The sequence below is a fragment of the Dipodomys merriami genome, unplaced genomic scaffold, assembly GCF_024711535.1.
Source record: "Dipodomys merriami isolate MVZ:Mamm:240054 unplaced genomic scaffold, mDipMer1.0.p SCAF_906, whole genome shotgun sequence".
NCBI lineage: Eukaryota > Metazoa > Chordata > Mammalia > Rodentia > Heteromyidae > Dipodomys > Dipodomys merriami.
The window spans coordinates 219,645-342,500 of record NW_027206520.1 but is presented as its reverse complement, the minus strand read 5'-3'; the positions used below and the strand labels follow the sequence as shown (position 1 = coordinate 342,500).

At 42.4% G+C, this 122,856-nt stretch overlaps 1 long non-coding RNA gene and 1 pseudogene across 1 annotated transcript; one reads left to right on the top strand and one right to left on the bottom strand.

Moving 5' to 3' along the window:
* Positions 1–13,286: 13,286 nt before the first annotated feature.
* Positions 13,287–89,822, top strand: LOC138821279 (uncharacterized). Its single transcript, XR_011370115.1, has 6 exons — positions 13,287–13,408; positions 84,544–84,744; positions 86,267–86,348; positions 88,267–88,455; positions 89,347–89,463; positions 89,763–89,822. It is a non-coding gene; the product is annotated as an uncharacterized lncRNA (long non-coding RNA).
* On the bottom strand, positions 63,782–64,776 carry LOC138821278 (mRNA decay activator protein ZFP36L1-like; annotated as a pseudogene).
* Positions 89,823–122,856: the final 33,034 nt, after the last annotated feature.

Genomic DNA, 122,856 nt, shown 5'->3' with positions numbered 1-122,856 from the left:
GGCCCCCGGACGGCCAACTCCCGAGCGAGGGACGCACGCGGGAATCTCACCGCCACCGCCCCCGTGGCGTACCGGCGGTCCCGCTGGCAGGAGCCCTCGCGTCGTGAGCAAAACCAATCCGGGAAGACCCTTCAAAAGCCACCGCCGCCGCGATGACGTGCCTCCCCCACACCGGGAGAGCAGCCTCACAAGCCGAGCGCCGTCCCCCCCACCAAGAGAACACCACACATGCCCAACTCGACCGTGGGCCGGTGGCCGGCCACCAAGGCCAAACCAGTGAGGATCGCGGAAGGCTGATGCGGGTGAGGAGGGCATGCCGGAAGCCCAATAAGAGCAGCGGGGAGGGTCATCGGTTCGAGTCACCGGGGTGAGAGGCAAGCGAGCGAGCGGCCACCCCCCCCACGGGCGGGTGGCGCAGCCGCAAACCAGCGGGGAGGTGAGACCTTTCTGGGCACAGCCGGCATGCCAGGGAAATGAACGCGGGATCTCACCACCCCCAACTCCTGGGCGGTCCCGCGCAACGCCTGGGACACCGAGCCGGCCAACCAGCGGACCGGAAACCCCCACCGCTGCAGCGGTGGGCCCCCCCAAAAGAGGCCCGAGAGGGAAAAGGCAGCTCGCACACGCCTCAAAGACCCCGTGAGCGCCTGTGGAGCCACCCGCGCCAGCAGGGCCCCGACCGCACCCATCCACACCGCCAGGCACAGCACCCATCATCAACCGCCTCTTTTTCGGCCACATGAGCAAGGGCCCACACACACCGGGATCCTCGGCTCCGGAGGGCCAGAACCCCCCCGAGCAGCACACCACCACGGGCACGGCGGCCCCGGAACACCGCGGGGCCCAGCGCCCGGCACGGCGCCGTCGTTGCCAACGGGCAGCGGCCCACACAGACGCTCGGGAACAGCGTCGCCAGGGGCCAGAGGGGGAGGGGGACGGGACCCCCCAAAACCCCACGGCACCCCAAGCACGAGGCCAGGAAGCCACACACCACACACCCTTGCATCGCAACCCAGCACAGGCTCCAGGCTCCGCCACTCGACACACGGCGCGCGAGGCAGGGGCGGGGACGGATCGGGAACATCCTCCACTCACCACACCAGACGACGGCCCGGGAGAGGCCCCGCGGGACCCTCCCCCAGCTCGGAGGGGGGAGGCGCGGGCACGCAGTTACCAACGCGGGCAGCCACTAACGCTCAAAAGCGGGACAGGGAGCGGCAGGGCCGCGGGAGCCCATCGGGGGCGGGCCCCCGCCAACCCGGCAGCGAACGCTGCCTCCCGAACGAGGATCACTAGAGAACCTCTCCTCACTCTGAGGGTGGCCCGCACCCAACCCCGACGGGAACCCCGCCGGGACCAGAACACATCAAAGGCGTCCATCCTTCCCACCACGAGTGGCAGGGAGGGGTGGGGCAGGGGGGGTCTGCGGGAGCAGCAACACCAACCCTGGTCGGTCGGCCTTGCCGTGCGGGGCCAGAGCAAAGTCGCGCACACGGGCGGGAAGCCCGCACAGGCCCGGCTCACCTCCCACTGCAACATCTCAGGTCCCCCGGTGCAACAAGAGCCAGGTGACACGGCAGGGAAGACAAGCCAGGACCAGGGCGGCAGCTCATGCGGGGAGGCCACCGCCCAGTGCAACAAGGGAAGAGCGCTCCTCTGGGGAACCGCCTCGACCCCCCCCCAGCAGAGACGTCAATCTCTGCGATAACTTCTCTCACTCGCACAAGCCCCACGAACCCAAGGACGGCCGGGACACACCACGGGCAGCAGGCTGGCACAAGGCAACGGACAACGCCGGGATCGGGAACGACACCACCACTCAGCCTCAGGCACCTGAGAGAACCGACCGGGAGCGTTCCGGGAGCACCGCAAGAGGGCAGAGCGCAAGGCACGGCTTTTCACACCACACAGCACAGGCAAGCACGGAGCACCGACCCTGAGAGAGCCGACCCCCGTGCCGATAACGAGTCACGGGAAGAGAGGAGCAAGATCAGGGGCGCCCCCCTCCTCCAGCGTGTACAAGTCCCCGACCTCACGGCGAGGGCAGGGAGAGCGCAGCCGGACCCGGTTGCCGCACCCCTGCCTCCCTGCACACCACCGGCGCCGGCACTGTGGGACGGTGATGGCAGGGGCCCACGGGCAGAACGAGAAGAGCGGTCGCATTCGCCATGAATGTCCGTCCCTCGCCTGGCGCAGCTTAGGCCCGGGCCTGAAGGAGATCGCAACGTCACCACATCAATCACACCGAGGGGGCGGAGAAGACAGCCACACGGCACTCGGGAGGTGGTGGGGCCCAGGAAGCTCGGCTCCCGAGAGGGCCAACAGCCTGGGATAAAAGCGTAGCCAGGACAGACAACCTTTCATGAGTAACGAGCGAGGTAAAAAGAAAAAAAAGAAAAAAGAAAAAAAAACCTTAAAAAATATTAAAAAAAAAATACCACGGGCTTAAGCGTCCCTGGCACTCGGGATTACCAGGACACCTCCGCCGGGCACAGGGCCGAAAGAAGCTAGAGAGGAAAAAAGAAAAAGAACCACGGACAACGCTCGGGAGTAGCGCAGGTCAGCGGCCGACCAGGCCCGCCATCGGGAAGCGGCAGGTCAGGGGAGTTGGAGCTAGGGGCGATAAAAGAGCCACGGAGGTCAGACGAGCACGACGGCAGAACGGGGATGCCGCACACGCACAGGCAAGGCAGGACTCGCCCCCCGCCTTTTCCTCCTCAAGCCGGCCACGGCGAGGGAAGCACACCGCGCGGGCCTACCTATGCACCCCAGGCAACCAACCACTCTCCTCCTCGGCGTGCCGAGGCAAGGGCCAGAATCTGGCACCGGGAGCGGGGGAGAGATCAAGGACGACGAGACTCACTCAGCCACCAACCAACCACCACCACCACACCCACGAGCCACCACAGGGGCAAGGCCTGCTCAGGGCAGCGGGAGCCGGAAGTGCGGGGGGAAGGGCAGGGGGACCCGGACCGGGAAGAGACGGGAAAGGCCCGGCACACAGCATCCGAGAGAGCCCCAAAAGACCCGCTGACAGCCACTGGGACACAGCATGCCAGCACCCTCCTGCAGGTACAAAATCCTCACGTCACCACGCCAAAACCAGGTGGTCACGCAGGGGCGACAACTCGCTGGCGACAGGGACCTCTCGGAAACCACATCGGGGACACCTGTCCCCAACACGTCCCCAACAGAGCCAGACACGGAACTCTCAGGGACAGCTGGTCGACCACATAAGGCGAAGACAGACGAAGAGAGAGGGCGGGAGCGGGGTCAGGGGACGCACCGCCCCACTACCCCGGGTGCGCACGGGCTCATGGCACGAGCGGTACGGGGAACCTTCCCCCGGCAGACGCGAGGCACCAACTCCGAGAGGCACCCAACCACCACACCCACACCGCGCGGGGTCGGTGGTGAGCACCCTGCCGCCAGCACGCACACACGCGGGACTCCCGGGCTCGGGTCCCCGACTCCCGAGGTGCTCCCTCCGCCTCGATTTTTCCCCTACGCAGGGCCCACCGGGCAAGTCCCCGCCATCGCGCACACCGCAGACAGTAGGTAGGTCCCGGCCCCGAGGCTCGCCTCGGCCGTGCCCACGGCTCCTCGCGCCGGAGAAGTCTGTCCTCCGGCCTCCGGGGCCGTGGAGAAGGCCGTGGAGGAAGGCCACACGGGGCCGGCGACCCAGGCCCTCGTGCCCGGCACGTGCCAAGCGCTCACTCGGAGGTGACTCCGGGGAGGGGGGTGGTCCGAGTCCGGGCCGGGACCGGCCCCACCACCTAGCGGCTCACCCGGGGACCCTTTCCCCCGACTCCCGAGACGTCCCTCGTACTCTCCTTCTTTCGCCCTCAAAGACCAGAGGGCGAGGGAGGGGAGGAGGACAAGGCGTCGGGCCCAGACAGAACTACGGGAGGGGAGGAGGACAAGGCGTCGGGCCCAGACAGGACTACTGGTCGACCCGACCAAGCCGCCACCCCCGGCACAGACGGGGGCACGGGAAGAGAGAGCGGCGACTCACGGCCCCACCCCGCGCTCGCCTGCGGGCGCAAAGTCCGACAGAACAGCCGCCCCGGCGCCACAGTGACACCACGGCGACAGTCGCGCCCGGCACCCGGCAGAGGCCGGGCCTCCGCCCGGCTCGCTGCCGCCAGACCTCCTCCTTCAGTCGCTCGCTCGGCTGAGAACGAGGGGACTGTCATATCAAAGAGGACGCCAGGGGGAGCACGACAACCGCCTTCCAACGACCGACTCCACCGAGCTGCCGTATCCCGGATTGGCGCGCGCCGGCCGGCTCTGAGCTCCGGAGACACAGAACACGGAAACGAATCGCCTCACTCCCCACCGCCACGCACCGAGAGGCACAACCTAGGTCAGGACCTGCAGCCGGGTCCTCTCTGCGACCTCACGAACGACACCAGAGCCACCAGAGACCTAGACCGAGATCGAGCCGCCGCCGCCGCCAGCGACCAAAGTGAAACCAGGAACCAGGACGGGAGTCGCCCGAACGGAGCGGCCCGAACCCGAGAACCGGGAAGCCGGGATCGGTCCCAAGCAGGAAGGGGCGGCAAAGACGGCAGGCCTGCACCACGAGAGAAGACGAACCGGCCACCCACACGACCTCCGCCGCCCGTGGCAAGACCCCCACCCCCACCCAACATGGCCAGAAAAGGGCAAGTGAGCGCTTGTCCCACCGTCTGCCCGCCCGTCTTTTTTTTTGGGGGGGGGGGGTGTTTGTACGTTTTGTTTTCTTTTTCCCCCAGATGGAAACCAGAAAGAAAACAACAACAACAACAACAACAAAAAACTCCCAATGATGGGTCGGCTCCAGCAAGAGACGAGCCCTCGGGAGGCACCCACTCACTTGTGAAAGTCCGCCGCCCGCCCGCCCCACAACACGCTCCCTCCCCCCGCCCCCACCCCCCCCTTCACAGGCAGGGAAAGGGCAGGGGAAGGCCAGAGAGAGGTTTCTTCTAACACAGAGAGAGTAGGTACACGTCACGCACACAGGTCTGGAAAACCACGGTGACAGCGCCATGGGAAGCGTGAGTCCACTCACCCATCACTAAATGACAGGAAAGCCAAACGAGAGCCGCTGGCTGGGTGGGGAAGGAAGGGGAGGTGGCACCCGTGTGACGCTTATCCCCGGGCACCGGACGGAGCGACCTTCTCACCGGTTCATACTCTAGCCTGTCATAACAGCTAGCCTTTTCTAATAGGCTCTGCCACTCTCTCTGGAGCAGGATTCGGGGCATGAGGCGATGAATCTGAACCCGACACACAGGTGTTGGAGGGTAGAGGCATCATCACTCACATGCCTGTGGTGGAGGACCTGGACCCGAGTGTGGCGGTGCACAGTGTGTGTGAGTGTGTGTGTCTGTGACTCTGTGTGTGTGTGTGTGTGTGTGTGTGTGTGTGTGTGTGTGCGGGGCTGGGGGGAGGGCAGGTAGGGAACCCTAGGAGGAAAGACAGGGAGAGACAGACGAGGGGCCCCGGCCCAAACAGAGTGGGGGGGTCAGAGGGGCGATCCTATCTCCCAGGGGGGTGAAGCATGGTTAGAACCCACAGGCCCGGCGGGAGTACTTCTCTTTGGAGTTCGCACTGGGAACATATGCGGGCAGAAGCGCCCCAGCACACACATCGCATCGCAGACGTGTAGAGAGGCAGAGCCAGGGGGTCAGGCATGGTAAACACTCTATTCCGTCAACACACACACACACACACACACACACACACACACACACACACACACACACACCTTAGGGTGTGTGTACAATATCCACAAGGTAAAAGTTTATTCATCCATTCCCCAAAGAAGAAGAATAAGATTATGTCAGTTACAGGGAAGTAGATGGATGGACTGATGGACTAGGAGCGGGGGAGGGGCAGAGGGGGGGGTGTGCCGGCGGCGGCGGAGAAGAACCTAGAACAGGTGATGCCAGGGGAAGACAGACTGGCGGAGAGACAGACAGACCGACCAACCAACGGCACCTGTTTTCTCTCCTACGTGGATGCTAGACCTAAACTATAACTGGACATGGTAAGCTACACAGCACTCCGGGCAAACAGAGTGTGTGTGTGTCCCCATGTGTGTGACACACATACTGTCCTTTTGTCAGAAGGTGTAACTTCTCTGAGCATTTAAGATATTGCAGAGAAGACACAAGACGTAATATCCGTAAGTGGCATGACTGTGAACGTATTATAACAACCGGACGTGTGAGGATCAAAGCTGGAATTAGGAGGACAGAAATGTACCTGTCCTCACGCTTTGGGTCATGATCACAAGTACATTTGGTTTAGGATCTTTCAAAACACATCGATTTATCCTTCTGGACACGATGGTCTAGGACCACACTAGTCAATAGCCACTTCAAAGCCAGTTCCTCTGTTGGATACGTTTCAATTGGCTTATATTGGTTTATATTGCAAGTGATTCTAGAGAAGACAGAGAAAAGAGAATAGAGGGGGATTTTCCCTTGCTATTGGGTGTGGGGTGGGGTGGAAAAAAAAAGGATTAAGAAGGCCACAGATTGGATTCTTAGAGTGAAAAACCATGGTGAAAATGGAATGGGAAGGAAATTTACTCACCAATCATGTAATCATTGTCCTAGTTCTCCAGACAGGTTGTAATCTTCTTTTCAGTACTGGTGCTCCAGCCACTCTAGAAAGCATACATGTAAGCTTCCACTGGCGCTAGACTTTAAGTACTAATTGTAGTCTTGCGCGTCTTTTCACAACCCAGCCTCTCAATGCCATAATAACAGATAACTGGGGAGCCACTTAAAAAAAAATAGCTTCCCATGGGCTGGGAAGGCGGCTCACTGGTAGAGCTCTTGCCTTGCATGCCTGAGGCCCTCGGTTGGAATCCTCAGCACCACATAAGCAAAAAGAAAAAAGCTGGGAGTGGCGCTGTGGCTCAAGTGGTACAGTGCTTGCCTTGAGTTGAAGAGCTGAGGGACAGCATCCAGGACCAGAGTTCAGGTCCTCTGACCGGACCCTCCCCGCCCACAAAAAAACAATAGCCTCCCAGGAAACATTTAGTCAGCTTGCCCCGCCCACACCCAGAAGGGAAGATAGAGGGTGGGTGTTGCTAGTAGTGAGGCAGAGTTCCACAGGTAACTGAGATAACTTTTGTCTTGTAAATGTAGTCATGGCAACGAGTTGCAGTGTTGCTTAGGACCTTTTAGAAGAAACTGGAATTCCAAGAAGAGACTGTTATCAGGAAATCTAGGCAGGAAGCCTCTCAGAGAACTACCTTTTGCAAAGGCCAAGGCCTAAGTTAATGAGTGCGTAAGATAAGAACACTACAAGAAAGCAATCTTACGGTACTGTTCTATACATAATATATTAATAGACTTGAAAAATACAAGAAATATCACATGGAAATGATTCATACAAAACAAAAAATTGAAATGAATTCTTTATTTCTTCTTTTCTTCCTTACCTTTTTTTTTTTTTTTTTTTTGGATGTGAGGATTGAGCTCAGTGCCTGGGTGTTGATATTTACATTTTCACTATTTAATTTTTTCCCCAAGGCAGCTACTAGTATACATTTTTGGGCAACAGCTCCACATGTGGTTTCCTGGGAAATCCTTAATCTCACAGTAGACTTAAAGACTACCCTGTTAGGCCAGCTTGGAAACGACCTTTACATTTCTCTCAGCCTTCTAAGGAGCTGTGGGTTACAGAGATGCGCCAGCTGCATAAGGCTAATGGGGCTCATTTTGTACAGGGGAAATTGTCTTTGATTTGGAACTGGAAAGCTGTGCTATGTATCTATAACAACTGTAGTTTCAGGTCTGTTGAAGGTTTCCTCAGGGCTGATTAGTACTGTGTAATGCAGGACCACAAGGCGGGCAGAATCACATGAGGTGGCACTGTATGGTGCCAGTAAAATCAAGAAGCTCTCACTACCCACCAAGTGTGATGGGTATACCTTCCTTTCCCTGCCCTCGCCCAGAACAAGAGAACGACGGTGAGCAAACTCCATCTAGTGTCCACTTTCTGAAAACACCATGGTTGTGAATTCCAGTTTCCTCTCATGAAATGAATGAATCAAGGAAGAGTGGGGGTGGGTCAGTGTAGGAATTGAGATTAAAAATAATCATTGCAGGCACCATGAGACCAAAGTTTGAATTATAAGATTCTAAGGTATTGTATGAGAAAGACAAGAGTTTTGGGTCAAGGAATTATAAATAGAAACGAAAATGCAATCTGTGACTAAACAGGAGAGAAAATGACAAAATATTGGTTTGAGTTTTGAATGTGATTGGTTAATTCTATTTTGAATGGTGAAGGCCAATACTCCATTTTAACTCCAGCTAAACTATTGTATTGTAATTTTTTTTTCTTTTTTGTCGGTCGTGGGGCTTGAACTATGGGCCTGGGCGCTGTCCCTCAGCTCTTCAGCTCAAGGCGAGCGCTCTACCACCTGAGCTACAGCGCCACTTCCGGTTTTCTGGTGGTTTATTGCAGATAGGAGTCTCATGGTCTCTCCTGCTCGGGCTGGCTTTGAACTGCGATTCTCAGATCTCAGCCTCCTGAGTAGCTAGGATTACAGGCGTGAGCCACCAGCTCCCGGCTTGTAAATCTTTTAACTTATGATTCTGTAAAAATTACAAACAGATGCTAACCCTCACAAAGGACACATTGTTAATTCCTCCAAGGGACAATCTGTCTTTATCTCTTTCTTTACTGTGTGGCTACACCTAAGCGTTTGGGGCACTATCACAGAACGTTTTATTTATATACGACTAGTTTTCTACCAGTTTTGAGCCACAGCACCACTTATGGGTGTCTCCTGCCAATGGTGGCTTTGAATCATGATACTCCGATGTCTCTAAGCCATCACTGTACCTAGGATTATAGGCTTAAGCCATAAGCACCCAGCTCAGAGACTAATTATGTTTACAGCAAAAATGTACATTTGGAACTGAGAAGCTACAGTATATAAATGACTGAGGTAGCAGCTCTACTACAGATTTCCTCAGGGTGAATTAGTATTATATCATGCAAGAGTGAAAACTGGCAGATATCAGTACTGTCATGCGTGCCTCAGTCAGGCAGAACACGGTGCAACCAAGGTATGGTACCAGGATAATCACTGATATGCCAGAGTCCAGCCATCACCAACTTTCTTCTCCCTCTCTAGGCAATGTTATGGTGAGCGCTCGCCACCTACTGTCCATTTTCTGCAACTACCCAGGTTAGGAATTCCAGTTGTCTGACAGGAAATAAGCCAGAGAATTCTTGTCGGTCCAAAGGTGGGGTAAAAAGCAGGGCACTGTAGGAATGCAACAGAGTTCCACAGAGGTGGAACCACAGAACTCAGTCCAAGATTTGATTTGTCTTCTGGGCTGCCTGACACTCTCCACAGATTATTCAAAGCAGTGGTATTGGTACCAAGCTAGGTAGCAGAGCCAGGAAAATAAGCAATTCCCTCTCCCCCTTAGCCAACCTCCCCTCACACTTCACAGAGAATAGGAAATGGAGGAAATAAAGGGAAAGAGGGGGCAATATGGGTTATAGATTGAGGTATGAAAAGCCACTTCATTTAGCTGATAACTGACATTTAATATGCCTAAATAATAGCAATGATCTTCACATAGTGATGACATATGATTTCAAATTAATTTATGCCACGCCAACTCCAGTGGAGTCTGCTTAGCATGGGAAACCATCTATCAGACCATGATAGGGGCTTCAGAGACCTATCTCTGAGTTTTGGGACCTCACCGAAGTCTACCTCAGAGAATGGGGCTTTACAGAGACCTATCTCCAAGTTTTGGGACTTCACCGAAGTCTACCTCGGAGAATAGGGCTTCTAAGAGGCCTACTCCTGGAAAAAGGCTGGCAAACCCCTGGGAAAAGATGTGTTTCTGTCTTTCTTTCCCTCATAAGAGTGTCTGTTAATCCTTTACTGCTTCTACTTCTTTATGTACTTGCTCATTGTCAACGTTCCCTTATTCAAAGCTCTTTCTTAAGAGTGTTGACGACTCCAATATCTGATGAGTGTCTTAAAAAATATGACGGACTCACCAGAGTTAAGTGCTAACCTGAGACCCCTCTTATGGAGGCTAGGAGACAAGTTATAAGTAAATATAAAAGTATTGGGGGTTTTCACAAAGTCACTTCAGCAGAAGGAATTATTTGTAAGGAATTTACAAGAAGCTATAGGCTCAGTTAAAACAGAAAGAATGTATGGGCAATTGCTGAGATAATTATGGAGAGAGAATTTCCTGCTATTTACTAAGAGAATTGCTAGGTCTCCTTAAAGTTTACTATTAAAAAAGAGACAGGAAAGATCTTATGGGAAAGTTAAGGCCTCTATAAAAATAGGTAATGGTTAATTGGTGACAAACATCGAAACCCAAACCCATTGTATTCCTTAGAGATAAGCCGGAGACAAATGCCTATCAGGTGCCCAGCTGGTGACCACCCAAGAATGAAGCCATGCAGCAAGATTGTGTAACCTTTTGCCCTTTCTCATGGAGACTTCTTTTATAAAAGTTTGCTATCCTCTGCATTAAATCTCACTCAGCACTCAGCACTCAGCATCCACTCCTCTTGTGTGTGAGTTGTCTGTTTGCCATCTCCCCACCTATTCCAGGTTCCTCCCCTAGGTATCCTCCGTCGTCCCGACAGAACCCGGTCCGCGGCAAATTTATTGTCATATGATTTCGTGAAATTTTATCTCTTGAGAATACAGATGGAGAGAAAGGTAAGGATAAGGAAAATCTCTCTAACCTTATCTCTTCTTGCATAAACATTTAACATGTTCTGGAAAGGAATTACTAGAAAATACAGTACATTTCCAACAGAGAAATAATTACACTATAAGTTGAAGATATGCCATCGTTGAATGCACAGCATTAGTAATGCATGCATGATGCCTAGGTTTGAGATAAAGACATACTAATGACATGTTAAACATACTCACAAACTGTATACACCTAATAATAGGATATCAAAATATATACAACAAATACTGCCACAGATATGGTTTGGGGATTGATGAGGAAGGAGAGAAATAAATAGAACAAATAAGGGCTGGGAAGATGGCTCAGTGGTAGAGCGCTTGCCTTGCATGCCTGAGGCCCTGGGTTCCATTCCTCAGCACCACATAAGCAAAATGAAAAAAGACGGAAGTGGCTTGTGGCTCAAGTGGTAGAGCGCTAGCCTTGAGCTGAAGAGCTGAGGGACAGCGCCCAGGCCCAGAGTTCAGGCCCCACAACCAGCCTCCCCCCCCTCCGAAAAAAAGAGAAAAAGTCAGCCCGCCATTACATCACACCTGATCAACAATAGTACATAAGGCTGAGTAAGGCTGACCCAAAATCCCTCTTAACTTCAAATCACATAACTTTTCTTCACTCATTGCCTTTGCAATAAAACACAGGCCAGAGGATCCATGGTAGTCCAGACTCTGTCATCAGGTCACAAGAAGACAGACAGGTAGAGAAATCCGAATCCCACCTTGCTTTTGTCTCATTCCTTTTCACTGTGAAAGGGCCTTACATGCCTTCTCCTGGCTCTAGCTACAGTCCTTTTCTCCCTCTCAAGGACCAACTGCAAGAGCACACTGAAAAGGCTGTGGGTCTTTCCTCAACATGACCTCCTCAACAGGACCATTAATTGACCCCTACTAAGCATGCTGTGATTTTCAAAATCAATGACTACTTAGATAAATTTAAAGTGCCAACAAGATAGTAAAGAATTTCTAAATATAGTGATACAATACTTAGTAGTTCATGACTTATGACAAAACAAACCAAAATCTGTTTTTATTTAATTGACATGTTTGTGTTTGGCTTTGCCACTCATGCTTTAAGTTGACCTTGAAGTATGGGATGTCTACAATTATAATTGTTTTTAAGGTGGAGGTATAGCTCATCAGTAGATAATCTAAGTTTCTGTTAGCAAAATGAGTCCCTTCCCATAGCTTTAGTCCATTCCCTCCCTTCTCCACAGCTTAACATACTCCCTTCCTAAGCAACACTAGGCCCACATAGTAATGGCAGTACATAATCAACTTCCAACCCCCTTTACCTTGGGATGGCACTTCTCTGGGACCAATACCACCATATAAGGCAACAAGAACCCCTTAGGGTGACCTTCAGATTTGGGCAGTTGCAGGACCCTTATCTACTAGGTGGATAGGAGGCATAAATCCTAGTCTGACATGATGAAGCCCCTGGCCCACACGTGGACACCAGGGTCTCCACCTCCTAGCACCTTCTAGCACCTCCTACACCTCCTAGGTTATATAGGTCACCCCAAAAAATAACCGGTGCTTCTTCTCATTCCTCCCTTGGGAGAAGGAGTCTTGCAGGCACTCTTTCCCCACCAATAAACCTTTCTTTGTTCTCTGTACCTTGCTGTCTGCATGGTTATCTGGCAAAGTATACTTAATATTAATTTTGCCATCAGTTCCTTTCCAAACACTGGAAAACCAAAAAAACAGACATCTATTTCTATATATGTGTACATATATATGAAGGCGTGAAAAGGTCAACAAGTGTATTATCAATCGTTACTTCATTTACAAAGAAATGAAAGCACAGCACAAATACATCCACGAATCTCTCTTTTAAAAACAGCTTTGATGTTCTACATAATCCATGCAGATTAATGAAAAATACATATTTTAACATGTACCCTTTCATGTTCCTGTCCACAAACGAATCTATTTGTCAGCGTAAGAATGGCATGTACTATCTGACCGGGCACTAGGCAACCTAATTTTTATTTCCTATATATCCCAAACTTAAATCTACCAGGAAGTTATATTGCACCACCACCACCACCACCACAAAAGCTTAGATTTTCTCAGAAACACAGAATCACATTAAAAATTACCTTACAATTTTTCCAAACTTCAGTAGGTGGTATAAATGTTGCATGACTAACAAGCTGGCTATACATAAACTGAGGCCCCGGTGGGGCTTTTGTGTATTTCCTTCAACACTAGTTCCTGAAGCCCAGGGATTCCATTCAATGGTAATGCCTGCAGGTTCTGGTCTCCATGGTGATTGGGCCCTGCATTGCCTCACATCTGGGTTTGCATTCCTGGTGAGCCAATCTGTGCGACCAAGCCGCATCTACTGACCCAAGGAGAAGCCGTTTCGCTGAAAAGCCTCGGCTCCCGCAGGCTGCATGAACCTGTACTGAATAAAGCCTCACGCCATCGTGCTCTCGCTTGCACACTGGCGGCACGGGGGGCGGAGCCCGGCCTGGTGCTCGCGGGGAAGGGTGGCCTCGGGGCTCTGGCTCGGGGTAGCCGGGTCGTGAACGTGGCTGGCTCATGTCTGGGCACGGATCCTGGTCTAAACTTGTGGTAGAGAATCAGAAGCGCTGAGCAGCAGGCACAACTCTGGCCAAGGCCTTGGTGGCACCATCCCAGGAGCTGGATCCGGTGAGTCCAGCACGCCATGCCTTATGGAAACACCTGGTGGGAGGTGGCGGATCCTCCACTGCCCCGTAAGCCCCACTGCACATGCGCAGCCCTGCCCCCTTCCGCCCCCCCCCCCCCCCCCCCCCCGCATTGCCGGAGGTCAGGGTCCGGAATCGGTCCCCTAGTCAGGGTTGTCAGTGGCCGGTGCAGGGTGTGGTCGACAGGACCCGCAGGGGGAGCCGCCGGGCAGAGAACTGGGTCCTTCCGGGGCTCTGTGTGGACCGGCTCCGGGGGTGTTTGTGGGTCATGGGAACCAGGGTTCGGACCGCAGCACCTAGCAGCAAAGCGGGACAGCGAACAGCATCAGGAGATGGAACGGCCCCCAAGTGTGCTGGACACCCACACATTGTCAAGCCGCCTTCGTTGAGGGAAAGGCAGGGAGAGGCAGAGCGGCTCGGGGACAATCTTTCAAGAAATAACCGATTCGGTATCTCAACCGTCATGGGAAAAGCTGCGTAGATGAAATCGGAGGCAGGGGCTGGGCCACCGCACCCGCACCGGACCGCGGTGCCCGCAGCTTCTACGTCCCTCCTGGTCACCTCCTTCCGCTGCACCCTCCTCCTCTCCTTTGCCCTTTTATTAAGGGATGATAAGGATGACTCTTAGTGGAGAAGGACTGTCCTGAGAGCAGCCCAGGTCTCCAGGGCCAGGCCATTCCACGGGCTGGAGCTGAAACTACTGCGGTGCTCAGAGCCTGGGTGCAGTGAGCGCTGCTTCCCTCCAGAGGGCGCGCTCAGCGCGTGGGTATCATGGGGCCCAGGGTGTAGTGAGCGCCGCTTCCCGCTAGAGGGTGCTCTGGGAGCGTGCAGATGCTAGGTTGTTCTGTCAGACTCCCTTCTCAGATAATGATTAGGAGAGTCACAATTAGGCTTGCTTCACATAAAACCTAAAATGAAATAAGTTCCATGCATGTATTGTAATGATAGGACTTGAAAAACAATTAGTATTTACCTGTTTTCTGTATGTTAATGGCTGCTTGGATAGGTGAGGTGAACTAATGTAGGAAAAGTCAGGGTGATAGGGTTAGAATGGGGTAAAGAGAAAAATGAAAAGTAGTGAAAGTAATTTTCATGATAGCGAGTACATATGAACAGACATTCCATGCTAATAAGTAGGTGATGAATGGTTGAATTAATTCAGATCATTCCTGTGACTTTAGGAATATCAAGGTATAGAGATGAATATGGTTCTGGGGGGAATAATTTTCAGCATTGTCAGAGACTAAGGCTTTGCAGGTAATGAGTATAGTTATTTTACACTACAAGAGTAATACCAAACCCACAGCAGCTTCACAGGCTATCAATGTGAGAATATTATTACGCATTGTAAAACACGGAGTAAAATGTGTGTTCAAGATTATTACAGTGAGCCAGGAACCGGTGGCTCATGCCTGTAATCCTAGCTACTCAGGAGACTGAGATCTGAGGATCGCTGTTCAAACCAGCCCTGGCAGGAAAGTCTGTGAGACTCTTGATCTCCAATAAACCACTAGAAAACCGGACGTGGTGCTGTGGCTCAAGCGGTAGAGTGCTCACCTTGAGCTGAAGAGCACAAGGACAGTGCCTAAGCACAGATTTCAAGCCCCAGGACCAAAAAAAAAAAAAAAAGATTTCTAAAGTAGGCGATCATAAATAATGATGATATTATACTGTCAAAGCAGAGAGGAAGAATGTGAGACCGGAAACATCAGAGCTCAACATACACAGTAGCTACCATTACAGGCATGAAACACCAATGCCCAGCTTAATAAGGAATTTATTATTATAGAAATACTTAAGTAATTGTACAAAGAACTTCAATTCAACATATCAGTTTGTGAGTGCAATGTATCATTACATTTACTAATAGTATTTTATGAAGTTGATGTACAAAGGGTTTTAATTTCCATACTTGGGATCATGAGTACAATGCATGTGATAGATGTCACCCGTTTTATCATTCTTGTCATCCCTTCCCCAGCCCCCATCACCTCAGTTTGTCTAGTTCCATTTTCACACATTCACATTGACTGTCATGGCTACATTCATCTACCCTTCCTGTCTTCACTTGTCTACCCCAGTTTCCTTGACATTATCCTTCCTGAATATACTACACTGTAGTTCATAGTTTTGTGCAGGGTCCTATTTTCCTTAGAAACAGCTATTATTCCAAGATCCATGACGTAGTGTGTGGTCAGGGTCAACATTTCACTAGTATGTTTTCCTAGGTGGTCAGCTTTCTACCCAAGATAGAAGTCCTGTGGGTTTTGTTGTTGTTTTTGTTGTTTCCCCAAATCTTTGCATTTTCTTTTTATTTATTTCTTGCTCTTTCTTTTTCCTTTTCTTTTGTCGGTCATGGAAAAACACTCTGGGCCTGGACCCTGTCCCTCAGAATTTTAGCTCAAGGTTAACGCTGTACCACTTGAACCACACTGCCATTTCCAGTTTTCTGAGTGGTTTATTGGAGACAAAAGTCTCACGGCCTTTCCTGCAGGGGCTGGCTTTGAAGCACGATCCTCAGATTGCTACATCCTGAGTTAGGATTACAGGCAGGAGCCACCTATGACCAGTGTGTGTGTGTGTGTGTGTGTGACCAGTGTGTGTGTGTGTGTGTGTGTGTGTGTGTGTGAGAGAGAGAGAGAGAGAGAGAGAGAGACCAGTGTGTGTGTGTGTGTGTGTGTGTGTGTGTGTGCGTGTATGTGTGTGTGTGCCCCAGTCCTGAGTATTGAATACTGACGCTTGAATTCAGGGCCGGTGTTGTCTTTGAGCTTCTTTTTTTTTTGCACTCTGCCACTGGAGCCACACCTCCACTTCTGGATTTGTTTGGGGCAAGTTTCTGGAGTATCACAGATTTCCTGCCTAGGCTGGCTTTTACCCTTAATCTTCATATCTCAGCATCTCTAACACAAAGATGAAACTTTAATAATAGCAAGCTATCATGTGACAGATGCCAATATATTAGGTTTCCTACACAGACTACTGAGTTCTCAGTATCTCTAATGTGAGTTCAGACCTCCAAAACAGCAAGCAATAAACCATCATGACTGTCTCTGGGAATATACAATTTTTAAAAATATTCAATTACCAGCTGGGTGCCAGTTACTCACATCTGTAATTATTGATACTCATGAAGCTGAGATCTGGGGATTGCAGTTTTAAGCCAACCTGGGTAGGAGTCACTTATCTACAATAAGCTAATCAGAAAAAACTGTGTAGTGGCTCAAGTGTTTCAATGTGGCTCAAGTGATAGAGTGCTACCCTTGAGCACAAAGAGGCTCAGGGACAGTGCCTAGGCTCAGATTTCAAGACTTGGGACTGGAAAAACATTCTTACCAGAGCTCCCACAAATAACAACTACCTTCCTTTATGATGAAGGTTTACATTAACTATATTTATTCTCTGTACCAATAGCAAATGCCACCTTATCTTCATAAATCAAGACTTGCTTCAAAAATTCTATTTTGTAAAAATAGAAAAATGAAAAATTCATAAATCAAAAGTGGCTTACATTAAACAAACAAGTTTCCGCCGGGCGCTGGTGGCTCACGCCTGTAATCCTAGCTACCAAGGAGGCTGAGATCTGAGGATCGCGGTTCAAAGCCAGCCCGGGCAGGAGAGACCGTGAGACTCCTATCTCCAATAAACCACCAGAAAACCGGAAGTGGCACGGTAGCTCAAGTGGTAGAGCGCTCGCCTTGAGCTGAAGAACTAAGGGACAGCGCCCAGGCTCAGAGTTCAAGCCCCACGACCGACAAACAAACAAACAAACAAACAAGTTTCCAGAGCTCAGAATTCAGGGCTCAGCAGGAGACTTTGCTCCCACAGACCTAGGACTCACCTGACCAGTGCCTTCTCATATCCAGGAAGTCCAGAAGGATGTTGTAAATGATCATGAGGTTCATTAGGAATGTTACCAGGTAGGGAATAGTGCACTTGATTAAAGTCAGTAGAATTGGATGGGGTGATAAGCTGGGCTCAGAGCTCCTTCACTGACCTGAGAGTCACCTCGGTGTGGTGTGACTGACATAAATGGTCAAATGTAAGCTGTCTCTAGTAAATCAGAAATCTTGACAAAAAATCATTTATCAGAGGTGCAGGTAAGGGAACTACGATATTTTTCTATCAGTGCAGGACAGAAGCAATGGTGTTTTTTAAACATTTATTATTATTGTTGTTATTGTTATTGTTATCTTTAGGTAATTATACAAAGAAGTTCCCATTCTACAAGACACTATATAAATACAAGGTGTCTGACAACATTGTCACTCATCCCTCCTAGCAATGGTGTTTTGAACAAGAAAAAATAATGAGTCAGCAGTGGAAGAATGCTTGCCTTGCAGGCATGAGGCATGAGTGGGGAGGTGCTGGTAGGAGGCAGATAGTGCTGGGCTTGGAACCAGAGTGAGGAGGGGCAGCTCCTAATCATGGCAAATCTGGGAACAGACAGCCAGCGGGGCGACCTAAGGATATTCACCTACCAGGGCCCACGAGAGGGCCACATCCAGGGCACTTGAAAGCAGGCAGGAGGGACCAGGACACTGCAGTCCTGGAGAGAGCCACTATGGACTCCCACTAGTGTGTCCTGTCCCTACAGACTGTCCAACAATGCAGTCTCACTTTATTCAGAAGGAACTGGGGAACCAGCTCAGGCCCCGATGCCCTGCCAGTCCCCACTGCCTTCTCAGGCCACCTCCCTTCTCTATCCTTTCCTCTCCCTCCCTCCTCAGCCCACACCAGAATGGAAAACAGAAAACATTATTTTCAAGTCTTGTTTGTTATAAGATTCTTGAACATAAAATAAAGAACACTTGCAATAATATAAAGGGATAGCCCAATTAAAAAATGCTCAGTGCTGAACACCAGAAGTGCTGAGCTCAGAGCTGCTGATGGCTGTTGTACACCTTCCTGAACAGACTAACCACCACTCAATATTGCACAGTAAACTACAATCGTTTATGGGGATTTTCATCTCCATTGTTTCAAAGAAGTTCCTCAGCAATGTGTCATCCCACGATGGATCATGCTGTCATCTTATTTAGTGAGCATGCTGAGAGCTAGAGAATAACAGTTCAAAAGCAGCCTAGGCAGAAAAGTCTAGGAAATTCCAACTGCAAAACAACCAGCTAAAGGCCAAGCCAAAGGCATTTTTCAGGAGTTAGAATACCTCATGCTCTGCTATTGTAACTATGCAATCAAAGGTGTGCACATGTGCATCCTGCCTGGGAACACTGCAGTTTCTAGCTTCTGGGCAGCAGGACAGGGAGTTCATCTCTTCTTTACTTATTTGGTAGAATCTGGCTTTTTGTATAATTCCCTATATTCTCTATGTTTTATTTACTGATCATAGTGATGAAACTCGGGGCTGGGCACTGTCCCTGAGCAATTTGGTTCAAGGATAGTGCTCTGCCACTTGAGTCACAACATCACTTTCTGCATTTTGGTGATTAATTGGAGGTACCAGCCTCATGGACTTTCCTGGGCTGAGTTTGAACCATGGTGCTCAGATCTCAGCAGCTAGCATTACAGAACCATGGGCATAAAACTTTTGTTAGAGGTTAGTCCTTATTGTCTTAGTCAAGATTTTAGCTGAGATGGAGTCAGAGGAGAAGGAGCAAATTCATCCTGACTGTCTGCTTTCAGAAAAATAACTTATTGCATTTAATTTTTCTATAAACTCTGCTCTGTTTCTAAAGAAACTGAAAACTTTTTATTTTTTACTTAATAAGCTGTGTCCCTGAGCTCTTTTGGTTGAGGAGTAGCATTCTGCCATTGGATCCATAGCTCCACTTCTGGAGCTATTTTGTTTTTTTGTTTTTTGTTTTTTTTGTCGGTCGTGGGGCTTGAACTCTGGGCCTGGGCGCTGTCCCTCAGTTCTTCAGCTCAAGGCGAATGCTTACCACTTGAGCTACAGCGCCACTTCCGGTTTTCTGGTGGTTTATTGGAGATAGGAGTCTCACGGTCTCTCCTGCCCGGGCTGGCTTTGAACCGCGATCCTCAGATCTCAGCCTCCTGAGTAGCTAGCATTACAGGCGTGAGCCAACAGCGCCCGGCTTCTGGAGCTATTTTGGAAATTAAAAAATAAATTAAACTCGGTGGGGAAGGTGGCTCAGTGGTAAGTGCTTGACTTGCATGCATGAGGCCCTAGATTCGATTCCTCAGCACAAACCACATAAGCAGAAAAAGCTGAAAGTGGCACTCATTTGATATGGATGAGTTGGTGTCTCACAAAGTTTTTGCCCAGGATGGCTTCAAACCACAAATCTACTTCCTAGGTTTACAGGTGTGACCCACTATGCCATGGTTGTGGTTACTATCAATTGTCAACTAGAAAAGGCTAAGAAATGCATTAGAGGTTACTAATGCACAACTCTTGGTGTTTAATAGAGGCTATTTCATGAGAGCAATTATGTGCACTTTGCACATAATGTTAACTTGTAACACCCTGGAAAAAGCATTTGTAGACAAACATTTAAAAATACATGTAGTTGGTAACTTGTAGGACCCAGATTTAAGCAAGATGACAGGCTCCATGGAATGAAAATCGGTGTGCCTAGGTGGACTTTAAAAGCAGTTTCCTTTGCAATATCTTTTCTCTTCCTGCTTGATAAGCATCCTGATACACTATTATAGCAGCAGAAGTGGATAAGAGCAGAGAGAACTATCTTGAAACATTTACTTCCAATCTAAAGTGGACCTTCCTCTGACATCTGATGACAGGACAATGGTAGGCTTCCACACTTCTGTGGTTACTCAGTAGGAATACACTAAAGCCATCCCTCAATCAGATCCTGTGCTTCGTAATGAAGAAACATGCGATGACCATCTTGCACTCCATTCACCATTTGAGAAAATGAAATCTGGTGCATTTACTAATAGAGTGTGTAGTATAATAAAGTTTTTTAAACTGCAACAAATAAAAAATAAATTTATAAATTAAATTGAACAAAAAACACCCTAGAAAGTAGTGGTTTTGAGAAGAATTTGAGAGCTTGGCAGCAGTGGCACATGCTTGTAATCCCACCTTATCATATTACTGGGAGCTGGATCAATGCCTACCAAGGCAGAAAAGTGTTGTCCCCATCTCCAAGAAAACAAACAAACAAACAAACAAACAAAAAAAGAGTCCATGTGTCCTGGATGAAATCCCCAAAGGCTGCTCCTCAGAGGGTGATGTGTGATGCTGTGAGGATGAAATCTAATCTGTAGTGGAGCCCTCAGGGTATTGGTCATGTCAGGAATATGAAATGCCTGTTAAGGAGAATGCCTGAGGCTGGGAAGGTGGCTCAGTGGTACAGTGCTTGCTTTGCAAGCATGAGGCCCTGGGTTTGATTTCTCAGCAATATATAAGCAGAAAAAGCCAGAAGTGAAGCTGTGGTTCAAGTGGTAGACTGCTAGCCTTGAGCTGAAGATCTGAGGACAGTGCCCAGGCCCAGAGTTCAGGCCCCACGACTGAAAAAAAAAAAAAGGTAAATGTCCTGTGGCCTGCAAGTAAAAATACCATAAGGTGGGAATTTTCCTTTCTGATTGAGTGGAAATCTATAATCTGTGCCATTTTCCCTCTAGTGTATATGAGTTGTTTTTCACTTCATAGTGACTCATGCCTAAGAGTTTTCCTAGAATCGCATAAGAAAATTTAGTCTTAAAATTTTGAAGACTTTTCGATTGTTTACAGCCATGGGGAATTCTGGGAAATGGATGGACAAAAACCTACAAGAGCAAAGGTGGAATCTTAGGGTTATGAAGAACTATTTGGGTTCCAGGTTAATAAAGGTGGACTTGTGATGGATATGGTGAGTATTATTAGCATGAGTGGATTAAGAAGTAGCTAGGAGATTAGGAAAGCACTCCTTGGGTTACATTGTGTTATTGCAAGGAGGATTATCAGTGTGGATAGATCTTCACTCAATGTAGATGAACATTACCATCCCATTCTGGGAGCCTGAGAGAATAAATATCCTAAAAGGAGAATGCCAGGTACATCAATATGTTCTCATTCTCATTCTCTCCTCCATCTACTTCCAAGGAATCACTCAGTATGTGAGAAGGTTTTCTTATAAAAACTTACGTGTACTGAAAAATCCTGAAATTATAGGCAAAATAAGCCTGTCCTGCTTTAATTTGTCTGTATCAGATCTTCTGTCACAACAATGGGAACTCATTAAGACACTGCCACTCTCTGCCTTTTACTGGGAACCCTTTCCCCAGGAGAAGAACCATGACCATGAAGAGACTTGCTCTGGTCAGTTGACAGTATGTCACAGAGGCTGGTAGCCACACCAATGGTTCCCATCATTTCGCCAAGCCTAAGTGGCAAGTTGTAGGTTGAAACAGCATTGATGCTCCCCATAGCCTGGACTATTCCAGCTGCATCAAGCTGTCAGTGGTACTCGTGTCAGTGCTATGAGACTTATGGCTGACTAGATGTGTTGCTCAGTGAGGATATCTTAGAATCCCCCATCTTGCTCCCATGTCTCACTTCTGGTCCACATGCTTACTCCTTCCAGTCATTCACACTGCCTATGTGCTTCTTTGGTTGAAAGCCTTTATTATTAGTTTGGGTCCAGAACTCTGGTGTACATGACAGGTCATAGTTAAGGCAAGGGCTGTCCAACATGAATAAGTACCATGCTTTGGCCCCTTGCAGAATCTGCTTGGTTCAGACTCCACCATGCCCTATGTAGTGCCACAATGGCACTCTGAACATAGGCTCTCTGAACACACCCAAGAGACAGACCATTCTTGCTGCTCTAATGCCTCCCAACCCACCCAGCATTCTTGCTGAGCTGCTCCATGGCCCCAAACCTACCAACAAAGTGCTTCTCTAGTATGATCTTGTCATAGCTGCAGGTCACACAGTGTCACCTCCAGCTATTTCTAAGTAGTTTATTGGAGCTAACAGTCTCCTGGACTTTGAGCTTCTTTTAGCTATCATTCTACAATTCCCTTTTCTGATCTTATTATATCTTTCCTGAGTATCCAGTATACTTATTATGTAATTTGCCTACACTTGAGCTGTTGTCATGACTAACAAAGCCAGGTTCACAAGTCTCCAGTGCATCAGGAATAGATTAGCTGGAAAAGCAAAGTGTTCAGAAATTCAAGGCTAGCTTGATTTCTTCATGGCATGAGAAAAGAAATAGAAATCTGCATTCCTTGAGCTCAGAGAGACTATTTTCTGTCTTTCACATAGAATTAAGTTTGTTTAGTCACTAACTTGCAATTTTTTTGTCTATTACCATATTTTATATTCTTGGATTTGGAAATCAGGGAGCAATCTAGCACTGAAGGCATCCCTCCAGCCCCATTGGTTAATGTTATATTTTTTTCAGATAAGAGAGGATCCCACATACTTTCCCCAAGTCCTTCCTGACACTTAGAGCTTCCCAATCCTTGTCTCTCACTGTGCCTTACATGGACTAAACAAATTTAAATAGGACAACTCTATACTTCATGAAGAATACTTACTAGAACTTAACGTTAATTGAGACTTTTATTTTTATTTTATTTGTGAACATACTGTACAGCGGGGTTACAATTACATGGGCAGGATAATGCATACATTTCTTACCAAGCATTGCAGCCTCCTCCTTTGTTTACCCTTCACATCCCTTCTGTTAATTGAGACTTTGTTTTTGAAGCACCTTCTTAAAATTTATATTATTTCATTTTAATATATTTTTATTTTTAATTTTTCATTATACAGTTGATATATAGAGGGATTACAGTTACATAAGTTAAGCATACATTTCTTTTTGGACAATGTCATCCTTTCCCCACTCCCAATTTTCCCTTCCAATCCCCACCCGCAAGTTGAATAGTGCATCTTCAGCATAGTGTCTATTGAATACCATTGATGCATTTGTTCACCCATTGTCTTATTTCATTCTTATGCCAATACCAAATTCTGTCATTCCTGGCTATTAAGTGAAGGAACTGAAGTTCAAAGATAAGAAACTCAAGATCACATTGCTAAAAGAGCTAAAGTTTACAATTGAATAGATTTAGCTGTGCATGATGGTGTGACTGTTATCTCAGCTGCTAGAAGCAGAGGCAGGATATTGTCAGCACGTTGCCTGTCTAGGCTGCATAGTAACACTGTTGCAAAACATCAAAACCAAATGAAAAAAAAAACAAGGATCTACCAATGCTAGAGATTATGTGGAGATTTACAGCATTAGTCTTTAAGGAAGGAGACTAAGGACACAGAAATGTAGTTAAACTTGGCTGGGATAATGGTATCCTGATCATGGTATCAGGCTGCTGTTCTTCTTTTTCTTCTTTGTTTTTTTGGTTGGTTGTCCTGAACTCTGGGCCTGAGCACTCTCCCTCAGCTCTTGACCAAAAGGTAAGCCCCTTACCAATTGAGCCACAGCACCACTTCCAGCTTTTTTCTGCTTATGTGGTGCTGAGGAATCGAACCCAGGGCCTCATGCATGCAAGGCAAGCACTCTACCACTGAGCCAATTTCTCAGCCCAGGCTGGTATTCTTCAGCAGATACTTTATGAGTAGGATTTCAGTGATGATGGAACTTTAGTCTATATTTCTATTGTCTATATGTGTATAGCTGGTACTTATATGTATGTATTAAACATGTGAAATATGGTTTAGGATAACTGAAGGCTGACTTTAAATTGTATATACTTTTACTTACATTGCAATAAGATGGAACACTCTATTATTCCTTGTCTAATGTTCAATTTTAATGCAAGCCAAAGCTGGTACTGTGACTTTACTTTCAACTACTTCATGGTGGAGGCAAAAATAAAACAGGATTTCAGGTGTCAATAACAGCTTGACAGGTGTCAATAACGGCTTGAGTGTCTCTTAATGTGCCAATCCCTATTGAAGACAGATATTCACTTTGTAAATTCTTCAATTATTCAGCAAGAATCTAGGAAAGCACTCTAGAAGTCTAGGGAAAAAAAAGGTAGTGTGACTAAGGCCCTGCTAAAATCAGTAGCCACTCTGGAGGGACAGGAAGTGTCTTGGGAAAGTGTCTGTTATCTGTTGCACTACCTTAGGCTATAGCACTGGGATGCTGTGGCACAAAAGCCATGTTCACATGAACTGTCTAATGCTGTTCAATCTTATTTTATCTGTGGCAATCCTTTTCATATGAAATTTGTTACAAAAATGGGGAGCTCTATAATTTGCAGCAAGTGTGGGGATAGAACCATGGCCTTATTTCCTGAAGTAAGTTGCTGTTGGTGGCTCTGGAGGTGCCTCTGTGATGCCAGGATGGCATGCATAGAATACAGGTGGAGCCTAGATAATTCTCAAGGGTCAGCTGCAGATGAGTTGATAGGCTTGTGAAGGAAGGAAATATTTGGAGGTGAGGTGTGATGCCGCCATGACAGCATCTCTAATTAAGTAGTTTGAAATACATTTCAAAAGAGCTCAAGGCCCTGAGTTAAAGCCCCTCAACTGATAAAAAAAATCACTGATTTTTCTGCCCAAGGTGGCTTTAAACCATGATCCTCTTATCTCAAGCTCCTCATTTGCTAGGATTACAGGCATGAGACACCAGCATCGGCTTTGCCTTTCCTTTTCATATTATGCTATAAAAATTTGTATCATCATTTTATTTTTTTTTTGATTTATTTTTTTTTTTGGCCAGCCATGGTGCCTGAACTCTGGGCCTAGGCGCTGTCCTTCAGCTCTTCAGCTCAAGGCTAGCTCTCTACCACTTGAGCCACAGCACCACTTCCAGCTTTTTCTGCTTATGTGGTGCTGAGGAATTGAACCCAGGGCCTCGTGCATGCAAGGCAGGCCACCGTCCAGCCCTGTATCATCATTTTATTATTGTATCATTATTGAGCTATATTTTTAGTGCAATTGTTTGCATTTTCCTCCTCTTTAATTTTCTCTCCCCTCCTCTCATCCTTCCACTTCTCCTTCACTTGTACTTTACTTGTACCATTCTAAGCTTGAACTCCTTACTGAAGCTTATTGCTCAAGGCTAGCAATATACCACTTGAGCCACTGCTCTGCTTTTGCCGGTTAATAGACAATAACAGTTTCACAGACTTTCCTGCCAGGGCTGGCTTTGAACAACCATCCTCAGATCTCAGCTTTCTAAGCAACTATGTTTATGGCAGCATTATTTACCATAGTCAAGATATGGAACCAACCCAGATGCTCCTCAGTAGATGAATGGATTGGAAAAATGTGCTCTCTGTGTGTGTGTGTGTGTGTGTGTGTGTGTGTGTGTGTGTGTGTGTGTGTGTGTGTGTGTGTGTGTGTGTGTGTGTGTAATGGAATTCTATGCCTCCATCAGAAAGAATGGCATCTCACCACTCATTAGGAAATGGAAAGACTTGGAAAAAAATTATATTAAGTGAAGTAAGCCTGGCCCAAAGAAACATAGGTCCCATGGTTTCTGCTGTCTCTTTTGCTGCTAACACGCTGGAGTTTAGGAATTGTTTATTTCTCAGTGCTAATAAGAGAGAGGGAGCCAAGCACAGGAGGCTTATGCCTGCAATTCTAACTACTTAGGAAGCCGAGATCTGAGGATTGTGGTTCAAAGCCAGCCCAGGCAGGAAAGTCCCTAAAACTCTTTTCTTCAATTGACTAAATGAAAAGCAGAAGTGGGGTTGAGGCTTAAAGCAGCAAAGTGCTAGCCTTGAACATAAGAGCTCAGGGATGGTGTCCAGGCCCCAAGTTCATGCCCCATGAACATCCAAAATAGAGAAAAAAGAAACTGAAAGAGGAGAGAGAAGAGAGAGGGGGGAGGGAGGGGTTGGGAGAGGGTTGGAGAGAGGAGGGAAAGGGAGGGAGGGAAGGATGGAGAGGTACTTGGTTTTCTAAGTCAGAGCACCACGTCCAGTTTTCTAGTGGTTTACTGGAGATAAGAGTCTCCTGGACTTTCCTGCCTAGGCTGGCTTTGAACCATGATCCTCAGATCTCAGCCTCCTGAGTAGCTAGGATTACAGGCATGAGCCACTGGTGCCTGGCTGCTTGTGATATATGATTTGGCCATATTGAGTCCCCAGAGTGTTCACCTTCCCCATCTTTCCCTTTGTCACCTTCATCTTCTCTGGAAGTCTTTTTACTTTCATTTCCCCTTTACTTAAAAAATTTATTTCCTTTGGATTCTAGTTGGGTAACAGGTATTTTTTTCTGCATCTCATTTATTTCTCTTACTAGGAAAGTATGAAGATTTTTTAATAGCCTTTTTAGCTGTGTTCCTGTGGCTCATACTTGTAACCCTAGCTGCTCAGGAGGCTGAGGTCTGAGAATCAGTTTGAATCTATCCCTGGGCAGACAAATCCAAGAACCAAATCTCCACTTAACTAGCAACAAGATAGAGGTGAGTTGTGACTACAATGGTAGAGTGCCAGACTCAAGTTAAAGATCTAAGGGGCAGTACTCAACTCTAGTACTGTAACAAACATAACGGCAAACAAATCCCTTTTTAATAAAGAGACATTCACAGTAAGCTCAAAAACAGAACATCAGAATCTGCTGTGACAATCTCCTGTGGGAAAATGTTACACAGAGAGGAAGCCCCAGATGCTGACAGATGGCCATAGCTTCTCCTCTCTCTGTACCTGCAGATCCTGAAAATCAATGTGTGATGAGCATCCCCGTGGTGGCACAGAGCGTCCCATGCTGGTGCTGAGTACACTTGCTGGTCTTGAGCAACCATCAGGGAGGTTAATGTCTGGGGTCACACTTGGGTCCCCTGTGTCTCATGCAGTAGTACAAAGCTATGTCCTATCTTCTCAGACTGTCCATCTGCAGAAACAGCGTGCTCCTTCAGTTGTCTCTGGAGATGGTGAATTGACCTTTCACAGAGTCTGCATAGTTTTTGTCACTGCTATCACCACTAATGTATAAGAGCCACTCAGACCTCTTTCCTGGAGGCTGGTAGAGCCAGTTCATGTAGTAACTACTGAAGCCAAATCCAGAGGCTGCACAGGAGAGTCTCAGGGAACACTCAGGCTACACCAAGCCTCCTCCAGATACCACCAGCTGCACTTCACACTGCACACTTGCGAACACAGAGCATCCTGGCCAGGAAATTTCACAAAGACCTACTGTCTCCTCACTCACACCCAGTCATATATTTAGTATCTCTTAGTTTTCATAAATTACCTTGTAATGCTGCCATAAGGAAAGTCCATCTTAGCACAAACCCCAGAGACATTTCTCAGATTACAGTCCTGAACACTAAATGGAGTTTTTATCAGCAGAAGGAGCTGATATACTTTTTTAATTGTAAAAATACTGTACAGAGGGGTTACAATTACATGGGCAAGATAATGAGTACATTTCTTATCAAGCATTGTAGGCTCCTCCTTTCTTTCCCCTTCCCATCCCTTCCCATCCTTCCCCTGCCCCACACCCAATCCTCCCTGCCTCCCTCCCCCACCACCAAAGTTGTAAAGTTCGTTTTCGACATAATGACTTGTACATCTCATTGTTGCAATGGGTCCACCTGTATCCCTATTTAAATGATTTGTTTTTCCCCTTCCCCTCACAAAATATACTGACATCAAATACAGTGAAAGCAGGGGTTATACTGTGGGGGAGGGACATACATAGCAACAAAGAAATAATCTTATAAATGTGTTAGAAACAATCGCATGAAAGAAAAAAAAACATCTGAATACATATCTTAGGGGTCATTTCTCTAACATCACCTTATCTGACCTTTTCTGCTTGGCTCAGACATATAATAGATATTGCAAATAAGGGAAACCATGGGACCTATGTTTCTTTGGGCCTGGCTTACTTCACTTAATATAATTTTTTCCAAGTCTTTCCATTTCCTAACAAATGGGGCAATGTCATTCTTTCTGATGGAGGCATTGAATTCCATTGTGCATATATACCACATTTTCTAGATCCATTCATCTACTGAGGGGCATCTGGGTTGGTTCCATATCTTACCTATAGTAAATAATGCTGCAATGAACATAGTTGTGCTGGTAGCTTTAGTGTGGTCTTGTTTGTAAACATTTGGGTAAATGCCCAAAAGTGGAATTGCTGGGTCATAGAGGAGCTCTATGTGGAGTCTTTTTTTTTTGGGGGGGGGGTCCAGTGGTGGGTCCTGAACTCTGGGCCTGGGCGCTGTCCCTCAGCTCTTCAGCTCAAAGCTAGCACTCTACCGCTTGAGCCACAGCACCACTTTCGGCTTTTTTCTTTTTGGTTATGTGGTTCTGAGGAATCGAACCCAGGGGCTCATGCATGCAAGGCAAGTGCTATATCACTGAGCCACCTTCCCAGCCCTATGTGGAGTCTTTTGAAGAACCTCCATACTGCTTTCCAAAGTGGTTGAACAAGTTTACACTCCCACCAACAATGCAGTAAGGTTCCCTTCTGTCTACATCCCCTCCAGCATCTGTTGTTATTAGAGTTCTTGATTTGTGCCATTCTAACTGGAGTGAGGTGGTATCTCAATGTTGTTTTGATTTGCATTTCTTTTATGGCTAGGTAGGTTGAGCATTTCTTCATGTGTCTATTGGCCATCCTTCTTTCCTCTTCAGAGAAGTTTCTCTTTAAGTCTTCAGCCCACTTATTTTTTTTTAATTGTATTTTATTTTATTTGAGAACATACTGTACAGGGGGGCTACAATTACATGGGCAGGATAATGCATACATTTCTTACCAAGCATTGCAGCCTCCTCCTTTATTTACACTTCACTTCCCTTCCCCGCCTCCCCCCTCCCCCCACCCAATTTTACCCCCCTCCCCCCACCCAATTATACCCCCCTCCCCCCCCCACACCGACATTGTAAAGCTGGTTTTGACATGACATTTTGTACTTCTCATTGTTGCAACAGGTCCACCTGAATCCTTAAACGACTTGTTTGTCCCCATCTCCTCCACATGTTATACTGACATCAAATATAGTGAAAGCGGGGGTCACACTGTGGGGGAGGGACATACAAAGCAACAAAGAAATAATCTTATAAATGCGTTAGAAACACATGCATGAAAGAAACGAAAACAATAAAATACATAATTAAGGGTTCATTATCCTAACATCACATTATCTGACCTTTTCCGCTTGACTCATACCTATACTAGATATTGCAAATAAGGGAAACCATGGGACCTATGCTTCTTTGGGCCTGGCTTACTTCACTTAATATAATTTTTTCCAAACCTTTCCATTTCCTAACAAATGGGGAAATGTCATTCTTTCTGATGGAGGCATAGAATTCCATTGTGTATATATACCACATTTTCTTGATCCATTCATCTACTGAGGGGCATCTGGGTTGGTTCCATATCTTAGCTATGGTAAATAATGCTGCAATAAACATAGTTGTGCTGGTAGCTTTAGTGTGGTCTTGTTTGTAAACATTTGGGTAAATGCTCAAAAGTGGGATTGCTGGATCATAGGGGAGATCTATGTGAAGTCTTCTGAGGAACCTCCATACTGCTTTCCAAAGTGGTTGAACAAGTTTACATTCCCACCAACAATGAAGTAAGGTTCCTTTCTGTCCACATCCCCTCCAGCATCTGTTGTTGTTAGAGTTCTTGATTTTTGCTGTTCTAACTGGAGTGAGGTGATATCTCAATGTTGTTTTGATTTGCATTTCTTTTATGGCTAGGGATGTTGAACATTTCTTCATGTGTCTATTGGCCATCCTTCTTTCTTCTTCAGAGAAGCTTCTCTTTAAGTCTTTCGCCCACTTATTTATTGGGCAGTTGATTCTTTGAGGATTTGTTGTTGGGTGGTTTAATTTTTTGAGTTCCAAGTATATTTTAGATATGAGACCCTTGTCCGTTGTATGGCTAGTAAAGATCTTCTCCCAATCGGTGGGCTTTCTATTGATCTTGCCAGCTATGTCATTTGCCCTGCAGAAGCTCTGCAATCTTATGCAATCCCATTTGTCCAACCTTTCTTTGATTTGTTGTGCTTCCGGGTCTCTATTCAGAAAATTTCGACCTGAGCCAAGGAGACCTAGGGTTTCTCCTATTCCATCCTGTAATGTTTTCAGAGTGTCTGCTTTGAGTTCAAGGTCTTTGATCCATTTGGAGTTGATTCTGGTGCAGGGTGATATATAAGGATCTAGCTTTAGTTTTCTACATGTAGTTAACCAATTTTGCCAGCACCATTTACTGAAGAGGCTGTCTTTCTTCCATTCTATTGTTTTAGCTTCCTTATCGAAGATTAGATGGCTATAGGTCTGTAGGTTCATTTCTGGGTTTTCAATTCTATTCCATTGGTCCTGAGGTCTGTTCTTATGACAATACCAAGCTGTTTTGATTACTATGGCTTTATAGTAGAGTTTGAAATTTGGTATTGATATTCCTCCAGCAGTGTTCTTTCCGTTGAGGAGCGTTTTTGCTATTCGGGGTCTTTTATTGTTCCATATGAATTTTTGGATTGCCTCCTCTATTTCCTTGAAGAATGAGGGTGGAATTTTGATAGGTATCGCGTTGAATTTGTAGATAGCCTTGGGAAGTATTGCCATTTTCACGATGTTAATCTTGCCAATCCAGGAGCATGGGAGGTTTTGCCATTTTTTAAGTTCTGTGTTGATTTCCGTTTTCAAGATTTTAAAGTTTTCATCATAGAGGTCCTTCACTTCTTTGGTTACGTAAATTCCTAGGTATTTTATTTTTTGTGGGGTATTACAAATGGAGTTGCTTTCCTAATTTCAGCCACACTTTTCTCATTGTTGGCATATAGAAAAGCCATTGATTTTTGGGGGTTAATTTTATAACCTGCTACTTTGCCAAAGTTTTGAATCAGCTTGAGTAATTTGGGAGTGGAGTCTATGGGATTCTTTAAATACAAGATCATGTCATCTGCAAAGAGGGAGAGTTTTATTTCTTTTTTCCATATTTGGATTCCCTTTATGTCTGCATCTTGTCTTATTGCTGTAGCTAGGCATTCTAATACTAGATTGAAGAGAAGTGGAGAGAGTGGGCATCCTTGTCTTGTTCCTGAGTTAAGAGGAAATGGCTTTAGTTTTTCACCATTGAGTATAATGCTGGCTGTAGGTTTGTCATATACAGCCTTTATTGTATTGAGGAATGTTCCATGGATTCCTAACTTTTCCAGAACCTTCATCATAAGGGGGTGTTGGATCTTGTCAAATGCTTTTTCTGCATCTATTGAGATAACCATGTAGTTCTTATTCTTGCTCCTGTTGATGTGATGAATAATATTAATTGATTTGCGTATATTGAACCAGCTTTTCATCCCTGAAATGAATCCTGTTTGATCATGGTGTATGATTTTTTGGATGAATTGTTGAAGTCGATTGGCCAAAATTTTGTTGCGAAGTTTTGCATCAATGTTCATCAAAGAAATGGGTCTATAGTTCTCTTTCTTTGATGAGTCCCTGCCTGGTTTTGGGATGAGGGTTATGATGGCTTCATAGAATGTGTTCGGTAGTGAGCTTTCTCTTTCAATTTCATTGAAGAGTTGGAGGAGTATTGGTGTGAGCTCTGCTTTGAAGGCCTTGTAAAATTCCGCTGTAAAACCATCTGGTCCTGGACTTTTCTTAGCTGGGAGGTCTCTTATTGCTGTTTCTATTTCAATGCTTGATATGGGCCTGTTAAGCTGGTTTAACTCATCTTGGTTTAGTTTTGGCATGTCAATATTTGCTAGGAAAAGGTCCATTTCTGTCAAGTTCTCAAACTTATTAGCATAAAGTTTTGAGAAGTATCCCCTAATAATGTTCTGAATCTTGGTTGTTTCCGTGGTGATGTTTCCATTCTCATCTCTGAGTTTATTAATTTGGGTGTGTTCTCTCCTTTTTTTGATAAGGTTTGCTAAGGGTCTGTCAATTTTGTTAAGTTTTTCGAAGAACCAACTCTTTGTTTTGTTGATTCTTTCTATAGTTTTTTTGGATTCTAATTCATTTAATTCTGATTTAATTTTGATTATTTCTTTCCGTCTACTGGATTGGGGTTTATCTTGCTGCTCTTTTTCAAGGAGGTTTAGATGTGTCATTAAATTGTTAGTTTCCGATCTCTCCAATTTGTTGATGTAGGAGCTCAGAGCTATAAACTTGCCTCTGAGTACTGCCTTTGCTGTGTCCCAGAGGAGCTGGTAATTTCTGTGTTCATTTTTGTTGAATAGCATGAACATTTGAATTTCCTTTCTAATCTCTTCCATGACCCATTCATGATTCAGCAGTGTGTTGTTCAGCCTCCATGTGATACCGGACTTTCTTTGGTGGCTTTTGTTGTTGAGATCTAATTTTATTCCCTTGTGGTCAGAGAGAATGCAAGGTATAACTTCAATGTTTGTGAATTTAGACAAGTTTGCTTTGTGGCCTAAAATGTGGTCTATTTTAGAAAACGTTCCATGTGCTGCTGAGAAGAACGTGTATTCTGTTGCTGCTGGGTGAAATGTTCGGTAAATGTCTGTTAAGTCTAGTTGATCTATGCAGCTGTTTAGATCTGCGGTTTCTCTGTTGAGTTTTTGCCGAGTTGATCTATCTAGTGGGGAGAGTGGTGTGTTAAAATCCCCAACAATTAATGTCTTTGGATCTATATGGGATTTGAGGGAAAGTAGTGTTTCTTTGATAAATTTGGGTGCTCCATTGTTTGGCGAATAGATATTTAGAATTGTAATATCCTCCTGAAGGAGAGATCCTTTAATTAGTATGTAGCGACCTTCTTTATCTCTTCTCACGAATTTTAGTTTGAAGTCTATTTTATCTGATATTAGGATTGCAACTCCCGCCTGTTTATGAGGGCCGTTTGCTTGGTAGATTTTGTTCCAGCCTTTAACTTTGAAAATATGTTTGTTTTTACGGGCAAGATGTGACTCCTGCAAGCAGCAGATAGAGGGGTCTTGTTTTTTAATCCAACTAGACAGTCTATGTCGCTTAATTGGAGAGTTCAGTCCGTTAACATTAAGAGATAGGACTGAGAGGTATTTGGGGGTTCCTGCCATGTTATCCACCTTCTTGGGGGCTGTGAAAACTGGGTTCTTCCTAAGGTTCTTGGATTCTCAGTTTGGGTGCAGTTTCTTGGCCTTTGTTGCGTTCTTGTTGGTTTTCTATGTGTAGGACATCTTTAAGAATCTTTTGCAGGGCTGGTTTGGTGGAGATGTATTGTTTCAATTTTTCTTTGCTATGGAAGGTTTTTATTTGGCCTTCAGTTATGAAGGAGAGTTTAGCTGGGTACAGTATTCTTGGTTGATAGTTGTTTGTTTTTAGGGCATGGCATACGTCATTCCAGGCTCTTCTTGCTTTGATTGTCTCTGCTGAGAAATCTGAGGTAATTCTAATTGGTTTCCCTTTATAGGTGATTAACCTTTTCTCCTTGACAGCTTTAAGGATCTTTTCCTTGGTCTGGGTTGATCCTGTGTGGATTATAATGTGACGGTGGGATGTCCTATTCTGGTCTGGTCTATTTGGTGTTCTAAAAGCTTCTTGTATCTGAATAGGCCTATCTTTTTGTATGTTTGGGAAGTTCTCTGCTAGGATCCTGTTAAACAAATTTCCTAGACCATTAACTTCTGTTTCTAGGTGCTCCTCTACATCCATTATCCTTAGATTGGGCCTTCTGATGGTGTCTTCCAGGTGTTGGATAGACCTATCATATTTCTTGGACTTGTCTTGGATGGTTGTATGTTCTTTCTCTATAATATCTAAGCTGTCTTCAATCCCTGAGATTCGATCTTCTGCATGGTCTAACCTGCTGTCAAGACTCTCTACTTTGTTTTTTATCTCTTTTCCTTCTAATTGGTCAGCTTTGATGGCTTCAAGTTCTTTGTTGAAGCTCTGTTTTAGGTCTTGTATGATTTTCTTTACTTCCTTAATTTGGTGTTCAGTGTTTGTTCTCAAATCACTTAGTTGATTGGTTATGGTTTCTTTGGACTCCCATTCCTTCTGTTGGGTTCCATTCAGCATTCCCTTTGTGGTCTCCCTGACTTCCTTCAGCTCTTTGTTAATGGATTCCATGAATGTCTTTAGTGATCTTTGTGTATTCTCTACCTGGTCTCTTAATTCGTGAATTACTCTTTGATTAGTTTCCTCCCTTCTGTGGGATTCCTGCAGTTCTCTTTGAGTGTTCTCTGCCTGCTCACGCCATTCCTCCCTTTCTGTTTGAGTATTCTCAAGTTGTTCACGCAAATCCTGTATCAGTTTTTGAGAAGCTTCCTCACGCTTATGATATTCCTGTATAAACTTCTGGGATGCCTCCTCTCTCTCCCTATCACGCTCATACAGAGTCCTTTGTACATTGTCAAACTTCTCATTTATCATGTTTGCTATTAGTGTTTGTAGAGCTATTTGGGAACTCTCCTCTGGATTATTCTTTATCTGTTCTAATCCCTGATTATCAAGGTTGGGAATTGAGATACCCGAATTTGCCATTTTTCTTGTGTTTTTCCGGCTTACTTGGCCCATTTGAGATAAAGATTGCACCAGTTTTGTGCTAGAACACTATCTTAAGGCAACCATCAACCAAAGTTTGCATTTGTACAGTCAATAGTCTACAGATACAATCTAGTTCAACAGATACATCTATTCAACATCAAACGACTATATGTTAAAGGACTTCGAACCGCAGAAAAGAATTTGGAAAACCAGAAATTATTAGGATTAGGGAGAGATGTGGGTAAAAAGTAGGAATAGATTGGTGTGGGGAGGCACAGGGAGAGTTAACTATGTCCTAATCACAGTGCAGGAAATGAGTTGGGTAGGATGCAAGTAGAGAGAGAGAGAAAAAAAAGAGACGGAAAGGGGAATAAAGAGAGACCAGAAAAAGAATAGAATCGTAAAAATTAATGTTATTATAGAGGTTAAAAGACCGTCTATTTAGAGAGGAATGTGAATATGTTCAGAGAAGGGGAGGGACATAGAGGAGTTGTGAAAAGCTTTAAGGATGGGAACGGGAGAAGAAAAGATCAGAAGTTCAGTAGAGCTAGATACAAAACAAACAGATAATTAAGAAAGAAAGAAAAAGAGAAAGAAGACAAGAAAAGAAAGGAAAACTCTTATTCACGTATTCCTAAAATAAAAATTATAAGATGAGAAAAAAAAAAGGTTACTGGAAAACAATTATTTTTTCAGAAGAGGCAAAAATTAAAGATTAATAAAAGTTTTAGAAGGGAAAAAATTTATATATATATATATATATATATATATATATATATGAGGTAATAAAAACAAAAAACAAGCAAAAAAAAGAAAAGAAGAAGAAGAAAAAAAGAAAAAAAAAAGAAAAAGAAAAAAAAAAAAGAAAAAAAAGTCTTTTGATTTTTTTTTTGGGGGGGGGAGGAGTGGGAAGAATCCTGTATCTCCCTTTTGTCTGCAACCAGTCTCTTGTTGGAGTCTCTGGTCAGCTTGAGGTCCTGTGGCTTGATTGGTTTCTTAAGTCGGTTGGTTGGAAGAGGCAGAAAAATGCTCTGCTTTACCCAAGATTTTGAGATCCCCCTCCCAGGTTAGTTTTCTGGGAGGGTGGTCTGCTTTGAGAGTCACAAAAGAGGGGGATGTGGTGATGAGGCTAGGTTCTGGGTAGAGTTTAGGCCTTTCAATAAACAGTAGCTTTTCCCTGGGGCTATTTTGTGATAAAGCTCACAGCACCCAGCCTGGAGCCATTCTCAGGGTTTCTGTTTTTCAATTGATTGTGGAGGCTGCTAGAGGGAGGGGCAGCCTCTGGCTCTGGTTACCCAGTGAAGCAAGGCACTCCGATGGCTGTCGCCTGAGCTGGGTGACTTTTCCCTGGATGGAGCTGAGTCTGGCAGGTCACTTCGCCGTTAAGTTCTTGTGACCTGCTAAATGACTCATTTTATTCCAAGGCCTGAGCTGGAGCTAGCAGCTCCTCCGAACTTTGTCGGTATCCAAGATGGAGATCACCGGTGCTGGGGGGGGAGGGGTGGCCTTCCCTCCTCTGCTCCCTGAGGAGTGAGGATGTCGGGCTTGTACTCACGCCGAGTCTTGGATCCTGGGTCGTCTCTGGTCTGCAAACAGCAGGATGAAGATGTTCGCTCCTTGTCGGTTCTTGTTGGTGTTGAGTAGAATCCGCTCATCAGCTGCGTCTGGCTCCTTCGTCCCAGACTCTCTGTGTCTCAGGTATGTCTCCGCGGCGGTGGTCGCTGCCGCCGCAGCCCCGCCGCCGGAGCGGCAGCTGCTGCGTTTCCTTGGTTTCCCCTCTCTTGTCTAACTCTCTGTCCTGTGATGACACACTTGGTGTGATTCTCTGGCTTAGGACTGTTCACTGGAACTCTAAAACTCCTTTCTATGCGAGAGCTTGTTCAGATTCCAGCTTCTCCTCCGCCATCTTCCCGGCTTCAGCCCACTTATTTATTGGACAGTTGTTTCATTGAAGATTTGTTGTTGGGGGATTTAATTTTTTGAGTTCGTGGTATATTTTAGCTATGAGACCCTTGTCCGTTGTATGGCTAGTGAAGATCTTCTCCCAATCTGTGGGCTTTCTATTGATCTTGCTAGCTATGTCCTTTGCCATGCAGAAACTCTGCAATTTCATGCAATCCCATTTGTCCAACCTCTCTTTGATTTGTTGTGCTTCTGGGTCTCTATTAAGAAAATTTCGGTCTGTGCAAAGGAGACCTAGGGTTTCTCCTATCCATCCTGTAATGTTTTCAGAGTGTCTGCTTTGACTCCGAGGTCTTTGATCCATTTGGAGTTGATTCTGGTGCAGGGTGATATATAAGGATCTAGCTTTAGTTTTCTACAAGTCATTAACCAATTTTGCCAGCACCATTTACTGAAGAGGCTGTCTTTCTACCATTCTATTTTTTTTAGAGGGAGCTGATATTTGCCTGTCCTTCTGCTATAGAATAAGCTCTGTACTGCAAGTCTCAGGTAGGACAGTGCTCAGAGCAGATGAGTGTGCTGAGGGAGTCAACAATAAATCAGTAAATGCAGGGAATTGGAGCTTTTCACTATATTTACAAGCAGTGACTTTTGGGAAGATTTAGCCCACTGTGAAAGCCTCAACAGTAGGATCAAGGGGCCTATTATCATCACAGAGAAATCTGATGTGGATTATAATTCCTACCTTAAATGCAAACATTATGTTTAGCTGTATTCCATCATTCCCACAAGTCTGGGTTGGTTCCCAAAACATGTTCATCTATGTGTCTTTCTGTTTGTGCTATCTTCATATATCTGTGTATTTTAAACCATCTTACTGAGAAATCATTGGCATATAATGATAATTATATAAATATTGAGATATGTATGTGAACACAAGTGAAATAACCATGAAAATATTCCACAACCTGTGGAATCATTGCTCCTTGAGACCCAGGTCCTCTCAGGCACCACAGATTGGATGCAGGCTGCCATAGAAGTCAATGCAAATGGATCATTCGAAAATCTGATCTCTCCTCTAGAGAAGGCTATCTTCTTGTTCTTTTGAAATGTCATCCAGCAATGATGTTTCTCTTATGGGACAATATAATGTTTCTAACTGTTGAACCTGAGTCGACTTGTGTATAGGGCTGGGAAGGTGGCTCAGTGGTAAAGCGCATTGCCTTGCATGCATGAGGCCCTGGGTTCGATTCCTCAGCACCACATAAGCAAAAAAAGAAAAAAGCCGGAAGTGGCGCTGTGGCTCAAGTGGTAGAGCGCTAGCCTTGAGCTGAAGAGCTGAGGGACAGTGCTCAGGTCCATAGTTCAGGCCCCACAACTGGACCCCCCCCAAAAAAAAACAAAAAAAAGACTTGTGTATATCCAAGTCTGTTGGCAATCTGCCACATGAACAGTGGCTAGATCTCACAGAATTTGCTAATCACCAAAATGTTCCTTAATGCTGTTCCCCCCCCCCACACACACACTTTGGGTGCAAGCAACTCCACTTCCTGCTTTTCCGTGGAACATTCATCTTTCCCTGGCTGGCAGAGGAGTATGCACTCAGTAAGCATTAGTTTTACTTTTATTTTCTTAATTATTTCATAATTAATGGATTAGGTGGAGTTTATGTTTGATATCTTCCTTTAACCTACTTTTCTTGTTTTTCTTTCATTTATTCTGAACATTTCTCTTAGGTGCCTGTTCTCAGTCAATTTTTGGTTATTGATGCCTGTATGATGTAGGACAGGGGTTAGCAAACTTTCTCTGTACAAGGTTAGAGTTTGCGGGGCATTGTCGTTGTAGCTATTACTCAGCTTTGCCCTAAAATAACACATAGGATGTCACAGAAAGTATATGAATGGATGAACGAATGTAATTGTCTGTGTTCCAATTAAATTTATTTACAAAAACAAGGTTGGAATTGGCTTATAGTCCTATAATGTCTGTCTCTGATTTCATTTATTTCTATGTATGTATGTATGTATGTATGTATGTATGTATGTATGTATGTATGTATGTATGTATTTGGTGGTCCTGGGGCTTGAACTCAGGGCCTGGGTGCTATCCCTGAGCCTCTTTGTACTCACGATTAATGTTCTCCCACTTGAGCCACAGTGCTACTTCTGGCTTTTTTGGAGAAGTTTATTGGAGCTAAGAGTCTCACAAACTTTTCTTACCAGGCTAGCTTTGAACTATGATCCTCAGATCTCAGCCTCCTGAGTAGCTAGGATTACAGACATGAGCCCTCAGCACCAGGTTAACTGTCCATGATTGTATGTTAAGTAATAAGAGCTTACAGGTTAGTTTACCATGTCACTATTTTCTTTCCCTTTGATGAGAAGGATAGGTAGATGGGTGAAGATTTGCTCTATTAGCAAATTACTAATATATCTTTTCACTATAAATGTTTACTTTTACTATGCTGATAATTTTCTCTTTTTAGGCAGGAAACAGCATAACTTCTGGTTTACATGAAGTTTGGAAGTTAATGAATATATTCTAAACTTTCAGAGACTGACAAATTCATTTCCTTTCCTGTCATTGGAGTCTTGTAGGAGATTCTACAATGAGGAAAAACACATAAATTTAAAACTATATAATAATTTAAATCTTAAGTTATACCATGAGTTATTATGAACGTGTTTTGAAATGATCCAAAGGTCCTGTGACCAGAGCTTTGTCCATTGCATAACAATGTTGTGGGGCAGAATCTTTGGAGAGATGAGGCTTGTGCAGGGCATCTGTGGCTCATGCTTGTAATCCTAGCTACTCAGGAGGCTTTGATCGATAAAAGTCAGACAGGGCAGAAAAAGACATGTGACTTACCTTCAATTGACAACTGAAACAAAAGCTGGATGTGGAGTTGAAGTGGTAGTGTGCAAGACTTGTGTGAAAAAGCTAAGAGACAGCACCTAAACTCTGAGTTCAAGGCCTAGTCGTGTGTCCCTCATTGAATTATTTTTTTCAGCTAGGCCCCATCTCTCCAAGTTTCTAGAATCCTTGAAAATAGCACTGCCCTCTGGAGAGCAAATATTCAACACATGAGCCTGTGGAGGACATTTCTTATTCAAAACATAACGTTAGTGAATGTTAGTGAACTAGGAACAATAAGAAAATAAAGTTATTTCTCTCAAAAGGAGTGAAGAGTGTATAGCTTAATGGGGATAATTAAAACACATAAGTTGCTAGTGATTTGTGCTATAGAAATTAAAAAGAAGCTGGGATCCCTTCTTTAGTGGAAGTCTTGAGGCTGTAGAGCGGGTTAGGGGTTAGGGTAGTCCATATATACAAAAAACATAGTCAAAAGGACAGCTGAGAAAGTCAATACTCAGAGGTCACAGAAATCCACAAACCTCACTTCCTTATACCAAGGATCTAAATGGTGACAGTTAAGGAGGTGGTTCTAGGATATTGAAGGTTTCAAAGTAGAACTTTGGAAACAGTTCTGTATTCATATAATAGCTGTGGAAGAGGTCCAGAAAAAAAGAATGCTTAGTTGTGTTCTGGTACAACTCATCTGTAGGGAGCTGGAGAAAAGGATGGTGGTGAGGAAAAAAGGACATCCACAGTTACCAGAGCTGTTTTGGAAGAAAAATGGATATAGGTGGAGTCAGGGATTTAAGGACAGCCCAATAACAACCTGTGAGATGTGTTGACATCACACCAGGCCCACTGCTCTCACGCCACGCCCCTCCCTCCTCAAGTGCAGAATTCCTCACAGCCCTGTTCCTTCACAGCTCCGCTCTCTCCGAGCCCTCCCTTAGTCCCGCCCATCCCATCGCCCCATCCCCTGCACACACGCCCCCATGTTCTCCGTCCCTCCCCAGCCCCACTCCTCACCTTGTGGCTCTTGCTGCCTCCTGGCTGCCCAGTGCAACCTGCATGTATCGCTCCTCACAGTGCTCACACATGCCACCCTGCCCCTTGCAAGCGCTCCCCTATCCTTGGCCCCCACGTGCTCCCACCTAGTCCTGACACTTGCCCTTGCCCTTGCCCCTGGGTGTCAGCAGTGAGGGGGGCCCTCTCCCCGTGCCCTAGTGGTGTCAGGTGAGGGTGGCTCCCACTCTTGTGCCGGTAGGTGAGTATGGTCTGCGCCCTGCTCCCCGTTTTCGGGCCTCTGTGCAGGGAGGCAAGGATGGCCCACGTCCTCTCCCCACTTTGGCCTGCTGTGCCGGCAAGTGAGGGCTGCCTGTGCCCAGCTCCAAGTCCCTGTGTCAGCAGGAAAGGTGGCCTGCGCCTCTCCCTCCCTGCTGAGGGCCACTGTGCCAGAAAGTGGGGGAAGTCTGCTCCCTGCTTCCCCTCTCCGCTCTCCGAGGCCCTGTGGTGGTAGGAGAGGGTGACGGAGGCCTGCGAGGCCTGCAGTGCCTTATCGGACCAAGACACTATGGAGCGATAAAGCCAGCACTCCCCCACGGAGAAGGACTTGCAGGCATCTCCAACTCTCTGTGGCGCCAGGCCTCCCCGAGAACAACCTGACCTATGGGAGACTATTCCATTCAGGTTTATCCACACAAACCCTATATCACCCCTGCATCCCATTAGCAGCCTCTCTTAGGGGTTGGGCTTCTAAAGGACATGGGGAAAGGAGGCCAGGCGCTGGACAATGTGGGTAGGGGCTGCCAAGGTAGGTGGCCAGAGAGAACTTATAGAGGTTTACAAGAAGCAGGATAACTTATGGAAACTGAGGCCTTTTGTTGACAACTCTGAAATATGGCACCTAAAATCTTAGAAATGCTATCTTTGCTTCAAAGAGAGGCAACTGAATGCATTCTTTCCTGAGGGATGCATTTCTCACCCAAGAATTCACAACTACCTGACAGGATGCCCCAAAATGCAGACAGCAGGGTGTCTCCTTGTTTCAAGGATAAGGATCTGCTTTATGGCAGGATGCATTCTTTCCTGGAAACTCAGAGTATAACACCAGGTGTAGTAAAAGCAAAGACAAAGCACCCAGCTTTGCATAACTCAAAGCCAGACCCCCTGCCTTTCCCCTATAAATACTCAACAGCTCAAGGACCTATGTGTCTTTCTGGGTGTCTCCTTGTGTGTGTGTCTCTGTGCTTTGTATCCCTATGAGACCAGCAACACTTTGCTAGAGTGTGCCCCTACCCTTCTGTTTGCTCTTTTGTCTGTCTGTTTCCTTGTTGTTTACTTAACAAAGCTCTGCCAAGTTTTTTGACTTGTCCAGAAATTCTGTGATCAAAGTCAAGAACCCTAAGTGAAGAGTTACTATATTTAAAGGGGAGCTTCACTAAACCTTACCTCTGTCTGGTGACATACACAGGAGTGAATTTCCCAGATGGCATCCTGTGCTGACAGAAAATTACAGGGGTTCAGGTGTGGACATGCATGAAAAGAAATGGAAGCAGAGTGTGCGAGAACCTGTGTAGGAGGGGAGAGAGAGAGACTGAGGAGACTCTCCCACAGATGTAAGGAAATTTGTCAGAGTTGGTGAGATGTTAATTTTGTGCCTCTGGAATGAGGGGTACCTGTGGCTAGGACTCAGTCGTCTCAGGCATACCGAATCCAATCGTTTGTAGAGACTAGAGAGTCACCTGCCTCTTGTGCTAGGACCCCTAAGTGCTTGTCCCTAGGAACTAGTGAGGAAGGGGAAGAAGTTTCGATGGTTGGGAAGGCCTAGGGATGAAGCTCATGGAAGCATGGCTTTCAAGGGCTTAAGAGGACATGTAAGGGCTATAATCTTCTGAAGAGGTTCCTAAAGATCCCCTCATGAAACTGTTTTGCTAGGATTGAGTAATTAGCAACCCAAATTATCAAATATCTGGTCATGGCCAAGAATAAGAGAAGATGCTTCTTAATGTAAACAAAAGGAAGGCCTTATATAGCATACTTGAAATTGGCATGAATTTTTTTTTTTCTGGCTTCGAACCATAATCTTTAGATCTCAGACTCCTGAGTAGCTGAGATTACAGGCCTGAACCACTGGAACCTGGATGTTGGCTTTTTTTTTTTTTTTAATTTTTTTATTGTAAAGATACTATACAGAGGGTTACAGTTACATGAATGAGGTAATGAGTACACTTCCTCTTGAACATTGTTACCCCCTCCATTGTTTTCCCCCCACCATCCCCTCCCTCCCTCCCTTCCCCAAGGTTCTTTTTTTTTTTTTTTTTTGATTGTGATTAAGTGATTACTTAATTTCCGGAAATTCACAGTATTGTGGAATAATGATGCTCATTTAAAGTCACAAGTTCATTCTAACTTTCCTGGAGCAAATTGTCTATCACAGTCTGTAATATATAACGGTGCTCATATGTTATATACCATATATGTGATCAGCAGCATGGGGATATTTATTAGTGGTTCAACCAGATGAGTGGGAGTTCTTTGTTTCTTAAGTCCTGTTAGTTTTGTCATATCACCTAACATTTTGGATTTAGCATCCACTTATCAGGGAGACCATGTACTGTTTGTCTCTTCGTTCTTGGCTTACCTCGCTCAACATGATTCCTTCTAGCTCCATCCATTTCCCTGCAATTGCCATTATTTTGTCATTTCTAATGGCTGCATAATATTCCATTGTGTATAGATACCACAATTTTTGGATCCATTCATCTGTGGTGGGGCATCTAGGTTGTTTCCATATCCTAGCTATTGAGAACAGTGCTGCAATAAACATGGAGGTGCACGTGTCCTTGTATATTGGTTCCTGTTGTTCAGGGTAGATGCCTAGAAGTGGTATGACTGGGTCTAAGGGAGGTCAATCTTTAGCTTTCTAAGGACCCTCCAGACTGCTTTCCAAAGTGGTTGTATGAATGTACATTCCCACCAGCAGTGTAATAGCGTTCCTCGTTCTCCACATCCCCTCCAGCATTTGTCATTGGCTGATTTGTGGATGTGGGACATTCTGACTGGGGTAAGGTGGTATCTCAGGGTTGTCTTTATTTGCATTTCCTTCACCACCAGGGATGATGAACATTTCCTCATGTGTTTCTTTGCCATTTACATTTCTTCATTTGAGAAGTCCCTCTTTAGTTCCCTTGCCCATTTAGTAATTGGTTTGTTAGGTTTGGGAGGGATTATTTTCTTGAGTTCCCTGTATATACAGGATGTTAACCCCTTGTCTGATATATTGCTGGTAAATATTTTTTCCCAATTAGTTGGTTGTCTTTCTAGCTTGGTTGCGATAGCTTTATCTGTGCAGAAGCTTTTTATTTTAAGGTAGTCCCATTTGTCGAGTCTCTCTCCAATTTGTTGTGACCCTGGGACTCTGTTCAGGAAGTTCCTTCCTGTGCCTATTAGTTCAAGTGTCTCTCCTACTCTGTCCTGCAGTAGTTTCAGAGATTCAGGTTTAATGTTAAGGTCTTTAATCCATTTTGAGTTGATGTTGGTGCATGGTGATAGGCAATTGGCATGAATTTTGCAGGAAGAGTGAGAGAGAAGTAAACCAAGGTAGGTGACTGAAGGAGATATTTGTTCTATCTATGATTATGGCATCTATGACTGTGAAGCTAGTCCTGAAGCCATGCATGTCCATCTTCAACCCAACAGATTTTGGACTTGGAAGGCATGTGTGTGTGTGTGTGTGTGTGTGTGTGTGTGTGTGTGTGTGTGTGTGTGTGTGTGTGTGTGTGTGTGTGTGTGTGTGTGTGTAGTGTTTTTGCAAGGAAGGGAATCATAATAACCAGGCTGAGATGAGTATCTAACACAGGAGCCTGACACATTAGGTATCCCTAGAAGTGCTCATAAGGAGGGAAAGCCATGTGCAACAAAGCTATTTTCATTTCAGGATAAGCTGAGAAAAGGTAGCACATTGTTCTGAAGGTGGCTAATAGTGGGCTTTATCTTTCTCCTCTGGGAGGCACCTGCAACAATTTCTTTATAGAGTTCTTCATCTTCCAGGGATAGGAAGGATACTGGTTTGGACAGAGCATCCCAGAGTCCTGAATCTTGACTGGCCCAAGAAGAGACCACAAGACCTAGACAGGTTGGGTTGGGGCTTGTGGCTCCATCAGAGCCCACCCCTCCCCCTTCCATGGACTGTAGAGAAAGCAGAAGACATTAGACACTGAACATGCAGGGCACTGCAACAATGCTGCCTGCACACCTGGATACAGCTGAGCCTGAAGCTGCACCTCAGCTTCTCATTCTCAGGTAGAAGTACATTACCTTTTCTTTTGCTCAGTTTTGTGTTTTCTGTCATTTACAGTTGATATTGTTCTAATCAACACAAAGTGATTACTAATTCTCTGGGTTAGGGATTCTGAGATTTTAATTTGATGACCCAAAACACACAGTGAAGAACAAGAATTACAGTTGATAGTTTGGTAGTAGCCTGGGAAACACAGGGATTCCTCTGCTGGTCCTGCAGCTTTAGGTTTGGCTCTGACAGTCATTGCAGCAGTGAATCAACATCTTACCTGGCAGTTCTGCAATTCCCGGGCCTTCCCAGCAGTGCCACCTTTTACTTTTAGGTGGTACCGTTGGTATCTAGGCTGCCCATGAAGACAAATGTGTCTGGAGTGTAGTAATGGATTGTTCTGGCAGGTGATATCCCCATAGGGTACTCTGTATTCAGGCAGGTGATGCCCCTCTAGGATGCTCTGTGTTCAGGTAGGTGATACCCCAATAGGGTACTCCCTGCCCTTGGAGGGATCTCAGAGGAAAGAATATCTGGGGTGATTTCTAAGGTGTAAAGATGAATGTGCATAGTAGCAAAATTTCATAAATTCAGCAAACACGTACCCAGTGTTAAGAAAAAGAGTCCACCTTGGTCTTCTAGGCATACCCAATGTAGAGACACAGCCAGAGGCAGACAATCTCTGGCCCCATACTTGTCGTTCCTGAGGAGCAGAGAAGCTTCTCAGAGGAGGGACCTTTTGAATTGGGCATTTGATGTCAGAGTAGAAGCTGGTCTCATTTCCTTTTTCTCAGAAAAACTGAGGCTCAAGAGATGTATGTGTCCAGCTTGATACACACAGCTAATTCAGGGCTGGGCTAGGAAGGGGTTGCATAGCCTGGGAATGTGAGGAGAGATTTTTGTTTTTGGAAGAGGTCATAGCAAGGATGAAAGCAGAAGAGCTTCAATACAAGTTACTTCTACATTATTCCTCTAAATTTTTAATTGCACATATGAAGCATATAGGTCTTATACACATATACACATTTCATTAGTCCTACTAAGTGATTTCATTTTGTTTTTAGTGAATACAACCCTGTGCCGAGTCTAGCCCTCCCTGGAGTCCAAATCTCCTTAGAGTCCGAGTCCAGGCCTTTTGTAGTCTGGGCCTGCTCGGAAATCTGCACCAGTTCTGGTTACAGGCATATTTCTAGCCTGGACCTCCTTTAAGTCTGCAGCACATAGTCCAAGTCAAAGTCCGTTTCTTGTGCTTACTCTGAGTCCAGGTGTCCTTTGAGTCTGAGTCCAAGACTGTTCCTAGTCTAGGCCCCTCAGACTCTGTGCCCACTCTGAGTCTATGCTGGTTCCAATTCCAGACCTGTTCCTGGGCCTCCTTGTAGTCCAGCCTATGCCCAATATCTTTTCTTTTTTTTCCTTTTTTTTTGGGGGGGGTCCAGTTGTGGGGCCTGAACTCTGGGCCTAGGCCCTGTCCCTCAGCTCTTCAGCTCAAGGCTAGCACTCTACTACTTGAGCACAACTTCCCACTTTTTTCTTTTTGCTTATTTGGTGCTGAGGAATTGAACCCAGGGCTTCACGCATGCAAGGCAAGCACTCTACCACTGAGCCACCTTCCCAGACAGTATGTCCACATCTTTTCTATGCCTGCTCTGAGTCTGAGCTGCTCTGAGTCCTGGCTGCTTGGAGTCCTGGTTGCTTTGAGTCTGGGTCTGCACCTGGCCTGCTTCAACTCTGGACCTGCTCAGGTCTGGGCCATGTTCATTGTCTGGGCCTGCTTCATGTTCTGGCCAATTCCTAGTCTGATTAACTCAGAATCTGCATCTATTATCAGCCTGTTCAGAGTTTTCATGTCCTTAGCAAAGCCTAGGGGTTGGGGAAATTGTATAAGACATTCATTTTCCAGTATCTAGGTTTTATTCCCATTGTACTAGGCATATGAAAGTATTTTGTCTAGAGTTAAGAACATGAAAATGATACTGTGTTCCATGGCTTCCTTCAAGCTAGGTAGGCACCTTTACACTGAGTCATGTCCCTTACCATCACTGTGTCAGGCCTGACCTGAGATCTGTCTCATTAGAAGCTGGGCGGTGGTATCAGAAGGTGAGAGCAGAATGTGTGTTCTAGATGGCTTTTTCATTTTGTTCTCAGCCATACTCCAGATCACTCTCAGCATAAAAGAGGCTCCAGGATGCTGAACCCTACAGAGACTTCCTTTCACTTCAGGTGCTGGGTGTTGAGAAAATGCAAAGGGTTCAGAAGCCTGGAATTATGAGTGTAGGATCTGGATATAAGGCCTAATGTAGTATGGTTTGGCTGGACCTCAACAAATCTTGCTTTGGAGAAGATAGTGAGTTAGGGCATAAGGGGATCTGTGGAAAACATTTCTGCCAGGTGCTAGTGGTTCATGTCTGCTTTCCTAGCTACTCAAGAGGCAAAGCTCTGAAGATTGCAGTTTGAACCCAGTCCAGGTAGAAAAGTCCTTTTTCTTCAATAATCACCAACCATTCCCTTCCTTTTCCCCCCTTCCCCCAAAAGGGAAACAAAACCTCAAGAAAAGCACCTAGGCTGAGTTCAAGCCCCAGGACCAACACAAAAAGATTTTTGTTTTCATCATATAGGTTTGATACACATTTTATTAGGCATTCAAAATTATTTCTATTTCTTTTTGGTAAATTCCAGTGGTATTGTGTCCCATGACCTCTCATAAGCTAGGCAAGCACCTCAGCTCTTAGCCTGGCCATCAAGATTTTGATGCATGTTGTCTTCTTCTGACTGTAGGATAAAATGTGGAGAGTATGGAAGCTTGGTATCTTTAATAGAGGTTCATGGTATATGGCCCAATGTGGGATGGTCTAGAAAGACCCCATCAGAACTTGCTCTCGCAAACTCATATCTTGCCCAGGTCATTCGCCTTTCTCCAAGTCTGCACCAAATTTTCATCTATACTTTCATGTTCATTCTGTGGCCTGGAGAAGGAGGTGAAGGTGTATGTGAGAAAGGACATCCAGTCCCTTCCTGCTTGGTACGTTGGTGCCAACCAGAACAACTTTGGTGACTCTAGGTTCCTACCCAGGCCTCTGAGTCTTCACTGCACTTTAAGCTTGCATTTTGGTCATATTATGTTCAGTACTTGTGGGGTTGGGAGCTCAGGATATGTGTGGAAAAAATGTTACTTAATTAATTTGTCAGTTCTGGGGCTGGAATTCAGGGCCTGGGTGCTGTCCCTGAGCTCTTCAGCTCAAGGCACACACTCTACCATCTGAGCCACAGTGCCACATCCAGTTTTCTGGTGGCTAATTGGAGATGTGTCCCCTAGACTTTCCTTCCCAGGCTGGCTTTGAACCACAATCCTCAGATTTCAGAATCCTGAGTAGCTAGGATTATAGGCGTGAGGCACTGGCACACGGCAGTACCAAGTTTTTTTTTTATTATTATTGTTTTTTTGTTTTGCCAACCCTGGGGCTTGAATTTAGGGGCTGGGCACTGTTCCTGAGCCTATTTTTGCTCAAGGCAAGCATTCTACTACTTGAGCCACAGTGCAATTTCTAGCTTTCTTTTGTTTGTTTTGTTTATATGGTACTGGGGAATCGAACCCAGACTTTCATGCATGCTAGGCAAGCATTCTATCACTAAGCCATATTCCCAGTTGCATAGCACATTTTCAAGTGTGCTTTCAGACATGTTCATCCCATAGCCTGGAGAAGGCAATGAACACATGTGTGAGGAAGGACAGCCTATGCATTCTTGCTTGGTAACAGTACCTGTCAGAGCAACTCTGGCCACACTAGGCCCATCCCAGGGCTATATCCTTAACACCAAGTCTTTACTGAGCTTTCAGCTCTGTCCTGCATAGGATATGGGGACTAGGGGGTGAGGGGATGTGTGACACATGTTTATATTTTCATTATTTCTTACAGATATTTTATCAGGCATTCTGAGGTATTTCAATTTGCTTTGGTGAATTCCAGTGCTATTATGTTCAGGGCTCTCCACAAGTTAGGGCAGCACCTCGACATTACCACTGTAGCCACGCTTCCAGTCCTTTTGCTTTTTTCCATTTTCTTTCACATTGGTTTGGCTGTGGACTGCTATTCTCCTTCTGTCCATAAATAGGTAAACAGGCATGCACCCCTATACTAATCCTTATTCCCATTTGCAGATTAAAAAAAACCTGAGGATTGAAGTTATGCAACTTGTCCACCATTACATAGCTAGGTCTCCATGCAAACATCATTTCAACTTAGGCAGTTATGTGGTCACCTTAGACCTTCCTAGTTTGAAACACGAAACACTGGAAGGTATAGAAAGAACAGTGGCAACTCAATCCCTTCAACACTGATGAGTTTGTCTTGGAATAACTTGTATAATAGCATAAGTTTTGGGGAGAGGCAGATGGCCAGAATGCTAAAGACTCTTTGGTGTGGTGGTGGTAGTGGTAATGGTGGTAAGGGTAGTAGTGGTGTGTGTGTATTGAGAAGCAAGCTTGACCCTGCTGAATTTCATCCTCACATACAATCAGCTCTTCCTCTGGTGTCTGGAACTGCCTTCACCTTAGTATTGCACAGAGACATTGCTGTCCAGGGGCCTGGGGTTAGGAGCCCATCTGCTGTGTTTACATTGGAACAGACCAATAAGAACATCCCTGCATTTTGTGCTAAGGACTTGGTTTCCACCAAAGGACTCTGAACAACATTTACCCTTTTCTGACCCTTTGCATCAGGGAAAACCATCTGTTTCTTTCTTTCTTTCTTTTTTTTTTTTTTTGTCAGTCATGGGGCTTGAACTCTGGGCCTGGGCGCTGTCCCTCAGCTCTTCAGCTCAACGCGAGCGCTCTACCACTTGATCTACAGCACCACTTCCGGTTTTCTGGTGGTTTTTATTGGAGATAGGAGTCTCATGTCTCTCCTGCCCGGGCTGGCTTTGAACCTCGATCCTCAGATCTCAGCCTCCTGAGTAGCTAGGATTACAGGCATGAGCCACCAGTGCCCGGCATCCATCTGTTTCTTAAAATAACTAAACAGGTTGTGATGTGGTGAACACCATAATCCTGGACCTAGGGAGTAAAGAAGATAAGGCAAGTGTTCATGGGACTGATATTTTATTTATTCATTTTTGATGTGTTTTACCTTAGGTCTTGGTGTGTCAAACACATTTGAGTCATACTCCAATCCTCCTGCCAAAACCTTCTGAGTGAAGGGATTACAGTTGTGTGTCCATCTGTTTATCTCAATGAGATCTTTTATGTTGTGGGTTTTAGAACCTTGAACTGGTTATTCAAAGAAATCACCATGAATGCAGAATAGATAAAAATAAAGTTTTCTTTGGATGCCTGTGTATTTGAGCCAAAGTTGGCAGCTATGTAAAAAAATCCTTGTGTCCTGAGAAAGTTGGCATAGTTTTTATACATTTTAGGCTGTGTGTGTGTGTGTGTGTGTGTGTGTGTGTGTGTGTGTGTGTGTGTGTGTGTGTGTGTGTGTGTGTGTGTGTGTGTGTGTGTGTGTGTCCTGAGGCTTGAACCAAGGGCCAAGGTCTCTCCCTGAACTTTCTGCTCAAGACTAGTGCTCCACCACTATGATCTTGCATTAAGAAATTACTTTTTCCAAAAAACATACCAACAATATTATTGACAAATATATAAGCAAACTAGACCTCATTGAAAGAAAGCCTTTTGCCTTCCACCATTCACCCGTGCCTATAAGCCTAGCTGGTCTTCTCCTGAGAACTGGAGAATAATTATTTGAAGCCACTCCTATCCTAAAAACAAGTCCACAGACTCTATCTGTAATAAACTAACCAAAAGACAGAATGGAGGCCTGGCTCAGTTGTTTGCCAGCCATGAGCAATCAAGCTAATCCTAAGGAATGTGAGTTCATGCCCTGAATTCAAGAACTGGCAAAATAGAAGACACTCAGGCAGTCACATAGATAGAAGATAGATAGATAGACAAATAGATACATAGATACATAGATAAATATATATAGAGAGAGATACATACATACATCACATTTTTGTTTTGTAAGTGGTATCTACAATATAAAATAGAGCTCATAACACTGGATAAAAATTTAAATTATGAATTTGATATGAACTTATATCCACTGAATACAGACAATTCTTATGACTTATAAAATGCCCCTTTTCCCCTTCAAGTACTGGTTTTTGACATCAGAGCCTTGCTCTTTCTTACCTTGCTTTCTCAGCTGACCCAGCTATGATAGAAACACATATGCAAGCTAGATTTTGCCTATTATTTTAAAGACTGTGTTTCCAATAACATTTTCTGTCTGGATTTGAAACTTGTTTCTGCAGAACTTCAGCCTCCTAAGTAGCTAGAATTGAGCCATTGCTGCTAGATTAAATAATTAAATTTTTATTAGCCACAAAAGGATTTGTCAAATTTCCACACATATATAAAATATATCCCAATCAACATCAGCCCCTCTATAATTCTTCTCCCATGAGATTCAATTCCCTACCTTTCCCACTTGTGCCCACCTTCACATCTGAGCCTGTTTTTCTTTCCTGGCATTTCTGTGTATGTATGAACTGCACCAAGGAATTTCACTATGTTTTTTTTTTCGTTGTTTGTTTGTTTTTGTTTTTGGTTGGTCATGGGGCTTGAACTCTGGGCCTGGCACTGTCTGTCCCTATGCTCTTCAGCTCATGGCAAGTGCTCTACTGCTTAAGCCACAGTGCCACTTCCGGTTTTCTAGTCGTTTATTGGAGATAAGAGTCTGATGGATGTTCCTGCCTGGAACAAACTATTTGAAGAAGTATTTGGGCTGGCTTTGAACCGTGATCCTCAGATCTGAGCCTCCTGAGTAGCTAGGATTACAGGCATGAGCCACCTGCACCAAGCAAGGAGTTTCACTATAGTGATTCAGAAATACATATATTTTGGTAGAAAAACCCTCTCTGCTGTTTTCTTTTCCTCTAAAGAGCCACAATCTACTATTGGTCAACTGCTGTCATTGAGGTTCTTTATGTCCTACTTATACATAGTTTTCCTGTACTTTGAAATTATTTGCCTTTGATTTTTCTGCCTACCATTCAGTCTACTATTATCTGAGCCTCCTCTACACTCCCACCTTTTTTTGCGGGGGGGGGGGGGGCCCGGTCGTGGGGCCTGAACTCTGGGCCTGGATGCTGTCCCTCAGATCTTCAGCTCAAAGCTAGCGCTCTACCACTTGAGCCACAGCGCCACTTCCGGCTTTTTTCTTTTTGCTTATGTGGTACTGAGGAATCGAACCCAGGGCCTCAGGCATGCAAGGCACGCACTCTACCACTGAGCCATCTTCCCAGCCCTACAGTCCCACCTTTTTAATATATATACACATTTACGAGAATTTTTTTGTGGAAATAGCACTTAAGCCACAGCACCACTTCTTTCTTTGTTTGAGTAGTTTGTTGGAGTCACAAGGAACTTTTTCCACAGGGAACTTAATCCCAGGCTGGCCTGGGATTAAAATCCTCCTACTCTCAGCCTCCCTTGTACCTGAGATGACTGATGTGTGCCACCACACATAGCAAGTGAATGAGAAGGAGCTTTGTGTAGGTATAACTAGACTGGTCTTGAACTAATGTCAACTTCCCAAGTAGATAGCTTTACAGGCATATGTCTTCAAAACCTTGATGTGTTCTGCTTAAATTTGAAGTAGTGTTTGTACATACTTAGGGTGTATAGTGATAATACAGTCCTTGTTGAGTATATAATAATCACTTCGATATAATTAGCACCTTCAGGGCCTGGGAAGGTGGCTCAGTAGTAGAGTGCTTGCCTTGCATGCATGAGGCCTCGGGTTCAATTCGTCAGCACCACATAAGCAGAAAAAAAGTTGGAAGTGGAGCCATGGCTCAAGTGGTAGAGTGCTAGCCTTGAACTGAAGAACTGAGGGACAGGCCCAGGTCAAGAGTTCAGGCTCCGTGATCACCACAACCACCAACAAAAAATAGTACTGCAGGGATAGCACTTTCATCTCTTAAAACTTTGATTACCAATGTACTTTGGTAACATCATGACTCTACTTGTTATTTTGGAATATACCATAAGCATCCATAAATTGATAATGTTCACTGAAGGATTGGAAGTGGATAGGGATAGGTAGTAGATATATCTTTATTTATTGCTGCTTTGTAAAGCATTACCATATATCCACCATGACAATACCAGAGAATAATTTTCATGCAGTATACAATTTTCCTTTTCTTATTCTGCCATCCACTATCCCCTATAAATACGAATGTTTTTCCTTTTTAATTATTTTCACAATTAAATTATTATAAGATGGATTTTTTTGAAATTGCCTCATTTTGCTTGGTTTTGTGATGGTAGATATTGAGACCAGGGTATTATGTAAGTTATGCTAGTATACTATACCCCTAATTTATCCTCATTCCATCATATTCCATCATGTAGGGATTTAGAGTTGCTGGATATAGTGTTTTGTGAAGCTGGACTGAAACTTGCAACCTTCTTGATCTCTCAGCAGATTCTGGTGGCTCTTACCTATAATCCCAGCTACACAGGACTTTGAACACTGAAGATTCAGTTCCAATCCAGACTGGGCAAGAAACTCTGTGAGTCTCTCATCTCCAATTAATTAGAATAAGCTGGAAGTGGAGTTGTGGCTCAGGTAGTAGAGCACTAGTTTTGAGCAGAAGATACTCAAGGTAACCGTGAGCACAAGCCTAAAACATTCATGTGAGTGTGTGAGCATGCTCTCTCTCTCTCTCTCTCTCTCTCTCTCTCTCTCTCTCTCTCTCTCTCTCTCTCTCTCTCTCAAGCAACATTGTATCTTACATTCACATCCAGAGATTGGACAACAGCTTGGCAATTTGTGAACTTAATTTTTGTATTTCTTGAAGGAGAAGGATAGATCATGGCACACAGAAGCCAAGACTTCAGAGGCAAGTACTGTATAAACAAATAGCTTGTAAAAAAAAACCAAATAGCAGTTTTCTATCTAGCTTTATAGATAACATTCCCTAAATGCTGTCATATTCTTAAAATAATAGTCATCATAACAATAAAAACAAATGCAGCACCTTTTCCCTTCTCCCCTTCCCTACATCATAAAATATTTGACAACAGAATAAAAAAAGTCTTTTTTCTTACAAGAATGGACACCTGTAAAAATATCTATGTGTGTAATGTTTGTTTAACAATACTTCTTTGATCTTCCCACCTCTAGGTACTTGCATATTTTGCTGATGACTGCCCTTAAGGGCAAACAGAAGATTAGGATACAGAAACAAAATAATGTCCTAAGATATAGATGTAAAAAAAACATGTGCAGGAAGCACAGAGCAGGCTGAGAGTGCCTTGAGAAGTAAAATGATTTGTGCCGGGTGATAGGAATAGTGACTAATAAGGCATGGATCTGACCTAGGAATGACTCCTTGAAGCTGAGACCATGCTAGTACCTAGGGAATTCGACAAACAAGGTATGCTGTTTACTATGTCCATATGTGTAAATTGTGATGTGGAAGTGGTGATTTCAGACTCGTTTGTTTTGGGGAAGGTCTTACGTGAGCAAGCAGCTTAGATTATTGAAACCTGAGAGGTGACCTTGCCTCCCTCACAGTGGATTAGAACATGGAACTGTGATAGCAAACTGTGAAAGTTTGTTCAAGTCAGCTCACTTGGCCTGTGGCTCTGGAACAAGAAAGATGTTCTTATTCTGTGTTCAAAAGTCAGGAGACTTGGGGCTGGGAAGGTGGCTCAGTGGTAGAGTGCTTGCCTTGCATGCGTGAGGCCCTGGGTTCAATTCTTCAGCACCACATAAGCAAAGTAAAAAAGCTGGAAGTGGTGCTGTGGCTCAAATGGTAGAGCACTAGCCTTGAGCTGAAAAGCTGAGGGACAACTCCCAGGCCCAGAGTTCAGACCCCACGACGGCCCGCCCCCCCCCCCAAAAAAAGTCAGGAGACTCGGGTCTCAGGCAAGAGAGGTGTGAGTGGGTCACTCAACGCTGCAGACATGGGATCAGTACCAAGAACCAAATCTAGTTTCTTAGGCCTTTGTCCAAGTAGAAACCAAGAGAAATACAGAGCAACTCAGGTGAGGTGTAATCATGATAGGAAACCTATTTGATCTCATCCTACTCAGACTAGAACCATCTTCTTGTGTGCTTTTAAGTGTCTATATTGAAATAATTCTTTCTATGTAGTTTTCAATCCACTCTATTACAGTTACTCAATTTGAAGTGTGCTCCCAATTCCATGTTTGAAAGATCCATTCTTTTTACCACCTTAGTGTGAAAAGGAGTCGGCTCCAACCTGGGATATACCCTGTAAAGTATGGAGCTTGGAGGCAGGCCTGGAGATGCTTGTGATTAACCTAGTCCCTGCCCACCAGAAAGGAGATCTCTTCTTTATTCAAAACTTCCTATACAACTATAGACTGTGGGAAAATGGAGCAAGTGCTGGCTATTATGTTTAAAAAGTGAGTGCTCCTCTTTTAATCTAGGGCTGCTCAGCCAGCCCTCATGGATGAGTCTTGGGAGTACTGGCTCCAATCTGAGACCGTTTGTTTCACAGGGGTCTTCTCACAAGAGCTTGGCATAAGACAAAGAAGAACACACCATGGCTAATTTCTTAGGACTGGCCAGCCAGGACATTTCATTTCCCTCAGAAGCTACTGGAGCTTTAGAAATCTGTTTACTGACAAATCAGGATTATAGGCATGAGCCAGTAACTCTCACCTAGCTGAGGCTCCAGGAAATCACTTTTACCATTTGTAAATAAGTTTTCAGTAGTAATCCTGGAGGCCTGTGAAATAATGTAATCAGAGAAAGGGCTAGGGTGTCAAAGGTGGCTAAATGACTTCTGAGCCAGCAGGGATGCCTTCCATTTGTAAGCCCTGAACCATTTACTTTTTTGGGGGGGTCCAGTTGTTGGCCTGAACTCTGGGCCTGGAAGCTGTCCCTCAGCTCTTCAGCTCAAGGCTAGTGCTCTACCACTTGAGCCACAGCGCCACTTCCGGCTTTTTTTTCTGCTTATGTGGTGCTGAGGAATTGAACCCAGGGCCTCATGCATGCAAGGCAAGTGCTCTACCACTGAGCCACCTTCCCAGCCCCTGAACCATTTACTTTTTATGTCTTGCTACTTGAACTCAGGGTCTAAGTACCAATCCTTTGGTGCTCACAGCTGGCACTCTACCATTTGAGTCACAGGGTCATTTCTGCCTTTTTGCTGGTCAATTGAAGATAAGTGTCTTCAAATTTTTCTGCCAGACTTGCTTCAAATGGTGATTCTCAGATCTCTGCCTCCTGATTAGCTAAGATTGGAGGTGAACCATTGGCACATTTACTTTGAACAGACTTCTCTAAGCCTCTTAGCAGAATTTTCACAGGACTGAATAGACATACTTCACTGTTGTTGTCTCTCAGTTTCACATTCCCATTTGGGACTTAGCCAGATCCTTAGGTTTCCTGTTAGTTCTGAAAAGAGGAGCCATTAAAGTGACATTCTCCTGTCCTCCCATAGGTACAGATCCCTCTGCCCAAACTGTGAGGAAGATGAACAAGTAAAGAAGTAAGTGAACTCTGGCACAAAGAGAAGGCCTCTCCTAGCCAACTGGGTATATTTGAGGCTTCTGATTCAAAGTACACATTTCTCCTTTGCACACTATTTATGATTTCCACCAGGGAGTTAAGGCTTGGGACTTTAGTAGTTGGCAGATGGCACAGGTGTGGGTGTGGTTGTGGTCTCTTATCGATGACAGGGAATATTGTGTGCAGAGAATCATATCCTGGGGGAAACAACCCACAGTAAGAAATTTGGAGAATTGTCTTGCAGCAGCTTTTAGAACTGGGTTGTGAGAAGCATCCTAATCCCAGGAATCTCCTCCCACTTCCTAATAAATGCACCTCTGCATAGAGGATGGACAGCCTCTGCATGGGGTTTGTAAGAAAGGGGTTATGGGAGGCAGAGAAGGGAGAGGTCAAGTTCTCACCTTGCCACCAATCTGCTCCCTTTATTCCATCTTCACTTTGCGGATGGATTTTTCCCCTGATGACTTCTATGAGCCCAGGAACCAAGACAACCTGAATAAACTCATATACTATGTCATATTCAACTTGCACTCTTGGACTTGCTCTTCCTCTTACACATCCTTCTTGACCAGCTGGAGTGACACATGACTTATCAGAGCAAGAAAAAGGAGGAGTCCTTGTATAGGTGCCAAGACTTTGTGAGTAGTGATCAAAACTAGGCCCCTAGGGATGGGCTTCTCAGGATGGTGATTGGCCAGGAGCCCTTAGTACAACCCAGCTAGACAAAATGTCCTTTTATGGATATTCTCTGCCAGGTAATGCCTGTTCTTTTTTGAAAATATTCAGGCATCGGCGCTGATTAGAAACACCCTACCTTCTCACCACTGTTCAGTCCAAACTCAAGTTCAATAGCTTTCTTCATTAAAACCTCATGGCAGTTTAATTACACCTGAACTTATAGACTCCACTCTAAGAATCCTTTACCTATTTCCATTCTCAGGTTCCGATCAACATAGAGCAGCTTTCCCTGAATTCGAAATAAAGAACCCTCAGTGACGTCACCAATGGTGATGATGGAGATCTGGAGTCATCACTGGACTCCAGAAAGAATGTGAATGTAGAGCAGATAAGGCCATTTGCAGAAAAGACCAAGCAGATTTCGAGTACTGTGGATGTCCCACTTGTTCTGAACCCTACACATGATGCAGATGAACCTGCAGGTACTACAGTGGAAGAAGAGCCAGAATTTATTCACTTGACTTTCACTGTCTGCCTAGATCAGCTCCAGATGAGTCAAATCAGGACATGTCTTGGCATGCAGGATAAACCAGCACTGTGGGGTTTGAGGAAAATTTCCCCAGTCTGTGTTCAGAAGCACCAATAAGTGATGTCTGAAAGCTTGATTCAGTTGAGGAAAGGGAGTCTGTCCTCACAGAATATCTGCTGAAGGAAAACCGATCTCCAATGGAGAAATAAGAATATGTCCCTCCCTCAACTCAGGAAGAAAAGCCTTCCTGTAATGAGGTGGTAGATCCCTTTGACTACCCTGACCTAGCATTTCTGCTTATAGGCAACTTATAGGAAGATCTAGTGTTATAGGTTCCTTCTCCCCTCCCTGGGAAAATATCTATTTTACTTTTTGTCATGATTGATGTAAAATGTTTATTTTATTTACTCTTCTAACTCTATTAAAACGTCAATATTTATGTTGTACAATTCTTGAATCCTATATACTGTGGATTTTTTCTTCCTATAATCTGATGACCCAGGCACATGGGTCCTGAGTGGGTTGAAACACCTGTAGCTGTACAAGAGCATCTACTGAATATAGAGGCAACTATTAAATGCATAGGCAGTGGCAAAAGTCCAGGCCGTGCTTCTATATGGTAATAGGGTCCCTACACTAGCTCTAGGACATAGCAGACCAGACATCCTAGAAAGGTGTTCCTTCTTGATCCTCAAGCTCATAATCTGTCAATTGGGACAAATGCCAGAGTAAATGTAGTGGTTCATGGGACTCTCTTCCAACAGTGAATTCAAGTATCATTACACATCCATTGTGCTTCATGCAAACATCTAAGAAAATTTCACCTTAAATAACACCAAAAACCTAGTTTGGGGAGAAAATATTTAACAAGATACATAAGATCCCACAATTCAATGAAAATGAATACACATCAAGAAACCTGTGGGACACAGCAAAAGCATTCCTGAGGGGGCAAATTTATTGCCCTCAGTGTCCACATCAAGAAAATAGAGATAGACTAAGTAAATAATCCCATGTTGTAAATTACTAGAAAAACATGAAAACAGTGGAACTTAAAGTTACTAAACGGAACCAGATTACCAAATTAAGAGCTGAAATTAACGAGATAGAGATTAAGAAAATTATAAATAAAATTAATAAAACAAAAAGCTGTTTTTTTTGTTTTTTTTTTTGTTTTTTAATTTTATTTTATTTTATTTGAGAGCATACAGTACAGAGGGGTTACAATTACATTGGCAGGATAATGCATACATTTCTTACCAAGCATTGCAGCCTCCTCCTTTGTTTACCCTTCACCTCCCTTCCCAGCCTCCCCCCTCCCCCCACCCAATCATACCCCCCTCCCCCCCCCCCACCGACATTGTAAAGCTTGCTTTGACATGACATTTTGTAATTCTCCTTGTTGCAACAGGTCCACCTGAATCCTTAAACGACTTGTTGGTCCCCATCTCCTCCACATGTTATACTGACATCAAATAAAGTGAAAGCAGGGGTTATACTGTGGGGGAGGGACATACAAAGCAACAAAGAAATAATCTTATAAATGCGTTAGAAACACATGCATGAAAGAAACAAAAACATTAAAATACATATTTGAGGGTTCGTTTTCCTAACATCACATTATCTGAACTTTTCCGCTTGACTCATACCTATACTAGATATTGCAAATAAGGGAAACCATGGGACCTATGCTTCTTTGGGCCTGGCTTACTTCACTTAATATAATTTTTTCCAAGCCTTTCCATTTCCTAACAAATGGGGAAATGTCATTCTTTCTGATGGAGGCATAGAATTCCATTGTGTATATATACCACATTTTCTTGATCCATTCATCTACTGAGGGGCTTCTGGGTTGGTTCCATATCTTTGCTATGGTAAATAATGCTGTAATAAACATAGTTGTGCTGGTAGCTTTAGTGTGGTCTTGTTTGTATACATTTGGGTAAATGCCCAAAAGTGTATTTTTAAAAAAATATATATTTTAAAAAAATACATAAAATTGATGGACCTTTGGCAAGATTAATTAAGAGAGGAAACCCAAATTAACAAGATCAGGGATGCCACGGGAAAAATCACAACAAATACCCAGGACATCCAAGCAATTCTAAAGAACTATATCCAGAATCCATACTCTTTAAGAAAGAAAACCTATCAGAAATGGATGCATTTTTAGAGAAATACAAGTTACCCAAACTGAACAAAGAACCAATCAATTAAAAAAGCCAATATCTTACAATGAGATAAAGGAAGCAATCAGAAGTTTTCCAACAAGGAAAAGCCCAGGACAAGATGCATTCACTATGGAATTCTGTAAGACTTTTAAAAAGGAACTAACACCCATACTCCTCAGCCTCTTCCATGAAATAGAAAAAGAGGGAGCTATCCAAAACTCATTCTACGATGTCAATATCACACTCATCCCCAACCCAAGCAAAGACCCAACAACAACATCAACAATAAAAAACTACAGACCAATCTTCTTGATGAACACAGACACAAAGATTATTAACAAAATTCTATCCAACAGAATCCAGAAACATATAAAAAAAACAAACATCATGGCCAAGTAGGCTTCATCTCAGAGATGCATGGATGGTTTAACCTACATAATTTAATAAATGTAATCCATCATATCAACAGACCCAAGGTCAAGAGCCATGATTATCTCCATTGATGCAGAAAAAAAGCTTTTGATAAGAGACAATATTCATGTTAAAAGCTCTGGGAAAAATAGGAATAGAAGGAACATTCCTTAAAACAATGAAAGCCATATACGACAGACCAACAGCCAATATTATACTTAATGGGAAAAACAACCAATTCTCCTAAAATCAGGCAAGGATTCCCACTTTCTCCACTCTTCTTCAATATACTTCTGGAAACCTTAGCCAGAGAAAAAAGGCAAGAAAAAGACATTAAAGGGATCTGCAAAGGGAAGGAAGAAGTTAAATTATCTCTTTGGGCAGATGACAGGATACTATAACTCCATGATCCCAAAACTTCGTCCTCAAGCTCTTAGAACTTATAAACTAATTCAGCAAAGTAGCAGGATACAAAATCAACCCACAAAAATCAGTTGCCTTCCTGTACACAAACAATGTACAAGCAGGAAGGGAAATCAAGGCAACAGCCTCGTTCACAATACCCTCCCCCCAAATAAACTATTTAGGAATTAGCTTAACCAAAGATGCAAAAGAACTATTTAATGAAAACTATAAAAACTTAAAGAAAGAAATTATAGAGGACACCAGAAATTGAAAAGACCTTCCATGTTCTTGGATAGGCAGACGTAATGTAGTGAAAATGCCAAAATTAATATACAAATTTAATGCAATCCCTATTAAAATCCCAATGACGTACATTGCTGAAATAGAGAAAACAATCCAAAAATTCATATGGAACATCAAAAGAACTAGAATAGCCAAAATAATTCTAGGCAAAAAAGAAAACAAGGGAGGGATCTCGATGCCAGACTTCAAACTCTACTATAGAGCCATAATGACAAAGACAGCATGGTACTGGCACAAAAACAGACCCCTGAGGGGCTGGGAAGGTGGCTCAGTGGTAGAGCACTTGCCTTGCATGCCTGAGGCCCTGGGTTCGATTCCTCAGCACCACATAAGCAAAAAGAAAAAAGCCGGAAGTAGCGCTATGGCTCAAGTGGTAGAGCGCTAGCCTTGAGCTGAAGAGCTGAGGGACAGCACCCAGGCCCAGAGTTCAGGCTCCATGACCGGACCCCCCCCCCCAACAAAAAGAAACAGACCCCCAAAGACCAAGAGAATAGAATAGAAGATCCAGAAATAAAACTACATGCCTATAGTCAGCTGATAATTGACAAAGGAGCCAAAGACATACAGTGGAAGAAGCACAGTCTCTTCAACTATTGGTGCTGGGAAAACTGGTCGACCACATGCAGAAAACTAAAAGTGGACTCCAGCCTGTCACCATGCACTAACCACTCCTAGGCATCTATCCTGAACAACAGGAACCAGGATACAAGGACACATGCACCTCCATGTTTATTGCAGCACTGTTCACAATAGCCACAATATGGAAACAACCCAGATGCTCTCACTACAGATGAATGGATCAAAAAAATGTATTTATATCCAATGGAATATTATGCTGCCATTAGAAAGAACAAAATAATGGCATTCACAGGGAAATGGATAGAACTAGAAGAAATCATGTTGAGTGAGGTAAGCCAAGAGGAAAGAGACAAATGGCACATGGTCTCCCTGATAAGTGGATGTTAAATCCAGAACATAAGGTGATACAACACAGTAAACAAGACTCAAGAAACAAAAGACCCCCACTCATCTAGTCCAATGATTACTAAATGACCCCATACCGCTGACCACATATGGTATATATGTGCACATCAGAGGGAAACTAGGAGGAGGACACAGAACTAGAGGGAAACGGGAAAACATACAACAGTGGGACCCATCGGCTGCACCGGACATTGATCAAAACAAACCAAGCAACTTAAAGGCAGCGATGGGAGGGAGGAAATGAGTGGGAAAGAGAAAACAGCTGACACTATGCAATATCACTCAATCTGGAAGAAATAACTGTATAGTCAAAGCCCATAGAAATCATAAACTTCATGGACCATGATAGGCAATTTGTCCCATGAGTGTTAGAATGTGTTTGTGACTTTAACTAAGCATCACTATCCCAAAATACTTTGAAATTTATGAAATTATGTAATCAATCACAATAAAAAATTTGGAAAAAAGATACATAAGAAATATGAACACTGACATAAAATACATCATAAATAGGAGAAAGAAGACTTGCATAAATGGAAAATGACTTGCCAGGTGTCATGGACCATCTCACTAATTGTAGCTTCTAAAGTGGCATATTCTAAAGATGGAGGTTCAAAGCAGCACCTGCAGACAAATCTTAAAGACCCTTATTCAATGAATCAGTAAAAGTCAGGAACTAGAGGTGTAGCTAAAGTTCTATGTACAAGCGTTGAACAAAAAATAAGCAAGAGAGCAAGGTCCTGAGTTCAAATTCCAAGGTGGCATGAAAGATAAATATATCAGAGAAACAAAATTTGGGCAATGGCAATTTTAAACTAAAGAAAAACATATACAGGAAAAAGGAAAAGTATATGTTAATACTGTCCTTGAACAGTTTTTTCTCATGTCCATAGCTCCAATTTTGGATATTTGTTGTTGTTTTTTTGGAAATAATTTTTGGAAAGGTTTTTCTTCCTCAGGTGGGTTTTGAATTACTGTCCTCAGATCTCTTCTTTATGTGTAGCGAAGATCACAGATGTGAGTCATCCTCCCCTACTTAACTTCCTCTTGTTTTTGCAGTATCCAATTAGTTTGTTTAGGATTTCTTATAGTCCCCTACACATTTTAGAATGAATTTTGCAATTAATTTAAACCCAGGTCACAATCTTGTAAGGGGTATTTTGAATGCAAAGGCAATTTGAAAAGTACTGCTCTTTTAGAAATATTTTATGTTTTTGGGTCCGGTCGTGGGGCCTGAACTCTGGGCCTGGGCGCTGTCCCTCAGCTCTTCAGCTCAAGGCTAGCGCTCTACCACTTGAGCTAGCGCCACTTCTGGCTTTTTTCTTTTTGCTTATGTGGTGCTGAGGAATTGAACCCAGGGCCTCAGGCATGCAACGCAAGCGCTCTACCACTGAGCCAGCTTCCCAGCCCTCTTTTAGAGATATTAAGTCCTAGCTGGGCACTGGTGACTCACATTTGTTATCCTAGCTTCTAGGAGGCTGAGATCTGAGGATCACAATTCAAAGCCAGCCTGAAAAGTCTGTGATATTCTTACTCTAATTAACCACCCCCAAAACCAGATGTGTAGCTGTTGCTTAAAGAAGTAGAGTGCTAGTCTTGAGCAAAAAAGTTCTGGGACGTTGCCCAGGCCATGACTAAAGCTCCACAACTGATAAAAAGTAAAATAAAGTACAATATTGAGTCCTTTAGTCATAGGACAGGGTTATTTTTTCCATTTCAGTGGATCTACTTGACTTTAAAGGCATTTTTCCATTTCCAAATCACTCATCTTTTTATTGTTGATGTTCTGTGGTGGTCTTGGTGCTTGAATTCAGGATAGGAGCTATCCTTGAGCTTCATTTAGCACGAAGCTAGTACTGTACCACTTGAAATACAGGTCACTTCCAGGTTTTTGGTGATTAATTGGATCTAGGATGTGGTGCAGGAGGAAGGGGAGTAGAAGGAATGGATTGGGGGTGTCCCTCCTTACCCTGGTGCTTTAGTCATATGAGATGGAAAGTTTGCTGAAAATGGGCAGGTCTCCTGAATTGTCCAAGATGGGGGAATCTGACCCAGCATGGCTCCTGCTGTACTGCACAGGTAGCCTTGACCCAACAGAGAATTCTGAGGGGTGGCATGAGAATCAAACATGTGAGAGAACTCAGACATGGATCAGAATAGGAAGGTGGTGGGGTAGACATGAAAGGCAGCCCCATGAAAGAGGTAAAGAACAAATACCTGACTCTAGAAGGTGAAGGGGTTATTGGTGCCATCAGGAAGGTTGGGTGAGCCCAGGAGGTCATCGGCAATCAGGATGGGTGTTGGGATGATCGACGTGGGGCTATCTAACAGCCTCGTGGTGGCAGCAGTCTCATTGGCACTGGAAAATCCAGCAAAGCTAAAGCTATGCTGGAGATAGGGAAGGTCTGCAGAAAGGTCCTGGCCAGGGCTCTGTGTTCCTTGGCTTTGAGGATGAAGTGGCAGCAGGGCTCATAGAGGCAAAGGTTGGTGACATGGAAGGTACTAGATCTTGCACTTGGGATGGCAGGCTAGGCTGTGGAGCTTATGGATGCTGTGCATGAAGTGACACTTGTCTCTATATTTATAGGTGTTTTCTTCAAATTGGAGGAACAGCTAGTTCTTATAGCGACTGGAGTTGACCTGCCTCTTTTGGTCTGCTTCTGATTGGGCAGCAGCTGCTCAGCACCTGTGAGAAAGAGCAGTCTCTGAAGCTGCTGTCCCTAGAGTACAAGACTGGGACTGGCTCACCCTTCAGGTAGCTGATGACCTAGCTCTGGTGGAACTTGGTGCTGGGCAGGGTGTTGGCCAAGTGCCTCCAAGGGAAACACCTCAGCAGCAGGAGAGACCACTGCCTTCCTGTCCAGCAAGCAGCCCATTCTCTGGGAGCTCTGTCATTGAGCATCTTGGCAACCAAAACTTGCATAAAGCTTCTCTCAAGTTGAAAATGGTGGCAGATATGAGTGGGGTAGTCATTGTGGACACTGACAGAGGACAAAGGTGCAGATTTGGTGTCATGAAGGTCCTGATGTGGGGAAGGTGCTTACTCTGCCACTTAGGTCAGGAGTCCCACATGTCTAATCCCAGGGCCCCTCACCTTTCTCACTCTGCCCTCATAGAACTTTAAGTGGATTTTTTTGTTTTCTTTTTAGATTATAAAATGTCAGTGCATCAAATACAAGGGATTGCTGCATATTAATTGGGTTGCATGTAGTCAGGTTTTTTGTTGTTTTTCGTAAGTCGTGGGGCTTGAACTCTGGACTTGGGCACTATCCCTGTGCTCTTCAGCTCAAGACGAACATTCTACTGCTTGAGCCACAGCACCACTTCCGGTATTCTAGTGGTTAATTTGAGATAAGAGTCTCACTGACTTTTCTGCTGGGCTGGCTTTGAACTGTGATCCTTAGATCTCAGCCTCCTGAGTAGCTAGAATTACAGGCGTGAGCCACTAGCACCCGGCAAGTAGTCAGTTTTTCATCAGAACAAATACCTGAGAAAAGTATCTTCTGAAGTGAGATTATGTGTGTGGAAGATAGGAAGAAAAATGAGAAAAACTGGAAATGTTGGCAGAGGCTGTAATTTGGGCTTTTGGGGAACAGTGCAAGGATATTATACATTCAGTGGCACTTTGAAGCAAGGTAGTAAGACCCTCTCACAAATATTAAATAAAAAAGGGATAGAGGCACAGTTCAAATGTTAGAGCATTGCCTAGTGTGTGTCTGGCCTGGAGTTCACTCCCTAGCCCCAGAGATTTGACTTGGAAGGGGCTAATCTGAGTGTTACATGTAATCAATAGCAGGTTCTCTAGCACTGATCTTTTGATTAAATTGAATTAATGTGTGTGTGTGTGTGTGTGTGTGTGTGTGTAGGTGGTATGGTGTAAGAGATAGCAACTGAGTTTCAATCTTCTGAAGGTGAATATCTAGTTTTCCCAGCACCATTTTCAGATCCAATTTTTTCTCTGGTAAAAATGGAACAGTATTGATTCAGTTCACTCTAGAAAGATAGAAGGTAGACAGGGACACAAAAGAAATATTTTGGTCCAGTATTCTGTTTAAATACAGAGCTCAAGCTTTTTGTTTTAGCTTTTAGTTTTGTGGCGGGCACTCTGCCACTTGAGCAACACTTTCACTCCCAGCTTTTTCCTGGTGAGTTGATGAGAAGTGTCTCTTGAGTAAGTAGTATTATAGGCCTGAGCTTCGGGTACTGAGCTACAAAAGAAAACAAATTTAAATTTTCTAATAGGTTTATTTTTACAGCATAGTTATGGTATAATACAGGTATATCATTATATCCCATACATATTGTGGATTGTTTTCTTGTGCTTTTGTTTTGTTCCAAGGGCTTGAACTCAGGGTCTAGGTGCTATCCCTGAGCTTTTTTGGTCAAGACTGTTGCTTTACCACACTTTGATCCACACTTTGGATCCACACTTTGTGTTCACACATGGATCAAAGAGAAGGGTTACAAAAATATTTTCTTTTCTTTCTTGCATCTTCTTGAAGGTGTTGGAGAAGAGAAGACCTTTGACAAATGGGGCTATTGGGTATTTATTGTGAGATGTCTGCTTATCAAATTAAGACATTGTTCAAAGAGCACATTTGAACCAGTCTGTGTTTACATATACAGCATCCAGAAATAATGAAAAACAAAACCAATCAAAAAAGAGAATAATCATTCATTTTCCTGAGTATGAAAACCCAGGAAAATGTTTCTATGCCCTATGAACTTTGACCCCACATGCTATAGCAGGATTATTTTGGTATAGATTTTCTGGCCCCCTTCATCACACATAGCAGGAGGAGTGCAGGAGGAGCAGCTTAGCAGGAAAGCAGCTAGGCAGTGTTGAGATGCAATGCAGCCCCCTTATGGACCTTCTTGATCTAGGTTCTGAAGAGGATGCTTCAAGGTAGGGGCAGTGGGAGTCAACCCCAGAATGGTCAAGCTGAAATCCTGAAAGCCTGTGAACAGCTTTCTATGCCCTGGATTGAGTGAGTTTGCTGATTCTTACATTCATATTCTTCACCCAATAAACAAACATGGCACCTCAAAGCAGAGTCCTGGGCCTGCCCTAGTCCTTGTGAGTGAAAGGTGCTGGAAGCATAGGAAGTACAGTGATCTAGCAGGCAAATCTGGAGGCCTGAAATGCTATGGAAATGGCAGCCCTGGTTACTCAGAACCAACAGATATCCCTTGCATTGGCCCTGAATTCCAGGAGACTTGGCAGTTACCTCTCAATTCTGTGACAAGTAGGCTAAAGGCAATTCTGTCTGATGAATGGTGACAAGATGCCTAGAATTACCAACTCAGGCCCTAGGAAAGGCTGGAGTTCCAACTCCAATCTCCACTAATCATAAACCAAGGCCAACCAGCTGTATCAATAAAGCCATGTGTCTCCTTGGATAGTAGTTGGAGCTGGCAACAAGTGTCTCACACCTATAATTCTAGATACTCAAAAGGCTCAGATCTAGAGTTTGCAGAAAAATATGGACAGAAAAGTCCTGAGACTCATATTTCCAGTTAACTAACAAAAAAAACTCAGTGAAACTTTGGCTTAAGAAGTATAGCGCCAAGTGCTATACTTGAGTGAAAAAGCTGAGTGAGAGTGTGAGACTTTTAGTTTAAATCCCAATACTGCTGTTCACACAAGGTGTGTACTTACACACACATGCACATATCTCTGTGCATCACCTCCTTCTGGGATGCAATAATAGATGCTGAGAGTTAGCTCTAGTATCAATATTAACTCATTTCCAGTTTGATGACTGTATTCTACACACAGCAGTAGTGTGAAAGCTTCTCAGAAAATGAGTCCCACCATGCTTACAGTGACTGAGGATGGGCATAGGTGCATCCCTTCTGCTAGCTTTTGAGGGACCTCACTGTGCATCTGTGGACATTGTCTGTTCAGAAAAATAGCCTCTTCCCACAGTCACCAACAGCCACCAGAATGTGGGGAGAACTGGTCTGAGTAATGATCACAGGATCTTTATTTCATCTTTGTTAGATGTTTTTGCCTCATGTGGAGTCAGGATGTATGGCAAAGATGATTTTAATAGTTTGATGCACAAAGAGATCATTGAACAATTACTGATATTTACCATGTAAGCACAGGGTACCAACAACAACAGTGATTACATATTCTATTGATGATTCTTTGTTTTTGTTGTTGTTGTTCATGGGAATTGAACTTGAGGCCTGGGTACTGTCCCTTGAGATTTTTTTCACTGAAGGCTGGAGTTCAATCACTTGAGCCACATTTGGCATTTTTGTGGTTATTTGGAGATAATAGTCACTTGGAAGCCTGGAGCTGGATGTTCACCCCTGTAAGCTTAATTACTTAGAAGTCTGAGATCTGAGTGTCAAGATTCAAACCGCCTGGGTCAGAAAGTCCATGAGAGTCTTATCTCAAGTTACCATCCCCCAAAAGTCAACTGGGATCATCATATCTCAGCTTCCTGACTATCTTGGATTGCAAGTGTGAGCCATCAGCAGTTTATTTGTAACAAATAAGCAAATAATAAAATAAATAATAATTGTAAAATAAATAATAAATACTATCTCTTTAAATAGTTTTAAAGAGATTTTCATTTTATTTCATGTGGACAATGTTGATCAGTGTTACCCTTTCCATTATTGTCTACCCTCCTTTTGTTTGAACACAGAGTCTCTGTATATTCCATGTGATCTTCTTGTTTCAGTTTCTTGAGTGTTGAGATTATAGGCATGCACCACAATGCTAAGCTTTGTAAGTCTTATTCTCAAACCAAAACAGAATGCCAAGCAATATTTTCCTAGTTTCTGCTGCACTACATTACAAATATGCATTAAGAATGTCAGACTTTTCACACCCTGAAAATGTGGTACACTGACATCACACTGCATACAATATGCATGGTACATGGGGAAGTTAGCCAAGTGGTCTACGCTAACCTGACACTGAGTCCCATGTAAACCCAGGTGTATTCTGATGCTGCTGGGTGAAATATTCAATAGATGTCTGTTAAATCTGGTTGATCTATGCAGTTGTTCAGATCTGCAGTTTCTCTGTTGAGTTTTTGCCGAGTTGATCTATCTAGTGGAGTGAGTGGTGTGTTAAAGTCCCTAACAATTAGTCTTTGGATCTATGTGGAATTTGAGTTAAAGTAGTGTTTCTTGGATAAATTTGTGTGCTCTTTTGTTTGGTGTATGGAGATTTATAATTGTAATATCCTCCTGAAGGAGCAATCCCTTAATTAGTATGTAGCGACCTTCTTTATCTCTTCTCACTAATTTTAATTTGAAGTCTATTTTATCTGATATTAGTATTGCAACTCCTGCCTGTTTATGAGGGCCGTTTGCTTGGTAGATTTTGTTCCAGCCTTTCACATTGAAAATGTGTTTGTTTTTAAGGGCAAGGTGTGACTTCTGAAGGCAGCAGATATAAGGATCTTGCTTTTTAATCCAACTAGACAGTCTATGTCGCTTAATTGGAGACTTAAGTCTGTTAATGTTGAGAGATAGGACTGAGAGGTATTTGGGAGTTCCTACCATTTTATCCACCTTCTTGGGGGCTATGGCAACTAGGTTCTTCCTATGGTTCTTGGATTTTCAGTTTGGGTGAGGTTTCTTGGCCTTTATTGTGGTCTTCTATGTATAGGACATGTTTAAAAATCTTTTATAGGGCTGGTTTGGTGGAGATGTATTGTTTCAGTTTTTCTTTGCTATGGAAGGTTTTTATTTGACCTGAGGTTATGAAGGAGAGTTTAGCTGGATACAGTATTCTTGCTTGATAGTTGTTTGTCTTTAGGGCATGGCATACATCATTGCAGGCTCTTCTTGCTTTGATTGTCTCTGCTGAGAAATCTGAGGTGATTCTAATTAGTTTCCCTTTATACGTGATTGATCTTTTCTCCTTGACAACTTTAAGGATCTTTTCCTTGGTCTGAATTGATCCTGTGCAGATTACAACATGATGGTGGGATGTCCTGTTTTGGTCTGGTCTATTTGGAGTACTAAAAGCTTCTTGTGTCTGAATAGGCCTATCTTTTTGCATGTTTGGGAAGTTCTCTGCTAAGATCCTATTAAACAAATTTCCTAGACCATTACCTTCTGTCTCTAGGTGCTCCTCTACAACTATTATCCTCAGATTAAGGCTTCTGATGGTGTCTTCAAAATGTTGAATAGATCTACCATATTTCTTGGATTTGTCTTGGATGGTTGAATGTTCTTTCTCTATAATATCTAGGCTGTCTTCAATCCCTGGGATTCGATCTTCTGCATGGTCTAACCTACTATCAAGACTTTCTACTTTGTTTTTCATTTCTTTTCCTTCTAATTGTTTGGCTTTGTTGGGGGTTTGTTATAGATCTTGTATGAACTTCTTTACTTCCTTAATTTGTGTTCAGTGTTTATTCTCAAGTCACTTAGTTGATTGGTTATGGTTTCCCTGAACTCCCATTCCTGGAAGGTGATTTCTGAGGATTGCAGTTCAAAGCCAGTCCTGGCAGGAGCGTCTGTGAGACTCCTATCTCCAATTAACCACCAGAAAACCTGAAAGTTGTGCTGTGGCTCAAGTGGTAAAGTGCACACCTTGAGCTAAAGAACTCAGGGATCGTGTCCATGCCTAGAGCTCAGGGATCATGCCCAGACCCAGAAATCAAGCCCCACGACCAACAAAAAGAAAAAAAAAAGGAATGGGTTAAATGTTAAATAAATCTGAACTTATTTTAGGTTCTATGAATTCAGGAAATGTTACAATAATGGAAATACATTTTATTTCATAATATCAGGATTTGAGATCAAATGGGTATTATGATTCCTGTTATAGAACAAGATAGATTCAGAGTTAAGAGTGAAAAAATCTGTAGGGTTTAGGAAAACCTGCAATTTATTTCAAGAATTACAAGTCAATTTCAGTTAGGATGACACAAAATGAGGGATTTTCATAAATTATATAATTGGGATACCATTAGGGTCAAGTTTATGGTTAGGATTACAGCCATGATTAGGGTTAGAGTGAAGGAGAAAAAAATGAGGCTCAAATTGAAGGTAAATTTTAGAATAAGCCTGGTAAGAGTTAGAATGAATGTGAACTAGAGTATTGCTATATTAGAATCTACTTACAATCAGCTTATGGTTATTCTCAATGTTCCAGTTAAGGTTAAGTTTAGGGTTAGAAAATGACTAAGGTATTGGGAAAAAATTGTAACCTATGTTTGGAAGCCTTATTTGAATCAAGTCAGGATGAGTGAAAATTAGTTTACTTGTGTTAGTGTTGACATATAATTTATATTAAGATTAGGGTCAGTATTTTGTTCTGATTATGGTTAGTGTTATGAATAGGAATATTTTTAGTATGAAATTGAGTTTTCACTAAAAAGTGGACGCAAAAAATGTGAGATTGAATAGTAACTAGAGCATTATCATTATATTTATTTCTCAGTGATCATTCTTGTAATGATTAATGAGAGTTTTCCAGCCAGGTTTCAGTTGAGAGTTAGCTTAAGTAATGGACTAGATGATGAGTAAATCTGAAACTGTTTTAGGGTACAGGGAAACTACCATATTTTTCCTGATGTGAGAATTTGAGGACACATAATGGTTCATGTTAGGGAACAATATAACTTCAGATGTAGAGTCAGGAAATTTGTGGGAATTAGGGCAAATTGAAATTCATTTCCATAGTGCAAACTGGAGCATTCACTAGAATGAATAAAAACTAGAATATTTTTCTTAAACATTAGAATTGGACTATCATTAGGGTGAAAGTTAGGTTTCCATTCTAGATGGGCTTAATGTTAGCATTAGGGAAATGGAAAATTTAGGGTCTAATTGAAAGTAAATTTTTGAAAAACAAGTCAAGTTACAATTAGGATGAATGTGAAATAGGAAACTGTTCATAATAGAAGGATTAGGGTATGATTAGTGTGAGGGTTAGCCTGAATGTTCCAGTTAGGGTTCGGGTTAGAAAAATGGCAGGATATTTAAGTAAAACTAAAAACTATTTTGAGAAAGATGAGTTGAATCAAAGATAGGATAAATAAAAACTAATATATTTGTGTGGCTTTTAGAATTCAAAGGCAATTGGTTCTAGGGTTGTGGTTACTTTTCTAATTTATGAACTAATGAATTAAAGGCATAATTCTTTCATTCTTACAAACCAAGACAGTCACAATTTGGGGAACAAACTCAATTTTCTACATGAAAATGTGTCTTAAAATATTTTCAAACATAAATAATAGTGAACAAGGTGTCATTTATTAAAATTAGGTAAGTTGATGATACAGCTTTCAAAAATATACAAACACATGGGACAGAAACTCAGACATCTTATCAGAAAAAACAGATATTCTACTTGCTCTAGTTGGGAAATTGTCTGTATGTGTGTGTTTGTGTGTATGTGCACGTGTGTGCATGAGTGCGTGTGTGCATGCGTGCATGTGCGAGTGTGCGTGCACCCACCACAGGTCTTTAACTCAGGCCTGGGTTCTGTCATCATCTTATTCAGTGCAAGGATGGCACTAAACCACTTAGCCACAAGTCTTCTTCTGGCTTTTTAGCAGTTAATTTGAGATACATATCACATGGATTTTCCTGTCTGGACTTAATCTTATGATCCCCAGCAATCCTTGGATTAGTGTTACTGTGGGTGTTACCACAAAGTGATAGTTCATTAATCTGGGAACAATATAGAAGTACTTGTGCAAGATACAAAGTAACCAGTTCATTAATTTGGGAGTAACACAGGATCACATTAGATTGCCTTCAAACACATTGTTTCTGATGAGTTTATCTGAACCCCAAGACATAATCAAAACCTATTAGCCAGAATGTATGAAGTAGCACATATTTATGGCACAGGATATGTACAATGAATTAAATCCTGAATCAAAAGTCTTTGTTGGTTTTGCTATTTAAAAACAAATCAGAAATAGATGGTCATTGAGATGAAGCCTAGACTGGAGGCCTGTAGTGAGCAGCAGAGCATCTGCATAGTGAGCACAAGGCACTGAGTCCAACCCCCAGGACCATAAAGAAGAGGTAGAAGAAAGTGAAAGTGTAGGAGAAAGAGGAAAGGAAAGGAGGAGAAAGGTGTAAGAGAGGAGGAAAGGCATAGCAGGAGGAAGAAGAGGAGGGGACAGGGAGAAAGTTGAAGGGAAAAGGGATGTAAGAGGGAAACAGGACCCTGGGGAAAAGAAGCAGGAGAGGAGACAGAAGGAGAAAGATAAATGTAATATAACAACAAGAATTGTTGGAAAAATTTTTGCATAAGTGATCTGCATGTGCATGGCAGAATTATTTTTAATCAGTGAGAAAGCTAGCACGGTGACAATATGGGTGATACCTGTTGTTCGGTCATTTTATTTTCTTTCTTCAGTGAGGAGTTCAGAAGAAATCCTGTTTGGTGTTTGACAGATATATTCAGGATTTCTTTTTCATGAATTAAACATGGGAAGGAACTATATGCAACCTCCCTTAATTAAAAAAAGAATAGAAGCTATATTTATTAGTATTACTGTGCATGAGGAAATCGTGGAGATTTTTGGTTAATTCAAAGGGCTCCATGCAAAAATATACGACAAGAGGGAATTAAAACTGTTTTTAAAGTATAATACATTATCATTGATGAGAAGTTTTAGTGGATGTTTTTCTTTTTCTTTTTCTTTTTCTTTTTGCCAGTTGTTCAGTGCAGCAGCAAAGCTGTACCCTGGAGCCCTTTCGAAGTCACCACATGAACCTCAATTTCTGTAGTCCCTGTGGGTGTGGGTGCCTCCTCAGGTCACCCGTTGAGAAGTGGGGTCCCCTTCCTTCTGGTGGATGTACAGTGAGGGGATGTGTATGCATGCTCCCCAGCATTGCCAGATGAGCCCCACCCATCCTTCCCACCTCCCTTCCCAGTCTCAGTTGCTCCATTTCACTCAGGATCTGGCAGCTATGGGGCTGGAGTTGAATCCACTGCTGCCTTCTCCTCCTCCAGCGGTGCTGGTACTGGTCTGCAGTGGTCTTAGGTGAGAGTGCCATCCCAGGGAGACTCCGTTCTGAGGTCACTGCCTGCCCTCATGGGTGTAGGGTCTGGGGACACCATGTTTGTACACTGTAGAGTCCACGGGAGAAGGAAGGCTGGGTGGGCAGTCCACCCCTTTGAGGCCAGGCAGCCCAGCTGTGGTTCACTTATCAGTCATTTATTTATTTATTTATTTATTGTGAAAACACCATACAGAGGGGTTACAATTACAAGGGCAATGAGTACATTTCTTTTTTTTTGGGGGGGGGGTCCGGTTGTGAGGCCTGAACTCTGGGCCTGGGCGATGTCCCTCAGCTCTTCAGCTCAAGGCTAGCGCTCTACCACTTGAGCCACAGTGCCACTTCCGGCTTTTTGCTTATGTGGTGCTGAGGAATCGAACCCAGGACCTCATGCATGCAAGGCAAGCACTCTACCACTGGGCCACCTTCCCAGCCCCAATGAGTACATTTCTTATCAAGCCCTTTCCCATCCTCCTACCCCCACCACCAAAATTGTAAAGTTCATTTTTCGACATAACGACTTGTACATCTCCTTGTTGCAATGAGTCCACCTGTATCCCTATTTAAACTATTTGTTTTTGCCCTTCCCCTCCACAAATTATACCAACAGCAAATACAGAGAGAGCAGGGGGTATTCAAATGTTTTTCTTTCACTCGATTATTTCTAACATATTTATAAGATGATTTCTTTGTTGCTTTGTATGTCCCTCCTCCACGGTATAACCCCTGCTCTCACCTCATCAGTCTTTAAGGTGGTCTGGAGACTGGAGTTGTGTGCTGGCCCCTCTGCCAGAAGGCTTGTGACAGCTGCACAGCTCAGCACCCTGGAGCCCCTTTAGCATCCCCACAGACTTCCATTTTCTGGTCCCTGTGAACTCGGGTATGGGCTCATCCCTGCATATGCCCATCAGTGCCAGAGGAGTCTGGACTTTCAATGCACCAGCTGCAGCACCAGGGGCCTGAAGTCCTTTGGCTTTGCTGTGTAGCCTCCTCCGTCCTTTTGGTCTGCATGGGCCCAGATCTGGGTGACATTCTGGGGATGCTCCGTTTGGAGGCTCACTCCCTACCCTTGTTGTGCTCCAAAGCAGGGAAATGGGTCTGGCCTTGGCAGTGTAGTCCACACAGATGGAAGGCAGGACTTGGGGTCTGCCTTGCCTTCCCTCCTGGCTTTGGCCCCTGAGGCTGGTTTGCTTGATCTGGTCACTGATGGAGCCTTGTTGGCCGCAGCCCACCACAACAAGTGCTGCACCTGCTGCAGCAGCAATGTGATGTCCTGGGTCCCCTCAGGGTCACCACAGGGACCTCTGATGGGTCTACATGCGCTGGGTGTGGGTGTCATCCCAGGACTCCCATTAGGAAGTGCCACTCCCCTTTGTGGTACTGGAAGCAAGAGGTGCCACATATAATTTCTACGTTCTAACATTTTCCTTCACTGAGATAAACAGAACTGGGAGATTTAAAAAACTTTTATAAAAACCAAATATTTAACCTATATCACTTCAACCTGTTAAACTATTGTAATATTTTTTATCTAGTAGTAATTCTTTTTTTTTTTTTTTTTTTTTTTTTTTGCTGGTCATGGGGCCTGAACTCTGGGTCTGGGCGCTGTCCCTCAGCTCTTCAGCTCAAGTCTAGCGCTCTACCACTGGAGCCACAGCGCCACTTCCAGCTTTTTCTGTTTATGTGGTGCTGAGGAATCGAACCCAAGTCCTCATGCTTGCAAGGCATGCACTCTACCGCTGAGCCACTTTCCCAGCCCTCTAGTAGTAATTCTTTCTGTAATTACTTATTTTACTTTTGAATGTAACTAATAAATATTTTGTGTGTGTTTTACTATTCTAGTATAACTTCGTTTGCACTACTTACATACAATTTTTTTTCAAATTCTGATATTCAATCATGTGTTTTGGATAAGAGTTTTGTTGTACTTTTATTTCAGTTTGCCATTATGGCCTTATAAATACAAACAATAAAATCCATTTTTGTTAGTATCAAGAAAAATGATTTTGGACTATAGACTCAAGGATATAGCATTATATATCATACAGTAATATGTATCACTTTGTTTAAAACTGCTCCATAAAATAAGTAGTAATTCAGGTGGCAGCCACTTCATCTGGCATGCTGATCCCTCTGGTGAAGTAGGATCCTAGTGGCAGTCTGTCCAAATCGGGCCCTTGTGGGCACCTCGCCTGGGACTGTGGGAGAAGATCAGGGTACACCTCCTGTTGGGCTAGGGCAGCAACCCAGTAGCTTCTGTGTGAATGACACAGTGCCACTGACTCACATCTAGCACCTGCCTGCCCCGTGGGCCTGGGCTCTGAGGATCAGCCCCTGGGAGCACACACACACCGTGGGGCAGAGACCGCCCACCTAGGAAGGAGTGCAGACTGAATAGAAGCCACTCTGTGGGCCAGCTTGTACAGTATTTATCCTTCATGAAGCAGGGGACAATTCTGCTCCACTGTGGGGAGAAGAAAAGAAAGACAGGCCCAGGAGGGGTGATGCCAACTTTTGTATTCAGGCTGGCAAGGAAACTTTCCTCCACGCACTCTCCAGCAGGCTCAGGAAGCCCTTCCATGCTCCTGGTCGATGGAGTAGTAGCCAGGAAACTCACGTCTGATACTCCTGGCTGCTCTTTTGGGTTTGTTTGTTAATTTATTCAGAGAGCCTCTCCCTCAGACAGCAAAGTTATATTCTGGGTTTTGTAAAACGTTCTGCATCTGAGCATTCTCAGTGTTTGGTTTTTGTGTTGTTTCTTGTAAATGGGTTGTAAAATTTGTGTTTTAGGTTTTGAGGTGCAGGAAGAGGAGCCAGAATATGAACACAGTTTCCTATAAGCCTTTCATCTAAAACTGAAAACAGATTCTCTCTAAAACTGCATTTCAGGAAATAAATTTGAGAGGGGAAAAGGCTTTTTTATCATGAGATCAAAATGTGCTATTTTTATATGCATGTTTTATACGTTCAAAATACAATTAAGTAATTCACTATCTAGGAACAATTTTTCAGATCTAAGATATAAGTGTTTTGGGAGCTAGAGGCAGGGTTATTGTGAGCTTTATCCAAAGGGAGGGAAGGAAGTTAAAATCCATAGATGACTTTGTAGAATCAAAATGGTAATACAAAATAAGAATCACAAAAAACCCTCTGTGCTATTCGGGGTCTTTTATTCTTCCATAATAATTTTTGGATTGCTTCTTCTATTTCATTTAAGAGTGAGATTGGGATATTGATAGGTATCACATTGAATTTGGATATAGCTTTTGGCAGTATTGCCATTTTCATGATGTTAATCCTCCCAATTCATGAGCATGGGAGGTTTCCCACTTCCTTAGTTCTGCTTTCTTTTTCTTTTTAAGGTTTTTAAAGTTTCCATCACAGAGGTCCTTCACCTCTTAAGTTAACTCCTAGGTATTTTATTTTTTTGTGCGGCTATTAAAAAGGGGTTGCTTTCCTAATTTCAGCCATACTCTTATTGTTATTGGAATACAGGAAAGTCATTGGTTTCCGAGGGTTAATTTTATACTCTGCTAGTTTGCAAAAATTTCTGATCAGCTCAAGTAACTTGGGAGTGGAGTCATGGAGTTCTTTAAATACAAGATCATGTCATCTGCAAAGAGGGAGAGTTTTACTTCATCTTTCTCTATTTGGATCCCCTTTCAGTTTGCATCTTGTCTTACTGCCCCAGCTAGCATTCTAATATTAAGTTGAAGAGGAGTGGAGAGAGTAGACAGTTTTAATCTCACTCCTGTATTTATAAGAAATGGCTGTAACTTTTCACCATTAAGTATAATACTGGCTGTAGGTTTGTCAATCCTTAACAGAAAGAACAGTACTGGAACAATATCAATTCCAAATTTCAAACTCTACTAAAAAGCCATAGTAAAAGAACAGCTTGGTACTGACACAAGAATGGACCTGAGGACCAGTGGAATAAGACTGAAGGCTCAGAAATGAATCCACTGACCTATAGCCACTTGCTCTTTCACAAGGGAGCTAAAAAAACAGAATGGAAGACAGACAGCCTTTTGAGTAAATGGTGTGGAAAAAATTGGTTAAACACCTGTAGAAAACTAAAGATAGATTCTGTATATGTCACCCTGCATGAGAATCAACTCTGAATGGATCAAAGACCTCAAAATAAAAGAAGACACCAAGAAAACATTACATGAAGGAATAGGAATAAATCTAGGGTTTTTTTTTTTTTTTTAGCACAGACAGAAATTTTCTTAATAGAGAGCCAGAAACAAAAGAAATCAAAGGAAGTTTGGACAAATGGGATTGCATGAAACATCAGATCTTCTGCAAGGCAAAGGTCATAGCTAGCAAGATCAATAGAAAGCTCACATACTGGGAGAAGATCTTGACACAAGGTCTTATATCTAAAATATACTTAGGACTCAAAAAAAATCCCCCAACAATAAATCTTCAAACAAACAACTGCTCAATAACTAAGTGGGCTAAAGACTTAAAGAGAGACTTCTCTGAAGAGGAAATAAAAATGGCCATTAGACACATAAAGAAATGCTCAACTTTTCTGGCCGTAAAAGAAATGCAAATCAAGACAACATTGAGATTGCACCTCACTCTAGTTAGAATGGCAATAATCAAGAAATGTAATAACAACAGATGTTGGAGGGGATGTGGTTAAAAGGGAACCCTACTGCATTGTTGGTGGGATTGTAAACTTGTTTAACCACTTTGGAAAGCAGTATGGAAGTTGTTCAAAAGAATCCGTGTAGAGCTCCCCTATGATCCAGCAATCTCACTTTAGGGCATTTACCCAAATGATCACAAACAAGGTCATACCAAAGCTGCCAGCACAACCATGTTTTTTGCTGAATTAGTCACCATAGCTATGATATGGAATCAACTCTGATGCTCCTCAGTAGATGAATGGATCAAGAAAATGTGATATATATCTATATATACGTATATAGATATAGACATACACACACAATGGAATTCTATGCCTCCATTAGAAAGAATGCCATTACCCCATTTGTTAGGAAATGGAAAGACTTGGTAAAAATTAAATTAAGTGAAGTAAGCCAGGCCCAAAGAAACATAGGTCCATGGTTTCCCTTGTTTGCAAGGACTAGTACATGTCTAGGACAAGCAGAGAAGATCAAAGGCTATGTACATATGACCATATAAAATGATGTTAAGCGAAATGTACCCCAAGTCAGAGACATAGTGGTTTTTTCTTTCTTGCTTTTGTTTTTAATATAATGTACTATGTGATTCTTTTGTAGGTTCATCCCCCCCATGGTATAATCCCTGTTTTCACTGTATTTGATCAAATGTTCTGCATTTTGTATATACATTTTTGTAATTTGGGGAGTGGAAGGGATATAGCAGAATGCTTAAATGGGGATGCAGGTTGACCTATTGTGATGATGAGATGTAGAGGACACTGTGTCAAAAATGAATTTACAGTTTCGGGCAGGGGTCAAGAAGGGAGGAGTTGGGGAGGTGGGGAGGGAAGGGCTAGGGGAAAAACAAAGGAGGAGGTAACAATGCTCGATAGGAAATGAACTCATTACCCTACTCATGTAACTGTAAACCCTCTGTGCAGTAATTTTACAATAAAAAATATAAAAAAATCTCTGCCTGGTGTAGATTTCCAATGCTGCCCTCGGCATTGCATTTTTTGCCTTTTTTGGCTGTGGTTAGGTCTGCCTGTCCAGTGGATCAGTAGTCTTCAAGGCATCTTGGTCCTGAAGTGGACTTGAATTATCCATTGGTTGTTGGAACCAGGCCAAGGACAGGACAAAACCACTTCCAGGGCCTGGCTTCTTCATTCCCCATGCAACTAGGATTGCAAGCAGTATTTCTCTGAATTTGTCCCCAGAAAAATCACTGAACCAAAAGGCAAAGTCACCAAACACCTCCCCTCCTCCCCCCATCCCCTCCTTTCTTCCTCCTTGGGAAAATACAAAATAATTTTGCAGGTTTTAGAAAACACACAAATTGCCCACCACCTCCCCTGGTAAACTAGGTTTTAAGTCACTAAGTCATGTAAACAGATAATGCCCCATTCATTATCCTGGACAACATCTTCAGGTTGTTGGATGCTTTAATTTGTTGTTGTTGTTGGTGGTGGTAGGGGGGCCTGAACTCTGGGTCTGGGTGCTGATCCTGATATGTTCAGCTCAAGGCTAGTGCTCTATCACTTGAGCCATAGTGCCATTTCCACTTTTTTCTGCTTGTGTGGTGCTGAGGAATTGAACCCAGGACCTCATGCATGCAAGACAAACACTCTACCACTGAGTCTCCTTCCCAGGCCTAATGCTTTAATTCTTTAAAATTTCTTCTTGTCAGTCATGAGGTTTGAACTCAGGACCTGGGTGTCAACATATCCCTACTTTCTTCAGATCAAGGAGAGCCCTGACCGCTTGAGCCACAGTGCCACTTCCTGTTTCTAGACAAGCATCTCTCAGACTTTCCTGCCAGGGTTTGCTTTAAGCAGCGAATTTTTAAATTATATTTCTTCTACGTGTTTATTGGAACATTACAGTTTTTCTGAAATTTAAAGTTTTCTATAAACCTTTGTCTTCAAGTAATCCAACAGCATTAAATATTACATTTAGAAGCTATCCTATAGCACATCAATTTTGACATTATTATGGTAAGATGAAAATCTTATTCTTTGTAGAAAAATCCCATTAAAGTCTAAATGGGAAATATGCTAATTTCAGCAATCTTGAATCTCCTTCCTCTTTTTTTTTTCTCTCCAGTATCTTTTCTTGTTTTGGAACAAGTGTCATGGACTGTCCAACCATTTAAAAGGAAGCTTAGTCCATTAATTTTATAGAAAAGGAATGCAGCCTGCCTGCATGTGAAGGCAACTTTGAGTATAATGTTAATCTGATAATTCACATCATTGAATTTTCAAAGTTGTTTTGATAAATTTTTGTTAAACCATTCGTTAAAGAGGTTCCAAATAGCAATAATAAAAACCAATGTTTTGCTTTCTAAGATGGTTTTAAAAGCTAGTAATTCAAAAAAAAAAAAAGCTAGTAATTCAACAAACACATTCTATCCTTCCACAATTCCATGGTGAAGAATTTCTCTTTTATAATTGCCCTTACCACTGACTCCCTCCCTTCAATCTTGCAGCTTTATTCAGTTTTATTGTTACAGCTTTCATTTTGGTACTAGCATCCATAATCTCCTTGTAGTATTTGACAATGAGATTTCATTTGTTGTTAAAGAGCTCAATTTATATTTATTTATATTTCCAAAGGCAGCCTCTTGAGCATATCATAGAGCATAAAATCTTGAATATCATTAACGTGATCTTATACAACTATTCCATAAATTAATATAAGTACCACATAAATGTGCATTTTCATATAATTTTTAAAATGCAAAGTAGTTACATATATATGTCAAAAATAATTCAGACCACTAGTAGAAGACACTAAGCTAAACCTTTTGCATCTTCATCAATATTCTTTGTAAAATTTTCTTTCACCTTAGAGCCTTCTTTTCCTAGCAAGAAGTTATAAGTGATGTCCTTGGATTTTAGTGACCTCTGAGTAACCTCTTTTCTTTCCACCACCAGTTAGTCCCTCATGTTAAATACCTGAGGAATAACTTGGCCCAATGTGCCTGCAAGAGGAGTACCCAAGTCGACTGTCTGTGCCCAATCTACCCTTTGTTTGGGAATGGGGTATCAGAGAGAGGGGTGTCAGGGATCAGGTAGCTGGAACCATGGTTTTATGAATTATGGGTAGCAGAAAAGAGTAGTAGAGACTAGGATACCAGGGAAAGGGTAACTGTGACTGTAATTGCTGAGTTGCAGTGTCAGGAAATTGGGTAGCAGCTACAGCTTTGCAGGGGTTGGGCTAGCTAATACAGGCATCCAGAACTGTTTAGCGGGGACAAGGAAGCATAGACAAAGTGAAAGAGCAAAAGTTGTGAGGGATTGTGGGGCACAATCAGGGTAAAAAGGTCATGAGTGTGCAAACTGGGTAGCCAGTACTATGGTAGAAGCAATTTTCATGGTGGACTGATGTGGTGCAGAGCTCTGGGTTTGCCTCTCCAGTTTTGGCTGTTAGATCTTTAGGGAAACTACCTCTAGCAGCTATTATCAGCTTGTTGTTTTCAGGCACGTGCCATCTATAAATGTCTACTCCAAGTAGATTGCATTCTTTGACACCAGTTATAGGATCTTTGTTCTAAGCATCCTGAAAGACCACACTCCACAATGCTGCAGAACAGGCTCCACATAGTGAGCTGCAATCACCTCATACAGCTCTTGCTGCTCCTCTCCAATGTCAATTATGATAGCAAGGGATCTGACATGTGCTCAGCAGCAGTGCTCTGGGAAGCTACCAATTCTTACTCTGGCATTCTGGGAGCTCCCTAGCAATGGGAAAGAGCACTTGCTGTGGCTCTTCCAACTTCTCTCTGTGGCTCTGGACAGCCAGACTCTTGTACCTCAGATGGGTTACTTTGATGTCCAGGTGGCCTCAAACTTGCTCTATCTTCTCTCTCTAGGTGCTCTTCAGCTTCAGCTTCAGCTGCCTCTCCTTTTCCCTCCAGGTAGCTCACTTCATCCCCACATCCTTTGAATTCTGCTTCATATCACACCAAGGCCTTCCACTTTCTCATTTACTTCTGTAGCTGTGAATCTGGCACAACAAGCTATATGTAACTTCTGTATCTGTTTATCAAGATTTGAGTTGGAATCCAAGGTGGTACTAGCTCACTGAGAACATGGGAAGCATCTTAAATACTCCCATGCCATTCACTGCTCATTGCGAGAGATGCAATTGTGTTGTGGTCAGTCTCTCCTTCTCCATTTCTGGCTCAGCAGAATAAAGTGAAGTCACAATGGAGCTACCAGACAGCTGCTATGTCAGAAAGTGACCCAACGAAAGATAATTTTGCGAGGGGATACTTATCAAATGTAGTAGGATGAATGCACATATTTATAGGACACTACTAAGGGCTTTCATCTGACTAGTTATGTTATGTCCAAAATGGCAGACCAATCTTAGGCTCTCGCCTAGATCTTCCTGTTCTGAAGGCCCTGAAGACTCCTACATACAACTCAGACTTAATGACATGGGTAAATAAAACAGTAGGTGAGAGCCGGGCGCTGGTGGCCCACGCCTGTAATCCTAGCTACTCAGGAGGCTGAGATCTGAGGATCGCGGTTCAAAGCCAGCCTGGGCAGGAGAGACCATGAGACTCCTATCTCCAATAAATCACCGGAAAACCGGAAGTGGCACTGTAGCTCAAGTGGTAGAGCGCTCTCCTTGAGCTGAAGAGCTGAGGGAGAGCACCCAGGCCCAGAGTTCAAGCCCCACGACCGACAAAAAAACAAAAACAAAAACAAAAACAGTAGGTGAGTATGGATTAGTATTCTGAAGGTATGCTAAGTTGTTGTCTTGTCATGACTACCATGAAATCAATGTCCTTTCTCTGACCTTCACCATAGTTCTTTATTTGGCAAAATTGGCAAGTTTCTTAGTGTGCCACTTTCTCCTGTTAGTTCAGTGCACAGGTTAAAACTGAAGAATTAGAAAAATTAGGGCTGAGTCCATTTTACAATTTGCTAATTTGCTAACTGCTGATTCTGCTTATGTAAACTTGCTTACGCTGGCACTGACCCTTCCCTTCCCAAAAATGAGTTAACAAGTTTCAGGGACCAGATGTCGGCCCCAGGACAAGGTCAGTGGTCGTAGATAAAGAACAGACAGTACGTGTTCCTCAGTTCCCATTTAGAAATTCCCCAGACAGGACCTTGAGATAACGACCACCTGGCAAGACCACAAGCTAAGCCAAATGTCAACCAATCATAGGCCTGTAACCATGTAAACCCCCTTAAACCAACCATGGGCCAGTCATTTTACAAAATTTCCCACGTGGCAAAGTGATTGTTGGCGTATATGATGACCTTTAAATGAACCAATCATGGGATGCTTTGTGTTATGCGTTAATCTTGTGGCTTTTGCCTTTAAAAAAGGGCTTGTAACCACTTCTCGGGGCTCCCTGTCTGCTCGGGACAGAGAGTCCGTTTGTGCAAACGTCAAATAAACTCCTCTTGCTTATTGCATCTCCCGGCCTGGAGTCTGAGTTTCTGGGGCGCCCTCCCGTTGACGAAAGTATCCCAGGAGTCTGGGGTCTTTCAAAAACATTAAGCATGCCAAACCATGGGTTTCCATTGTCCTAGTAGAAGTTTTGCATTCTAGGATCTTCCTTCTAGGTAAGTCTATTCTTGGGCCCTCATATGCATATGCTCACAGAAGTGAATGTCTCACAAACCATGGAACATAGTTGGCCAATGATGATTAGCTCACACAGAGACTCAAGAAGTTTGGGTCTGTAGCCTTTCTGAGAGGCCTTGGACTAGGTACTGTGGGCAACATTGACAGTAATTCTTCAGAGCAATACCACTGGCAGCAAGTGAGCCCTGACTACTACTTAGCCCTTACTAGTTCTCCCTCGGGTATGAACACATGAACAAACCCAGTTTAGCTTATTGCACAGTGTCCTCATCAATGAAATCATTTTGAGCCTAGGAGAAACTCTCCATTTGAAAAGCAGTACACATAAGAAGCAGATGATGGCCCACACTCAAATGCTTCAGGAGAACAGAGTGTAAGGGTGTCTACACAGTTGGGAAATAGGAATCTGAGGGGTAGGAAGGGATGATTTTAGATAGCAAACTTAGAAGTAATTATACGAATTCCTAACCTAACTTTCTTCTGCCCTCAGATTCAATTCAGGAAGTGGTGGAATGTTTATAATCACAAAATGGAGTTTTTAATCCCAGGCCCAAACTTTAGGTGTTCTTGTTACGTCTTCACACCTGCCACTGATGTAAACAGTCAGAAGGGCAAAGGGGAAGGGAGCCCCTGCACAGGAATATAAATGGAGCTTACAAGCCACTGCAATCTCTGACTTTCTATGTTGAAGGTAAGATAAAAGGCAGTTTGAGTTTCTAAGAACTCAGTTTCTAGGCTACATGGCTCCTTCAGAACTTCTTTCCCTCCTCCTGTGTTTTGAGAGCAACAGTTAGTACAGTACTTCTGTCTCTTAGGGGCAATCTTTCTCTTCACACAATGCTTAAAGTAGACAATAGGTGGAAGCTGCCATTAAATAAAAAAAGTATGAAATCAGGCTGGGAAGATGGCTCAGTGGTAGAGCGCTTGCCTTGCATGCATGAGGCCCTGGGTTCAATTACTCAGCACCACATAAGCAAAAAGAAAAAAGCCGGAAGTGGCACTGTGGCTCAAGTGGTAGAGTATGAGCCTTGAGTTGAAGAGCTGAGGGACAGCGCCCAGGCCCAGAGTTCAGGCCCCAGGACCGGACCGTGCCCCTCCCCAAAAAAGTATGAAATAGCACACAGTGAGTGCTTCCCCTGAATTCCTGGACCTAACAATCTCTCATTTCTGCAAGGCAAGCACTCTACCACTGAGCCACCTTCCCAGCCCCCAATTTCTCATTTCTGAAGAAAAAATGATTATGGGTGAGTACTAACAGCCTCCATTGCATGGTGAGCTTAGAACACTTTTCCCAAGGCAGGTTCTGTCCAGGTATTAGGATGGCTGAGATCTACTGGATCAATGAACTTACAGACAATGCAAGACAGAAAAGTCTAAGAGACTGAGTCTCAAAAGAAGAAACTGGACCAAGAAGAGAAAACTTATCATTGCTGGAAATGGAGAAATTCAGAGAATGTTTCTCTGAATACAGACAGGGTAAAATTATAACAAAGTTCTAAGTTGTGGCTCATTAGTAGAAACTATCAAGTCAAGCCTCATTAAAGCTAAAAATAAAACTTATAAAAATAAAAAAACTATTTGGATTTCAGTACTAACATCTATTTTAAGATGTGTGTGTGTGTGTGTGTGTGTGTGTGTGTGTGTGTGTGTGTGTGTGTGTGTGTGTGTGTGTGGAGTCTGAGATTATGTATGGGACAGCATTGGTTCTTAAAAATCACAATATTGACGCTGTCCTTTAGGTTTCCAATTGAAGTCTGGTGGTGTTCTAGCTCTACCAGTTGAAACACACAATTCTCAATTTCTTCTGATTAACTGCAGATAAACATGTAATGGATATGTCAAGCTGGGTTGGTTTCAGTTGTACTCTGTCGATATTATGTTCACAATGAACTATACCACTGTGGACAGGGACAGGAGGGAAAATCAGAGACAGAGAGCAAAGGAAGGGATGAGATTGTCAAACCAGAAATGAACTCATTACCTAATTTACAAAATTAAAAATCTGGGTTGATGATTCTCTCCTCCAGTTTTTGTAGGTGCCCTTAAGGCCCATCGATGGAGATTTTGAAGGTTAACTTATATGATAATTAATATAGAGCCAGAATCTCTTAAGAAATTTTATGAAAAGCATTTCATTCTTAGTACTGGTTTCTCTTTGAGTGGTGATTCTATATGTTGTTGGCAGAGCTAATTTTTTTCCTTCTTGTCTTTAGTACTTGTCAGGTGTTGAAATCCTTCTTAAAGCTTTGCAACAGAAGTCTGCTATATCTTGGCACCCTGCCCCTAACTAAAATGGTAATCAACGTTTGAAATTAATGTACTTGATATGAGTTTTATTTATTTATTTAATTTGTTTTTGGTGGTGAACTCTGGGCCTGGTCGCTGTCCTTCAGCCCTTCAGCTCAAGACTAGTGCTCTACCACTTGAGCCTCAGTACCTCTTCTAGCTTTTCTGCTTAGGTGGTGCTGCAGAATCAAACCCAGGGTCTCGTGCATTCAAGATAAGCTGTCTACCACTGATCCACCTTTTCAGCCCTTAGGAGTGGTATTTTTGTGCACGGATCTATCAAGCAAATCTATTTACCAAATGTGTTTATTTGCCACTATACATATTCAAAATTATGAATTATCTGATATTTTATTGAATAAAACTGTTATCATTGTTACCAGAAATTGTTTGTCTCCTCATGCTGTAAACATGGAGGAGGCATTTTAAACTAAAACTACAAAATAAATTTTAAGATCTTGGTGTTAACAAATGTGTCCAGGTGTTGTTACATTAAACAGAGAATTCAAAATGGTTTTTCTTCATGAATACAGAGATCAAAGTTCTTATAATACTTTTTTCAAAATGCAAATTAAAGGGAAAATCAGTCAGGAGGTAAAATTTATATTGAATGTAAATTTTTAAAGAGGAAAAGAAGATCCTAGATGGCAGACTAAAGACAAAGCAACATCAGAGCCCTATATGCTCAATACTAAACAAGAAGCTTTAATTGAAAAATTCAGCTGGAATGTGAGCATCAGGCAAAGGCAAGCAATCAGAGCCTACCACCAACAAAGAAACACCATAATGTATATCTCAGAAAAAGTAAACAAGTTCAGACCAGGGCTCAACATCCTTATCCTTGATTTCAATGATACACATACACCCCCCCTACACACACACAGAAACACTCACTCACACACACACACACACACACACACACACACACACACACACACACAAGAATGTATGCAACAGCTCAACCTACTCACATCCATTCAACATGAATCAAAGATCTTCCTGTAATATTTGAAACTTTAAAAGTTTCAAGTCTTGTAAATAATTGATAACAGATGCATAAGCAATTATTTTCTGAATAGCATCTGCTATGAAAATGAGAGTTCATGATTGTTATAACTACTTAAACATCTCTGAATCTCAAAAGAATTAAACTAGAGACAATCCGAATTTGGGGACTATATTTCTATCAGCTCTTCTGCAAAGGCTTAATAAGAAGTTATGAAATCTAAACTTAAATACCAAATCAATACAATTAATAATTGTGTAAGTGAAGTGAAAGACACTGATCAGAGACCTATGCTGTCTCCAGTTCTCAGCCAGCTGCACACTGTGGCACCTTTGATTCTGCTGGGCCTGGCCCACAGTTGTATCCCCAGAGCAGTGATCCTGCTGGGGTTGGGGCTGGGAGATTTGTGGAGAGGAGGGGTGGCCACGGGGGAGGCCAAGCTGGGATTGGGGGTGGTGGTGGTAGGGAGAGGATGGGAGGCCCTGGCAGAGGCTGGTGAAGGGAGGAAGGAGGCAGTAGCCCAGTGGCTCAGGAAGCAGCAACTGCAAAGGCAGCTGGGTTCTGGGGAGTGTCTGTGAGGTGCAGAGTTTGGCCCCTGGGGTCTGGTGGCTGGGTGAGGAGAGGAAGGAGTCTCAAATCCCACCTAAACAGACAATGAGAAATGAGACAACCAGTGGCTGAAGAATTACAAGAAGAAAGGCAGGGACTTGGGACTTGTAGGTAAACTCTGGGGGCGGGGAGGACAGCAGTGTTGGACAAGTGGTAGTCATGCCTCTCTGGAGGCTGTGGGCTTGGCCTCACTCTTGCCTTGAAGCAGGCACCATATAATTCTGCCTGGAATCTTTAATAGCAGCTTAGTTTAACCTTAAAGTCTAATTTATTTTCTTTGCTTTTTTTTTTTTTTTTTTTTTTTGCTTACAGTAATAGAAGAATTGGTGGGACAATCTGAAAGGATCTCTGGCTTCTTATTTTCTCATCACCCTGAGCTACAACCTGTGTGCTACCAGCTTAGATGATGGGACTTTGAAATTCTGGAAAGCAGATGCACATCATAAGGCCCCATGGCTTTGGGATTTCTCACATTCTTTTTAAAATGTAATTGTTACTAAGGTGTGTACAGTGATTTCACAATTCATGTAATGTGTACACTTGTCTTGTAGACAATGCCATCCTTTCCTGAGCTTTTTCCCAGTTTCTGTTTTTTTTGTTGTTGTTGTTGATTGTTTTTGTTTTTGTTCCTGACCTTCAGCTTGAACTCAGGATTGGGTGTTGCCCCTGAGTTTTTTGTAATCAAGGCTACTTTACCTCTGGAGCCCCAGCTCCTTTTATGGCTTTTTGGTTGTTAATTGGAGAGAAGAGTCTCAGAGATTTTCTCACTCCATCTGGTTTTGAACTGAGACCATCAGCCTCCTGAGTAGCTAGTATTCTAGGCCTGAGTCCCCAGTGTCCAGCTACTAAAGTGTTGGTTTCATCCTTCCCTGTTTGTGTTACAACTTTCCTTAACTCTTGGCACTAATACTACATATTGCTTGGCTCAAATCTGAATCGGTGGAACATGCTGTATTTTGAGGAAGGCAGGAATAGGAAACTGTAGGCCACAGGGACATATAAGCTAAACAAATCATTGGGAACATGGCATAAAGACAAATAAGTTTATTGCCAGTTGACTGTGTCATGTCTTTACTGTTAATTCTGCATGGCCTGTGGATGATGTTATACATATCCAAATGGTCATTGGCAGAAATAAGGTTTCTCATCCTGTTCTATAAACAAAACAAAAACCAACCAAAAAATACTACCTATGAGTCCAGCAATTTCCTCTAATTAGAGATCAGTATGCCCTAGTTTATGAAAAAATATCCATTATTCAAGTGCTGCTACTTTTTCTAACCACAAATATAATGAAATATGTAGTTGTCTGTAGAATTGCGTATGAACACCATCATTTTAATTCACAAAAAATTCAGACATTTAAATGTTTATTTATCTATTTTTTGTCAGATGTGGGGCTTGAACTCAGTGCCTGGGCACTGTCTGTGAGACTCTGTGCTCAACATAGTTAGCACTCTACCAATTGAGCCACAGAGACACTTCTGACTTCTGAGTTGTTAATTGGAGGTAAGAGTCTTATGGGTTTTTTTCTTCCTGAGCTGACTTAGAACTGTGATCCTCAGATCTCAGCATCCTGAGTAGCTGGGATTACAGGAATGAGCCACTGGCACCTGGCTTCAATACTCATTTTTAAAATGATGAACTGCTTGGTGCCTCTGGCTCACATATATAATCCTAGCTATAGTTAGGATTACAGGTATGAGAAACAAACACTAGGTGTGTGTTGTTCATGATGGTTTATATTGGCATGTTTTGATATTGTTTGTTTCTTATACTACATTGCTCTTATTTTTATTTTCACCTAGGTGGGGGTGATAGGTACTAGCCAGTGTTGAACCTTCTTTGGTTGAGATGGAGCCATGTGGAAGTTCTTGCCTATGGCATGAAATTGAAATCCTCCAGCTCTCAGCTCCCAGTGAACCTAGATGTATTCCATCACGCAGAGCCAGTGGTTGGGGAGCATTGCAGAAAAAACTACACTGGTCTTGAACTGATGTCCCAAATAGCTAGCTTTACAGGCATATGCCTTCAAAACCTTGTTGTATTCAATTTCACTTTGAAGTAGTGTTTGTACATACTTAGAGAGTACAATGATAACACACTACATGTTTAATATATAGAAGTCAATACAATTAGCAGGTTAATCTCCTAAAACATTGAAGCTAATGTATTTTGGTAACCTCCTGACTGTGCTAGTTATTTTAGAATATACCATAAACATGAATACAATGATGATGTGTACTAGAAGATTGAAAGTTTATAGAGATTGAGACAAGTTAGACTATGTGTAGTAAATATATATTTATCCATTGCTGCTCTGAAGTACATTATCATATATTCACTGTGACAATACCATCATATATTCACCATGACAATAATTTTCTTGCAGTGTAGAATTTTCCATTTCATAATCTGCCATCTTTTATCTTTTTTACATTCTCCTTATAAGTATGAATGCTTTCTTGTTTCTTATAATGTTTTGAAATTAAGATGGAATTAAAATTCGTTGAGTCTACTGTAATTATCTCATTTTTTTTGGTTTTGTGATGCGAAACATTAAGACCAAGGGTGCCTGAAAGTGATGCCAGCAGACTATATCACTAAATTTTATTCTAATTACCTCTTATTATTGTATTTTGATATAGGGTTTTATTGTTGCTGTTTAATAATATAGAGTGTGGTGAAGGTGGACTGAAACTTGCAACCCCACTGCCTCCAATAACAATGCTTTCTTACTAGGATCTGGAAGCACATAATTATCACTCTAGCTAACAGGAGGTTGAGACCTGAGATTTACTTCAGATAGCCTGAACAGGGAATTTTATGAGTCTCTCCTCTCCAGTTCAGTACAGAAAACTTGCAGTGAAACTGTAGCACAATTGATAGGGCACTACACGCAAGGGAAAAACACTCGGGATTGTCATATAGCCCCTGAGAACAAGCCCTAAAACACACATATGCACAGACACACATTCACCCACATACACACACACTCTCACACACATGTACACAAACAAAATTGCAGGCAATGTTGTACCTTAAATTCTTATCCAGGGGTTGGACAACAGTCCACTTATTTGTGAAGGTTTTCCTTGATTATTTTGAAGGAGGAGGATAGTTCATGGGACACAGATGACAAGACTTTAGTGAGGAATACTTTATAAATGACTAGCTTATAAAAAGAACAGGAGCACAGCTTTTATCTTTAAATAGTACATTCCTTCAACTATAGTATTTTTAAATAATAATCATTGAATTATGAGAAGACAATGCAGCACCTCTTCCCTTCTCCCCTTCCCCTCTGTCATAAAATATGACAAAATTATCAAAAATAGTCTTTTATCTTACAAGAATGAACACTTGTAAAAATGTCTGACTATATGTGTAATGTTTGTTTTTCAATACTTGTTTGATTTTCCCACCTCTAAGTACTTGCCTTTTTTCCAGATGACAGCACACAGGGGCAGCAAGAGCAAACAGATTAGGAAACAAAAACCTTACAATGTCCTAGGAAGTAGATGTCAAAAATAGATGCAAGAAGCACATGACAGGCTGAGAGGGCCATGAGACCCAAAATGATTTGTGCATTATGAGAGAAATAGTGACAAATAAGGCTTGGATCTGACCTAGGAAGGGCTCCTTGAGGCTGAGACCATGCCTGTATCTAGGCTTAGCTGAGGATGTTGGGAATTGACAATGTCCACATGTGGATATAGTGATGTGAGAGGGGAGATTTCAGTCTCCAGTTTGTCTTTGGGATGGTCTTATGTGACCAAACAGCTTAGATCATTGGGCTCTGAGAAATGACACTACCTACCTCACAATGGAATAGAATATAGAACTATGAGAGCCAAGCAACTGTAACTGACATTCAGCTCAAGCCAGCTCACTTGGCCTGTGGTGCAGGAACAAGAAAGATGTTCTTGTGTTGTTTTCAAAGTTCAAGAGACTCAGCTCTCAGGCATGAGAGGTATGAGTGCCTCACTCAATGCTGCAGACTTTGGATCAGTGCCAAATCACGAATCCAATGTCTCAGGCCTTTTTTATAAGAAGAAACCAAGGGAATCATAAGGCAACTCAGGCAAGTATAACTATAACAGGAAACCTATCTAATCTCATCCAGCCCACATTAGAAACTTCTTCTTGTGTGCTTTTATATGTGTATACTGAGAAAATATTTACTGTGTACTTTTCAATCCACTCTATTACAATTACTCAATTTGAAGGGTACTCCCACTTTCACATTTCAAAGATCCATTCTTTTTACCACCTCAGTGTGACAATGAATCAGCCCAAACCCTGAATGTGCCTTATAACATATGGATCCTGGACTCAGGCTTGCTGGAAATGCTGGTAATGGACCTGGTCCCTGACTACCAGAAAGGTGATCCTTTCTATGTTGGAAACTTCCTCTACCACTATAGAGAGTGGGGGACAATGGAGCAGTTGCTGGATATTCTGTTTAAAAAGTGAATGTTCCTAAGCCAGGTGCCAGTGGATCATGCCTGTAATCCTAGCTACTCAGGAGGCTGAGATCTGAGGACCATAGTTCAAAGCCAGCCTTGACAGGAAAGTCCATGAGACTCTTATGTCCAATAAACCACTAGAAAACCAGAAGTGGCGCTGTGGCTCAAGTGGGTGAGTGATAGCCTTTAACTGAAGAGCTAAAGGATATCACCCAAGCCCAGAGTTCAAGCCCCACAACCAACAAAAAAAGTGAGTATTCCTCTTTCAAACTCAGGGTTGATGAGACCCCCTGGCAGAGTATTGGTATACTTGGCACCTTTCTGAGACTGTTTCACTGGAGTCTGATCAAGGAGCTTGGCTAGAGACGAAGAAGTACACTCTCTGGCTAATTCTTTAGGACTGGGCTGCCAGAGCATTTCATTTGCCTCAGAAGCTAGTGGAGCCTTAGCAATTTGCTTGCTGAGAGACCAGCATTAAAGGAATGAGCCCGTGGCATCCAACGTCCACCCTCACCTAGAAAATCACTATCTTGGAGGCCTTTGAAGGAATATAGACAGAAGAAAGGATGCAACTGAAACTTGAATTGGGGGCTTGAGTGCTGTCCCATTTGTAACACTCTACCATTTGAGCCCCAGTTCTGGCCTTTGGCTGGTTAATTGAAGATTAGTGTCTTTGGAATTTTACAAACTAGACTGCGTTCAAACTGTGATTAGTAGAATTAGAGGCATGAGTCATTGTGCATTTATTTGGACAGATGCATATAAGCATCCTCACAGAATTTGCATGAAATTGTGTAAACATATCTCCACTTTTTGTCTGTCATGTTTACATTACCATGTGGGTCTTAGCCAGTCCCATGTGTGTCCTGTTAGTTCAGAAAAGGAGAAGCATAGAGTTAACTTCCTTCTCTCCTTCCATTGGTACAGATCCTACTACCATAACTGGAAGATGAACAAGTGAAGAAGTAAGTGGATGTTGGCACAAAAAGAAGTTCTGTCCTTGAAAACTGGGTATCTTTGAGGTTTCTGAATCAAAGCCAACTTTCTTCTTTGCACACAAGTTGTGATTTTCACCAGGGGGTTGAGTCTTGGCACTTCAGTGCATAGCAGATTACACAGTTGTGGATGTGGTAGTGGTTTGGGACTCTCATGGAAGACAGGGAGGGCTGTGTATAGCAAGTCAGATTCAGTGGGGAAACAACTTTCTCTTCCTATCACAGGGAGAATTTTAGAGAATTATATTTAAGAAATTTCTAGAAGTGATATTTTGAGGACCATCCTGCTTGCAGAAGTCTCTTCCCACTTCCCAACCTGCAAGTCCTGCAGAAAGAAGCTCTAGTACAAGGCTCAGGATGAGGAGGGTGGAATTTCATTTTCCTTGTCACCAAACTGCCCACAGCATCGTTTATTCCATCCTCCTTATGTGGATGGACTTCTACCCTGATGATTTCTATGAACCCAAGAACCATTGCACCCTAAAAGAACTTACACAGTATGTCAAGCTCAACATGCCCTCTTCAGACTTGCTCTTCCACTTACATATTTTTCTGGACCAGCTGGAGGAACACATGACCCATGAGACCAAGAAAAAGAGGAAGAAGTCCTTGTTTCAATGCCTCAGAGCTTGTGAGTAGGAATGGAACCTAGGTCTCTAGAGATGGGCCTGATTGGCCAACAGCCCTTAGTACTCTCCAGCTTGGCAAAATGTCCTTTTATGGATATTCTTTGCCGGTAATATGTTCTCTTTTTGAAAGAACTTGGAAGTATACATTCAGAAATACCCTACCTTCCCATCAGTGTTCAGTCCAAACTCAAGTTCTACAGCTTCCCCCATTAGATCCTCATGGAAGTTTAGTCACACCTTAACTTCTAGAGTCTACTCTAAGAATCTTGTACCTATTTCCATTCTCAGGTTTGCATCAACGTAGAGCAGCTCCTGCAGAACTACAGATAAATAACCTTCAGTGATGTAGTCTATGGGGACTGATGGAGATCAGAAGCCATCACTAATCTCCAGAAAGCATGTGAACATAGAGTTTTTTTTTTAATTTGTAGAAAGGCCCAAGCAGGTTTTGAGTCCTATGGACATCCCACATGTGATGCAGGTGTACCTGCACATACCACCAAGGAAGAAGACGATCCAGAATGTCTTCCATTGATGTTCACAATCCAGCTAGATCAGCTCCAAACCAGTCAAAAAGAACACTTCTTGGTGTGCAGGGTAAATGTGTGCTAATGGAAAATGACCACAGTCTATGTTCAGTGAAACCAATAAGTGAGGTCCAAAATCTAGATTCAGTTGAAGAAAAGGAATCTTTCCTCAAAGAATACCCAGACCAATCTGTCCTCCTGCAGGGGATCCAATTTCCAATTGAGAAATTAGAATCTGTCCCTCTCTGGACTCAGGAAGAAAATCCTGTCTTTAATGAGGAAGTAGATCCCTTTGAGGACTCCGAGGCAGAATTTCTGCTGAAGGCAACTTAGAGGCCAATCTAGATTTAGAGATTCCTTTCCCTCTTCCTGGGAAAATCTTTATTTTTCTTTTTGTCCTGATTGTTGTAAAAGGTTCATTCTATTTATTTTTCTAACTTTATTAAAATGTCAATGTTTTTGATATATTCTAAAATTCATGAATCCTAAATGTTTCTTTTTAAACCTACAATCTGAAACATCGTGCATACATGTTCGGGGGGGGGGGAACAGAGAGTGACAGGGGGCTGTACAAGACAGCCTACTGCATATAATGGGAACTGTTAAATGTACAGGGAGTGGCAAGGAAGCAGGTCATGACTGCATGGGGTGATAAGGTGGCTACAAAAGGTCTAGGACATAGCAGATCAGATGTCCTAAAAATCTATTCTGTCAATTGTGACAAATGCCACAATATTTATAGTGGTCTGTGGGATGCTCTTCCAACAGTGAGTTCAAATCTGTATACATCTTCATTGTGCTTTGGGTAAATATGGAAGAAAAATTTGACTCCAGTAATATAAAATATTTGACAAATGAAAATATTTGACAAAATATATAGAAAATATGTATACTGGAAAGTAAAAGCCATCATCAATAGAAGAAAGAAAGTTTACATAGATAAAAAAACACAAAATCAGGAAGAAAAGAAACCACAATTAAATTAGTTATATGTTAATATGTGTTATATTCTTTATGTTATATATAGTATATTATATAATATATAAGATTATGATTTTTCAAACTACAAAGGCATTTAAATTTTTAGTCTAGTATTTTTTTCACAAAACATTAATGTAAAATATTATTGGGGATAGTAGGGATATAATTTGATTATAATTATATGAATATATATTTGTGCATTTCTAGATATAACATTGATTAAAAATAGATGAATAATTATATACATATATTTGTATATATCTGTCTAGGAAGTGAATATAATGAAACTGACTACAGTATGTATATAAAAGCAGCTATGAGTTGAGGCCATGAGACTCAATCCTGTAATCCCAATGATATGGGAAGCTGGGTTCTGAGTTTTAATCTCTCTTACCCCCTTGGCCTTAGATTTTCTGAGGAGGCCTGGGCCTTTCAGTGTAACAAAGAGACACATATGCAGTGGGATCACACTCCCTGACCCCAGAGGAAAGTCAGTAGAAATCAGGACAAGCTTCTTATGTTATGACAGTCTATTCAGTTCCTGTACCAAGATGGCCATCTGTAGAACATAAGATGGAAAGTTGGCATTCCCTCCAAAAGGGTCTAAAAAGAGCCTTCTGAACTATAGTATCTGACAATACTGAATTAAACCTTATTTCCCTTCCCAAGCTGCAAACACATAGAAATATAGCAAGGGCTCAAGAGAGATGGGCAAAGATTTACAAATACATAAATTTACTCTGTTTTAGTAATTCAATGAAAATCATCAAAGGCATGTCTTTAATTTTTCTTTTTTCTTTTTAAAAGGAAATGGAAACATACTCTGAGTGTATCAGGAACTGGGTGACAGTTTGGTTGCTGAATTGTTGAATGCACTCCTGAGCAAAGGAGACACATATATTGGGGAAATTGTGTGGGGTTGGGTGTCCTCACACAGCTTTACAAAACAATAGCCATAACTTCTATGATGTCACAGTCACCTTTGCCATAGCAGCAAATAAGTGTCAAACACTGATTTTTCCCTGAAGTAGACTCAACACCACCAAATGGCACAAAGAATAAGAGGGAATGATTACTAGCCACCAGACTTCAGCTTGAGAAGCTGTCCTGACCAGAAGCTAGGATAAATTGAGCTGGAGAAGGCTAATCTCCATGTAAGGCTCCTGAGCACTAAGGACTAGGCACTATTACAGGTATTGGAGAAACAGAAGTGAATATGGCTCTCTCCTCACCAATTTCATGCTGAAAAGAAAACCAGAAATCATAATGATACTTTCTGTAAATCAGAGACACGAAATTGGTGGTTTTGTGGCAACAACTTCACATTGGGGATGGGGAGAGACATCCCTAAAGAGGAGATAGTTGATATGAGAGCCATCATCCAGGCAATTATCTAGGAGCAAGTTTTCTTTCATTATTTCTTTTTTTGGTTCCGGTCGTGGGGCCTGAACTCTGGGCCTGGGCGCTGTCCCTCAGCTCTTCAGCTCAAGGCTCTACCACTTGAGCCACAGCGCCACTTCCAGCTTTTTTCTTTTTGCTCATGTGGTGCTGAGGAATTGAACCCAGGGCCTCATGCATGCAAGGCAAGTGCTCTACCACTGAGCCACCTTCCCAGCCCTAGGAGCAGGTTTTCCAGGCAGTAAGAACAGTAAGTACATCCCCCATTGATGGGAATGGACCTGACTTGCTTCAGAAAAGGAAAACAGCACTGACATGCTTGCTTGTGAAATAAGAATGGAAGGGTACAATGAAGAAAAGAGAAATCAGAAATGAAGATAGAAATAAATTAGATATTTATTGGATGCTGCAGGTTACAAGAAGAAAAGTTATGATTTTAGTTTAAATCTGACGTGACCCACTGGAACCAAAGTAGTCAAACATATGGGTCTCTCGTGTCTCATAACTGGAATCCTAGTTACTCAGGAGGCTGATATCTGAGATTCAGGTTTGAAGCAAGCCCAAAGGAAATTTGGTAAGACTGATCTCCAATTAAACACCAAAAATATGGACATGAAGCTGTGATTCAGCTGGTAGACCACTAGCCTTGAGGAAAAAACTAAGGGACAGCACTCAGGCCCCAGGTCCAAATCCAAGGACTTCGCAAAACAAAGAAGCCAACAAATAAATTTTGGTGCTGTCATTCATCATTTAGCATTCTAGTTCAATATATTTGGTATTAGCCTTGGAATTATATCCTTAGCAAATGCTCTCCCGGATATTTTGCTTCATTACCAGTTTTCAAAGTCCTGGCATCACCACTGTCTCCTCCCAGTTAACATAGCAGTGTACCACTAGAAATTTGAAAATTTATTTTATTAATCACAAGAATTCCTATCATCTATCCACATACATGAAATGAATAGTAGCCACATTCCACTACTCTGAATATTTTTAATCCCCCTTTGAGTTAATTACCATTAAGGCTTAAAAACTCTAGAGTGGTTATCAAATTAATTCAACAGTCATCATTCTTCCACCCAATCTTGTAACATAAGTTTATAAAACTAGAGAGTATATGAAAGTGTACACATGATACCTTCTAACTATAATACTCTCAAGAAGTAGGGTTTTACAGAAACATCCTGATTGCATTGCCAAAGCAAAGGATAAGAGATTTAATTAAGCTACCTAACATCTCAGAAGGAAAATGCTATTGGCTTTAGAACAAATTCATTAGCCTGGAACTGAGGAAATTAGTTTCAGAAATGCCAGAGGCAAAGGGTATTATTCAAATCACCTTATCATGAGGCACAAGCAGCCTGTCTAGATCAAACTTCAAGGAAAAAAAGGGATGAATGAAAAGCAATTAATGCTTCTAAAACAAGCCAGTTGGTGGTGGTTCATGCTTTTTATCCTAGATACTTAGAAATCTAAAATGAAAGGATCTCAATTCAAAGACTGGCCAGGAAGAAAACCTTCCTCTCTGCAACCAGCAGACAGGAAGCATCAGCTCTGGGCCTGAAGCCCAGCAGGATGGCCTCTGCCCACAGACACACAAGACCACCCGCATCTAAAATATTATCAAATACATTCAAATAGTATCTTCTGTTTGGGAGATAACATTTAAAAGATGCATCAAAAACATTTCACTGAGTTCCAGTTAAAAAAGGAAGAGTGAAAGTGGAAATATGTACTCACTCACTGAAAGCTAAGTCACTGACTAGAATGATGTTAATAGGGCTAGAGGCCTATTTGGTAACTTATTCATTCAACCATCTTTCCTCACAACTTGTCAGTCAGCCTGAATAGTGAGATTTTTGGTTTTTTGTTTTTATTTTTTGTGCACATATTGTACAGAGGGGTTACAATTACATGGGCAAGATAATGAGTACATTTCTTATCAAGCATTGCAGCCTCCTCCTTTGTTTACCCTTCATATGACTTCCCAGTCTCCCCTTGCTCCCCCAATCCCCCCCCCCCGCACCAAAGTTGTAAAGTTCGTTTTCGACATGACAACTTGTACTTTTCATTGTAGCAACAGGTCCACCTGTATTCTTTTTTTTTTTTTTTTTTTTTTTTTTTTTTTTTTTTGTCGGTCGTGGGGCTTGAACTCTGGGCCTGGGCGCTGTCCCTCAGCTCTTCAGCTCAAGGTGAGCGCTCTACCACTTGAGCTACAGCGCCACTTCTGGTTTTCTGGTGGTTTATTGGAAGTGGTTTTTTGGTGGTTTATTGGAGATAGGAGTCTCACTGTCTCTCCTGCCCGGGCTGGCTTTGAACCGCGATCCTCAGATCTCAGCCTCCTGAGTAGCTAGGATTACAGGCGTGAGCCACCAGCGCCCGGCTCCACCTGTATTCTTAAACGACTTGTTTTTCCCCATCTCCTCCACAAATTATACCGACATCAAATATAGTGAAAGCAGGGGTTAAACTGAGATTTTTGAATGAAATGTGTGTGAGCATGTAGCTTGTGAAAGTAGTAATGAAAAGCTAGGCACTGGAAGCTCAGGCCTGTAAAACTAGCTACTCAGAACGCTGAGATATGAGGAACTCAGTTCAAAGACAACTGAGCAAAAAAGACTCTTACCTCCTGTAAGATTAAATTAAAAGAAAGCTGAGCTGTGCTTCAACTGGTAGAGTGCTAGCATCACATACAAAAGCTAAGGGACAGTATTTAGGTCCTGAATTCACGCCCCATACTCAAAGCTCTCATACACAAAATAAGCATGTCAACACCACAGTATATGCATATGTTAGCAAGAGATGTAGATGAATGGGATGATGACATCATTTACCTCACCTTTAGTCTCAAGCATTCTGTGTAGCATAGCTCAGTGTGTGAAAAGCCCTAGTGTGTGAAAAGTCCTGTATATGCCTTTATCTGATTGGGAGAAGGGAAGGGAAATAACAAAATGCTGAAAGAAGTACAAAAGGTGACCCATTGCAACAATGATACTCACAGTACACTATGGCAGAAATTAACTTTACAATGTAAGGGGGGGAGTGGAGGGAAGGGACAGAGGGTGAAAAACACTGGAGTAGGTACCAATGTTCAATGAGAAGTGTTACTTAATCATGTAAATGTAACCCCTCTGTACAGCATCTTTATAATAAAATTGATTTTTAGAAATATAAAAATTAAAAAAGGTTTTTTCATAAAAATCTCAAGCTGATACTAACAGAACTTCTGAGTTCATGTCAAAGTGTTTTTTTAGGACTTTCAAGAAGCTAGTACTAAGTACATATAACCACAATTAAGTGATAATGAGAAAAGTAGTGCTTTTTATTGTATTATATAAATAAAGAAAAATTTTTTTTCATTTCTGTTTACATGGAATTCATGTTTGTGATCTGCATTGTTCCCAAGTCAGACTAATCTCTTGTCCTTAGCTTTCTTTGGTATGTATAGCCTGGACATGTAGTCTGAGGTAGAAGAATTATTCTTTGTTCAACTTGGAGGTCTAGCATAAAAGCCTTCCTCCCTGGGCAGGAGGAGGAGGAGGAGGAGGAGGAGGAAGTTAATAAAACCAAACCAGTGAGAGAGAAAAATTGAGAGAGCAAGGGAAGGAGTGACATTTCAAAAAAGAAATGTATCCTGACCTGACTTATATGACTGTAACCTCTGTGTAACTCACCTTGATAATAATAATACAAAAGAAAAAACAGAAATATAGTGCTGGAGGCATAACCCAAATGGAAGATCAGACTAATATGTATGTGATACCAAGTTCAAACCCCATCATCAATTTCCCCTTCAAAAAATGGCTCTTCTCATCACTTGTGCTTTCCCTAGCTTATGAAAGGGGGTGCAAACAGTTAAAGAGAGAGAAAGGTAATCTGTCAGGAACAGAACTGTACTTGCAATGAGCAGTACTTGCTAGAACACATGTTGACTAGAACACATGATGACTCTATGTTTTCTGAAATAACAGACCTAGTTGGGCTTGAATACAGGCTCCACTGTATACTAGCTGGGGACTCAAAATTAACTAAACTCTCTGGATCTCAAATTCTTCACAGGTAAAGTGAGCATAACAATACTTATATCACGGGATTATGAGATCTGGATGTCATCAAACATGGAGCGGGTTTTATTTTAGGTGTGTGTTCAACACTCAAACACTGCTGGAAGGAGTATAAACTGGCATGATGTTTACTATATTACTTAACAGTAATACAACAACTACTACAGACTCACTCCTGTAATCTTACTTACAAAAGGTTCTAAGCCTGGACAGGAAACTGGAGCAGACTCATCTCCAATGAGCTCTAAAAAAGCTTGAGGTGGAGTTTGGTTCAAGTGGTAGAGTGCTTGACTTAGCATAAACCTCAGGAACAGTGCCCAGACCCTTAGTTCAAGCCCTAGGACCAACACAAGCACACACACACACACACACACACACACACACACACACACACACACACACACACTAAATTTTGTATGTTCCTATCATCCCACTTAATACTTTCCCTCTTCCAAGTTCACCAGTTGTTGTTTTTTTTTGTTTGTTTTAAAAGGGACTTGCTGTGTAGCTCAGACTGCTCTTAAACTTACAATCCTCGTGGGTGCTGGGATTACAGGCATGCCTACCATAATTGGCTTCACTCAGTAACTTTATTTATTATATTTTCTGCAAGAAATCCATTCATACTTATGAAGATATATGGCTTAAAGCTGTTCACAGTAATATTCTACTGGACAAAATGTAAACAATATAGCTGGACATGGTAATATGCAACCACATGGTAATGCCAGCCAATACTCAGGAGAATAAGGAGTTGAGGAAAGCTTGGTCTACACTGCAGAACCTGGTCTCCAAGTGAAAGAAATTCTAAAAATATTAATCTACTATGAAGTACACAATATGTTAAATTTATGTAATGGAACAAATAGATCATTGTTAATGGAAATAAAATCTTGGCAGAAATTATAAATACATACATATGTATATATATTTAAATTTGGAGAAATAAAATTTCAAGTGGTATTATCTGAATCTTTCAGTCTACTTGTCACCTACCTATTTACCAACACATTGATTTCTGTTTAGTCTTCACAAAACACTGTTCTCTCACATTAGTACAAAAAAATTGCAAAACAAAAAATACATTATCATAAATACAAATGTAGTTTAATCCCTACTATAAGAATTTGGAGAAAACTTGCATTCAGTTAATGGCATTGAATATTGTTCAAGAAGGGGAGTCTAGGAGAATGTTGACTCTGTGTGTGTGTGTGTGTGTGTGTGTGTGTGTGTGTGTGTGTGTGTGTGTGTGTGTGTGTGTTCCATGAGTAAATAATGGAGTTAGAAGTCGACCTATTATTCTTGCTTAGTCTTTTTGCTCAAAGCTGACACTACCACTTGAGCCACATCTCCACTTCTCGATTTTGGTTTCTTAATTGGAGAAATATCTCAGATTTTTCTGCATGGGATGATTTAAACCTGAATCCTCACTTTTTGACCTCTAAAGTAGCTAGGTTTTTAAAACATGAGCCACTGGTGGATAGCAACTACATTAACATTTTTGCATGTTTGATGAACTTTAAAGTAAAACATATATGTTACTTTTGAGAATGGCAGGAAAGAGTAATAAATGTCTAACAGAATTTAAAACATACAAAGCTGAGAATGGCAACTAGCTGAGAATAGGATGGAATAAATCAAAATTTCCTATAACAGTTTTCAGTCTGTGCACAGAAATGATTGCATTGTTGGAGGCCAAGGCCATCAGATAGCTGAGCTCCAGCTGGCTGCTATGCTCATGAGGCCAGCTAGTGCTATTCACAAGAATGTGATGTTGTTGGATGGCAAGGATCAGCTTCAAGTTCGGAACCTGGAATGTTTCTATTAATCTAGAAGGGGAAATATACCAGGACCCAATGACTGGGTATGTGGTTAGTGGTAGAATGCTGGCCTAGCATGCATGATACACTTGATTTGATTCCTCAGTATGATGTAAGCAGAAAAACTGGAAGTGGTGCTGTGGCTCAATTGGTAGTGTGCTAGCCTAGAGCAAGAGAAGTTTAGAGAGAGTGCCCAGGCCCTGATTTCAAGCCCCCAGTGCTGGCAAAATTAAAAACAAATCAAACCAACCAAGCACAAAATGCTGTTTGTTGAAATAAATATGTTGAAGAATTCTTTATGTTCACTAGAAAATTGTGCTGTTGGGCATTCATAATGAACTTTGTTATGAAAAATTAAAGTAAATTAATGAAATATTATCTGGCATTGTTCAGGGCATAGTGAGATCTAAAAATGATTGCTGCGTATGGTTACTTGACATAACAACATTAGAGATACACTTGCCAGATTGTGATTTTTTTTCAGTATACAATTGTGGGATTTTTTTCTTTTTCAAAATAACTTTACTGCCGGGTGCCAGTGGCTCACACCTGTAATCCTAGCTACTAAGGAGGCTGAGAATTGAGGTTCTCTGTTCAAAGCCAGTCCAGGCAGGAAAGTCTGTGAGACCCTTATCTCCAACTAAAGGTTCAGAAAATGTGAAGTGGCACTGTTGCTCAAGTAGTAGAGTGCTAGCCTTGAGCTGCAGAGCTTAGGGACAATGCCCAGACCCAGAGTTCAAGCCCTACAGCCATCAAAAAATAATAATAGTAATAATATTAATTTTATTGTTACTATTAAGGTTTTATATATAAAGGCTACCATTTCATATGTTTGTTTCTTTGATAAAAGAAACGCATATCCATCTTCATTGCCAACAGTTGCTATATATTTATTCAAATACACACATACACACATACAAACACGTGTAGTATAAAGACCCAGGCAGTCTGCAAGGAAATATTTTAATAGGAATTCCATAAAATATTGTCTGCTGAGATCTGACTTGAATTTATAGTAATATCTAGCTGCTTCCACCCCTGGACAAGTCATCATCATTGGTGAAGATGTTGCCATTTGAATTTAGAATGCCCCAGAAAGACCTGTGTTAAAGAAAAATGATTTACTATTTCCTGAGAATACCTGAATATTTCCTCTGGAGATTAAGTTCTTCAGAGTGAAACCCATGAGAACATAGACTCTCATCTTCTTTTATCTTTAATCATTCTAAGTCAAAAACTTTTCTCTTTGACATACTCTCCACTTTCACATTGTCTTGTCACAGGCCACCAAAGCAATAAAACCAACTGAACATACCCTGAAATCTTCGAACTTGTAAATCTGAGTAAGCTGCTTAATAAATGGACAATATCATTATTATGGTAGGTTATTAAGCTAACACAGAAGTCTAGTCTTTCTAACAATGTAGAATATATTAAAATGTGCTTCATATTGTATTTTGTGTTTTTGTTTCTGTTAGTCCTAGGGCTTAAACTCAGGACCTGGATGGTGCTTTTGTGTTCTAGGCCAGAGCTTGACATACAATCTGAACTGAACTCCATTTCCCCTGGTGGTTAATTGGAGATGAGAATCTAATGAAGTTTCCTACTTAGGCTGGCTTTGAACTGTGATCTTAGGATCTCAATCTCTTAACTAGCTAAGATTACATCCTTGAACTACCAGTGCCTAACCATGTTGCATATTTTGTGTAATTCCAATTTCCAGCATTGTGTAGATGCTCTTACTACAATATATTTTAAAAAGTAACCCTGTTTCCATTGTATTTGATGATGGTATAATTTGTGTGGGGGGGGGGAAGGGAACAAACAAATTGTTTAAATAGGGATACAGATGGACCTATTGCAACAGTGAGATGTACAAGACGTTATGTAGAAAAATGAACTTTACAACTTTGGCACAGGAGTGGGGAGCGGGGTAGGGGAGATAGGTAGGGATGGTAAGGGGAAACAAAGGAGGAGGCAACAATGCTTGATAAGAAATATACTCATTACCTTGCCCATGTAATTGTAACCCCTCTTTATGGTATTTTCACAGTAAAAAAAACCTTAAAACATGGATATTTGTAAAGTTTATAATAAAGAATGTTCAGCCTTTACAAAATGTATGCAAAATCTATGCTAAACTATTGATATTTACTGTACCTTTCCTGCAATCAGTTTGATATAGTTTAATATTTGTCATGCCAAGTTTTTCTATATTCTACTGGAGATTTACTTTTTCATGTATGTTTATATATGTATATGTACATGTATCTACCTATCTATCTATCTATCTATCTATCTATCTATCTATCTATCTATCTATCTATCTATCTATCTACATATCTATCTATCTACATATCTATCTATCTATATCTATATATTCTGTATTCTCTCTATATATATATATATTCCAATGTGGATAAATAGACTTGAAACTTTGCTTTGTTATTCTGTTCGGAAGCTGAAACTGGTCAGCTCATTCTGTGACAATATCTGTGCTCATTCTCATCATTCCTTTATTTACCACACAATCTGCCTTCTAAAACCAGCTTCATTTCCTAGGTAAGGTTACCAATCAGTCCAACCAATATACACCCAGAGGCTTTTAATAAAGCAAGCTTTAAGGAAGGAAGATAACATGAAGTGACAACTACAGAATTTCTACAGAGACCTGACATCGTTCACATTTCTGCCTTCCTTCTCTTCTCATACTTCAGAAAGCATTGACTAACCCTGTAAATATACTGCATTTATCACTTAAGGATCAGTGTTTTTTTTTTCCAACCCAAAACCTTCTTTTCCATGATTTTTAACATAAACTTTTAGGACTTTTTTTGATTCTGATAGGATTCCATTGAAAACGAAGCCAAGTATATCAAGAAAGCCAATGTTTTCAACTCACAGTACTAAACAAAAGAGGGAGAAAATGAAGGTTAGCTATATATGTTAAGCACAAATATAGGCAATATCAAGATATTTTGAAATTGTATATTTTTACTGGATAAAGTGGCTCAAACCTGTAATATTATCTGCCTGGAAAACATAGATTAGAGAATTCCAGTTCCAGGCAAGCACAGACAAAAAAAGTTTCAGAAACTCTAACCATTTGCTGGGTGCAATGTGTTTTGCTTGTTCAAGCAGGCCCAGGCATAGTGATACTACCTCAAAATAAGCAATCAAATTACATTCTGCAGTTATGGCAGTAGTAGAGATGCTGTTTCACAAGTATAGAGTTTTGGGTTCAATCTTCCAGCACTGCTAGGCATTTAAGTGTGTGACCGGGCAAGAATTTGGCATGTGTAAGGTCAAGATTTCACACTCTTTTTACAAGCTCTAATAAAACCTTTACCTCTTTTGGTATTTAAAAAAAAATATACCATAACTTCCATGCCCAAACCAAATAATTTCCTATCAGAGCTTTTCTCCTATCCGTTAACGAATATGTTATGTGTTGGATACTGTCCCAATGAAATCACACTAAAGATAAAAAATCCATTGCCTTAGAAAGTGACTGCATTTGGAAACAGAATCTCAAAGGTAGCATTTAAGTTGAAGTCTCCTCCAAGAAAAGCAGAAGGCCTTGAATATTCCAAGGAAAGAGGACTCTGAAGAAGCCAACTCTGATCTTGGAGTTTTAGTTCCACCAACTCAGAGGCAATGTATTTACAGTGTTAATGCTACCCAATCTGTGGTAGTGTGTTATTACAATTAATAACAAATGTGGAATCTATAAGACATGAAAAGTCATTGACTCTTGGGGTCCATGACTCATCTTTACAATGCTAGTGATTAAGAAGGATGAGACATGGGGGATAATGCTTTTCAGGCTAGTAGGAAAATTCATGAATACTATCTCCAATTAACTATAAAAATTTCTGGGCTGGAGACATGGTTCAAATGGTAGACTGATTATTGTTAACAAACAGAGAACATGAGGTATGTTCAAGCCCAAATTGGGAGAAAGAAAAAGTCCTTAGAATACTGTGAGAAACAGAGCTATGAATAGGAAAGCAGAAACAAAAGAAATAAACATTGATACAGACAGACCTTCCCAATGTCAAATATGGCACAAACTCTAATATTTAGGGTTTTCCTTCCTATACAGTAGAAATAAATGGTAGTTTGATTTGACAAAACTAAAGTGTAAAACTGTATGCAATAAACAATCACATTACTTTTATGTTTCCATAATTTAAATTTCCTACAAATTTATAGAATAGTGTAGCTTTGGAAAATCAATAAATGTTGCATTTTCATATAGGATTACATATCCTTTTAAGTGTTGTCTAAAACTGATCTACACTGAAATAATTGCCATTGTACCTTTCTCAAGATTCCAAATGTTTATATTTTCTACTGACCTTCCACAAAAATCATACCCCAAACATAACTTTTTAGTTTGTTCATGCAATCATAGAAACATAAACATATGGCCCAAAATGTTAATTACTTTTATCTGCTGTCATTAATGTAGTATAACTAATACAATTAAGTATATACCTTGAGAGAAATAAGATTCTTCCTTCTAAATACAGATTTGCAGGCATACACGTGCCCACGCGCACACACACACACACACGTGCACACACACACACACACACACACACACACACACACACACACACACACACACACACACACATTTACCATTCTGACTCAGGTTAGGTTCCTGACATTGAGTATCAGACAATGATCTAATAATCAAACTTTCCTGCCCAGATATAAAATACATTCATAATTCCACACATACAAAAATACCAGATCATTCAAAATAATGAGAATATTTAAAAGAACCATCCAGCTCCTGAGCCATTTACTCCCTGATTTCATTCATTCATGATGATTCATTTTTCATATAATAATTAAAAATCTTTCTGAGTCTCTGATTAGCAGACAAAAATATGCTATCATATAATAGAAAATGTAGGTAAAATTACTTGTCCCTAGGTAATCTTTAATATATCTTATCAAAGACTTCTGTTTCCTTCTTGCAGAGTCTGTTTCCGGCATTTTACCATCATGTCTAATATTAAATTACAAAGGACATGCCATATTCCTTAATTCATTTTTCCTAAAGGTTACGCTATGGAGTTGAATCTGATTTGTTTGCGTATTCTAAATTAAATATTCTCAACAACTTGAATTATTGTTGGTGTTACTCCTAAGCCATTTGAAACATCAAAAAGAACTGGAAATTCACTTGGCAATGATTTGTGACTGGCAGTAATGGTTGTGGGGGGATGAAGGACTTGAATTATCTAGAGTACCTTAAAAATGGTACTGTTCTTTAAAGGGATGATCGTTTAGTAAGCTTTTAAAGTGTGGTTTTCTTATTTCATCTAACAAGATAAAAGTATGCTTTTCATCACATTCTTGCCTGCAAAGCAGTAGAATTATTTCCTTTGTACAGTTTATGCCCAGCTGCTACTGTAGTGAAACCCACAAACAACTGCACAGCTGTGTTAGCTGCTCTAGATTTTGAAAATTTCTTCCAGTAGTCCTTGTAATTTGAGCCCAGATTCATGTGATAGCACATAATCCACAATTACAAAGCACCACAGTATACAAAGACCACGTGCAAAATGAGGTTCAATTTTTTTCTTTGTTGTTTCCTTTTTGTCTTATTGTCTTTTAAGGAGCTAGGGGCTGTTTATTTCTCATTATTGTTGATGTGACCTAAATAAATTTACCACATTATTCAAATAAAATAAATAGATATAAAAAGACATATTTAGTCACAAAATAAAGCTAAACATTTGAGTGACTTTTTAAATTCTAGTCCTGTTCTCAGTTATCTTCAAATAACGTTGAGATGAGTCAAGCATATGTGTAAATCGACATATATCAAGCACACAGAACTCTGGAATCTTTGCGCTTTGATTTCTATATCAACTTCACCTAGAAAAGAAAATTATCACTTGCTTCATGTCTTAAGTAATCTACTTAAAACAAGTTTTATTAGTCTTTTTCTCTTAAAATAAATTTTTTTTTGCCAGTCCTGGGTTTCTAAAATTATTTATTATTTATTTTTTAATTGTGAAAATACCATACAGAGGGGTTACAATTACATGGATAAGGTAATGAGTACATTTCTTATCAAGCATTTTTGCCTTCTCCTTTATTTCCCCTTCCCATCCCTTTCCATCTCCCCATTGGTATAAGTTCTGGAGGGGAAGGGAAAAAAAAAAACACATTGTTTTAATAGCATATAGGTGGACCCATTGCAACAATGAGATGTACAAGATGTTATGTCCAAAAACCAACTTTACAAGTTTTATTACTTTTATCAATAGATCTCATAATCTACGGAATTGAGGCATTGCATAAGTATTTGATTTCTGCGGCGCGGGCCTTCTCAACCAGCGAGGAAGAACGAACACCACACCAGGAGTCTTCTCAGATCACGCTTTATTGGAGAGCCTTTTAGTTGATGGGAGAGCTTGAGCACGAGAGACTGTGCACCCGAAACATGGCCGCTTATATAGGGAATAGGAACACGGGTCTTTCTATCATTGGTCGTCTGCCTTTCACCGTCACCAGGTGCCACGGGATTGGCTGGGGACTCTACGTGGCTTGCGCATGCGCAAAGCCCAGGACCCACCGTCCCGCCAAGCACCGCCTGAAATGGAGTGGTTACCTCAAAGCTGCAAGGGAGTGGGCGCCATCTTGTAATGGCGTCTACCCTGGCTCCCTACAGTTCCCCCTTTTTTGTTTTTTTGGCAACAGGTAAGAGTAGAGGTTGGGCCTCTGTCTAAAACATTAGGACCTTGCACTGGCCTTCGCCTGAGGGGCGCCTTCCCCAGTGATGACCAGGCCAGTCCGATGCCTTTTTTGCAGAGGTGGGATCTTGGGCATCAACCCACTTGCAACCCAGCATGCTCTTCTTGAGGAGATGGTACCCTCAAGTGCAGTGCACTTGCCTCGCACCCTGTCCCAAATTGCAAATTGCATACCTGTCCCGGTGCAATGGGATCCCCTAATCCCTCGGGGTGCTAAGGCTATGCAAGATGGTAAGGCTTAATTGCCTCTCAGGGCCGACAGCCAGATCTGGGGTGAGAATCCACTCTCCAAAGCGGCTAATGCTTGCAAGATAACAACCTTGTCCCTTCTGGTTTGGGCTCGAAGGCGACAGACCAACCATAGGCAGACCACGCATCCTCCCAGGCAGCAGGCTAAAAACATTCCGACTCCCACCCACTCTTTGAAAAAGGACACCGCAGAGGCAATCCAGTCAGTAAATTGTAACAGCCCACAGCATCATTGGTTTAGCTATCACAGGGATTGCTATTAGCACTGTTGCTAACAGCAGGAAGATCAGCTGCATCAGGAGACGAGTGGATGGCATCTTCAAGAGGGGGTTCTGCTGCAGTCTCCACTGGCCTGGTCAGTCTCGTTGGCACCCAGTGAGGTACTTCTTGACTCTGTGGAAAAATACAAACAGCTCCCCTGGATCTCGTTATTACCGGATCCGGTCCATACCATTTATTATTAATAACATCCTTCCACATAACCATGTCTTTAGTATCCATGGGGTCTCTTGTCATATGCCGATCTGCAGCAGACTGATCATTGTCATTTAGAATTAAAAAATTAAGGGTAAAGAGCGCAAGAGAAAGTCTTTCCCTGGGGGACGCTGACTCAGCAATTCCCCCTTTTTGTTTTTGAAGCATTTCTTTTATGCTTCTATTAGCTCTTTCCACTATACCTTGTCCTTGAGGATTGTAGGGCAATCCGGTGGTGTGGGCAACCTGCATTTGGGCGCAAAAGGCGCGAAAACCATGGGAAGTATAAGCAGGGCCATTATCCGTCTTGAGTCTAAGGGGCTTTCCCCAAGCTGCCCAAGCTTCTAAGCAGTGTATTTTGACGTGAGACACCTTTTCTCCTGCCAGAGGTGTGGCATGAATGACACCAGAAAAGGTGTCCACAGACACATGTAAATATTTTAACTTACCAAATTCGGTCAGATGAGTAACATCCATTTGCCATAGGGTGTTTGGTCTCAACCCCCTGGGGTTTACCCCCACATGGGGAGGATGAAGAAAGGTAACACAGGATTTACAGGCTTTAACAATATTTCTTGCCACATGCCTGGACAAATTATATCTTTTCCTAAGGGTATTAGCAGGTACATGATACAATCTATGAAAGTCTTTTACCAATTCTACAGGATCAGCAGCGACCAGAGCCACAGCCCGAGTTGCCTGGTCCACCAAATCATTACACCTTGCCATCGGGCCCGGCAACATAGAGTGGGCGCGAATATGTCCAATATAAAAAGAGTGTTTTCTGTTTAAGATAAGGGATTGAATCTGTAACAAAACATTAGAAATTGTACTGGCCTGCTTAATTGAAGCAGCAACTTCAAGAGAAGCAACGGCATTTACAACATATAATGAATCAGAAAATAAATTAAAAGGTTGATCAAATCTTTTAAAAACTTCAAGCACAATTAAACATTCAACAGCCTGGGGGGCATTCGGCCAAAAATTAAAGACTACTGGCTGTTTGTGTCCTTGAACAAAAAGGGCACCTTGTCCAGATTTTGATCCATCCGTAAAGATGGTCAGAGCATCAACCAAGGGCTCCTTTGAAGTGACAACAGGAAAATACACTAAATTTTTGTTAACTATGGCAAGCAGAGGATGCTTAGGATAATGGTTATCAATTACATTTGGAAATGAGCAAACAAGAATTGCCCACATATCCACTGTGGCTGCTAAAATTTCAACTTGCTCACGGGTGTATGGAATAATTAATTTATCTGGAATTTTTGCAAAGTGCATCAAACAATACTTTATACCCAAAATTGCCTGCTTAGCCACTAATGCAGGAAAATATTGAACAGTTTTTGCTCCCACAGAATTGCCGTGGAGCCACCATAAGGGGCCATTTTGCCAAAGAACCCCCATGGGATAATTTTTTGTTTTTAATATACATAAATCGATAGGTAATTTTAAATCAACCCGTGAAAGTTGAGCCCTAGACAAAGCTGCCTCAACCTTTTGTAGGGAATTTAGTGCTAAAGGTGTCAGGGATCTAGAGGAGGTGACTTCAGGGTAGCCCTCCAAAATGGCAAATAAAGGTAACAACTCTGACCGAGGGAGATTAAGAAACCCCCTTATCCAATTAATATCTCCTGCCAATTGCTGAAAATCATTAAGTGTTTTGAGATGACCAGTTCGAATGGAAAGTTTTTGTGGTTTAATCTCAGTAGGAGAAACTATGGTTCCCAGAAATTGAACAACACTAGTCTGTTGCACCTTCTCAGGGGCAATAATCAGTCCTTTATCAGCTAAGGTCTCTGTTACCTGCCCAAACACTTTATGAAGAGTCTCTACCGAGGGAGCAGCCAACAAGATATCATCCATATAATGGACAATCCATACTTTTGGAAATTTTTTCCTGACAGGGGCTAATGCAGCCCCTACGAACAATTGACAAATTGTTGGGCTATTAGCCATCCCTTGGGGGAGAACTTTCCACTGATAGCGAGCATCCGGGGTTTCATGATTAACAGAGGGCAAAGTAAAGGCAAAGCGCTCCCTATCCTTTTCATAAAGAGGTATGGAAAAAAAGCAATCCTTAATATCTAAAGCTAAAATAGGCCACTCTCGAGGTAGCGCAGAAAGCCATGGAAGTCCCCTTTGGATGGGTCCCATAATTTGCATCTGGGCATTTACTGCTCTAAGGTCATGTAATAATCTCCATTTTCCGGAGGCCTTTCTAATTACAAAAATTGGGGTATTCCAAGATGACACTGAAAGCTCAACATGCCCCAGCTGCAGCTGTTCCTGGACAAGAGTTTGAGCCGCTTCCAATTTTTCTCCAGAGAGGGGCCACTGAGGAACCCACACCGCCTTTTGTGTTAACCAAGGTATGGGTACCGCACCTTCAGTGGAAGCTTTGTTTTCAGAGGCCCCTAAGAAAAACCCAAACCCTTCCTGTCCTGTTTAGGAAGTGGCTCTATCGGCTCCTTGTGTCCTTGGAGGCGCCGACCAAGCCCCAAGGCTGGCACAAATCCTTGCTGCTTCATCATATTCTGACTGGCCTCAGAATAATCATTAGTTAAAGTTAGCTTTAGCTGTTGCTGCTCATCTCTTCCCCAAATATTGACAGGGACGTCTACCACAAATGGCTGCATTTTTCCAACTTGGCCTTCGTCTGTTTTCCAAGTCAATTCTTTTGCACTTAACTGTGGGGCATCGGCATAGCCCAGCCCTTGTAAGGTCTGGGAGGATTTCTGAGTTGGCCATTGCTTTGGCCACTCCCCTCTTTGGATGATGCTTCGATCTGCCCCTGTATCCACCAGTCCCTCAAATCTTTTCCCTTCCACTTGGAGAGTTAGCATGGGTCTTTGGTCTAAAGTTATGGACAGGCATGTAAGGTCGACTCCAGTGGATCCTAGCCCTTTATCTCCTCTCTCTATCTCCTTAGCAGGGAAGTTGCCATGAAGAGAAGGCAAAAGCAGGAGCTGTGCAATTCTATCCCCGGGAGAAATGGACACCACTCCATGGGGGACATGGCAGAGAACCTTGATAGTCCCCGTATAGTCAGGGTCAATCACTCCCGGGAAAATTATTAATCCTCTCATTGTGGAGGAGGAGCGTCCTAAAACTATTCCTACAGTGCCTTCATCTAGGGGTCCTGTCATGTCTGTCTCCACAATCTGGACACCCATCTGCTGTGTTAATACCCGTCCGGAGGTGGCACAGAGGTCCAACCCTGCGGAGCCTGAGGTTGCTCTCTTTGGCTGGGGGATTGTTGCGGGTGCTGTCCGGGAGCCAGAGTCTGAAATGCCCCGTAAATTTTCGGGCCCTGGGGACGAGGGCCCTCCTTCCTGTTTTTTGGCTCTGGTTCCGAATCAGCGTTTGGAGTAATTTGGGAAATAAAATGTCCATTGATGTCTCTAACTGACCTGCACTCGTTGACCCAATGCTTTCCCTTTTTACAACGAGGACACACTCCTGGAGTCCTTGGCGGCCTGGGTACGTTTTGCGCAGGACCACCATTTTTTGGACACTGTTGTCTAAAATGTCCCAACTGACCACACCGGAAACACCCTTTTCCTTTACTATCTTTTGCGGCCCCAGCAGCCGACAAGACAGCAGCCGCCAGCCCCGCATTGGTCAGGGGGCCACCTACTTCTCTGCAGGCTTTTAACCAAGCTTCTAGGCTTTGAGTTCTTACTGGGGTAATTGCCCTCTGACATTCCTTGGTGCTTTGTTCAAAAATGATTTGCTGTACAAATGGCATGGCTGTTTCCAGATTTCCTAACACCCGCTCGGCTGTCTCTAGCATACGGGAAACAAAATCAGAAAATGGCTCATTAGGGGCCTGCATGATTTTTGTTAGATTGCCAGCCATCTCTCCCTTGTTTGGGAGGAACCGCCAGGACTTGTAAAAGATCTCATTTACCTGGCGGTATACTTCAAAGGGATATCCTGTCTGATCTACCGTGTAGGGTCCCTGCCCGAGAAGCATATCTACGGTCCAGTCCAGGTGCCCGTCACGGACATTTTGTCTGTATTGGGCTTGAGCCTTGTCTTGAACAATAGACCGGAAATCGAGGAACTGCCCATGATTGAGACAGGTACGGGCTACCTCAAACCAGTCCGTGGGCGTCATAGCATTGACAGTCAGTCTTCGGAGCAGGGCAGTGGTATAATTAGCCGTCACTCCATAAGTCCGGACTGCCTCAACTAAATCCTTAAGCTGGAAGTAGGAAACCGGCTCAAAATTTCTTTCATTAGTAATTGGATTTTCAAAAACTGGAAAAGCGGCCGCCAACCGCAACCAGGTGCTTCCTTTTATAAAGTGACTCCGCCCAGCCGGCGGGCACGCCCGGGGGGCCGACGGGTGAGGGCCAGCTCCGTTTCCTCTTCCTGGCTGCTGCGGTACTCCCACCCCTAGGGTGCGCCACCCCCCATATCTGTCTGCCTCATACTCCGCCGCAGCCTCTTCTAACTCTTCACTATCAGCTGGATCGAGCTGCTCTCCCTCCTCCTCTAACATTTCTTCCTCTGAGTCACTCACAAGATCACTGCATTCTTGGTCCCACCTTTCCACATGTAGGGCTGAGAACCGGTTTGCTTTTAAAGAAGGGCATGGGGGTCTCCTTGAGACCCCCTCCTCCCTAAGACCCTTCTCCTTTTGTGAGGGCTGCAGTCCCTCCTGCTTTAATTCTTTAGGATCCTTTTGTCTTTTTTCCCTTTTTCTTTTAGGCCTATTTTCCTCCCCATTACTGGATGCTGACTCTGATAGACTATCCTGATGCCGTGTTAGTACTTTGCATCCTTCCTGGATTAAATCAAACCCTCCCTCCTCGAGGCAAGTGCGCACCATCAAAAAGACAAGCCACAAGGGAAGAAGCAATGCAAGCAACCAATAAATATCTAAATCTACAGTGAACAGCATACCGGGGGATACTTACCGACGTCCCCTCTCCGCGTGTTGAGTTCTGGCTCCTGCTTGGCCTCTCGCGCGGGTCCCGGGTTTCGGCACCACTTTGCGGCGCGCGCCTTCTCGACCAGCGAGGAAGAACGAACACCACACCAAGAGTCTTCTCAGATCACGCTTTATTGGAGAGCCTTTTAGTTGATGGGAGAGCTTGAGCACGAGAGAGCGTGCACCCGAAACATGGCTGCTTATATAGGGAATAGGAACACGGGTCTTTCTATCATTGGTCGTCTGCCTTTCACCGTCACCAGGTGCCACGGGATTGGCTGGGGACTCTACGTGGCTCGCGCATGCGCAAAGCCCAGGACCCACCGTCCCGCCAAGCACCGCCTGAAATGGAGTGGTTACCTCAAAGCTGCAAGGGAGTGGGCGCCATCTTGTAATGGCGTTTACCCTGGCTCTCTACAGATTTCTTATTTCCGCTGAATTAATATTGCATTTATTTTCCTTTTTGGCCCACGAAATAATGACATTCATTAGGATAAAACATCACTGTTTTTCATTTTGGTTGCCAAAATGGAACTGTTAGACATTTTGAAATTTTAACTTTAAATCTGAACATTCAAATTTCATTATTACTTCAACTTCACGACAACTTTAATTTTAAAACAAAAAGAATTATTAAATAGAAAACAACATTGTAAGTTATCACACCTTAATTCCTGAATTGATTTTATGATAAAAACAATTATATTTATATAACATGATATACGTACTCAAAGTATGAGATATGGAAACAAAAGACTCCTTTTTTTGTTTTTGTGTTTGTTGTTCGTTATAGAATGTGATGATTCTGTCTTCTTTACCATATGCATGGTATATTCATACGTCTTCAGGAAGGTGGGAGGTGGGCACAGAGCTTTAGGGAAAAGGGTGAAAATTGCAGTAGTGGAGTTCATTGAACATTGATGATTTAACACATGGATGGGGACAGGAGGGAGGGATGAGGAACAAGTGAGGGAACTGAAGATATTCTATAAAAGGAAATGTACTCATTACATGACTTGTGTAATTGTAATCCCTCTATAAATCACCTTAATAATAACAACAGAGAAAAATTTTAAAACTCAAACAGAATGTTGTTTCTTAGAATTCTAGATTTTTTTTTGTTCACTGGTTTGGGCTGCTTGAGTCTATTTCTAAAAATATCTACATTGATATTCATTGAGTGAATTTGTGAGCTACTAGTATATAAAAGTCAATTATGATTTCTTGTATGTTTTTTTTGAGACTCTAATTTATTTACATCTTTAATCGAATTTGTATTATTTCTGTCTACTGGGTTTTGGTTAGGCCTGCTCCTGTTTTTCAAGGACCTAGTGTTGCAACATTACTACTGATTCAAGATTGTTCTAATTTGTTTTCTTTGTGTGTGTGTGTGTGTTTGAAAATACTGTACAGAGGGGTTACAATTACCTAGGCAAGATAATGAGTACATTCCTTATCAAGCATTGTAGCTTCTTCCTTTGTTTCCCCTTCCCATCACTTCCCATTCTCCCGCCGGCCCTCCCCCCAATCCTCCTCTGCCCCCACCAAACTTGTAAAGTTCGTTTTCGACATAACGACTTGTATATCTCATGGCTGCAATGCGTCCACCTGATTCCCTGGTTAAACAATTTGTTTTTTCCCTTCCCCTTCACAAATTATGACAACATCAAATACAGTGAAGGCAGGGGTTATACCGTGGGGGAGGAACGTACAAGGCAACATAGAAATCATCTTATAAATGTGTTAGAAACAATCGTATGAAAAAAAATTTTTAAATACATATCTTAGGCTTCATTTCCTTAACACCAACTAATCTGATCTTTTCTGCTTGACTCAGACATATACTAACTATTGCAAATAAGGGAAACCATGGGACCTATGCTTCTTTGGGCCTGGCTTATTTCACTTAATATAATTTTTTCCCCAAGTCTTTCCATTTCCTAACAAATGGGGCAATCTCATTCTTTCTGATGGAGGAACAGAATTCCATTGTGTATATAGACATTTTCTTGATCCATTCATCTACTGAGGGGCATCTGGGTTATTTCCATATCTTAGCTATGGTAAATAAGGCTTCAATAAACATAGTCGTGCTGGTAGGTTTAGTGTGGTCTTGTTTGTGAACATTTGGGTAAATGTCAAAAAGTGGGATTGCTGGATCATAGGGGAGCTCTATGTGGAGTCTTTTGAGGAACCTCCATACTACTTTCCAAAGTGGTTGAACAACTTTGCACGACCACCAACAATGCAGTAGAGTTCCCTTCTGTCCACATCTCCTCCAGCATCTGTTGTTATTAGAGTTCTTGATTATAGCCATTCTAACTGGGATGAGGTGGTATTTCAATGTTGTTTTGATTTGCATTTCTTTTATAGCTAGGGAGATTGAGCATTTCTTCATGTGTCTATTGGCCATCCTTCTTTCCTCTTCAGAGAAGTTTCTCTTTAAGTCTTTAGACCACTTATTTACTGGGCAGTTGTTTCTTTGAAGATTTGTTGTTGTTGGATTTACTTTTGAGAGTTCCAGGTATATTTTAGATATGAAACCCTTGTTTGTTGTATGGTTAGTGAAGATCTCCCAATCTGTGGGCTTTCTATTGATCTTGCTAGCTATGTCCTTTGTCATGCAGAAGCTCTGCAGTGTCATGCAATCCCATTTCTCCAACCTTTCTTTGATTTGTTGTGTTTCTGGGTCTCTATTAAGAAAATTTTGGCCTGTGCCAAGGAGACCTAGGGTTTCTCCTATTCCATCCTGTACTGTTTTCAGAGTGTCTGCTTTGACTTCGAGGTCTTTGATCCATTTGGAGTTGATTCTGGTGCAGGGTGATATATAAGGATATTGCTTTAGTTTTCTACAAGTGGGTAACCAATTTTGCCAGCACCATTTACTGAAGAGGCTATCTTTCTTCCATTCTATTTTTTTTGCTCCCTTATCGAAGATTAGATGGCTATAGGTCTGTAGGTTCATTTCGGGGTTTTCAATTCTATTCCATTGGTCATGAGGTCTGTTCTTGTGCTAGTACCAAGCTGTTTTGATTATTATGGCTTTATAGTAGAGTTTGAAATTTGGTATTGATATCCCTTCAGCACTGTTCTTTCTGTTGAGGATCGTTTTTGCTATTCAGGGTCTTTTATTGTTACATATGAATTTTTGGATTGCTTCTTCTATTTCTTTGAAGAATGAGGTTGGAATATTGATAGGTATAGCCTTGAATTTGTAGATAGCCTTGGGAAGTATTGCCATTTTCACGATGTTGATCTTTCCAATCCAGGAGCATGGGAGGTTTTTTTTTTTGTTTTTTTTTTTTTTTTTTTTTTGCCACTTTCTAAGTTCTGTTTTGATTTCCTTTTTCAAGTTTTTAAAGTTTCCATCATAGAGGTCCTTCACTTCTTTGGTTAAGTTAATTTCTAGGTATTTTATTTTATGTGGGAATATTACTAATAGAGTTGCTTTCCTAATTTCAGCCACACTTTTCTCATTGTTGAAATACAGAAAAGCCATTGATTTTTGAGGGTTAAATTTATAACCTGCTGCTTTACCAAAATTTTGAATCAGCTCGAGTAATTTTGGAGTGGATTCTGTGGGATTCTTCAAATACAAGATTATGTCATCTTCAAAGAGGGAGAGTTTTACTTCTTCTTTCCCTATTTGGATCCATTTCATGTTTGCATCTTGTCTTATTGCTGTAACTAGGCATTCTAATACTAGATTGAAGAGAAGTGGAGAGAGTGGACATCCTTGTCTCATTCCTGAGTTAAGAGGAAATGGTTTTAGTTTTTCACCATTAAGTATAATGCTGGCTGTAGGTTTGTCATATACAGCCTTTATTGTATTGAGGAATGTTCCATGGATTCCTAATTTTTCCAGAACCTTCATCATAAGGGAGTGTTGGATGCTTTTTCTGCATTTATTGAGATAACCATGTGGTTCTTATCCTTGCTCCTGTTAATATGATGAATTTATTTATTGATTTGTGTATATTGACCCAGCTTTGCATCCCTGAAATGAATCCTGTTTGATTGTGGTGTATGATTTTTTGGATGAATTATTGAAGTCGATTGGCCAGAATTTTGTTGAGAAGTTTTGCATCAATGTTCATGAAAGAAATGAGTCTATAGGTCTCTTTCTTTGATGAGTCCCTGCCTGGTTTTAGGATGAGGGTTATGATGTCTTCATAGAATGAGTTCGGTAGTGAACTTTCTCTTTCAGTTTCATTGAAGAGTTGGAGGAGTATTGGTGTGAGCTCTGCTTTGAAGGCTTTGTAGAATTCCATTGTAAAGCCATCTGGTCCTGGGATTCTTAGATGCGAGGTCTCTTATTGCTGTTTCTATTTCAATGCTTGATATGGGCCTGTTAAGATGGTTTAACTCATCTTGGTTTAGTTTTGACATGTCAATATTTGCTAGGAAAAAGTCTATTTCTGCCAAGTTCTCAAACTTATTAGCATAAAGTTTTGAGAAGTATTCCAGTATAATGTTCTGAATCTTGGTTGTTTCTGTGGTGATGTTTTTATTCTCATCTCTGAGTTTATTTATTTGGGTATGTTCTCTTCTTTTTCTGATAAGATTTGCCAAGGGTCTGTCAATTTTGTTAATTCTTTCAAAGAACCAACTCTTCGTTTTGTTGATTCTTTGTATGATTTTTTGTATTCTAATTCATTTAATTTTGATTTAGTTTTAATTATTTCTTTCCATCTACTGGATTGGGTCTTTTCTTGCTTCTCTTTTTAAGGAGGCTCAGATGTCTCATTAAATTGTTGGTTTCAGATCTCTCCAATTTGTTGATGTAGGAACTCAGAGCTATAAACTTGCCTCTAAGTTCTGCCTTTGCTGTGTCTCAGAGGAGCTGGTAATTTTTGTGTTCATTTTTCTTGAATATCATGAACATTTGAATCTCCTTTCTAATCTCTTCCATGACCCACTCGTGATTCAGCAGTGTGTTTTTAAGCCTCCATGTGTTACAGGATTTTCTTTGGTGGCTTTTGGTGCTGAGTTCTAATTTTGTTCCCTTTTGGTCTGAGAGAATTCAAGGTATAACTTCAATGTTTCTGAATTTGGACAAGTTTGCTTTGTGGCCTAAAATGTTGTCTATTTTGGAAAATGTCCCATGTGCTTCTGAGAAAAACGTGTATTCTGATGCTGCTGGGTGAAATATTCAGTAGATGTCTGTTAAGTCTAATTGATCTATGCAGTTGTTTAGGTCTGCAATTTCTCTGTTGAGTTTTTGCAGAGTTGATCTATCTAGTGGGGAAAGTGGTGTGTTAAAATCCCCAACAATTAATGTCTTTGGATCTATGTGGGATTTGAGTTATAGTAGTGTTTCTTGGTTAAATTTGGGTGCTCTGTTTTTTTGGCGAATAGATATTTAGGATTGTAATATGCTCCTGAAGGAGAGATCCCTTAATTAGTATGTAGCGACCTTCTTTATCTCTTCTCACTAATTTTAATTTGAAGTCTATGTTATCTGATATTAGGATTGCAACTCCCACCTGTTTATGGGGGCCATTTGCTTGGTAGATTTTGTTCCAGCCTTTCATATTGAAAATGTGTTTGTTTTTATGGGCAAGTTGTGACTCCTGAAGGCAGCAGATAGAAGGATCTTGCTTTTTAATCCAACTAGACAGTCTATGTCGCTTAATTGGAGACTTAAGTCCGTTAATGTTGAGAGATAGGACTGAGAGGTATTTGGGAGTTCCTGCCATTTTATCCACCTTCTTGGGGGTTGCGGCAACTGGGTTATTCCTATGGTTCTTGGATTCTCAGTTTGGGTGAGGTTTCTTGGCCTTTATTGTGGTCTTATTGGTTTTCTATGTGCAGGACATCTTTAAGAATCTTTTGTTGGGCTGGTTTGGTGGAGATACATTGTTTCAGTTTTTCTTTGCTATGGAAGGTTTTTATTTGACCTGAGGCTATGAAGGAAAGTTTAGCTGGATACAGAATTCTGGGTTGATAGTTGTTTGTCTTTAGGGCATGGCATACATCATTCCAGGCTCTTCTTGCTTTGATTGTCTCTGCTGATAAATCTGAGGTGATTCTAATTGGTTTCCCTTTATAGGTGATTGATACTTTGTTCTTGACAGTTTTAAGGATCCTTTCTTTGGTCTGAATTGATCCTGTGTGGATTATAATGGGGCAGTGGTATGTCCTATTCTGGTCTGGTCTATTTGGAGTTCTAAAAGCTTCTTGTGTCTGAATAGGCCTTTCTTTTTGCATGTTTGGGAAGTTCTCTGCTAGGATCCTGTTAAACAAATTTCCTAGACCATTAACTTCTGTCTCTATGTGCTCCTCTACAACCATTATCCTCAGATTAAGTCTTCTGATTGTGTCTTCCAAGTGTTGAATAGATCTATCATATTTCTTGGATTTGGCTTGGATGGTTGTATGTTCTTTCTCTATAATAGCTAGGCTGTCTTCAATCCCTGAAATTCGATCTTCTGCATGGTCTAACCTATTATCAAGGCTTTCTACTTTGTTTCTTATTTCTTTTCCTTCTACTTGGTTCGCTTTCATGGCTTCAAATTCTTTGTTGGAGCTTTGTTTTAGATCTTGTATGAACTTCTTTTCTTCCTTAATTTGGTGTTCAGTGTTTATTCTCAAATCACTTAGTTGATTGGTTATGGTTTCCTTGGACTCCCATTCCTTCTGTTGTGTTCCATTCAGCATTCCCTTTGTGGTCTCCCTTACTTCCTTCAGCTCTGTGTTTATGTATTCCATGAATCCCTTTAGTGATCTTTCTGTATTCTCATCCTGCTCTCTCAATTCCTGTATTACTCTCTGATTAGCTTCCTCACATTCACGCACTTCCTGTAGTTCTCTTTGAGTGTTCTCAACCTGCTCATGCCATTCCTGACTTTCTTTTTGAGTGTTCTCAAGTTGCTCACACAATTCCTGTAACAATCTCTGAGTAGCTTCCTCATGCTTATGATATTCCTGCATTTAAATTTTGTTTTTCCTCCTCTCTCTCCCTATCATGCTCATACAGAGTCCTTTGCAGGTTTTCAATCTTTTTATTTACCATGTTTACCAGTAGTGTTTGTAGAGCTTTTTGGGAACTCTCCTCTGGATTATTCATTATCTGTTCTGTCCCCTGATTATGAGTGGGAGTTGAGATACACAGACTTGCCATTTTTCTTGTGTTTTTCCAGATTGCTCTGCCCATTTGGGATGAAAGTAACACCAGTTTTGTGTTAGCACACTATTTTAAGGCAAGCATCAATCAAAGTCTGTAGTTGCACAGTCAAAAGTCTGCAGATACAATCTAGTTCAATAGATATATCTATTCAACATCAAACAACTATGTATTAATGGGGGGGGTGGCCTTCCCTCCTCTGCTCCCTGAGAAGGAGTGAGCATGTCAGGCTTCTACTCACACCAGAGTCTTAGTTCCTGGATCATCTCTGGTCTGCGAAGTGCAGGATGAAGATGTCTGCTCCTTGCTGGTTCTTGCTGGTGTTGAGTAGAATCCGCTCACCTGCCGCATCTGACACCTTTGTCCTGGACTCTCTGTGTTGCAAGTATGGCGGCTATGGCCACTGCTACCACAGCTGCGGCGGCTGGCAAGTGCTCAGATCTGTCTCC